This window comes from Molossus molossus, unplaced genomic scaffold (genome assembly GCF_014108415.1).
Source record: "Molossus molossus isolate mMolMol1 unplaced genomic scaffold, mMolMol1.p scaffold_m16_p_4, whole genome shotgun sequence".
In the NCBI taxonomy this organism is placed as follows: domain Eukaryota; kingdom Metazoa; phylum Chordata; class Mammalia; order Chiroptera; family Molossidae; genus Molossus; species Molossus molossus.
Window position 1 is genome coordinate 22,512,801 of NW_023425377.1, and position 138,735 is coordinate 22,651,535.

General features: G+C 52.0%; 4 protein-coding genes and 1 pseudogene across 10 annotated transcripts; 2 read left to right on the plus strand and 3 right to left on the minus strand.

Moving 5' to 3' along the window:
- Positions 1–19,355: 19,355 nt before the first annotated feature.
- On the minus strand, positions 19,356–23,357 carry LOC118616407. Its single transcript, XM_036241986.1, has 2 exons — positions 20,301–23,357; positions 19,356–19,756 (listed from the first exon to the last, which is right to left on the minus strand). Exon 1 carries the CDS (start codon positions 23,286–23,288, stop codon positions 22,341–22,343), a length of 948 nt encoding a protein of 315 aa, XP_036097879.1. The 5' UTR covers positions 23,289–23,357; the 3' UTR covers positions 19,356–19,756; positions 20,301–22,340.
- A 64-nt stretch (positions 23,358–23,421) lies between these two features.
- Positions 23,422–61,747, minus strand: NDST1 (N-deacetylase and N-sulfotransferase 1). 6 transcript variants are annotated; one of them, XM_036239738.1, is made up of 15 exons: positions 61,627–61,747; positions 51,527–52,426; positions 44,054–44,548; positions 40,586–40,673; positions 38,883–39,037; positions 38,068–38,253; positions 36,444–36,572; positions 35,499–35,681; positions 34,468–34,564; positions 32,931–33,054; positions 30,661–30,835; positions 28,764–28,934; positions 27,770–27,879; positions 25,552–25,654; positions 23,422–24,500 (listed from the first exon to the last, which is right to left on the minus strand). In XM_036239738.1, the coding sequence occupies exons 2-15, from the start codon at positions 52,037–52,039 to the stop codon at positions 24,381–24,383; spliced, it is 2,649 nt and encodes an 882-aa protein (XP_036095631.1). In that variant the 5' UTR covers positions 52,040–52,426; positions 61,627–61,747; the 3' UTR covers positions 23,422–24,380. The 6 variants fall into 6 exon arrangements, 5 of the variants coding, with proteins under 5 accessions (XP_036095631.1, XP_036095630.1, XP_036095634.1 ...); XM_036239737.1 differs by lacking the exon at positions 61,627–61,747 and adding an exon at positions 54,504–54,624; XR_004956397.1 differs by lacking the exons at positions 23,422–24,500; positions 61,627–61,747 and adding exons at positions 26,515–27,228; positions 54,504–54,624 and having other exon boundaries at positions 25,558–25,654.
- A 42,507-nt stretch (positions 61,748–104,254) lies between these two features.
- LOC118616217 lies at positions 104,255–105,141 on the minus strand (annotated as a pseudogene).
- Positions 105,142–105,747: 606 nt separating this feature from the next.
- RPS14 (ribosomal protein S14) lies at positions 105,748–110,414 on the plus strand. Its single transcript, XM_036241952.1, has 5 exons — positions 105,748–105,860; positions 106,988–107,138; positions 107,784–107,945; positions 109,057–109,133; positions 110,291–110,414. The coding sequence occupies exons 2-5, from the start codon at positions 106,990–106,992 to the stop codon at positions 110,356–110,358; spliced, it is 456 nt and encodes a 151-aa protein (XP_036097845.1). The 5' UTR covers positions 105,748–105,860; positions 106,988–106,989; the 3' UTR covers positions 110,359–110,414.
- Positions 110,415–128,994: 18,580 nt separating this feature from the next.
- Positions 128,995–137,856, plus strand: CD74 (CD74 molecule). 2 transcript variants are annotated; one of them, XM_036241045.1, is made up of 9 exons: positions 128,995–129,264; positions 132,875–133,047; positions 133,250–133,329; positions 133,838–133,900; positions 134,807–134,902; positions 135,230–135,317; positions 136,272–136,463; positions 136,969–137,052; positions 137,304–137,856. In XM_036241045.1, exons 1-9 carry the CDS (start codon positions 129,188–129,190, stop codon positions 137,309–137,311), a joined length of 861 nt encoding a protein of 286 aa, XP_036096938.1. In that variant the 5' UTR covers positions 128,995–129,187; the 3' UTR covers positions 137,312–137,856. The 2 variants fall into 2 exon arrangements, with proteins under 2 accessions (XP_036096938.1, XP_036096939.1); XM_036241046.1 differs by lacking the exon at positions 136,272–136,463 and having other exon boundaries at positions 129,001–129,264.
- Positions 137,857–138,735: the final 879 nt, after the last annotated feature.

The window sequence follows — 138,735 nt, forward strand, 5'->3', positions numbered from 1 at the left end:
TCCCATTGATTTTTGCCTCCCACAAGACCCCAGGGTCAGGGATCAAACCTGCAACCCAGGTACATGCCCTTGACTGGAAGTCAAACCTGCGACCCTTTGGTCCATGGGCCGATTCGCTAACCACTGAGCAAACCGGCCAGGGCTCGCTCATCCTTTTATTTTTATTTTATTATTATTATTTTTTAATCCTCACCCGAGGATATATTTACATTTATCTTTAGACAGAGTGGGAGAGAGAGAGAGAGAGAAACATCGATGTGACAGAGACACATCGATTGGTTGCCACCCGTACAACCCCAACTGGGGCTGGGAACGAACCGCAACCGCAGTACATGCCCTTGGCTGGAAGTCGAACCCACAACCCTTTGGTCCATGGGCCGACGCTCTAACCACTAAGCCAAGCCAGCCAGGGCTCGCTCATCCTTTTAAAGCCTGCTCAACCCCCGCACTTGCCGAAACCTTCACCTGTCGGGTGCCCCAGTCCCTTCCTCATCCGAGACAGGGAGTGCAGCCTGCAGAGCTTGGGTTTGGAGAAACCGTACAAGCCTTAGCTCTCCTGGAGGACAAGTGCCATCTCCCCAAAGGAAAGCCCTGGCCGGTTTTGCTCAGCGGTTAGAGTGTCGGCCTGCGGACCAGGGAGTCCCGGGTTCGATTCTGGCCAAGAGCATGTACCTCAGTTGCGGTTCATCCCCGACCTGTGCAGGTGGCAACCAATCAAAGTGTCTCTCTCACATTGATGTTTCTCTCTTTCTCTCTCCCTCTCACTCTGTCTGAAGATAAATGTAAAAAAATGTCCTTGTGTGAGAATTAAAAAAAAAAAAGCCCTGGCCCGGGCTCTTGGCTCTGCTGTCACTTCTCGTGTGACCTTGAGCAATCCTGTCCTCTGGGCCTCGTGTGACTGGCTGAGCTGCCAGTCCCTGGGGGATGGGCACCCGGGCTGTCGTCCCACCGTAACCCAGCGGTGACCTCAGTGACAGGACCACAGTAAGTAGGTCCTCAGTGTTGGCTTGAGAGGGCAGAGAGAGGAAGGATGGAGCGGGCAGGGGTCCCACGGAGAAGTGAAGGACTCAGCAAAGCCGTGGAGTTGGGGGGAGGGGCTGCCTTTCAGCTCCGAGCAGGTCTGGGGGAAACTCTGGGACTATGTGGACGCCAAGAAAGTGGTTTACAGCCTGGGTTTACAGCGTCTCCAGCTGCCTGAGTCTGGACAAGTGGGCTCTATTTGATTGTGTACCAAGGGCTGGGTGAAGCAGGGAGGAGTTGACATGTTGAGGACAAAGGTGGTCTCCGCTGCTTACCACCTCTGTGACCTCAGGCAAGTGACTTCACCTCCTCTGTGCAGGGGAGCTAATGACAGTGCCTGTTGTTGGGAGGATTGACAGGCCTGGAAAGTGCTTGGCACATAGTAAATGCTCAGTAAAGGTGTTATTAAAATTATTGTGCGTCTAAGTAGGATCACATATGTGGGAGGCAGTGAAGTGTAGGCTCCAGTCTGTGTGTGTGTGCCTGTGTGCAGAGAAGACAATGCTGGCACGCTCTTGGGAGGAGCTGGTGTGCGGGGCTGGAGTGCAGAGTTGAATGAGAGTGTGTGCATGGGACAGCCATGGAAAGGGCCTGGTTCTGCAAAGCTCACAGGTTTCTTGGGGTCCAGGAACCCTTGAGAGGTCACCTGCATGTCCATTTCTCTTCTCCAATGTTTCTCAGAGAGGTCACAGCTGCTGCTGCGATGTCACACACCTTTCTCCCCAAGAACCCAAGGAGGCGGCCAAGCCCTCCGGCTGCCCACTCGAAGGTGATGCTGCTCACCCAAGCCTGGTTTTCTCGCATCCAGCCGGTGGTGAGCAGGCCTGTCACTGCACAGGCCTGTGCCTGGGGTAAACGCCCAGAAAGGATGTCCTGCCCTTGTGCCCGCCACAGTCCCCATGCAAGTCACGGAGGACGCTGCCAGCTGGGTGGAATCATAGAGGGGGTGCTGTCGTTCAGAGACAGTCTGAACTGGAAGAGAACTGTGAAACCCGCTCGCCCAATTCGCAGATGGGCAAAGTGAGGCCCAGACAGGACTTACTCGAGGTCCAGAATTTTCCCACCCACGTTGCCCTCTACAGCCCAGTGGGAAAGAATGTGTTTCTGGGCCCCACAGGGGACCCGCTGCAGCCTTCCTCCATGGGTGGGGCCAGGGCGAGGTGGACATGGCCGCACACTCCAGGGCGAGCATGTGAGCAGGTTGGGGGATTGAGAGAATGAGGGCCTGAGACTGTGAATTAAATTGGTCCAGGCTTCCAGAAAGCCGGTTTGCTCATCTACCCCCAGAGGTCCCATAGGAGAAACTCTCTGACCAACCAGTTTTGCATCTCGGAATTTATCTGAAGGAAATGATCCCCACGTGTGCAAAGGTGTCGGTGCAGGGAGCTCCAGTGCTGCATGGTCTGTATCTGGGAAATCGGGAAAATCGCCCCAACCTGGCAACGCGGGCAGCCGCACAGTGGAGGGGCAGCGGCACGCTGGACTGGGTCTGCCTTTCCCCAGAGTGGAAGAAGGCGGCCACAAAGCCAGATGTACGTGATGAGCCCGCTTTGGGGAAAATGCGCGTACATAAATGCTTACACACAGAGACCGAGAATATAAACAATGGAAGAATTTACATGAACGTGTCAGCAGTTGATCATTCTACATGGTAAATCTTGGGGTGATGTTTGGCTCTCTTTTTTTTGTTACATATATATATATACACATTTTTTTCCTGTTGTCTAAAAATCATTAGAAGGCCCAGGGGTGATGTTGTGTAACTCTTTGCACAACCATGGTGCTTGATAGAAGCATATGAAGCGATAAGCCTTGGGTCTATCTTAACACCTGCTGGTGGAACACCACCTTCTTGCCCTGAATCTACCTTCAGATTCACTCTCCAAATCACAAATCCAGAGACCTCGCCTGGAGCTCCCCACTGCATGGATGGCTCAGGCCCCAGTCACACCTCCACACCTCTTCTTGTGGCTCTGGCCAGAATAACACAAGAGCCTTGGGCAGGTGGGACATTTTCCTCTTTGGAGCTTAAAGCACTTTCCTGGGTAGCTATGTGCTTCTCCTGTCGGAACAGGGTGGGTGAGGACCACCATCCCCAATTCTGAATAGAGTCAAGGCCCAGGGAGACAGGCCACACTGGTCAAAGGTCAATAGCAGCACCAATGCCACGGGAGCCCAGCTGCTGAGAAGAAGGAGGTAGAGCCTTGAGATCTGGGCGGTTGCCCCCTGGCCCACAGCCGGCCTTCCCTGCCCCCATCCAGTTCCCCGAAGACCAGGAACATCTGGCTGCTGGCCTGGATCCAGGAGGGGTGAGTGGCGGAGGGGCCTCCTTCCGCCAGGCCCAGACGCTGCTGTGGTGCAAGGCACATCAATCAGGGCTGCAGGGCTGGCTGGTGCTGGGAGGGGTGTCAGCTCCTCCCCCCCCCCCCGACATTCCTGCGTAATGGAATCTTTTTTCCTGTCCATTTATTACTAACCCACAAAGCTCTACCAAGCCCAGCCTGCATATTCAAACCCCTAGTCCTGGGTCTTTTCCTTGGGAAAGGGGTTCCCCAGGGGGGACCTGGGAGAAGACCCAGGCCTTAACCCTCCCTAGCATGTCTCACCCTGCTTCTCTGTCCCTGGCTTTGTTCAAGAGACCAGATCTAAGCTAAGCATTTCACATAAGGGATCTCACGTGTTCATACCTGTGAGATGATCAACTCTTCTAGTCTCCATGTTAACAGATGAGAAAACTTAAGCTCAGAGAGGTTAAGTCACTTGCTCAGAGTCACAAAGCATGACGACAGCAGAGTCTGCCTGACCCCTAAACCCAATATCTTTCCTCACTCTTGTCATTGTTGAAGATAAGGGCCAAGACAAGGATGTCTGGCTTTGCCTAGTCTCTGAACATGGAATTGAAGACTCAAGTCAAGACAACTAGGCAAGGAAAAAACATAAATAAAAGGCATCCAGATTGGAAAGGAAGAAGTAAAACGAATCTCTCTTTGCAGATGACATGATCTCGTGTATAGAAAATCCCAAGGAATCCACTAAGACACTCTTAGAACTAATAAGTGAGCTCAGCAAGTTTGTAGAATACAGGATCAATAGACAAAAATCAAGTGTATTTCTATACATTTGCAAAGAACAATATGAAAATAAACTTAAGAAAACATTTTCATTCCCAATACCATCCAGAAGAATAAAATACATAAGAATAAATTTAACAAGAGAGAAATGCAAAATTTATCTCTGAAAACTATAAAACATCACTGAAATCAATTAAAGAAGATCTAAATACATGGGAAAACATTATATATTCATGGGTTGGGAGACTCCATGAACATTGTTAATACTCCCCAAACTGATATACAGATTCGATGCAATTCCTATCATAATTCCAGCTGACTACTTTGTACCAACTGACAAGTTGATTCAAGAGTTCATATTGAATTTCAAGGGATCTGGAATAGCTAAACAACCCTGAAAAAAGAAAGGTAAAATAGGAGGGCTCACCCTTGTGAATTTCAAAACTTCCTACAGAACCACGGTAATTAAGGCAGTGTGGTACCAGCACAAGGCTAGACATTCATATCAGTGAAATAGATCCGAGAGCCGAGAAATAAATCCTTACATCTATGCTCAACTGATTTTTGTTTGTTTGATATATATATATATATATATATATATATATATATATTCTTTGATCCTCACCTGAGGACTTTTTTTCCCCATTTTTGTTCAGATAGAGTGGGAGGGAGAGAGAGGATGAGAGAGAGAAACATCAACATGAAAGGGACACATCGAGTGGCTGCCTCCCGCACAACCCGAACCAGGGCCGGGGACAAATCGCAACCAAGGTGCGTGCCCTTGGCCAGAATTGAACCCGCGACTCATTGGTCCGCGAACCAACGCTCTAACCCCTGAGCCAAACCGGCCAGGGCTGTTTGCTCAATATTTAATACAAAAAGTTATATCTTTGGCTGGCAGAATATTGAGAACTGTTCCAAGAGTGGAGGATATGAAAATAGCTACAGCCAGAGAGGAAAATGACCCCAGGGAAGAAAGAAGGTGGGCTGGGGCTTGTGTACCCAGAGATAAGGGCATTGTGTGCTCAACTGGTTTTCAACAAGAGTGCCAAGATCCTTCAGGGAGCTTCCCTGTGACTTAGTTTCCCCTTCTGTAAAGTGGGGAGACTTCCCGTAGCCATGTCAGAGGGCTGTTGGGCGGACTAGGGTAGGGAATCGGTGAAGGGCTGAGCAGAGGGCCCGGCGTGCAATGGCACCCTGAAAGGGGTTCCTCTTCGGCCGGCCTGGTCACGGACAGCATGGGGCTGCGACACTGCCTGTGCGGGGCGCTTGGGAAGGACCTTGTCTTTGCGGCTTCGACCCCTGTGGAGTCGTGGAAGAAGTGTCATGGCTTCTGTTCTCTTACGGGACAGGGCTCCGTGGCTTCTGCCATGGACTTCCTACGTGCAGGCCCACTGTTGGGGACTTCTCAGAGAAGATGATAACAACAATGATTATTATTCTTATCTTAGCTTACTATACACATCAGTCAGGGTTCAGCCAGAGAAACAGAGCCAGTGGGAAATACATATTAAAAGAGATACGACAGGGAATTGGCTTATTCAACTGTAGGGGCTAGCTAGGCAAGCGTAAATAAAGTCCATAGGTTAGGGTTAATTTTATGTGTCAACTTGACGGGGCCACAAAGTACCTAGATATTTGGTCAAACATTATTCTGGGTATTTTTCTGAGGCTGTTTCTGGAGGAGATTAACAGCGGAATGAGCAGACTGGGTAATGCAGACTGTCCTTATTGCGGGTGGGCCACATCCCATCAGGTGAAGGCCTGGATAGAATCAGAAGGCTGACCCTCCCCCCAGTGAGGGAGAATTCTTTCCGCCTGACTCTCTTTGAACCGAGACATTGGCTTTTCTCTGCATTTGAACTCAAACTGAAACATTGACTCTCCTTGTACTCGGGCTTTTGGACTCAAACTGGAACGACCCCATCAGCTCTGTGTGTTCGGCAGGTTGTCTAGATATCTCCAGCTTAGCCTGCGTGTGTGTGTGAAGAAGCAATGTACAACATACAGCTACATTCCATTGATTCTGTTTCTCCATTTCTCTGGAAACTGTCTAGTCCAGTAGGGCAGTCTGTCGTGGAGGGACGGCTGGAACCCTCAAGCGCCGATGACATTCCTTCTTCTTCAGGAAACCTCAGCTCTGCCCTTGAGGCCTTCCGACCAGTCCCACCGGGGCCATCCAGGTCACCTAGGACGACCTCCCTACTGCAAGCTCACTGATGATGGACCTGAATCACACCCACAAGGTACCTAGATAAGTGCCCGACTGAATGCTGCCGCCTAACCAAGTTGGCACAGGACACTGGCCGTCACACTGGCCAGAGGGGATGCCAAGTCCATGACTACTGTCAGCTACTTTGTTTCTCCAATAATCCCATGAGGAAGTTTTTTAATATCCTTTTTTCCAGAAGAAAGTGACTTGTCCAAGGTCACAAAGCTGAGCGAGGAGGAGCTGGGTCTGAACCCAAGTGGCCTCCAGCGCACACTCCTCCCTGGTCTCGGGCTCTGCTCACACCCTGGCCCCTCTCAGACCAACACAGCCCTCTGTGGCGGATGCTCCTCTCGGAGGCTCAGAGAGGGCAAGTGGCCGCCCTTGTCACTCAGCCCGGAAGTAGAGGGCTGTCCCAGGACAGCCCAGGTTCCCTCCTCACTATGACCATCTGCTCACTCCTTGTTGCCTCGGCTGCCCACCCCAAAGGACAACTCTAAACCTCTGTCCCTGGACCCCGTGTGACACAGGCACCCCCTTCCTCCTGGCCTCCGCCTTGTGCTGTGTCAGGAGGGGGAGGACTCTGGGTGTGATATTGGAAGCCCGGGCCGGGCCTTGGAGCGCAGGGTGGAGTCTGGGGATCCCTGCCTCCAGGGAGCTCCTATCCTGAGGTTAGTCCCACCCTTGGGGATGTCCCAAGTGCATCCCATGGGAGACACCCAGTCAGGACCAAATGCCCTCAAAGTGTCTCTCTCCCCAGCCTCGGGCTGGACGAGGCTCGAGCTGCCCAGTGGAATGTGCATTCCTTGGGAAACCAGGGCGCCTTCTGAAGGGTCCCGGCTCAGCCAAGACTGCGGTCAGTGTTGGCCATGGCCTGGCCTGCCCACCCCTTCCTGTGGGGGCCTCCGTGCCAGGGAGGCGGCCCTGTGAACAAAGTCCTGCTCTGTTCTTGGCCCGGGAGGGGCGGCTAATTCAGCAGCACCTCACACCAGCCAGGATCCGACACTCCCCTGCTCACCCCCACTAACTGGCACCTTCAGGCATCAGAAGAACCCCCTCCCATGCTTAGCACCCTCCCAACTGCAGATAGGCCACAACTCGGAGGTCGGGGGCCCTGGGTAGGGGGTAGGCATGGCCCTTCAGCACGCCAGCCATGAGCACCTACAGCTGGCTCCACCTTGGCTTGGGCCCTTTGACCAGGCCTCAGTCTTCGTTGGGAGAGGAGGCGGGCAGCGTGCCTTTGGTGGCGCAGCTGGGAAGAAGCAGAGGTAGAACTGAAATGCAGGTCTGCAAGCCTCCAGAGCCCGTGGTCTTAACCACTGCACAACGGCCCTTTGGACACTGTGCAGTGATCATGAGTCCAAGGGCTCAAGGCCCTGCACAGAGTTCAGTGCGCACGCGCGCGCACACACATGCACACACCCCAGTCTAACTGTGCCGAGAACAGCCTTGGAAGGGGCCTGAGGTGTTCTCGGCCCAGTTCCCCACCCTCACCTGGAGAGGGGCTCTGCCTCCCGCTTCTCTGGCCTCAGCACCGGAGCCAGGGCCCCCGCTCAGGGTCCCCTTGGTGTGTGAATGTGGGTGGGGGGAGGTCAGTCCTGCCCCGGGAGGTCTCCCCAGCTCGGCAGGCTTGTGGGTCAGCTGGTCCTCCTCCCCCAGCCCTCCCAGCACCCACAGGCCCCCGGCCAGGCCCGGCTTCCGGAGCTGCCGCCACCTTGGCCGGCCGCACCACACATGGTTTCGATCAGCAGCCGCCTGGATGAATGGTGCCTTGTGAGAGCGGGGCGGCTCACCTCCGCAGGCCGGGCCAGGTGGGCAGCCTCCGGGGGCGGGGGAGGGAACCTCTGTGGGGGCTGGGCTGGAGGGCCTGTGGATGGAAGAGAGTGGGGTCCTAACCCTGCCATGCGTGGTCTGTCTGGGCAACCTCCCTGGGCCTTGGCTCCCCCCCCCCCCCCCCCGTGGAGAAGGGAGGGACAGAGCCCCTTGGTGGGGGAGGGCGAGGACCCAGCCGTGTGATGCTTAGCATGTAGTGAGGGCCTGGCACACAGTATGCCCTGGAGGGCCAGGGCCAGGGATGTCATGGACGTGATTTAATGGGGAAGGGGGAGGCCCCTTTGGAGCAAGGGGGCTGGCCGCCATGATGACTTCTTTTGTGAGGGGAGAGGTTGCAATCAGCTTTGTAGCTCACACCTCAAAGGGCCTCACAAAGGGAGCTCTGGAGCGACCTCGGCTCCACGAAGGGGTCGACCAGGAGGCCTGGCCTGCCACCCACCTCCACTGCAGCAGGAGAGCTTCTGGTTAGCTGGACAGTGATGGGAATACTGGCTGAGCCCTGCCTGGTGCCGTGCTCTGCATGTGCTCCGTCTCATCCAGTCTTCCTCCTCCTTCCATCAGTGTTTCCATTTCGCATGTAAGCGAACTATGACTCAGAAAGTGTAAGCAAGCCCGGCCGGTGTGGCTCAGTGGTTGAGCGTTGTCCCATGCACCAAGAGGTCGCTGGTTCGATTCCCGGTCAGGGTACATGCCCAGGTTGTGGGCCTGATCCCCAGTGGGGGGCATGCAGGAGGGGGCCAATCGATGCTCTCTCTCATCCATGTTTCTATCTCTCTCTCCCTCTCTCTCCCTCTCTCTCTAAAATCAATAAAGAAAAAAATTTTTAAAAAGAAAGGGTAAGAAAGAAGGGTGCAAGCCACACAGCTGGAGGAGGCAGAGCTGGGGTGTGAGGCCCCATGCCGCAGCTTGGGCCAGGTTCTTGCCTCCACACCAGCTGCTGCCTGAGAGCACCTTCTCTGAGGGTCTCTCAGATGGGGGACATTGCTCCCCGCATCCCTGCCAGGATGCCTTTCCCACCCCAGAGCTTCCTAAGGCCCTGTCCAGAGGGCCTGAGGACCCACCTTCTCCTCCCTGCCTCCATCCCAGCACCTGGCACAGCCTGGCTCAGAGAAGAGGCTTCTGGGCATTTGAGGACAGAGGGGAGGGAGGGCGTGTCATGTCTCCAGTGTGGCTATCCTGTCACCATCGGGATGAAGTGCACAAGGCCCCAAGGGCCCAGCAAAAGTCTCTGCCCCTCCTTCCTCACCCCCACCCACCCTTCAGTCTCCAGGTTAAAACCTCCAGGATCTCAGCAGTCCAGGGCCCTCTGTCCCTCACCTCCAGGCTTTGCTCCCACCTCCACCTGCCTGGAACCCTGTCCGTTTGTACCCTGGCTAACCAGTCCTCCGAGACTCAGCCAAGCACCTCGCACACCTGCCTGGCCTCCTGGGCTCCAGGGCACCTCCCCCCGACCCAGCGATTCTGGGAGAGAGCCCTGGGGCCTCATGGGACTGGCCCCAAATTCAGAATCTGCCTCTGTGGAGGGAGATGCTTCCTCTCCCCTCTCTTGGAGACAGGATGCCACCTTTTCAGACTGGTTTTCTCTCTTCTTTTAACTCAGCCATCTGTGGAGTCGAGGAGGCTGCACCCACATGGCTACATGGGGATCATTTGCCAAGCAGGTCACTTCTGGCTCCTCACCATCCAGCAGTTTTCTGGGCTCTGCGGAGAGACAATTTCTGGAGGACAGTTTAAAGAACGCGCCGCACAGACGAGGTGTCTCCCTCAAGCTGAACTGCTCGGCCAAGAGCTGGGTGCACACATTTCACTGGGTACCCTCACCTAGACCCCCTTGTCTTTTGGTGTGATGGGTTAGTAAGGGTGGTTAGAAGCATCCCTGTGAAAATAACTATGGACATGCTCAAAGGTTAAGCCTCAAAAATGTTCAGCGTAGCCCTGGCTGGTGTGACTTAGCTGTCAGAGCGTCAGCCTGTGCACCAAAGGGTCACAGGTTTGATTCCTGGTCAAGGGCACGTATCTGGGTTGCAGGTTCAATCCCCGGCCCCGGTCAGGGTGCATGCAGGAGGCAACCAACTGATGTGTCTCTCTCACATTGATGTTTCTCTCCCTCTCTCTCTCTGCCCCTCCCTCCCTTCCACTCTCTCTAAAATCAATGGAAAAAATATCCTCAGGTGAGGCGCTAAAAAAAAAAAATGTTCAGCATGACTTTGTTTATGATACTACAAATCTAAACCCACACGTTCAACAGTAGATGAAATGTAATAACACCAGCAGATGGTCACAATTTATCTCTTAGAGAAAATAAAAGGCAGATTAGGACACATTACGTTGAAAGAGGGAAACCTCGAGGCAAACAGGTAAAAGAAGCAGGGTGCGGTTAAGAGCGTGGACTCAGAAATGGGGGGCCCACGTCCAAACGCAGACTGTGCCACCCTGCAGCCAGGAGACAGTGGACAAGTCACCAAACCTAAAAGCCAGCGTTGCAGCATCTGTGAAGTGGGGAGGACATGCCCCTGTGACGGGCACCAGGCACTGGACAGTGCGACGGGCACAGACCAGGCATCCAGTGAGCATCAGCTTTTAGGAGCATATGCACCAAAGCGTGGGCACCGCTGATCATGGTCTTAGGAAGTGATGTTTATTTTCTTAGGCTTGCTTTTTTTTTTTTTTTTTTTCCCCCTGCAATGAATGTGTATTACTTGTATTAATTTTTAAAAATAAAAACAAACAAGACTTAGGAGGCGGCCCGATGGAACTCCTGCCAGCATGTTGTTGAGGACATGGTTTATGATGAACTTGTGAGATTTGGGGGGAGAAACCCAACCTGCTCTTGGTTCCAGGAGGTTTCCCTGATCACACTGGCTGCCCGTGGGCTTCCAGCTACAGCTGCACCCCTTACTCAATGTCCAGTTCGAGGGGATCATTTAAATAAACTATGACCCGCCACACATCGTGCGTAGAGAACGTGTGAAAGAGAAGTTTCACCCCAGGCCCCAGGGCAGCAGGGACACTGGCTTCGGAGGCTGTGCATTTCACGGACGATGGCGATGGCTTCATGATAACCGTGTGTCCCAGTACAATGGAAACGGCATCTTCCGATGTAGTAGAAAACATCGAGCAGCACTTGAAGATGTTGACAGTTTATTGCAATTCCGTTGCAAAACCGAATTTCGTTTCTACAAGTAGGACTTCATACATCAGACAGAAAGGAGACATCCTCAAACATGAGCAGTAGTTACTGCAGAGCAGAGGGACAGGCATGTTCCTTTGCTTCTCGTGTGTCTGTGTGCTCCCAATTTCCCACAGTGAGTTTCTGTAACTTTTGTGATAAAAAATATATTTTCAGCCCGGCTGGTGTGGCTCAGTGGTTGAGCGTCGACCCACGCACCACGAGGTCGCTGGTTCGATTCCCGGTCAGGGCACATGCCCAGGTTGTGGGCCGATCCCCAGCGGGGGGCATGCAGGAGGCAGCCATCGATGTTCTCTCTCATCAGTGTTTCTCTCTCTCTCTTCCTCTCCCTTCCTCTCTCTCTAAAATCAATAAAGAAAACATATATATATATATTTGCAGAGGCGGGCCTGGCCCGGCGTCCGGCCTGTGTGAAGTGCCGCAGTCCCGTGCCCGCCGGCGCTGCTGTCGCCTCCTCCCCCAGCTGGAGGGCCACCTCCTCGCGGCCTTTCCTCCGGCGCCATCTTGCTCTCCGTCCCGTGTCCTTGTAAAAGGCCCGAAATCCTCGCTGGAAGGAGGCAAGGCAGAAGCCAGGGCGCAGGTCCAGCCCACCGCTCCCCGTCCAGTGGTCCCCACCACCCCCCGCCACCTCCTGGAGTCTTGTTCTAATTAGTGGGGACACAAAGCAGACCCAAAGGCGGAACTATAAACACCAGAGGCAAAGACCCATAAACAGCTGGGTAACCAGCTCCAGCTGTGCAGATGGCTGGGGGCTGCCCGGGGGCTGGGCTGGCCCCTGAGGACTTCCCTCTGCCTCCCATCCTTAACAAGCTGCCATGAGCTGGGCAGTTAGAGAGCTGGGTGGGTCTGTCTCAAGTGCTTTTACCTTCAAGGGAGCAGGGGTATAGGGGCCAAGGCTCCTCAAAGTCACCTGAACCCCATAGCCTATGCCTTTGGGCCTCAATTTGCCTATCTGTAAAATGGGTTAGAGAGGAACTAAGAGACTAGATGGGTCTTCTCAGCTTTATCACATTATGCTTAACTGATAAATCTATGCAGCAGAACAGAATGCCTATAATATACCTCTCTGCAATATAATAAAATATATACCCTGTGATCATAGAAGTATACACTATAATAAATGTACCTTTAATATAATCCATACATCATATTCTATATTATTGTACCATGCTCTTTAATATGATATTTTTATATTTTTAAATGGCTATCTTGGATATATCATCTCTGATCACAGAGTATATACAGGCAAGCCAGGAAGACTTCCTGTAAGAAGAGAGATTTAAGGGCTACGAATTTGGCAGGCAGGGGAAGTGAGCCTCCAAAAATGTGGTGATGGAGGAGAAGGGAGAGACCTGAGGGAGAGAGGATGTATGGGGCTGTTTGGGGGTCATCTAGGGAAGGAATCTGTGCCCATCTTGCACCGTATAAGCACAGCCTGGCATGGCCGAGGGTGAAAACTTCATATTGTTAAAATGGCAACTACCCAATAATCTACAGATTCAACACAATCCCTATTAAAATCCCAGCTACCTTTTTCACAGAAACCGACAAGCTAATCCGAAAACTCACATGTAAATGCAAGGGATCCCAAACAGCCGAAAAAGATTTTGAAAAGGAAGAACAAAGGCAGAGGAATCATTCTCGACTTCAGTGAGTACTAAAAAGTTACAGCAGTCAGGACTGTGTGAGACTGGCTGCAGACCAGTGGAATGGGATTGAGGGTACACGTATATGCTTATATTTACGGCCAACTGACTTTTGACAAGGGGGCCATGGCAATTCAAAGGGGAAAAGAACAGTCTTCTTAAAAAAAAAAAAAGGTGCTGGGACAACTGGTTATCCATATCCCGAAGAATGAAATCAGACCCCAACCCCACAGGGTATACAAAAATTAACTCAAAATAGGTCGAAGACCTAAATAACCTATCTGATAAGGGTCTAGTATCCAGACTATATAAAGAACTCTTACAACTCAACAACAAAAAGACATGCAACCCAATTCAAAAATGGGCAAAGAACTTGAATAGACATTTCTCCAAAGAAGGGCCAGCACACACATGAAAAGATGCTCGTCATTATTATCAAGAAAATGTGAGTCACAAACCACAGTGAATGCCACTTCACACCCACTAGGATAGAAATCATGAAAAAAAAAAGAAAAGAAACATGACAAGTTTAATGTGGACATGGAGAAACTGGAACCCTCCCACACTGCTGGTGAGACTGAGAAATGGCTCGGCCACAGCAGAACACGCAGATACACGTTACGCCATGGATGAACCTTGAAAACATTACGGCCCGTGAAAGAAACCAGACACAAAAGATTAGATTGTAGGACTGCATTTATGTGACTGGTCCAGAAAAGGCGATCGATCTGTGGAAACAGAAAGTAGCGTGGTGTTTGCCAGAGGCTGGGAAGAAGGGAGAATGGGGAATGACTAATGACATGAGCTTTCTGTTTGAGGTGATAAAATGTTCCGAAATTAGTGGTGATACCTGCACATCTGTGTGAATATACTAAATAGCACTGAATCAACTGTGCTTTTTTAAGCATTATTTTACGGTATGTGAAGTACATCTCAATTTTTAAAAATAAGATCTGCCTTTAGTGCTGTATATGTATTTTAAAAAAATTTTTTTTTCTTTATTGATTTTAGAGAGAGAGGAAGGGAAAGGGAGAGATAGGAACACTGATGAGAGAGAACACCGACCGGCCGCCTCCTGCACGCCCCCCACTGGGGATCGGGCCCACAACCTGGGCATGTGCCCTGACCGGGAATCGAACCAGCAACTTCTTAGTGCACGGGTTGACGCTCAACCACTGAGCCACACCAGCTGGGCTGTATATGTATTTTTTATTGTGGTAAAATATATGTAACATAAAACTTGCCATTTTAACCATTTGCAGTGTACAGTTCGGTGGTATTAATTATAGTCACATTGTCGTGCTACCATCACTACTATCTGCCTCCAGCATTTCCAACAGAAACCCTGGACCCATTAAGCGATAACCCCATTCTCTCTCCTCAGCTCTTGGTAACCTCGAACCTCCCTTCTGTCTCTGAATCTGCCTGTTCTAGATATTTCATATAAGTGGAATCATACAATATTTGTCCTCTTGTGTCTGGCTTTTTTCACTTAGCATAATGTTTTCAAGTTTAATTCCTGTTGTACCATTTATCAGCACTGCGTTCCTTCTTTTTTCAACTGAACACTATTCCGCTGTATGTATATACCACATTTTGTTTATCCATTCACCTGTTGATGGACACTTACGTTGTTTCCAGTTTTGGTTGTTGTGAATACTGTTTAACTGATTTTTTTCTGTATTAATTTTAGAGAGAAAGGAAGGGAGAATGAGAGAGAAACAGAAAATCCATGAGAGAGAACATCAACCGGCCGCCTCCTGCATGCCCCGCACTGGGGATCAGGCCCACAACCTGGGCATGTGCCCTGACTGGGAATTGAACTGGTGACCTCTTGGTGCATGGGTCGATGCTCAGCCACCACTGAGCCACACCGGACGGGCAATATATTGTTTAACTTTTTGAGTAGCTGTTTTCCACAGGGGCTGCACCATTTTATAGTCCCACCAGCCATGTATGAGGCTTCCAATTTCTCTATAGCCTGACTCAAAATAATTTTCCTTTAAAAAATCATAGCCATCCTAATAGGTATGAAGTGGTTTTGATTTGCATTTCCCTGATGGCTAATGGTGTTGGATATATTTTCATGTTGGCCATTTGTATATCTTCTTTGGAGAAATGTCTATTCAAATTCTTCGCTCATTTTTTGCCCTGGCCGGTTTGGCTCAGCGGTTGGAGCGTTGACCTGCGGTACAGAGACCCAGGCTCGGTTCCCGCTAAGGGCATGTACCTCGTTTGCAGTTTGTCCCCGGCCCTGGTTGGTTGTGCGGGTGGCAGCCACTCGATGTGTCCCTTTCACGTCGATGTTTCTCTCTCTCTCTCTCTCTCTCTCTCTCTCTCTCTCCCCCTCTCTCTCCCTCCCACTCTATCTGAACAAAAAATGAAAAAATGTCCTCGAGTGAGGATAAAAACAAAAACAAAAAAACCCAAATTCTTTGCTCATTTTTAACTTGAGTTGTTGGAGTTCTTTATATATTCCGGATAGTGAACCCTTACCAGACATAAGATTGCAAATATTTCCTCCCATTCTGTGGACTGTATTTTCACTCTCTTGTTAGTGTCCTTTCATGCACAGAAGTTTTTCATTGTAAGGAAGACTAATTTATCTATTTTCCCTTTGTTGCTTGTACTTCTGATGTCATATTTAAGAAACCATTACCGCCCTGGCCAGTTTGGCTCAGCAGTTAGAGCATTGGCCTGTGGTCCAGAGAGACCCGGGTTCGGTTCCCGCTAAGGGCGCGTACCTCGGTTGCCGTTTGTCCCCGGCCCTGGTTGGTTGTGTGGGTGGCAGCCACTTGATGTGTCCCTTTCACGTCGATGTTTCTCTCTCTCTCTCTTCCTCTCTCCCTCCCACTCTATCTGAACAAAAAACGGGAAAATGTCCTTGGGTGAGGATAAAAAAAAGAAAAGAAAAAGAAACCATTACCAAATCCAAGGTCATGGAGATATGCACTTGTTACAGTTTTCTTCTAATAGTTTCAAAGTTCAGCTCTTAAATTAGGTCTTTGATCATTTGGAGTTAACTTTTGTATATGGTGTGAGGTAAGGGTCCAACTTCAAACCTCTGCATGTGATGTCCAGGTTTTGCCTACCATGATAATACCTACCTCAGAGGGTTGTTACAAGGAGTAACAGACATACTGACTAGCAGAGGGCCTGCCTCAGAGTGAGAAATACATTTTATTATTCATATTATTTAATTTATTGATATTCTTCTTTATAGCTTTTGTACTCCACCATCGTTAACTACCAGCTGGGTTTTTTGAGGGGAGGTTCACACTGACCCTAGCCTTGAGATGTTGGGGTGATGTTGCCCCCTGGTGGACATATTCTGAACTGCATCAAATAAAGTGGAACCGATTAGAGTCAAAATTCAGCTCCATTTCTTTCTTCTTACCTGTAAATATTTCAGCGTGTACTTTATAAGAACAGCGATCTACTCTTACGTAACAGTACAATAATCAACATCAGGAAATTTAACATCGATGCAATACTGTCATCCCACCCACACAGTGTATATTCACATTTTGCCTGTTGACCCTAAGGTGTCCTTTATAGCTAATCATTTCCCAGTCCTGGACCCCTCCAGGGTCACATGTGACATTTGATTGCCAGGTCCCTTTAACCTTGAGCCATTTCTCAGCTTTTCTTTATCTTTCACGACCCTGACATTTTTGGAGGTCAGACCAGTTATTTTGCAAAATGCCCCTCACCATGATGTCTGTTGTTTCCTCTGGTCTAGACCGACGTTACGTTTCGACAGGAACAGTACAGGCCGTGTCCTTCTCATGCAATGTTGTTTTGTCCCGATACTGATGATGTTAACTCTGAGCCCCCCGCCCCCCGCCCCCCGCCCCCCGGGAGCATGTGGAAGCTGAGCTCCGAGGGCCAGAGAGGTGCGGAGACTTGCCCGCAGTCACACAGCAAGTCAGGGTCCTTAGCTCAGGGAAACCTCAGCAAGACACAATCTGCCCTGGGCCTCCTCAGGCCCTGAACTCTGATGGGGGCCCAAGGGCTGGTGTCACTACCTTCATGACATCATCTCTCAGTAGTCTAGCTGCCTGGAGCCCCCTCCTTTCTGACTCACCCATTCCTAGTTATTTTTACTAGAACATTTTTGTTTTACAGATGAATACATTATTATTATTATTATTATTATTTTAATGTTTCAGCCAAAGCTTAAGTCCCTGGGAAAACCCTTCATCCCTGTCCTCTCCCACTCCTGTCACCAGTTTGGTGTGAGAAATATATATCTATACTCCCAGAAAAAATACATACTATGGAGCATGCTCTTTCCACAAATGGTCACACTTTAATAGGTCAGCCTGGTAGAAATGTCCCGGGCAGGACTAAGTGTTTTCAACTGCATTGTCATGTTTCATTCAGCATGTGATGAGGCTCTTTAGCTGATCCCCCACGGATGGGCATTAAGGTTGTTCCCAGTGCGTTGCTACGATGAGACACACACTGCCCAGGGCTCCTCTGGGGACAATGCCCACCTCCAGAGCCGGGACTGCTCCTTGGGTACCGGATTCCCAGAGGGGACCCTTCACTGGATGGGGTGAGGAGGGTCAGATGTGTTTGTTCACTCAACCTATTAGATTTGCAGGACTCTTGGGACCTCTGAGAGCAGTCAGACTGGCCTTTCACAATGTGTTTCAAGGAATCTTAGGGTTCCAGATAGAATGGGGGACAGGTAGGAAGGGGTGGAGCTGATGAGAATCCAGACCCTCACCCCCACTCCAACTAGAACACCTGCCTTTAGCGTATTTCCAATTACGTTTATTTTATTTTTTAAATTTATTCTTTATTGATTTTAGAGAGAGAGGGAGAGGGAGAGGGAGAGAGAGATGGAAATATCAGTGAGAGAGAACACTGACTGGCCGCCTCCTACGTGCCCCCCACTGGGGATTGGGCCCACAACCTGGCACGTGCCTTGACCAGGAGTTGAACCAGTGACCTCTTGGTGCATGGGTCGATGCTCAACCACTGAGCCACACCAGCCGGGCAAGTTTATCTTTTAAAAACAATCTTTGCTGATTTAAAAGTCAAAAATGTCTGCTGTGGCCCAACCCCTTACCTGGCACAAGTATCCCCTCTGGATCACACCTTCTGGGTCTGTTTCCATTGGAGCATCCTCCGGCCATGTTCTTGCTGGGGATGCCACGTGACCCAAGCCCAGCTCCCAGGTGACAAACCCCAAAGCAGTCTCTGCAAGTGTGGCCCCCATGCCACTGGGGCAGGCGTTTTGGTGTGTGCCCAGCTGGGTCCCAGCATGCCCTGCAGCAGCAGTCTACGTCTGTGACCTTCTCTGGCTCACACCAGCAATGCACAGTGCTGGGTCCCAGTCCATAGGTTCCGACTGGGTGGATCTAGGGGAGCCAAGAATGTTCATTTTTAAAGACTTGTAGGGGATTCTGAGGGAATAGGTCCAGACACTGGCATTGCAGACAGCTGGCCAGGGCCCCTCCCCAGCAAACCTCAATCAGGCTGGGAGGGCTAGAAAGTCATTTGCTTTATCCAAGGTTTTTTCCCTTGGACAGAGCGCCTGAGAGTTCATTAGGGCCTGCAGGGAACCACTGACCCAAGCCAGGGTTCCCAAGGCGGAGTGCCCCAGTCTGCCGGAGAGCTTGTTAAAGTGCAGGTCTGGGCCCCACCCCACATCCGCCGGAGAGGAATCTCTGGAAGTGGGTGGTGGGAATCTGGTATTACGCAAATTCTCCAGGGAGAGCCACGAAGTCCAATCCCCTCCAAACCCCTGTAAGATGAGGGAAACTGAGGATCGAAAGGTAAAAGTGACCTGTCCCCAGTCACAGCCACGTTCGTGGAACTGGTTCTAGATGCAGCCTCACCCCCAGGGCAAAGCTCAATCCCATCCCACCACTTGTCAGCCATCTCGCAGGTCTGAAGGCTCCCTGTCACCTGGTCACCTGAGACACCCCACCTGGCTGGCTGCCCTGACAGGCTTCTGTTATCTGGAAAGGCTTCAGGTTACAACCAGTGGAAATGACCTTTGCTTTGACCGAGTCACTGTGTGTGTGTGTGTGTGTGTGTGTGTGTGTGTGTGTGTGTTGGGGGAGGCAGAGTAGCTGTCCATGCAAACATCTGTGTCTCCACCGTCCTCTCTGCGGGCCTTGTAAAAAGGTCAGACAGACAGACACAACCAACAAGTGCAAACGGAACCCCACTTTATTAGCAGTTAGTTCGAGATTGTACATTAATGGAGGAAGGTTCCCGCTTTTAACACAACCCAAAACGGCTGGTTTGAGAGCTCTGATCAGGTGAGCTGGTTACGGCACCCCCTCTCCACACCTCTCCCCACCCCCACTAGGAAGGAAACCACGGCCTGCTCCCCCAGTGTGCCCCCCACCCTCTCATCAGCCCTCTCCTCTCCCCAGGAAATGACATGAATTTCATGCACAAATTACAAAAGGAGCCTTCTTGCTGATAATAAAAGCTAGCGGTCATAGAAAACCCTCTCCTCCCTCACTCCCAAGGGCCGCAGAGAGGAAGAAGAGAGGGATGAACTTACTAGGATAAAACACAGCCAGAGTCTCCCCCAAGCCCTTGACAGTGACCCCACACAAAACCCATGCCCACCCCTCGAGGGAGCTGAAAATACCTGCAGTAGCTAAGCAGTCAGCCCAGGGACGGCTAACCCAGCACCCAGGGCGGGCGTGGGGGGCGGCCCCATCCTCTCTTTAGCTAGAGCAGACCCACTTCTCGTCCTGACGTGAACCCCTGCTGTGTCTCCACCTGCTCGTTCTGTAAATGGAGACATCGAGGCCTAGGAGGGAAACTGTGGCGCACTCACTGCACGTACCCAGTTGGGACATTTCCCATCTCCAGCCTCCACCCAAGCGCTCCTCACACCGCGACACGGAGGAGGTGGTTTCCTAGCTAGACTTCCCCGGGTACATCCCAGGGCCTGGCTCTACTCCAGTGCACACAGACCATGGGCCTCCAGGGAGGGAAGGCCCAGAGACCACAACAGAGAAAGAGAGAGAGGGACAGGGAGACAGACACTGTTCGGTGCCCCATGGTCCATCACCAGGATCAAGGGGGCAGTACAGGCTCTTCTGAGCCAGACACCTCTCACTTCCAAGAGGCCCAGCGCGGCTTGGTGGGGCCCCTGTGCACGCAGCCGCCTCCCCCTAGAGGGCCCCCAGGCCTTCCTCCCAGGCCCAGCCTCGAGGCCACCTCCCCGCCTCCCTGAGCCCCTGGAGCGCCCGCAGCCCCTGCTGGTGTGGGGCGTGGTACAGCTGAGGGAACAGAGGCACCTGAGGCTGGAGGGAAGTTGTCAAGTCAGCACAAAGGCAAAACCCACATACCCTGCAGTGTTCTCGACAACACGGGCTAGAGGCGCTTGTGGGAGGAAACCTTCAGGCAGATGCTGGGAGCCGGGGCCCTCCAAGGACGGCAGGCCTGCTGGCCTCAGAAAGGGTGTCGCTTCAAAAATCAAAGTGAGCAGGAGGAGGACTGTTCAATGTTCAACGAGGTTTAAAAACACAGTTATAAAATGCAATGTGCGCCCCTTGGTTGGAGCCAAATTCCCGAACCAGGGCACGTTTCTGGGGCGGGGAAGCGGCTGGAGAGCAGAGTGAGCAACGCCGGGTGACTCTGGGCCGCTGCACAGGAGGCCGCGGCTGCTCAGGTACAGCCGGCAGCACTCTGGGGTGACGTCTCGTGATGCTGACTTTTACGTAGTTCAGAAAACGTTCCATGTAGAGAGACAAAAATGTGCCGAAACGTTCATTTCAAACCTGGACGGCGGGTTAACAAACCCGTGGGGTGAGCTCCGTGCTCTGCGCGTCAGCCCGCAGTCAGCCGCCGCCCGCCGCCCGCCGCCCCTCGCCTGGGCCCGGGCACTGGCTGCTCCCACTCGGGCTGGGAGAGGGCCCATCCTCCAACCTCAGGCTCCTCCACCCATCACAAGGCGCCTGCCCTGTGGGTGGCTCGAGGATCACGAGTGACAGGCATTAGCTGGCCACCCACCAGCGCCCACCTGGTGGGGAGGGCTCGTGGTGGGGTCGGCAGAATGGATGGTGAAGCCAACTACACGGTTTCAGCTATTTCTCTCTCTCTCTCTCTCTCTTTTTGGCCAAACGCTTACAGCGAATAAGTGAGCATTAAGTAAGTTGGTGCTGCTGTGCCCACTGACCTCCGGCTCTCTGCCCGTGATGGGGACCTGGGAGCTCACTAGCCGAGGGCCCTGGGGGACCTGTCTCTCTGGCTCTGGGGTACCTGCAGGTCCTGGCAGTGGGCCCTTGAGAAGTCACCAGTGGGAAAGGAAGTAACAGCAGTGACCAGACTCACACCAAGTGGCAGGTCGAGTCCCCGCCTCCTAGAAGGGCCGCCCCCAGGGTCTCCTCCGCTCCCACAGGGCCCCCCAAGGCCTGCTGCCTCCTCGGCCGGCCCAGCGGGCCCTCAGAGCTCGAGGGACGGGAGCCGGTGCCGGCCCAGAGGGTAGACGTCAGGAAGTGGGCACCGTGAGGTCCTCGCGGGTCGTGGAGCCCGAGCCCCTCGCTGACAGATGGAAAGTGAGGCCTGGGACTTGGCACTAGGGAAGTCGCCGCCCAGCAGGGAGCCTGGCTCCAGGGCACGGCCACGTCTCCGTGCGTACATGCGGGCATGCCGCCCTGACCCGAGACGCCCCGCTCCTCACCCTTGGGCTGGCAAGGCCGAGAAGCTAGATGGGGACGCTTCTCTGGGTAGACCAGGAAGACACGCAGCTGGTCCCGCTCAGTGCCCAGCCTTCTCCATCCCGTGGGGAACTTGGGGAAAGGGAACTGGTTCAGCGCTAAGACAGACCCGGCCCCAGTCGGCGAAGGTCTTTCGAGGTGAGGAGAGCGAGACAGGTGTGAATGGACAGAAGGCTCGAAGGCACCCTGGCTGGAGGGAGTGGTCTGTCCCCGTGTCCTGGAGTGACCACGGGCGACTGAGGGCTCAGAGGCAGTGTGGCGTGGAGGGAGAGCTCTGGACCCCGCAGGAGCTGCAGACGAGTTCTCAGCCGTTCCCAGCAGCTATGCCGTGACCAGGGGCCGCCTCCTGTTGTTCCCACACCCAGAGGGCCCTTCCAACCTCAACGCAGAGGCTTCTGAACAAGACAAGCTCCCAGAAAGGACTTCTTGGGTGTCAGTTCGAAGCTGAACTGGCAGTGGGAGGGGTGGGGAGAGCACCCCAGTTCAGTCACTTCACATTGTTAAAGGAGGGTAGGAGCCGACCTGGAGACAGCTCTGTGGGTCCCCGTGGGCCTCCCAGCTCCCAGGACAGCTCCCCACCTAGCACCATGTGAGGGAGGGGGCAGGCCAGCCTTCGGCCCAGGATGCCCACCCCAGCCCAGCTGTTTCCTTTGGCCACGATCCCCCAGGTCACTGCACTTCACGAGGCCCGATTCCTGGAGGGAGCAGGTCCTCCCCGTGTGGCTCAGCACCTCGCTCACCGGAGCAGCCCACAGCCACGGCACTGACAGGGGACAGCTCTCCAGGGCAGCCCACAGCCACGGCACTGACAGGGGACAGCTCTCCAGGGCAGCCCACAGCCACGGCACTCACAAGGGACAGCTCTCCAGGACAGCCCACAGCCACGGCACTGACAGGGGGGACAGCTCTCCAGGGCAGCCCACAGCCACGGCACTCACAGGGGACAGCTCTCCAGGGCAGCCCACAGCCACGGCACCGACAGGGGACAGCTCTCCAGGACAGCCCACAGCCACGGCACCGACAGGGGACAGCTCTCCAGGGCAGCCCACAGCCACGGCACCGACAGGGGACAGCTCTCCAGGACAGCCCACAGCCACGGCACCGACAGGGGACAGCTCTCCAGGGCAGCCCACAGCCACGGCACCGACAGGGGACAGCTCTCCAGGGCAGCCCACAGCCACGGCACCGACAGGGGACAGCTCTCCAGGGCAGCCCACAGCCACGGCACTGACAGGGGACAGCTCTCCAGGGCAGCCCACAGCCACGGCACTCACAAGGGACAGCTCTCCAGGACAGCCCACAGCCACGGCACTGACAGGGGGGACAGCTCTCCAGGGCAGCCCACAGCCACGGCACCGACAGAGGACAGCTCTCCAGGGCAGCCCACAGCCACGGCACCGACAGAGGACAGCTCTCCAGGGCAGCCCACAGCCACGGCACCGACAGGGGACAGCTCTCCAGGACAGCCCACAGCCACGGCCTTGACAGGGGGGACAGCTCTCCAGGGCAGCCCACAGCCACGGCACTGACAGGGGGGACAGCTCTCCAGGGCACCTCCACGCCATCTCCCCGAGGCCCGGCCACAGGAAGACATGCCCACCCTCCCTTCCATGTCATGTTCGTGCTCGGACATAGAACAGCCTTTGGGACTGGGGCTTGCCACCACTTTGTATGACTGAATTAAAAACAAACCCAACCAAAAAAATATAATATATATATACAAATTATATATATATATGTATATATATAACACAGTGCGACCCCAGCACCCAAAGTATAAACTCTGGCACCAAGAAAAAAACAAAATATTAAAATACTTTAGCTTCTTAGTATTGAGGAGGTTAGGGGGGCCTCTAGGAACCCTCGGCCACAGGTTGCTGGGGCGAAGCCGTGGGTGGCTGTCTCCCCAGATCGGCCAGCGCTGGCCGGGGCCACGGCGGGCGGGCGGGCGTGGGGACGACGTGTGTGCACTGGGCATGTGCACTGCAGACTCCTGACCGCCTCTCTTACCACAGGGAACACCACACGTGTCACGTCCCAGGCGGCCGGCCGGGGGGAGGCCTGGGCCTCGGGTCCAATGGCGTGGCAGTGCCCAGGGCCTGCAGGAGGCCTTGAGGACGGGCGGACACTGTGGGAATCAGCGATTCTTCCCCCGAAAAGGGAGGTGAGATGTGGAGTATGAACCAGCATGTGTGGCAGGTCACATCCGCCTCGCGACCGACTCTGGGTACCCAGCTGACCCCTTGGAAGGGCCTGGCTCGAAACGGTCAGGGAAACGTCCAGTCTCTCTCCCTGGTTTGGCAAAGGGCCCAGCTGGGCTCTTCTCCCTTACTGTCTTGGAGGACAGGGAAAGATGGCAGCGAACGCGAGGGGATCCCGCTGGGGCAGGGCGAGACGGGACGAAGGAGAGGGCGCGGCCGGTAGAACAGTGAGGGACAGAACGAGTCTCATGAACCCCCTCCTACCAGGAAGCGGCCTCCCATGAAAGGTGTGAACAGGATGCACCTCTGGTGCTAGGAGGTCCTAGAGGCCACAGCCCCCGCGCTGGATGCTCCGAGGTGCTGTGGACCTGCCCGGGCCTCAGCAGAGTATTGCTCGGAAGGGCTTGGCCAGCCCGGGCCCAGCTCCCATCCTGCAGGTCAGTCTGGCTCAGCGTGCGGCGGGCGTCCCTGCCGTCACAAACGTGCAGTCTGGCTGTGGCGGCCACAGCTACCTGGTGTTCTGGAGGTCCTCCCGCAGCCAGGTGGGCAACGTCTGGCCCATCTTGTACAGCAGCTTGGAGAGCTCGATGTTGTGGTCCCGGTAATAGTCCTTCAGGAAGGCGCGGGACTGTAACAGGAAGGGAAGCTCAGGTCTGGGGGATGTGCGGACTCACGAGCGACCCCTCCTCTTTCAAACCACCTTTCTGCTGGCACATTCCCACAGCCTATCATTCATTCATTCAGTCTTCCCCAAAGTGGTGGCCTCCAAAAGAAAACCCCTACATCGCAGGAGTACCAAAATATAGCATACAAGGTCAAAATTCTCGTGACAGAGAAAAAAGAGAGCATGCATCAAAACCGGGGCGAACAGGAAAAGGCAAACGTACCGAGTCACAGTGTGTGACCTTCCCCTGTGCCCTCTGTACCCGCCCATCTCCCACAGGAACGCCTCGGCCTCCCCGCCACAGGTCCAGGCGTGCCCCACCCTTCCGGGCCCAACTGCAGAGCCCCCCAGGAAAGCTTCGACCCCTCCTGTTCGGAATTCCCAGCACCTGTGCGGACCTCTCCTCCTGCACGGGGCACTTCCTGCCTCTGCCACCCACTGGAGTGTGACGCATTCCCCTCGACTAGGAGTTCCTTGGAGGGAAAGAACCTGTCTGATTCATCCTCAAGGCCCCGGACCATTCAGCCCTCAGTAGAAGGTAACAAATACACCTTTGACTAAAAATCAACCCTGACCCACAACCCAACCCACATTTCCTCCTCTCAAGAACACTGTCCAGAAAAAAAAGAAAAAAAGAACACTGTCCAAAAAGTGTCGAGGCACCCTGGCTGGTGTTGCTAAGTGGTTAGAGCATCAGCTCTTGCACTGAAGGGTCACAGGCTCGATTCCCGGTCAAGGGCATATACCTGGGTTGCAGGTTCAATCCCCTGCCCTGGTCAGGGCATGTGCAGGAGGTAGCCAATGATGTGTCTCTCTCACATCTATATTTCTCTCTGTCTCTCTCTCTCTCTCCCCCTCCTTCCAATCTCTCTAAAAATCAATGGGAAAAACATCCTCCGGTGAGGATTAACAAGAAAGTGCTGAGGCCATTCACGTGTTCGGCATAGGGTAGAGGAGAGAGAAGGCTCCCTCCCGCCCACTATCCAGCTGCTGCGGGCAGTGTGTCCACACTTACATCCAAGTCCATCTCTGGGTATTTCCGGCCCTTGCTTTTGCCCAAACACTTGGTTTTTCCTCCTTCGAGCAGTTGGCACCAAAATCCTTTCTTTGGATCAAACCTGTGGAGGTGGGGAAAGCCTGTGGGTGGGAGCTGGCCTGGCCCACCTCCTTCCACTGGAAGGCAAGGCCCAGGCCCCAGGAGTGGCAGAGCCCAGGAGCCGGTGGAAGCCACCCCCTGTGCGCATTCTGTTGCCAGCAGACGCCGGCTCACGTGCTCTGAGCTCCTCTCCTGGCAGCCCCGTCCCCAAAGCAATGCACAACCTAGGCTCTCCTGCCTTCACGACTCCCGGAGCCTCTCCTGGCTGGCAGCCCCGTCCCCGAAGCAATGCACAACCTAGGCTCTCCAGCCTTCACGACTCCTGGAGCCTCTCCTGGCTGGCAGCCCCGTCCCCGAAGCAATGCACAACCTAGGCTCTCCAGCCTTCACGACTCCCGGAGCCTCTCCTGAGCACTCTCCAGCCCAGGGGTGAGCAATGCTTTCCACCTGAGAATCGGGGGGGGGGTGGGGGTGGTGGTTAGGGAGAGACTTCTGTTTTTTATTTATTTATTTATTTTTTTGGTGGTACATGCCCCTAGTGAGAACCAAACCCGGGACTCTCTGGTCCACAGGCTGATGCTCAACTGCTGAACCAAACTGGCCAGGGCTGTTTCTTTTTAATAAATTGTATTTTTATGAAAAAATGCAATATCTGCAGTTGTATTTAAGCGAGTCCATAACTGGAAAGTTGTTTTTTTGGAGTACACTTCAGAAATGACAGCACAAGGCTGCCTTTGGGACCTGGTCACGCTGGGCCTTCGAGGGCATTTCTGGGAGATGCGCCCTGAAGCTGTCGTGGGGGGGCACTGGCACCAGAGTTCAGCCCCAGGTCAGGAACCGCCCGCAGACTCGTGAGCGTGAGAACGCAGGGAAACAACTCACATTTGGCAGGTGGAGGAAACAGGGATTTCTGAAAGGCCATGGGGTGGGCACAGACAGGGTGGTGACGACGAGGGCGGCGGCCACATTTATCCAGCATCACTACACGCCAGGCAGCGAGCTGAGCTCTGCGTGCGAGCTTCATCCACACAGTGGCCCTCGGAAGGCATGAGTTATCACCTTTATCCCCAACTTTCAGATGAGGGAAGTGAGGCTTGAAGGAGCTACGACATTTTTTCAAGGTCACACAGCTAAAGAAGTCATGGATCTCGGGTCCCAACCCAGGCATCGCTGGTGTCGCAGCCCACACCCTTGGCTGCTGCCGCTTTCTGCATCCAAGTGAAGGGCTGGCTTCCCTTCCCCACCTTCGACTTCCAAGACAGGGAGCAGGGGGCATTCTTGCTGCGAGACTTCCTAAGAAGATGGCTGGGTAGGGTGGATTGGTTCCTCCTTTTCTTGAGCCCCTCCCAGGCTGAGGACGTCACTTGCGTGACAGCCTGGGAGACAGCATCTGGGGGGCACCATCAGTGCACTTGCACTGGGTTCTGAATACTGAGATGATCAGCCATCGACAGTATTTGTAGTTTCCTTTTCCTGAAATTATGTTTAAGTCATAATCTAATACATTCGTCCCTCGTGTATCGCGGTTAATCCGTTCCAGACTCCAGCGGTTGCACCTGGCGTTGAAGGATCCCCAGGCTGCTCGAACACATAGGCCTACAGTCCATACGTACAGTAATTTTAATTTTAATTGTAAATCAGGGGTGTATAATTGACTCAGACAACCGAGTGCATGCTGTATCATTTTCACTGTCTCGATCAACTTTTTAATGAATATATTTGAAAAAACCGCGACAGAGTGAAGCCGCGAACGTGGAGGCACGAGGTGGCGAGGGACGACTGTACTAAGAAACCCTTGTGGGAACTGGGGCTGCTCACTGCTGGTCTAACTTATTTAGATAAAACACTCTGGAAATGTTCAGCCCAAACTAAAAAGAACACCCCAGAAGTGAGGCCAACCATAGTACAACACAGATTAGTCACCTCCCTTTTTCTTGCGTCAATATCTTTATAAATATGACTCAAGTCATATTCATATTAGCTTTGCTGCCAAACTGCCATCAAGGACACACATACTTTCTCACACTGGGTGGTGCCAACTGACCCGTGTCTCTCCCGTAATCACTCAACCCTCTGCTTTTTGGCGCGGGTGCCTGCTCAGGAAATCCCCCCACTTGAAGGCCAAGGCAACACTCACGCCAAGGTTTTGTGGTAGTCCATGGTGTTGGTCACCCCGAGGAACTTCTGCACTGTGTCCATCACTTTGGCAGGTTCTGTTCGCAGCAGTTTGCCATCCAAGACCAGAATCTGGGAAAACAGAAAAGGGAGAAGTGTGATCTGAACCTCTTTTTTTAAATCCTCACCCAAGAATATTTTTCTATTGCTTTCTAGACAGAGTGAGGGGAGAGAGGAAGAGACAGAGAAGTATCGATGTGAGAGACACACACCTATTGGTTGCCTGCCGCACAACTGCCCACCGGGGCCAGGGATCAAACCTGCAACCCAGGTACGTGCCCGAGACCCCTCAGTCCGCAGGCCGACACTCCTACCACTGAGCCAGACCGGCCAGGGCTGATCCGAACCTGTTTTCACTCCAGTGGCAGACAGGCCCCATTTTCTGGGTCAGCAGTCATGGTTACAAACTGGGGTCCCCGCACTCTGGAAAATGTTTCCTTCTCCATCTCTGAATGGCAGGTGTCCCCGAAGCTCAGTCCTCCACAGCCTAACTCCCTGGTCTCTGCAGCTTCCCTAGACTGATGCCATCATTCCCTAGACATTAACCCACCCCATCCCCCATCTCTACAACATCCCTCTCCTCCCCTCCCCAAGCCTCTGGCCCACATGTCACTCTCATGCCGAGGTCCTCCAAGTTTTCCTAAAACACACATGCAATCTGGCCCGCTACCTCTCCAACCAGGTTCTCCCTCCATCACCACACCTCCGATCCCCGAACCAGGGACCTATTCCAGGGTCCCCTCAGGGATACAGACCCTGTTGTGAAGGGACAAGGACTTGGGGAATTCTCTCACATCACCTTTGGGATAAATAGGACTGAAACCTTAGAAGACCCCAAAGGTCTAACACGCCAGGGGTGGCATATCCGGCCCGTGATGGTGAGCGGTTCTGAGCTCTGCTAATGCAGCGAGCCGGCACTGTGATTGCCCTCCCACGAGTGAGGGACAGGCGGCTACCTGGTTGGTGTGAAAGGCGCTGAGCCAGCGCTCAATGTGGGTGGCGTACCAGCCGGGGACCAGGCAGCGGTTCTGGAGGGCACGCAGCTTCAAGGACGCATCGGGCCCAGCTGTGATCACCTCGTGGAAGGTGTACTTCAGGGCCACGGGGTCGTCGTGGGCTCGCTGGTGCTGCGGGCAAGGGGGGAGGGTTGGCATGTCACTTGGAAGGCACAAAGGAAGAAGCTTTGGTGGGAGAGCAGCCACGCAGTGGCCAGAAGACCCTGGGCTGAAACCAGGAGCCCGGGTTCAAGCCCGGCCTGTTTTACATCGTCATCTGGCCTCTGGGGAGTCACCGGCTCCTCCGAGCCCTAGTTTCTTCACTTTACAAGACATGAGCTGGACTAGATCAGACTTTCCAAACGCTGACAATCCGACGCCATCTCTGTAATTTCTGCAATACCCACAAACCACCTGTGGGCGCCAGCGTCAACATACTTTTCTCTACGTTGACTCATCTTTCTCATCCACATACAGTTATTTCCAAATGCAACCACCAGCCCCCACAACAGAAAGCCAGAACAGTTGTCGCATACAGAAGGTCCATGAATACAATGAAAACATGCAGTGTTCTCAAACGCCAGCCAGACACAAACATCTGCCCAGGCCCTGGCCCGAAGCGCACGCTCTCTGTGGAGGACACAGCTGCGCAGTGTCAGAAGGACTTCAGTGCCACTTATGCCAAATTAACATCTCCTTATAGAAATCAGAAGGTGTCACAGACTGAGCGTTTGTCCCCCTCCCCGGTTTATATGTTGCAGCCCTAACCCCAGTGTGATACTATGTAAGATGGGACCTTTGGGAGGTACTGAGGTTGAGATGGGGTCAAGAGGGTGGGGCCCTGGCGATGGAGCCCTCTGCTCTCTCTGCCACGTGAGGACCAGAAAGACGCGGGTGTCTGCAGGCAGGAACAACACTCGCAGGAACTGCACTGGTGGCACCTGGATCTTGGACATCTAGCCTCCAAAACTACGAGAAACAAATGTCTGCTGTTTAAGCCACCCACACTGTCTATGATATTCTGCTACGACTGCCCGAGGAGATGAGACAGAGGATTGGGAAAGAACTGGAAAGGGAGAAATGCCAAGTCTGAACCACCTGAAATAATGCTATGGGCCGTGGGAACCTGCAGAATTCCACGGTCCAGAGATCAGGGACCTGCCGACCAGGGGGCCCCTCACTGGTCCCCTTACTCCCAGTGAGGATCGCACCCAGCTCAGAGGAAGGGGAGAGGTCTGTGGGAGCAGAGGGCAAAGGGGGTCTGTAGCTGGGCCCCTGCCAGTACTGTGGACACAGGGAGGCCACAGAGAGGAGACAGCCACCTAAAGCTCCCAGGTGGGCGGCTCAGAGGGTGACAGGGAGCTGCCTAAAGTGGCCTGGTAAGCCAGGCACCCCAAGACACTAGCACATGGCAGGCCAGGGAGGACACCCCTGAAAAGGCCCGAGCCTAAGCTCTCCTATAAGCCCGGTGGAAAGGTGCTCAGAAGAAATCAAGTCAGGTTGTTGACATAACAGAAAGTTCTAGTTCTTACACAGTCAAGGACGAAGAGTCATGCTCTCTCTGGCATGGATGCAGTCCAGGTGACTTCCTTACCTGATCAGGCGTTCGCATCCTCCACTGAGAATGGCAGGTCCTACATCTCGTCCTTCTCTGAATTCCCGCCCCTCCCCCCACCCAGCGTCCAGAGAGGGACCAGTTAGTATCAGCCCAGATCACTGTTCACCAGATCAAAGGAGAAACATCCCAGGAGCCTAGCTAGGGCATACAGTAGATGACTAGCAAATATCTGTTGAATGAATGGGTAGCGAGCAGCAGACAGAGTCCTGTGCCCCCACCCAGGGCCCCAGCCCTGCTCACCTGGTACCAGGAATAGGCCCGGTCTGCTGGGTTGATGAGGATGGTCAGGACCTTGGCTTTGGGCAACAGGGCGGCTGCCCGTCGGGGCGCCACTTCTGAATCAAAGTAGTTGGCGCTTTTCTCAAAGTAGAAGTCGGAGGTGGTGTTGGAGGGGATGGGGAAGAACTCCATGTACCTGCAGGACGCCCAGAACAGAGGCTCACAGTCAGGACTCATGAGGAAGGGCCCTGAGGAAGGCAGCACGGGGGGTGAGGGTCGCTGGGGGTGAACTTCCAAAAGCGAGCAGAGTGCATGGCTCACAGCCAAGCAGGGACTAGCTTCTGGCGGGGATTCAAGAGGAACGGCCTCCTGGCAGCCTCGCTCTTTGGAAATCCTTAGGGTGAGGCGATCTGAAGACTTAGGGTGTGATATGGGAAGAGGCTGGGTCTCCATCCTGAAAGGATGCTCCCAGAGCAAAGCTGACAGGGCCCTAACTCTCACTGCCACTAGGGGGCGAGCTGAAACTCGGAGCGCCTGAGCACCTTTGCAGACGAACCTCCCGTATCCCACCGGAGTGACTGTCCACACCAGTCCTTTAGGACCATCTCTAGGTTAACGACCCCTCCGAAAACTAAATGAACACTCCAGACTGCCCCCTTCGGCACCTACTCATGCAAAATAGAGGTGCATTTTCAGAGGTTCGTGGGAACAAAAGCCCATGAGGCCCACCCTAGTTAAGGAGTAGGATCCCTACTGTAACCTGTGAGGCAGGGGTTCTCCAGGGTGGTCCGAGGGATTCCTTCATCAGAACCACCTAGGAGCTTGTGAGGTTCCTGTACCCACCCTACAAGATCTACAAAATCAAAATCTTGGGAATGGCACTGAGGAATTGCTTTCTCCCCGTTCTGAATTTTCTTCGTAAAATGCATCTTTCTGTCCACCATCCCTTGTAATATCTAAACCGAGAAAGCTCTGAAAACAGAAGCTTCCCCTTATGTTTGTAGCAAAGCCACTTGGCAGTAAAACCTGACTTATTAATCTTACTTGGTATAAATATTCACATACATATTGATATATTTGCTAACGGGGTGCTGCTCGCCCGCTGAAGGTGCTAACTGCAGTGTCATTGCATGTGCCTCTCTGCAGTTTGACATCGCTGACTTCCCATAATACTTCGGGCCTCAGTAGGTTTTATTTGTTTTTCTTTTACTTTCATTTGTTTAAGATATGTTTTTATTGATTTTTTTTTTTTAGAGAAAGAGAGAGAGAAATAGATCAGCTGCCTCCCACACACACCCCAACTAGGGATTGAGCCTGCAACCCACATGTGCCTGACTGGGAATCAAATCAGAAATACACACAGAGCCCTGGCCAGTTTGGCTCAGTGGTTAGAGTGTCAGCCCGCGGACCAGAGAGGCCCGGGTTCAGTTCCCGCTAAGGGCACATACCTTGGTTGTAGTTTGTCCCGAGCCCTGGTTGGGGTTGTGTGGGTGGCAATCACTCGATGTGTCTCTCTCATGCCGATGTTTCTCTCTCTCTTCCTCCCTCTCTCCCTCCCGCTCTATCTGAAGATAAATGCAAAGATGTCCTTGGGTGAAGATAAAGAAAGAAAGAAATACACACAGAAAAATACTCCCCCCAAAAAATAGACCCAGAAGAATTGCCATCATTTCTCTACCCAGGTAAACCACTGACATAAACATAATAAACAAGAGTAACACATATATGAGGTAAGAAAAGACAATCAGTAGAGAAAGATGCAAATTGGAAAACCAGAACATGAAAGCACCCCACATCGCCCCTACACCCCAATATCGCCCCTGGTGACCGGTTCGGCCACCTCCCCGGGCGACTGTCTGAAGGCTAGCGAGTGGCCTCTGCAGGACCCACAAGAACACGTCAGCTCCGTGGTCAGCCAAACACAGCGGGAAAGGCCAGCTCTGGGATCAGAACACTTGGACTTTAGCCCCTGTTGTGTCTCCAGCTCTTGGGACTTTGGACAGTCCCTGTCCTCCTCTGGGACTTGGGAGTTTCTGTGCAAGCAAGGGAGGGGCTGAACTCTGACCTCCAGCAACCTCCAACCCCGAGTGATAATGCAGAGCCTCATCGAGTGTCCCATCTGTGACAAGGCTCCTGCCGACGCCAGGGTCGCCGCGCTGTCCCTGTTTACAGGACTTTAGCTGCGTGTGAGCAAGCGCCAGCTGCTTCCTGCTGTGGCCACGACAGAGCTTCCCGGGCAGGTGCAATGCTGGACAGCCCGCCGATCCCACTGGGAACAGAGGCCCACTCACCAGTCGATGCCTTTGTGATAGTTGTGGCCGTTGAAGAACTGGATCTCCTCAAAGGTGTCTGGGCTGGGGTAGTTGCTGCTGAGGTCCGAGTGCGCGCCCAGGAACTGGTAGAGGGCCGTGGTGCCTGCAGGGATGGACGGAGGCTGAGACCAGGGCCCGGGCCCCAACACAAGATGGAGTCTGAAATTCTCGGTTCTGGTTCGAGCTCTCCATTATTCACTGTGAGGTCCCGGGAACGTGCCTTCCCCTCTCTGGGGCCTAGTTTCCACATCCACACAATGAAGGAATTGCACTACCCCAGGACGGCAAACAGATGGCGTGGATGTGAGCCCACCTCCTGCACCCACTGCGGACACCACTGATCCACCACCGCGTCCTCCTCCTGAACGAGGCCTTGGCCTCGGAGCCTCTCACCACGGTACTCCTGCACCCACTGCGGACACCACTGATCCACCACCGCGTCCTCCTCCTGAACGAGGCCTTGGCCTCGGAGCCTCTCACCACGGTACTCCTGCACCCACTGCGGACACCACTGATCCACCACCGCGTCCTCCTCCTGAACGAGGCCTTGGCCTCGGAGCCTCTCACCACGGTACTCCTGCACCCACTGCGGACACCACTGATCCACCACCGCGTCCTCCTCCTGAACGAGGCCTTGGCCTCGGAGCCTCTCACCACGGTACTCCTGCACCCACATCCACCTCATTAGTCTCCTAACGGTCCCAGAACTGGATGGTTCACGCCGGGCCTGCCCGCTCCGGGCCTGCTCTCTCTGGCACTCGGGAGGTGCTCAGAGAACAGGGAGCTCCAGACCCTCCAGTCCGTTGATGTGAATGTCCTACAGGGCTAAAACCGCTGGCTCTAGTGCCTCTTCTGGGTGCCCTCACCCAGCCCCCTGCCCTACTCCACAGCACAGGACCTACCCCTCCTCCTCCAGAGAGTGCACTCCTTTCTTGCCTGTGAGCCTATGGTTAACACGCTGCTATGAGAGCCCCGGCAGAGAAGACTTTAGACTTTGGTGATGAAGAGCGTATGTTCTGGGGTCACAAAGACCAGGGTTCAAGACCTGCCGTTTCCTAACGAATTGTGTCAGAGGAACTCATTCACTGAACTGCCCTGAGCCTGTCTGTGCCGTATGGAGTGTGGATGGCAAACAGCAACCGCACCTCTGCAGACATGACCTACTGATCCCACAACTGACTGATTGCAGTCCTCTCTGCACTCAACCAGTTTTGCCTGGCGCTGCTTGAAGTTCCGGAGCAGCGGATCTGGGCTTCTCTGCCTAGACTCGGAGACTCCCAGGACACAGGGAGAGCACCCTGAGGCTGTGGTGCAGGACGAACCGAAGAATCCCATGCCCACCCTCCCCATTGTGCCCACATCCACACTGACGGGCAACTCATGTTCACCCCAACTTCACTCCTACTTCCTGGGAAAGAGGGGGCAGGCTGTTGGGGAGTGGGCCAGGGCAAGGTCCCCAGAACTCTGTGGCTGAGACAGGAGGTGGTTGGTGGCTGGGAAGAGTGAGGAGACCTGCCTGTCTTCTGAGGGCCAATGATGAGGAGTTTTGGGAAGCGGTCACACGTCTTCTCCTTGGACCAGATGTCTTTGTGGCGTTTGTCCTCACAGGGGTCCTAAAACAACAGTGGAAGGGATGTCAGGGGCCGAGAACCCGTGAATGGACTCCCACTGCCCATGGATGTGTGGCTCTCACGGCCCTGACGGGCAGCCTCACCACACGTGTCCTTGTCACATCCCACCTCGGGGCACTGGGCTGCTGGGAGGCAGGGGCCACTTCTGGTCACTCCTAGCAAAATGCTCAGCCCAGTGTCTGGCACACAACAGGAAGTCACAAGTGCTTGGTTGAGCTGAACTGCCTGAGATGTGTCTCAACCAGGGGTCAAAACTTTTACTATAAAGTTTAGTGAATCTTTTGAAATGTTTAGTAAACACTTTAGGCTTGGAGACTCTCTGGTCTCTGTCGCAACCGTTCGGCTCCACTGAGAGCAGGCACAGACCGTACACGAGAATGGGTGTGGCTGGGGCCCAGTAAAACTCTACTTACAAAAATAGACCAGGGGCCAGTTTGAGGACCCCTGGTCTGAACTCTGAGCCTGTCATTAATTCCAGCTTCTATTTCCAGTTTTTCACAGCCCCCAGGGGCAGATTTCCCCAAGAACTGTCTCCCTCCGCCTGCCCGTCAGTCCCCTTTCCCATGGCTCAGGGCCTGCTGGAGTGAGGAGGGCAGAAAGGACGGAGTCGAGCCAGGCCGCGCAGTTGCTGACTATTATACTCCATCTACATCATATTCACTTATGGTTTTGTACTGCTGTGTTTTCAGAGGCTGTGTATGAGTGTGCATGCCTGTAGGTCTGTGTGGGAGGTGTACACACGTGTGCATGAGAACAAGTGAGTATGCCATGCTGATGAGCATATGTGCACCTGAGTTTACACTCGAGAGTCTGGGGGTATGAAGGGTGAGCCCCCGAGCCCGTGCCTGGAGCCTGTGCCTGTGAGCAGTGGGCATTCTATCCCTGGGACAAGGCCTCCAGGCCCCCACCCACCCACCTGCCAGAGCGGGTCCTTCTCCTCGGAGAAGATCTGGAAGTACTTCTGGGCCAGCTGCACAGGGGGCAGCGTCTGCAGCCGGAGGTTGGTCCAGGAGTGCAGGAAGCGCACCAGGTGCTTAAAGGTGTACAGGCCCAGGCGGTCATTCCCGTAGTTGGACAGGTGCGTCATGAAGATGCTGATCTGCTCCAGGAGAGGGAGGTAGAGGCAGGGGCTGGTCAGCCTCTGAGCCACCTCCACCCCACTTCCGCTTGAGGTGGTCTTGCTTAGCTTGAGGGGCCATCGGGTTGAGGGGCCACTCGATGACCAGTCCAAGGTTCATCAGGCCATCAACAAATTCACCGTGTGACCCTGGGCTGGGCACAGCCAGGTGAGTGCAGATCTGACCACCAACTACGACAGCCCTGAAATGGGACAGCTGACCTACTGTGCAGTCATTTTCCTGGCTGGGGGTGGCGCATGCATGGAAGATAAGGGATACTTGGTTGTCCTGTAAAACTAAGTAACACTGCCACTTGGTATCCACTTAGCATCTTGACAGAGCACAACATGAATGGTTATTTCCACTTTACAGATAAGGAAGGAGAGGCCCAGAAAGCTCAGGTGAATAGTGTAGACTATACATATTATATGTAATTTATATATAGTTCAATATATTAATAGTTTATTAATATATATTTATACAGACACCAAGACTGGAAAAAGAACATGGTCTAAAATGCTAACACTATTACACTGAAGTGCGAGATTATAAAAGAAAAAAAGACAGCTCAGATTCTCTGCCCAGGGCCACGCTGCAGAGCAGGGGCAGAGCCAAGGCGGAAGAGTGGGCTCCCAGTTCCTGGCCCTCATGCCTGCCCCCCCCCCCCAGGCCCGGAGGCCTGCCCCGGGGCAGACAGGCTGTCCGGGCCCCTCCTCACCACCAGCAGGGTGTGGAGCACTCACAGGATTGAGGAGCACGGTGAGGAAGAGCTCGCCCCCGTTGATGATCTTGTCCAGCTCGCTGGAGCCACCCGGGTACTCGCTGTAGAAGATGGTGTGCGTGAAGAGGCCGCAGGTCTGCCGTGGGAGGACCTGGGGGTGGGGCAGAGAGGAGTGATGGCACCTCCAGGCGTGGATGGGGGTGGGAAGACCTTCCTCAGAACAGCCATGGGTCCCTCCTATGTGACAGCACAGCCCCCACCCTTGGGGTCTTCTCCCGCACAGACCCACAGCCTCTGACACTCTCCAGGTGAGACAGGCCGGGCTATTTCACAAGCTCACTGCTCTTCTCTGTACAAAATAAGAGACCCGAAAGTAACAGAGGGGCTGGTCTGTTTGCACAGTGCAGGTCCCCAACCCTACCTAGGGGTGCTCTCCCAGCCACACTCTGCCACTCCTGTCCCAGCACTGGGCCCTGCTGGGAGCACTCTTGGTCATGATTGGTTTAACTGTTCATTCTGTCTCTTCTCATGAAACCATGGGCTCCAAGGGAGCAGAGAACGTGCCTGTCTTGTCACCACTCATCCTGGAGTCCATCTGAGTGCCTGGCCCTGAGGAGGTTGGTGGGCTATGGGAGGGTGGACGTGTGGATGGATGGATGGATGATGGATGAACCTGGCCTTCCCACAGCTGCCCCATCTGGGGTCACACTCATCCTTCCAGTGGCTCAGGCCAAAAACCCTAGAGTTATCCTTGACTTATCTCTCCCGCACCCAACCTCAACTCATCAGCAGATCCTGCTGGCTCTAACTTCCGAGGAAGTCCAGGACCTGATCACGTCCCAACACTGCACCCCGGTCCAAGCCACCACCACCGCCTGTCTAGAAGACTGCACCTCCTAACTGATCTCCCGCCTCCCACTGTCTCCAACAGTCTCTGCTCCACACAACAGTTAAAATGACGAAAATCCTTTTAAAACATGTCAGATACTGACAGCACGCCATTCAAAACCTTCCCATCTCAGGCTAATAGCTGGAGAGCATCCAACGAGCTTACGTGGCCCTTCACACCGCATCTGGCCCATCACCCCTCTGACCTCCTCTCTGCCGCCTGCCCCTCCCTCGGCCCCTCCAGCCATGCTGGCCTCAGCTGGTCCTCACACACACCCGCCCAGGCCCGCCGCAGGGCCCGGGCACTTGCCTTCTCTGCCTGGAACGCTTTCCTCACACAGCAGCCAGCTCACTCCCAGGAAGGCCCCCCTCCCTCACATGTTTGCTTATGTATGGGCACAGCCTCCTGCCACTAGGCCGTCAGGTCTGCAATCTGCAAGGGCAGGGACTTCTGCCAGCTTTGTGCACTCCTGCCTCCCCGGTGCCTAGAAAGGGTCAGGTACACAGTCGAAGCTCATGAAAAATTTTTAGTAAGCAAACCAGTGAGACACAGAGGCCTGTCCCAAGGCCTCACTAGAGGTCCCTTGGAAGAATGCTCATCCCCTGTCACCACGGCTAAGACGGAGCCCACGAAAGGGGAGACTGGCAGCCCAGAGCCTCCGATGCCAGAGGGGCAGCAGAAACTGGCCTGAAGCCCCAGCAGCTCACCAAACACCACGTGCGTGCACACCGCCTGCCCGCCGCTGGGGCCCACTCACCATGATGCCGTTGTGAATGAAGCCACGGCGGTGGCGGGCGGGCTTCAGGTGGGGGTACTCCTCTGTGCTGGTCACCCGGATGCCCCACACCTGCTTCCAGGCCTCGTACAGCTGCACGTGCACAGGGTACACGCCAGAGTGGTGGGGCGCCACCGCGTACCCCATGTCTGTGGGAATGCCGTGCTCCTGCGGAGAGGAGGGCCGGGGCAGGTGAGCATGGGGCTCCATCCCCTCGGGCCTTACTTCCCCTTTGCAGAATGGGAGCGCGAAGTCAGAGGCTAGAGCAGCAGGGCAACGGGTCCAAGCCTCACAGGGAAACTGAGGCCCGGGAGGGATGGCGATGTGCTCAGTCTCCAAGAAAGGGGCTGGCTGAGCTGGACTCTAGCTCTTGGCCCGGTGTGGTGCCCTCCAACACCCAGCAGTGGGGGGCAAGGTGGGGCTCCTCCTGCTCCCTGGGCCTCGGACTGGCTGGCGGCCCAGGCTGGGCAGCACCAGGCCTCATTCCCTCCTGGCGGAGCAGCTCCTCTGGCTTTCCAGAGCCTCCCATTCCAGCCTGAAGACAAGAGCTTGAAGCCAGGAAACAGGCCTGGGTTTAGGTCCCTCACTACTGGTGTGGCCTCCCTGAGCTTTGCGTTCTTGTCTAAAAGGGACACCCGCCTCTTGGGGTCTCGGTGAGGCTTCCATGAGACCGTGGCTCCAAAGGCAGTAATAAAAGGCTGTCAGACCAAACTGTGAAAGCAGCCGGAGGCCCGCAGTCGGACCCCCAGCCCAGCCCCTGGCCCGCCCGGCTCTGCCCCACAGGGAATCTTACTCACGACAGCGAACTTCTTGTTCAGGGCCATCTGCTCAGCCAGCACGGACTGGTTGTGGAAGAGGTGGGGCTGCATGTGGCTCCACATGTGGGGGAACCACCAGAACTCCTTCACGTAGGACAGCAGCAGGTCGTCCCCAGCGTCCTCCGCGTCGGTCCCTGCAGCCAAGCACAGGCTGCTCAGCCCGCCCACCCGCCAGGAGGCCCTCCAACCTGGGCTGGTGCGCAGGATGGGGGGGGGGGACGACACGACCACGCCCCTCAACCCCCCAGGAGCCTAGAACAGTTGCCTGAGCTACAGCACAGGAGCAGACAGAGCCCCAGTCCAGGGCCCTAGATTCCAGTCCAGAACGTGGCTTTCACACAATCTGTGACCTTGGCCAAGACCTCCTCCTCTCTGTGCACTGCAGGGTTCAGAGGCAATGATCCCAAAGGCTTCTTCCAGCTCCAACATCCGACACACCTGCTCCAATCCTATTCCTATTTTTCTATCGGGTCACTCATCTTTTACTTACTGATTTGCAGAAGCTCTTTGCATATATACTGGATGTTTATTTACTTATTTGTTTGTATATTTTTAATCCTCAACCGAGGATATTTTTCCATTGATTTTTTGTTTTAGATCAGAGTGGGAGGGAGGAAGGAAGGGAGGGAGGAAAAGAAAAACATCGATGTGAGAGAGACACATCAATTGGTCATCTCTTGCATGACCCACCTGTTGAACCCACAACTGAGGTATGTGCCCTTAACCAGGAATTGAACTCTTTGGTCTGAGAGCTGATGCTCTAACTGCTGAGCCAAACCGGCCAGGGTGGATATTTATTTATTGATTTAGAGAGAGAGATTTGTTGTTCCACGTATTTATGCATTCATTGGTTAATTCTAATATGTGCCCTGACCAGGGATCAAAACCGCAACCTTACTGTATCGGGACAACACTCTAAGCAACTGAGCTACCCAGCCAGGGCCAGGATGTTTACTTTGTCTCTTACGTATTACTACAACTACCTCTGATATGCTAAGAATACTGCGAACAAGATACAACCCAGTGTTCCTGTTGTTTAGCTTTGGGTCTGTATTGTATACTTCTCCCCCAGAATTGCAGATAAACAGGGTTTTGCCTGGAATTCAAGAGGGGCTGTCCTCGCTGCGGCCCAAGCAGAAAGCACCAGGCAAAAGCGCTCACTGCAGGTGGCGCTCAGGGGCTCCCTCTGGCTGGGTCCCTGCAGGGCAGTGCGTGAGGAACTCGATGAGCCCAAGGGGAGGGAAGGCATGAACCAGGCAGCCCACAGCCTCAACCTCAACCCTTGGGACCTGAAAATAAACTCATGGCAGTGGTCACCTCCGGGGTGGGTGCAGTCATAGGACATTTTCGCTTTCTATGCTATATATTTCTGTAATTTCTTAAACTACAGTGACATTTTTAAGCAGAAATCGTACAAATTGAAAGGTTGGGGTAAGGCGGTTGACAAGAGGAAGACGATGCTTCCCCAGGCCCGCAGGCCCGGGAGACCCAGCGGGAGCTGCCATCCTGCTGGCTCCGGCCCCAGTGGCCTCTGCTGTGGCTGTGACTGTTCTGTAAGCTGCTGGTTGGGGGTGGGTACAGGGAGGAAATTTGGCCTTAGGGTGTCCCAGCAGACCACGGGCTGTCCCCGCAGCACAGTGCTCTGAAGGTCTGCTGATGGGGGCACCAGCAGGCCCACTTACCTGTGTGGAAGAATTTCCCTGAGTAGCCCAGGTTGAAGGTGAAGTTTGGGATGTGTGTGCGTAGTTCATTCTGTGTATCAAACAGGGCCTAAGATGGACAGAGGAGAAAGAAAGGGGTAAAGGGACAGCCAGGAGCTCCCGCTCCTCCTACCGAGGCCCTGGAAGTGTCCTGCTGCCACAGGACTAGCTAAAACGTTTGTGCAGCCCGGGGAAGCATAAAAATGTGGAACTCTTACTAAAAACTTAAGAATGTCAAAAAGGCAACAGCAGAGTGTGACAGCTTGTACGGGCCCTTCTGAGCATGGGGCCCTGAGCAGCTGCACAGACCCCCACCCCGAAGCCAGCCCCGTGTGGCCACCTCCACCAGGCTTCCGGCAAGAGAAGTCCTAGACCCCATCCTGGCTCTGCTGTGTGTCCTCGATGAAGCTGTGCAACCTCTCCAGTCCTCAGTTTCCCCAAGAGTAAAACGGGGAAAATGTCATCTCTCTCATGGGGCTCTTGGAAGAAATAAATAAGATTCTGTGTGTTAAACTGCCTGCCCTTTGGTAAATGATGAAAAATGGTGGCATCATCTATCTGTGGTCACTGCCGCTGTAGGCCCCATGTCTTCACCTGTCAAATATGGAGGATTTCTCCCCGTCAGGGAACGCAAGGCTGATGTCAAAGGACCATGACCTTTCCAAAGAGGTGCTGGGTGCCCAGCAAAGCAGTGTTCCCAGGCACACCCAGGCTTTGCAAGGCAATGCAGGGTTGTTGATACTGTTGAAGCAAATGCCCAGCTGTTCTCTGGGGTCATCAAGAACATCCTTGCGTGGCGCATGAGGCTGCTGAGAAACCTGCAAGCCTGCTACCCCAACACTCTGCAGACTCAGTCCTGGCCTCCTGGGGCCACCACTGGCATCTCGCCATGGCCACACACTGCCTGGTGGACATGCACACTCAGCTGGGTGGCCTGGGGCAAGTTACTCCAGCTCCCTGAGCCTCAGCGCCCTGCTCTGTAAAATGGGACTTACAACAATGCTCACCTCACAGGGCTGCTGTGAGGATCTGATGAGGCAACACACAGGAAGGCCTGAGCCCAGCGCCTGGCCCTCGCCAAGCCCTGGATAGCAGCTGCTGTTGCTATTATTTAAATTGCACTGTTCAGCCAGCACTGCACCAGTTAATAGGGCGACATTCACGTCTCTGAAAGAAAGGCTCAGTTGTAGCCTGTGCTTGGGACTGAAGGGAAAAAACTGTCCTTTTGGACTCACAAGGACATTTAAGGCAAATGGGACCCTGCTGGCAAAGCAGGCTGCAGTCTGCACTGAGCTGAGCCTCAGGCAGAGGGCGCTTCTGATACAGTATTCTTTCACAAAAATGGCCCCGAACTGCTTGCATTCCTCCCCCTCTAAAAACGGGAAGTAAGAACCAAGAAAGGCAGCCCCAGGGTTCACGGGGGACACAGTGAGCCTGGAGCCCAGTTTCCTCATGAGGTCAACCCTGACACGCAGCAGAGACCTCGGTTACGGTAGGAGAGAGCAGGCTGGGCCACAAGAACACGTCCTAAGTGAGGTCTCAGGAGGAAACACGATTTGTAAAGGCAGATCAAAGCGATGCCGCCCTGTCCCCGGAGGCTGGAGCCGGGAGGGCTCAGAGCCTGGCTGTCTGCACAGGCCCCCCTCATGCCTCACCCCAGCACCTCTGTGAAACCCTAGGATGTCAGAAAATAGCCTGAAAATGCCCCACCCACCCTTGTCACGTACCGCTAAGGCTCAGAGATGGGAAAGGACTTGCCCCAGTCACCCAGTTAGTCAAACGAACTAGAACCCAAATCTTGGTTCCAGAGACAGTGCCTGCTCCCCAACACCATCAGCCCCGCCCTCTCCTCGGGAGGTGTGAGGCAGAGTGGAGAATTTCCTCTTGACCAAGGCAGGAGCGGCACGCCCCTCAACCCCACCCTCCTTCCAGGCCCAGAGCCATCTCAACAGTGACATCGGTGGGATGGAGACAGTACAAACCATCTGAGTCACTCGGGGAGAAAGCGTTCCTCTTGGAAGTCCTTTCCAATCTTCCCCCTAACATCAAAAAGAAACCTTGGCCCTGACGGGTTTGGCTCAGCGGTTAGAGCGTCAACCTGCGGTCCAGAGAGACCCGGGTTCGGTTCCCGCTAAGGGCATGTACCTCGGTTGCAGTTTGTCCCCGGCCCTGGTTGGGTCGTGCGGTGGCAGCCACTCCATGTGTCCCTTTCACGTCAATGTCTCTCTCTCTCTCTCTCTCTCTCTCGGGTCGTGCGGTGGCAGCCACTCCATGTGTCCCTTTCACGTCAATGTCTCTCTCTCTCTCTCTCTCTCTCTCCCCCTCCCTCCCTCCCTCCCACTCTATATGGAAAAAAAATGGAAAAAATGTCCTTCGGGTGAGGATAAAAAAAAAAAAAGAAACCTTGGTTTGGTGCTCATGTCTCCGACACTTGCTAATCCGGTAGAAAAGAGAACAGGCAGCCCTGGCCGGTTTTGCTCAGTGGTTAGAGCATCAGCCTGCGGTCCAGAGAGACCCGGGTTCAGTTCCCGCTACCTCAGTTGCAGTTTGTCCCCGGCCCTGGTTGGCTCGTGTGGGTGGCAGCCACTTGATGTGTCCCTTTCACGTCAATGTTTCTCTCTCTCTCTCTCTCTCTCTCTCTCTCCCCCCCCCCCCAACTCTATCTGAACAAAAAAAAAAAAAAGGGAAAATGTCCTCGGGTGAGGATAAAAAAAAGAAAGAGAGAGAGGACAGGCAGTCAGGGGCAGCAGTATCTCAGCAGAAGTTAATCCCCGGCTTTGTTTTCACTGGAACTATTGTTATGGTTGTCCTCCATTCGTGGCGACCATACTGATTCCCCTGTACACCAGTGAGGGCCTTTCCTTTGCAAATAACTTTGAGTAAAATAGTGAGCAGATATAAACTGCACTTTAAAGACTGCTCACTGGTCTTAATTTTCAGGCTTCTTTCGTAGTGAGCCCTGGCTTGCAAAACGCCATACACAGACCTTAGTTTGGTAAACACGTTTTGAATTAAACAAATGCGTTCCACTATCCATACAGACCTCAGTTGAAATATGCTTTGTGTATGATTCAAGCGCTAGTTCTTGTTTTAAGAGTTTTGTAGGAGCTCTGGTCCTGACATAAACATTTTTGAGAGTTAAAAATCATGTTTGGATTAAAAGGCGGGTGAACAACCCTGCACAGCTCCCATCTGTCTCAGTAACTGGGCCTCTCCCTCCACAGATACATTCTTGAGCTCCACGCTCCAGATGTAAAATTCCTCTACAGTCAATACTTCAATATAATTGTAAATGACACTTGCTTCAATAAGGCAATTAATAAAACCACCTGGCCCCGGGAGGGGGTCTCACAGCGCAGGGGAGATGCAGACAGCAAAGTCCTGCTGGGGCACAGGAAGGTCTGAAGGTCGGGCGACCCTACCCTGCCCGGCCTGGCGCCTGGACCCTACCTTCACGTCCTCCACCTTCATGCGCGTGCCCTCCTTGCCCACGAAGATGTCATCGATGTCCACCAGGATGTAGCGGTCCAGCGGCAGCGAGAGGCGCTTGCCGGTAAGGAAGGCCACGGCGTCCACGAAGACGAGCTTGTGCAGCCAGAAGTTGAGGTTGTTGCCGAACAGCACGCGCTGGATGCCGTCGTGGAGGCCCAGGTCCTGCACCACCGTGGCGTGCAGCGCGGCATGCAGGCCGGCGTCTGCGCCCAGGTGCGGGATGGACTCAGACGAGCGCGTCTTGGCCAGCAGCACCGGTTCGTAGGTGGAGTGGTTGGACTGGAACACGGTCCAGTCCTCGCCGGGCAGCACGCCCTTCTCCACCTCGCTGGGCCGCGTCACGTAGAGCAGCGGGGACCTGGGGTTGATGCTGCAGTCCTTCAGGCCCAGGTTTGAGTGCAGAAACAGGGGGAAGCCTTTGAGCTGCGCACTCAGCAGGCTGTTCTCGTTGGCCTGCAGTTGGGGTGAGGCGGGGGGGGGGGGGGACACAGAGCCATCAGATCCAGAACCCCAAGGGACCACCGAATCTCAGGTGTGTGGTAACAGTAATGTCACTCACCTTCATGGAGGGCTTGCCACATCTCTGGCCCTGTGCTAACCAGGCCATGCAAGCCCAGCTTCACCTGTCACAGTAATAAACTAGCTAATACATACGTTGTCCCTACCAAAGCCAGGCACTGGGTTCCAGCGCTTTGCACGCAGGGGTGCTGGTAGGCACTGGGTTCCAGCGCTTTGCACGCAGGGGTGCTGGTAATCCTCAGTGACCCTCGTCATGGAGGCACTGCTGTCATTCCCATTTTACAGGTGAGAACAAGGCCCAGAGAGGCTAAGTAACGTGCCCCAAATCACACAGCAGCTGAGAGCATGGACTCTACCACCAGAAGGCCTGGCCCTGGGCAAGTCACGCACCATTCTGTGCCTTGGCTCCCTCTGCCACGAACTGCGGCGGAGCATCTGGTAACTACCTCAGGGGGTGTGGAGGAGCGTGCGTGAGTGTGATGCTGGCTCTCACATCAGCCTCAGCTGGAAGGTTCTTGTGTTACGTCATTTCACAGCTGCGGACACCGAGGCTCTGAGGGGAGAGTGGCCCTCAGTCAGGATACACCTGACCACCGGGCTCTATTTCCTATGGTTTCCGAACTGCTTTTGCCACACAAACCTTTCTCAGGAGAAATCTGAGGTGATGCCAGTGTAGATGAGATCAAAGAGGAGATATCTACTGGGGTGCAGGAACAAAGATACTCCACCCTATAGCATTCCCAACCCCCATCCACCCCAAACACCCCCAACACCGCCCCCTCACAGGAATCCAGATCCCCATACCTCCCTTCTCCTCCCAGGGTCTGCTGCTACCCAGCTCCCTGGGGACCTGCAGACAGTACCCGCAGCCCCCTTCGCCTCCTCCCTAGGCTCACAACCTCTGCTCCTGCACACAATCTCTCACCCTCCCAGCCACCTGCCTCTGGACAGGGTGCAATCTGTCCTCGTCCCTGTGCCAGTTTCATTCTGTCTTCTCGGTCTGGCAAACTCCTGCTTATCCTTCAAAACCCAATGCATATACCCTCTTCTCTGCACTGGCCTCCTGGGAACCACGTTGAAGCCTCAGCTATAGCACTTTTTATCCTGGCGGCGGGCTGCATTTCAGTTCAGGGTCTCTCTCCCACCAGTCTGCATCCCCTTGAGGGCAGGGGCTATGTCACTTCCACCCTTGGATCCCCAGTGTCCAGCACAGGCTTGACACCAGAGGGAGCAAACACATAGTTGATGAGCAACTGATTTTTTAAAAGACTGAAAGAGGAACAGACAGCTGTCCAATACCTGGCACATGACAGTTGTTCAATACAGGTTTCATCTATTCCTTCCACAGCTATTCACTATGCCAGACACTGTGATTAGTGTCAGGGATGCAGTGAGAAAAAACAGACAGGGTCCTTGAACCTTAAAGTTCAGCAAGGGAGAGACCGCAATCAAAACCGCAGAAATAAACATAAAACTTCAATGAGGCACGTTACACAGAGGAGGTTCATAGCTCTAGAACAGAGATAACTGAGCATAGTCAACTGGCTCCGAAAAGGCTTCCTGGAAAAAGGGACTTGAAGAATGAGTAAGCATCAACTAGGGGAGAGGTAGAGACCAAGTTCAAAGAACAGCAAGTGCTAAGGCCCTGAGGCAGGAGAGGGCTCAGCACAGTCAAGGGAGGGCAAGAGGCCAACAGAGTGATCAAGAGAGGAGAGGTGATGAGACAGAAAGGTCAGCTGGGGCCAGACCTACAGGACCCTGAAGGCTGGAACTGGCAGTAGGAAGCCATCAAAGACTCCATCAAAGGGCTTTGAACAGAGGGATGACAGATTCAATTTGCATTTTAAAAAGACCCATCTGGCTGCTGTGCGGAGAATGAGTGGGGTGGGGCAAAGCAACCGCGGACAAAGGGCACCAAATGAGGCTGGAGAGGGAGGCAGGGCCGCCCTGGAGAGCTGGCCAGGTGAGCACCGCACAAGGGCACTCAGCTGTGCCCCCAGGTGGAGCTGCATCAGCCCTGAAGGGTGCCTTTTACTATCTCCTCCACGCAGGAGTGCTTCTTGCTAATTCCCACACAGGCTCTGCAGGGCCCTGGCCTTGTAAACCGCGATAAGGAGCCGCATTTGATGTTACCAGTTACCAGGAGTACCTGCCAACTCCCCGCTCCGTCCCAAGCCAGCCTCAGTGCAGGGCGCCCCATCCTGAGAGGCCACCTCCCCCAGCCCCAGTCTCCCCACGACCCCTCAGCCAGAGCTGGTTGAAGATGAGAACTGCAAAGACGGTGGGGGCCAGCAACACCTCAGGCTCTGCCCCTCACCTGCTGTGGCCTGGGAGGTCACGCTGGACCACAGGCACTGGGGGATCCCATTTCAAAGCCCCGACCCTGAGCTGACTGCCAGGCGCTGGCAGCTCAGCCAGCTGCCCAGCTGGGAGACACCGAAGAAGGGAAAAGCCAAGTTGCTGGCTGTCCGCTCCGGTCGGCAATGAAAGGAAACAGCTGGGGTAGGGAATGGAGAGTCAGTAAGCCTCAGCATCACACAGGGTGACCGCCGCAGGGCCTCACCCCGCAGGAGGGGAACCCCTCCTGTTCCTCGGCACTGAGGACCCACTCAGGAGACACCATGTCTTCCAGTGGGGTCATAGGCAGAGGAAGGAAGCCCTGCTCCAGGCACTGGGAAGCCCAGCAGACTCAGTGACTGGCTGATGACCTTGGGAACACCATGTATCCTCTCCAGGCCTCAGGTCACCTTGCTCTGACATGCTCACCTGTGGCATGTTAGAAACAGTGAGTATGGTTGTTTAATCTTGGCTCTAACTTACTAGCTGTGTCACCCTAGAAAGCCACTTAACTTTTTTTTTAATCCTCACCCAAGGACATCTTTCAGTATTTTGTTCATATAGAGTAGGAGGGAGAGAGAGAGAGAGAAAGGGACACATTGAGTGGCCACCACCCACACGACCCAACCAGGGCCGGGGACAAACTGCAACCAAGGTATGCACCCTTAGTGGGAACTGAACCCGGGTCTCTCCGGACCGCAGGCCAACGCTCTACCTGCTGAGCCAAACTGGCCAGGGCAAGCCACTTAACTTTTTTAAAAGTATGTTTCTATTGATTTTAGAGAGAGAGGAAGGGCGAGGGAATGAGAAACAAGTGTCAATGACAGAGAAACATCAATCAACTGCCTCCTGCACGCCCCTTACTGGGGATAGAGCCTGAAACTTGGACCTGTGCCCTGACCAGTAATCGAACTGGCGACTCCTCGGTGCATGGGACCATGCCCAACCAACTGAGCCACACTGGCCAGGGCCATTTAACTTTTCGAGCCTTACGTCCTTACCTATAAAGAAAATGCCTGCGCCCGGCTGATGTGGCTCAGTGGTTGAGCGTCGACCCATGCACCAAGAGGTCACCAGCTCAATTCCTGGTCACGGCACATACCCAGGTTGTGGGCCTGATCCCCAGTGGGGGGCATGCAGGAGGCAGCCAATCAATGTTCTCTCTCATCAATATTTCTATCTCTCTCTCCCTCTCCCTTCCTCTCTAAAAATCAATAAAGGAAAAAAAAAAGAGCCCTGGCTAGTTTGGCTCAGCGGTTAGAGCATCGGCCTGCAGTCCAGAGAGACCGGGTTCGGTTCCCACTAAGGGCACGTACTGTGGTTGCAGTTTGTCCCTGGCACTGGTTGGGTCGCACGGGTGGCAACCACTCGATGTGTCCTTTTCACGTTGACGTTTCTCTCTCTCTCTCCCTCCCACTCTATCTGAACAAAAAAATGGAAAAAAATGTCCTCGAGTGAGGATTATAAAAAGAAGAAAATGCCTGCTTCACGGGGTAGTTGTGAGAGTTACACATGGTAAGGCAAGCAAAGCAATGAGCTCAATGTCTGGCACATAGTAAGTGTGCAAAACAAGAAGTTGGGTAGCCCTTGGCAATGCCAGAGACTGGGGCTGCCGATAAAGTCCTGCTCCCACCCTTAAGGACCTGATGTGAGCGCAGGACTCAGAGACACAAGACTAAGTGCTACCACCAGCAGTTTGCTGGACAGAGAAATGACAAAGCATGACCACTGCCATTGAGGGTGGCTGCAGGTACCAGGCACTGTGCTAGTGTTTCCCACCCACAGTCTTGCTTTATCTTCACCATGGCCCTGTGAGGCAGAAGCTGTGATTGGCCCCACTTCACAGATGGCTTGAGTAGCACCCTGTTCAAGGTCACTCTGCTTTTAAGTGACAAAAGGATCTCTAAACAAGGGTCTGGACATTTTTGCTCCTGCTCTCCTACTGACCTGGGAATCTAGCACCAGAGGGAATTGGAAAACGAGTCTCCAGATCCCTGGGGTTTGGCCAACCCAATGCATAGTGCTGAAGCTGGCCTTGTAGAAAGAGCCAAAAACAACAAAAAACAAAAAACGTAGCTTGACCACCAGAGGGCGCCCGTAAGAGTAGAAAGTCACAAGCCTCTGCTCAAAACCAAGTGGGGGGTCTCCTCTTATGCAATGGGGTAGGAAGAGCGCAAAGACACAGAATTGCCACTGACCCCACAGTGAGACCGAACATGTCTCTGCCCTTCCCAGGGCCTTGTGTTCACCTGTAGAGCAAGGAACTGGGGCTGGATGGGATCCAAGTTCTCTTATACCAACTGCGCCCAATGACCCCAGCCCACGGCCTGGTTTCCGGAGACTGGGAGCTCTGTGCATTGGATGTGGCCTGGGATGCAAATTCTACCAAATAAATGGCATCTGAGGTTCCTAGACTCATTGCATGGTGGCTCAGATGACGGCCTCCACAGCCAGGCGCCTGGGTTCCAACCGTAGATCGGTGCTCACTGGGAGTGTGAGCATGGGCACCTGTCTTCACCCCCTTTGCATCTGTTTCCTCCTCTTAAATCAGGATGCGATCTACCTGGCTTGGAGGATGGTTTGTGAGTGAGTGTTCAAGGAGTTAATTCATGTAAAGCATTTAGATCAGACAGGGCATGGCTCTGGGTGAGCACTCAATAAATGTCAACCATTCTGATGTTTTTCAGGCCTGGGGCTCTGACTCGATCTTAATGAAGTTCATGGCAGGGAAGGGAGCAGAGTCCAGGAGAAACGAAAAAAACAGACAATGAAAACTGTCTGACTTTATGCCACTATAAAGCTATAAACCAGGTCAGCATTTCCCAGAGGGTGCTCTGTGAGGGACAGGGTTTTGTGATCAAGCCAGTTGGGGAACAAATCTCACCAGGTTGCTCTACTGCAGGACTTCTAAGGGCCTTCAATTCCTTGGCTCACAAAACCTCCATTAGTGGCAGAGCGTCCTGCTGCATTAACGCATGAAAGAACACGCTGTGGGAAACCCGTCATTACACCAGGCTTCTCTCAGCCCGGGGCCCGTGCACAGGCCCCCACGAACGCCTGGGGACAGATGGTCATCTGACCGTGGTCATGGGACACTTCTGACCCACCTCCTCCGACTCAGGCCAAGCAAGAACCTGCTTTAGGACCCAGGCACTTACCTTCCCCTCTCCCAGGAAGGCCCCTGGCAAAGCCACACAACCCCTTCCCTCACTTCCTTCCAGGCACTTTATCAGGGACAACTCCCCTGGCCGGCGTGGCTCAGTGGATAGAGTGTTGGCCTGTGCATTGAAGGGTCTCAGGTTCAATTCCCGGTCAAGGGCAAGTACCTAGGTTGCAGGTTCAATCCTCAGCCTTAGTCGGGACGTGTGCAGGAGGCAACCAATCAATGTGTCTCTCACATTGATGTTTCTCTCTCTCTCTCTCTCTCTCCCTCCCTCCTTCCCTCCCACTCTTTCTAAAAATCAATGGAAAAAGTATCTTTGGGTGAGGATTAACAACAACAACAACAATAAAAAAACAGTCTCAACAGCCCTACCATTGCCCTTAAGCCCTTGCCCCACTTTATTTCCCTTTGAAGTTATCACCACCTGCCACATAAGTTCATTGTCTATCACCCACCCTACCCCATGGCACTGAAATGTCAGCTCCATGACAGCAGTGACTCTGCACATTTTGATCACCATTGCGTCCCCAGTACCCAGCGTAGGACTTGGAACATACTAAGCTCAGTAAATATTTGCTGAATTAAGGATCAAATGTCCCTAAGTACCCAACTGGAGCCCCAACCTGTGCCCGCTTTCATCTGGCAGGTCAGAGTTCTCTGGCCAGAGCCTCTGGATGCCCCATCCTGCTGTCCCAACCTCCCCCTCCCCAAGGACAGCTTCTCCATGACACTTTCAGCAAGGACTTTGATCCCAGCCCGCAGTCATTCTGGGTGTCCCACAGAGCCCGCAGCAGCTCACCTACCCACCAGGATTTCTTTCTCCTCTTTCTCTCAATGCAAAATGGCTAATTCAGGAGGTGCATACATTCCACTCTCCACCACAGCCAAGAGGAAAAATCCTATGACCCAGAACCCAAAGTAAGTCTTGGTTCGAATCCCGGCTCTCCCACTTCTAGGCTGCACAAATGCATACACATAACAACCCTCCTGAGCCTTGGTTTGCCCATCTGCAAAATGGGGATGACATGCCCCGTCCCTTAGGAGGACTGTCATGGCAGGTTTGAGGGACCTAGCAGAGCACACCCTCTGCTACCTTGCACCCATCCCCAGGGCCTCCTTCAGGCAAGTACCTGCTATATGCCAAGTCCCATGCATGGCAAGCAACCCCCTGCCATGTGCACCTGATAAAAGCCAGTCCTTAAAAAGCGCTCACTAGGCATCAGGCACAGCATGCTCCAAGAGCTTTATATACGCTCGCCCACTGAACCTTCACAATAACCCTGTGACGTAGGTGCTGCCATGACGCCCATTTTACAGATAAGAAAAGTCAGGCACTCAGCTAACGAGTGTGGAGATGGGATTCAAACCTAGCTGGAGCTCTTAGCAGCTTAGAGACTCTGCCCCCTGCGCACCTTGAAGAAGCCGATGATGCCCACGCCATAGGCCACACAGTACTTGTCCAGCAGCTCCCGGTTCCAGGCATCCAGGTTCACGTACTTGAGGATGTTCTCATAGATGATGAGGGCGAAGCGGCCACGGCCCTTGTCGGTGAGCGTGGGCATATCCCCCTTGCCCGGTGCAATCTCTGTGCGGTACTTGAAGCGGCTCGACTCCAGGATGGCCACCACCTCCTGGCCCAGCTGTGAGTAGAGGCTCTCCACAAACACCAGCACCAGGGGGTCCGTGCGGGAAGGGGTGGCCGCCTGGACGGGCTTGAGCGGCAGCAGGCGGCTGGGGGCCACAGGCGGTGGGTCCCCACAGTCAGGCTCAGGGGCATCCGCTGAGGGCTCCAGGCCCCGCTTCCAGCCATATAGGTAGTAGGCGGAGACAAAAACGCTGAACAGGCAGAAGACAACCAGCAGGAAAAGGACAGCCTGTGGGGACACATGCCGACACAGCCTGCGGAGGCACGCCAGGGAGGGCATCCTGGTCCCCGAGACCTCGGCCAGCAGAGGCCCAGCCTGCCCTGGCCACCCCAAGGCCCCACGCAGGAGGAGACACCGGAGTTGTCCACTGACCAACAAATTCACAGACACTTAGCCAGCGAGGCCCTCAGGGGCCAGCGGGAGTGGAGGATGGGGGCCACCGGCCCTTCCTCCCAGCCAGGGGCACAGTCCACAGGCTGGTTGTGCTCCTTCCTTCCTCCGTGCCCCTTTATGTCACCATGGCAAACCCCCACGTGGTCCTGTGCACAGCAGAAGTACCCCAGGGCGTCAGGGCCTCCTGGGGGTGCCAGGCAGCAGGCAGGAGGACACTGGGCAGGCCCGGCGGTGCTGCATGCTGCTGGCTTGGTGGGGCCCCCGGGGCCAAGGCTGTGGAGAGAAGAGTCAGAGGTGAAGAGTCAGAATGTGGGTTTTGGGGGTTCGCACAGGACCTGACCTAGGCAGGCCCAAATTCAAGCACTGCTGCCTGACCTGGCTGAACGACCTGGGAAAGCTCCTTCATGTCTCTGATGGTCAGTTTTCCCACCTGTGGAAGGGGGCTGACATTAGCACCCACCTCACAAGATGGGCTGGGGGATTAAGTCCAATTGTGTATAAATCACTTATAGCAGCACCTAGCACCTAGTGTCTACCATGGCAGCTGGTATTTATTATAATTATCAGAGTCTGCGATTAGACCAAGAAAACTCCAGAAGCCAACAATAAACACTGTGAACAAGTGAGACAATACACATGTCCCCGGCCTGGGAGCTGCAGGCAGAATTCTAAATCAGGCTGGAGCACCACGTCCTCACTGTCTCCCCCTCGACCCCCCACAGTGCTTTCCCCCATTGCTCTCTCTGAATGGGCCCAGCAGCCCATCCGACAGATGAAAAGACTGAGGCTCAGGCAGAGCAGCCAAGCCAGAGCTGTGAGGCACCAGTGGCTTAGCTGTGCTGGAAGCATCGGGGACTCATGTGTGAAATCACCACCCTGCAGCGTAGGGCTGGGGCTGAGGGACAACCGAGTGATCAGTCCCAGGAGCTTGGCACAGGCAACACTTAAGAAATGGCGGCTGTCACTATTGGCCCCAATGCAACAGACATCTCTCATCCCAGGCACATGCAACGATACACACACTGAGATCCCGAGTTTGCCAAGGGACCAGTGGGCAGGGCCTCTGTCCACCCAGGCAGCCAGAACTCTGGGTTCCAGCCTTCTCCTGAGCCAACACCTGACAGGCATGCCGCCTGAATGGGTTTCCCTGGAGGGTTAAGAGAGACCATCTGCCCACACCCGCTACACTAAGGCTCCAGTTCCATCAGCCCAACAGCACCCCCCTCACACCACGTCCTCTAGTCTCTGGAAGCAACTGCTGAAAGCTAGCAGGAGAGCCCGCCAGGGTGACAGGGATGGGGACAGGGACAGAAGGTGTGAGGGCCTGGGCTGGTGCAGCCAGGGGGGGAATGGAACCCTGAGACACAGACTTGGGGTTGAAAATCTTCAAAGTCCCTCCCAGTTCCAAGGCTATCCAGGGTGTCCCTGTGGGTGCAGCATACCAGAGACCCTGAACTTCCGGGAACGTATCCTAGAGGTGGCAATGGCAGAAATGTATAAAGATTTCCCCGAAAATATACAAACCCCAATGCTATTTATAATAGCCAAGGATGTCGTTTGCAACAGCCAATGCCCAACCACAGGCGACTCTCTTTGGCAATTACAGCGCAAGCGTGTGATGGCGTCGCGGGCAGCCATTTACAAGACGTCAAAGAACATTTACTGACACAGAAATAGAATAACCACACAGACTGTTCAAGTAGGAAACGTATAAAACAGTATGCACTGTCACATTTTGGGTAAGAATTTGTATGCACAGGCCAGAAACTGGTATTAAATCCCTCAAAAAAAGTTAACATTTCTGGGTGGTTTATTTTCCTCTTTTTGTTTGTTTCCTAAATGTTCTACAATAATCATTTATTATTTTTTGAAAATAAGAAAAACAATTTTTTAAAACGTGCTCAGATATCTGTAATACTTTCAACAAGAAAGATTAAAAAAAAAAAAGTGTTCAGAAGCAAGGGGCGGGGGTGGGGAATGAGAATATGTCTGGGTCACCAAGTCTGCTCCCAGTTCTGCCATTAGGTAGGTACTCTGTGACCCCGAGCACACCTGCCCCTCTCTGGGCTTCCTACCTGTTGGAGAGGGGGTTGGGCCAGATGATCTCTGGGGGCTTTCACCTCTGACAGTCTACTATGTGCCAGCACCATGGGGAACCTGAGGCCACCAAGCAAACAGGCACCTACAATGCAGGGGGATGAGCACGACAGTGGGGAAGGGAGACCTGAGGGCTGCCTAATGTGCCCGGGGGGAGGAGGGCCAAGGAAGGCTTCCAGGAGGAAGTGGTACCTGAACTGACCAGAAGAACAAGTCAAGGTTGCCAGGGACAGAAAGCGGGAAGGGCACATACCCGGCTTGGAGTTGAGGGAGTATGCGAGCTTCCAGGGGCTCCAAGTTCCAGCTAACAGCAGGCAAAGGGGCAAGTTTCCTGGGCAGAGTCAGGAGGGCTGGGGTGACTGGTCCTGTTTATACCTGGGGTGCCCTCGTCCTATTTCCCACTGATAAGGGCAGCCCTCTGCCCTGCGGTCACAGTGAGCCCCACCCCGAGCCCCACCCCTCAGCCTGGAACCAGGACGAGCACAGTGGGTGGGTGGGAAGAGCTGCTCCAATGGCGCCCTGCTTGTCTGAGGCATGGGGCCACCCCACCCCACTTCCCTTGCAGGCCTGGTGCTGTGGTCACTGGAACCTCAGTCTAACTGTCTTCCAGCATGTGTGATCATGATGCAATCAGCAATGTCTTGGGCATCTGGGGGACCCAGACACTTGTGGGAATCAGATAACATTTTCCCATCAAAAACTATGCACATGTCCTGGAAAAATGTTGTAATGATTTCAAGAAGTCCAGACCCCGCGATCCCAAACCCATCCATGGACCTAAAGCCCTAGGCTAATAGAGCCTCATGAGTATAGTGCAGACTGGAGCCAGGCAGCTTCATTCAAACCCAAGCCCCCCCACCCAGCAGTGGTGGAATCCTGGGATCCTGGGCAAGTCCGTTCACTTTTCAGTGCCTCCATTTCCTAATCTGTGAAGCAGGAAACCTTGACATGCTTCCCCAAGTTGTGAAAACTGGGTGTTGATCATTACAAAGCGCTCAGAACCATGCCTGATGCCAGCGCCGAGGCCGCGGCTGTTATCACGCATGCCTGCTGTTTATTTCATGGACTCATCGTGTGGGTAAGCACTGAGCTCACAAACACTGTAGAGCTCTGTGCGTGCTCTCTCTGAATCCTCATTTGCAGGGGTTGTGGCCTCTCCCAGGAACTGGGTGGATGGCAGGGAGGGGCCAGATGGTTAGAGGCCAGGAGGCTAGGGAGAAGGCCACGGTAAAGCCCAGACCCAGGCTTGAGAGAGGGTAAAGGGGGCAGGAGAATGGGCCCACCAGCTGTCCCCAGAGAAGTCCAAATACCTGGGGTAAGAGTGGGGAGAGCCAGGAGCTTTGTAAACAAAGTGCTGGCCTCCAGCCCTGCCCCCGCTGCCACCCTCACAGGCCTGGCCCCAGCCATCCAAGGCGCCCACATAGCCTGCGTTCCAGAACCCCTGGCTCCAGAGATGGAGAACTGGAGGGTTTCTAATCCCACTGGAGCCGCCAAGGCCTCAAGGACAGCTGGGGCTGGGGCCTCAACAACCCCTACCGCCCTGGGCCTTGCCTGGGCCTTGCTGACGTCACCTGTCAAACTCCAGCCTCGCCCAACCTGTCACCAATCTCGATCATGCGTCTAGCCTTTCTAACAAAGTTCCCATTGCCTGGATTGCCTCCCCCTAACTCTCGGGACACATTCACCCTTCAAGACCCCAGTTCCAATGTCATCACCTCTCTGAAGTCATCCCCATGCACTATGCCCCTTCCTGCCCCCAGGTCATTCCAATCCTCAGACTCCCACCCCAACCCCACTCCACAGCCAGAGGCTGAAAATCAAGACTCTCAGGCCAGAACAGGATGCAGATGTGTGTCCTTTGACTGGCACAACATTTTTCTTTCATTTGAGGTTAGTTATCAACGTTTTAAAATCAGGACATGTCACACAACTTTTAAGTTGCCTTTAAAAACAGCTTGTTCTGGTGACATGGGGTCCCCATTCTTACTGGCCACCACCAGTGGAGACACAGAGCACCCACCTCAGGTAGACTGGCCATGCATTCTCCAGTTAAGACAGTCTGGCCTTCCCTCCTTTGGCTTCCTGCCCAGTCCCTGGGTGCACCTGAGCGTGTAGTCCACACAGTCAACTTTGGACATTTCTGCTCATGGCTCTGCCCTCTGGACCTGCAGGTCCCGGGCTGGACCTCTGCGCGGGCAGGCAGCTGGCACACAGAAGTCCTTCCCAAATACAAATTTCCTTTCTTCCCCTTCCCTACATGCCTCGGTGCCCTGTAGGCAGGGACAGTCTGATTTCTCCTGAAGCTCCCGTCACTGTCCCCAGGCACAGGTCTTTATTGAGTACTCAGGACATGAATAAATGAGCAGCTGTTATTATCCCCAAATCACAGATAAGGAGACCGAGGCTTCGAGGTGCGGTAATCTGCTAGTCATACAGAAAATCGCTAAATCTTGTCATTCCTCCATGAAACCCAGGGGTTTCTATAATAAAAATAATAATAATACATTATAATGATCACCATTGTTATTTTTATTGTACCATGTATTGAGCATTCACCACAAGCCTGGCCTTGTGCTAAACACTTTTACATACCTCATCTCAGTTAACCCTTACAACTAATATTGACATTATTCATATTTACAATCGAGAAAAATGAGGCTCAGAGAGATTAAGTTACTTGCCCCAAATCACACAGCTAGTTAGTGGCAGAACTGAAATATGAATCCAGACCCCATGAAACAGGGTCCAGAGCTTGCAGATGACCGTGGCTGGGATGGGGGACGGCATGCGGGGGCCTCAGCCACAGAGGCCTCTTAGCCCTCAGCCAGGCTCCCACTGTGTTCTCCCAGCCCTAGGCCTAGCTTTCCCTGCCAAGGTGCTGGGGATAATGAATGAGATGCTCTGGTTGTCATGGAGACACCATGGCAACGCCGCACTTTCGGGAAATACCACGGTAACTGTGGCCACTGCTCTGGAGTTGAAAGTCACTCCCGACCCCACCCCCCAACTCTGAAATGCTCTGGTTCCCCATAATCCTCTCTAGGGCCCAGAGAGAAAAGGGGCAAATGTGAATGGGCCTTCCCAGAGACCAAGTGATCTAGAGATCAAGACTGGGGAGGGGGTCTAGCTCTGCCCTGATGGACAGGTGGGCTCCAGAGGTGCAACCAAGACCGAGACTGAGCCTCTGTGCCTTTCATGGTGAAGTGTACCTACACGTAACTTACATACTGGGTGACTACCATGTGCAGTGGGCCTCCTGTGAAGGGCTGCACACTTCACGCGTTTCACCCCAACAATCTGAGAGGCCGAAGTGCACTGGCTGCTAGCTGGCATTATTTACCAGCCTTGTGACCTTTGAGCAAATCATTCAACCTCTCTGAGTCTTAGTTTCCCCAAGTGTAAATAGGGTTTATACTACTTATCTGAATGCTGTCAAGACTGAGAGAGATGATGTGTGTAAAACAGCTCAGTGCCTGGCACACAATAATATAGGTTAATAAACTTATTGTCCATTTAACAAATTTGGAAACTGAGGCTCAGGAAGGAACTAACCCAAGGCCACATGTCAAATTAATAGTGGATCCAGAAGGAGAGGAAGGGAGGTCAGGTCTGAGAGCACACTGGGAGTCAGGGACAAGCAGATGAACAGTCCCTGTTCCCTCTGTACTTACTGAGCATCCCTCGGGACACGCAGGGCCCTGGGCACTGAAGATGCAGGCTTCTGGGCTCTGAGGGTTTATGTCTGGGGTGATGCTGCAGCAGGGTGAATGAAGGCCCTCACAGCCCCTTGTGCTCACTCAGCAGATTCAGTTTCTTGCCTGGGTTATTCCTTACAATGTCCCCCACATCTCCCACACCCACATACACACAAAAGCACAGGAAAACTCCTATGGTGCTCACACGTTCACACGGTGCCATCACAGGTATCTGGGCCACAGGCACAAGAGGGGGTAGGGAGCTGAGAGGAGGTACAGGAAAAGCCCTGTAAGCAGGCTCACAAGCACATGAATGGGCACTGGGCTAGGGGGAGGAGGTGTGGCTGCAGGCCAGATTCTGACAGTCCCACATGCAATCCAGGGACACTCCCCACAGCTGACCTGGCCCCTCCCAGCCTGTCACACCCCCAGTACAGTCACCCACCACCCACTACCCAGACACACCCCACAGCCACCCAGCTCCACCAGCCTCCCTGCCCCACCCTGCCCCACCCACCACGCACAGCTAGCGAGAAAATCCTCCACATTTGCTTCCCAGCTGTGCAGGAGTTTCTGCAGCTCAATCACACCCCTGGGAGGCCCAGACCAGAAGCAAATCTCTCCTTTGCTGGAATTCGCTGCACACCCCATCCCCCACAGCCTTGCAGTGCTGCCTGGCCCAGGGCCAAGCTGCTGCCCACCAGTCACCCTGGAGTCCAGGGCCACCACCAAGGGACTGTTGGCAGTCTGGCTCAGTCTCAGGGCCAAAGAGTGTGCAGTGCACCCCGCGGTGAGCACACAGGGACACTGAGGCCCAGAGAGAGAAAAGGACGCCCTGGGGTTGCGCTGGCCAGGCCTGCCCCACCCCCACCTACCTTGGCTCATTCTCTTGTCCAAGAGAACCCTGCCCATCCCTGTCTAAGGCCACCCTTAGCCAGAGGTTGGACTCCACCAGCTGTGGATCTCAAGTCCTCGATGAGCTCTCCTGCTCTGCACCCCACCATGCCATGCCGGGTTTACACTGCCAGAGGGCAGCTGCTCTCACAGCTACACCACTGGTCCCCCAACTTCACAGGAAGCTTTCCAAGGCAGATGTGGTCTCCTCCCCACGGTCCGTGCCCAGGAACCAGGTGCCCTTGCTAGTTACCTTTCTGAATCTGCTATGAGGCATCTCCAAGCTGAATGAATTAATAACATGAACTTCCAGTTATCAGACAGGGATATGCCTGTATACTGCATGCTGTTATTTAACCCTCATGACAGCACATCTCCTACTGTCCACTCATCTCACAGACGAGGAAACTAGAAGGGGTCCATGAGTAGCCCCAGTGCACAGAGCTAATGAGTGGGTGATGGGAATCTTAGCACAGAGCCAACTGCGTTCATAATCCTTCAAAACCACAGATCCTCCGTGTTCACCCAGGACATCCTACCCTCCACTCCCTTTGAATGGTGCTTTTCCTGCTTTTGTTTTCATCCACTTTACGTGTATTTTAACTTAAAAGCAGCCTCTAATGAGCCTTCTTGGAAGCAGACCCACAGATCGCCCATCAGTCTACAAGCAGACAAAGCATAAACTGTGGTTCACTCGCAGGTTCTCACCTGGTTGCTGTGGGTTCCCCAGCAGGGAATGCCCAGCAAACCTCTGGAACTTAGGCCTGCTCGCTGAGAATCTCTCTCTTCCAACAGGGCCTGAGTTGACAGTGTACCTTTGCACCAGCTCTGAAGATAGGGCTCGCAGAGCAAACAAACAAGACAGCTGTGGGAGGGGTGGAATGCAGATCAGGCAGGTCAGGACCCGCTGCCCTCTTGTCCCAAGGACAGGCTCCCGACCAGTCCCTCTGAAGGTCCTAATGCCCATCACAGGGTATGCTCCTCATTAGCCCCTTCGGCTTCCCAGAAGAGAACTCCCTCCTCCCAACTCCCAAATCCACTTACAACATAGTCAAATCCATCCCTAACTATTTTCTTAGGCTCAGATCATAGGCACTCAAAAGGACCAGAATGATACTTCTTTGAAAATATCATAACCTCCCAGCCAGCAGTGACTGAGCTCCTGGTAACTCGCCAGCCCCACACCTGGGCTGTGCTGAGAGCGTTCCCTGAATTATCACACCCAATCCTCACATCCTGAGAGGTGGTGTCACTGAGATGTGCACTTTACAGATGAGGAAACCTAGGATCAGAGAAGGTAAGCAACTGACTCAAGTTCACACAGCCAGGCAGAGGTGGAACTAGGACAGCCCAAGCCAGCCCACTCAGAGCCCTGCTTGTACCCCATGTAGTCCTTCTGCCCACCCTTCCACACCATTCTTAAGGCAGCTCCTCAGCCTAAAGCATACCCAGAGAGCGGCTTTCTGCAGGTGCCCAGCCCCAGCTGCCTAAAGGTAGGCTAACCCAGGAGAATCTGCACTGAGAACGCCTCCACTGGCAGAAGGGGCACCACAGGTCCCCAGAGAGGCAGGACCTCCGCCAGAGGGTCCTTACTTCTCCTGCACCAGGGGCCTCTGCCATCCCAGGCAGGCAGGGACCCCACCGGAGAAAGGGGGCTGCCTCCATGCCCCAGGAGAAGGCCTCTCCTGCTCAGGAAGAGGAGAGAGAGTCAGGAGTGAAGTCAGAAGCAGGAGACCTCAGCTGACCACCACCGAGAAGGACCATGGTGACCGACAAGCCCGCAGGTCTGCTGCATGCCAGGTACTCAGGCAAACGCGTCCCAGTCGTGACTTCATTTATCCGTCACGTGTTCCCAATCAAGTAGAAACCAGTTTATCATGCCCTGTCTGCCACCCCTGCAGAGAAGCCTCGAAACGCCAATCAAGCCCAGCCCCTGCCCTCCCACATGCCCTCCCAGGTCGCCAGATGCCCCACTAGAGAGTCCAAGAAACAGGCAGTATTTGGGGGCCTCCATCTCATGGATGCGGAAGCCACGCTCCATGTGGGCCTGAAGTCCACAGCGGCATCCCAGCGCCTTCAGCTCACTCCCTGTGTGCCTCCGGACTTGACCCTTCCTCTCTGAGTCCGTGTCTTCAACCAGACAACGAGGGGAGTGAACTGGATCAGAGTCACCGACCCTTTGGGAATATAATGAAGGCCGTTACTACGGCACTTCCAGACAGCACCACAGTCCATATACATCCAGGGTGGTGACTGGCCCCCAAGTGAAGAACATGGAAGCCCTCTAGAGGCCCTGCTGCCTTTGACGAGCCAAAGGACTGGAGCCGCAAAGGCGACATCTGAGCCCTGGAACCTCACCATCCCAGCTCCCCCGCGGCCCTGCAGTAAACCTTTAACTCTCAGACCCGCTGCCTTCAGGTGGACTGGTGGACTTTCGGGCTGTCAGAAGTCACAGGAGAAACTGATCCCATCTCTCCTTCCCATCCCTCAGCCGCCACCTCCTTCTCCTCCATCAGGAAGCTGCTTGGTCAGCCCTGGAGCGGCCCCCAGGGCTGGGACACCGAGGAACCTGCTTCTGGTCCTGCAGGCAGACAGGACCCAGCGCCAGGCTCCAGGGCCCATCTGCCCCAACCTCCGCACCCCGGGCCCCTCCTGTGTGGGCCTGAGCATGCACACACCTCGAGCACACATCCGTCCAGACAGACCGGGGAGGGCTGGGCTGGAGGGAGGGCACAGGTGCCACGGTCAGAGGTGCAGGGAGGACAGGGAGAGAATGACAAGACCCACCGGAGCTCCAGGCAGCGGCCGTGCAGCCCCGCTTCCCTTCACCGTGTCCTCTCGATAGCTCCACACTCCCCACTTAACAAGCCGCACCTAATCCCAGGGCCAGGACAAATGGCATTACAGTCAGCCCAGTCCCCTCCCCGGGAGGGAGGAGGGAGGGGAGGTGGCCCCAGGGCACCCTGAGCCACCAACCATGTTCCCAGAAGCCATCAGCACCCACCCCACCCCCACCACAGCCCTAGTCAGAGGTCACCAGCCCTCACCTCCTGGACTCCAGTTCACCCCCCAGCCCAGGGATCCCCCAGCAGGCAGGGACACCTGCCTGGAGGTGCCTTCCACGGGAGAAGAGAAAGTATGTATGTCCCTGACCCTTATGCCGACGGGTCCTCTGGTCCCGCTCAAGAACGGTGGCAGCCAGGAGTGAGGAGCCCTCCCTGGCACCGAGCGGACTGGCGGCAGTTCTGCCTGACCGCCTCTGAGAGCGGAATTAAGCAAGGCCCTCCCGGCTGCAGGCCTGTCTCCCCACCTGTCCTGAGAAGAGGAGGAAGGAAGACTGAGGGTCCCTGTTGGGGCCAGCTGGTGGCCAGAGGGGCTGTGACATTGGCTTCTGCCCCTGCCACACCACAGCTGACCTGCCGGCCCTTCCCACGGCCCCACCCTGCAGAGAAAAAGGGTCACTGCCAGTTCAGAGGGGGACTCAGCCCAGAGTGTCAGGTGCCAGAGCCGGAGGGGGCGCCTCCGAAGCCCCGGGAGGACAAGCAGCCCGGCCCGGTCACACAGGCAGCTGGGGGGCCAGGCTGCCCGAGTCACTTCTCCGCAGCCAACATGGGAGAGCGTCCGCCTGCTAGAGCCTGTGCCTCTCCAGAGGACGCCAAGGAGAGCACCCGGCAACGAGCAGCCACAGAGTAGAGAAAAAGATGGTGTGCCCGGCCGGTGTGGCTCAGTGCACTGAGCGACGTCCCAGGGACTGAGAGGTCCCCGGTCGGGGCACCCGGGCTGCGGACTCTATCCCCAGTGGGGGGCGTGCAGGAGGCAGCTAATCGATGTCTCTCTCTCGCATGGATGTTTCTATTTCTCTTTCCCTTCTTCTCTCTCTAAAAAAATCAATAAAAACATTTTTTTTAAAGTATTTTTTTTAAAAAGGTGGTGTGCTTGTACGCGTGGGGCTGGGGGATGCAGACAGAGCAGACTGCCCAGGGCCCCTCCTGTCACACCACGGGGGTGGCCTGCAATGCTGCCAGCCCCTGCGATGCTGCCAGCTGACCTACCCGGCCCTCCCCATGGCCCCGCCCTGCAGAGGAGGAAGAAGGGTGACTGCATCCCTTCCCTAGGCACCCCTGCAGGGATGAGCAGTCTTGGCCACCTCTTAACCAGTCACTGAGGCTCAGGCCTGGCGGTGGTGATGGGGAGACTGGTCCGGGTGGGTGCACCAAGACCAGCCTGCAAGACATGCTGAAAGGGTCTAGGGCCCGTGCCAGAGCGGAGAGAAGGGAGCAATGAAGAGGGAGGGACAGCCCTGAGGCACGTGCAGCTGCAGCAGCCCCTAATCTCCTGGAGCCTGGTGGGCATAACACGGGGGCCTGCTGAGACCCAGGGCCCACATGAAAGTGGCCTCATCCCTCCAGACTTGCTGGGGTTTGTCACCATGACAAGAGCCCCCGCCAACACAGCTCGATGGCGAGGGGCTCAGCAGGCTCACACAAAGGCACAGCTAGCAGAGACGGGAGCAGGAGGTGGGCAGGAGGGCCTCGCTTTCTGTGGAACACAGACAGCCAGAGCAGAGACGCGGCAAAGAGCGCCAGGTGACCTACATATCACGGCCTTCTTTTAATGGGACCCAGGGGGCCTCAGTGAGACTCTAGACGGTGCCTCACAGGTGTCCCCACACTCTCAAGACTCAGGGTCAGGAGACCAGAGTTCTAGTCCTAGACCTCTAGGGTGGGGACACCCTCGGGTGGGGCACGTGAGGCAGCAGGCACAACATTACAGAGGCACCCCCTCTCAGGTGCTGGGAGGGGACACCTCATTGCGGCACCTAAGAGTCAACACTCCTTCAGGTTGGCTCTAGGGGCCTCACCTGCCTCACCCCGTCCCCGCCTTGCCTGTGACCTCAGTGACCTCAGGCAAACCCCAGCTCCTTCCTGGGCTTTCTTTGCTCACCTGTAAAATAACGATGCCTGGTGACGCCGAGGGCCCTCCTAACTCTAAGCTGGGTGATTTATAGAAGGCATAACTGACCGCCACAGCTCATCGCCAGCAATGGGCACAGTGACCCCCTCTCGCCACTCTCCTTAAATCTGTAAGTCACCGCGCTCCAGGTGGACATTTTTTTTTTTTAATTCTCACTCGAGGACATTTTTTCCATTTTTTTGTTCAGGTAGAGTGGGAGGGAGAGAGAGGAAGAGAGAGAGAGAAGGAGAAACATCGACGTGAAAGGGACACATCGAGTGGCTGCCACCCGCACGACCAACCAGGGCCGGGGACCAACTGCAACCGAGGTACGTGCCCTTAGCGGGAACCGAACCCGGGTCTCTCGGGACCGCAGGCTGATGCTCTAACCGCTGAGCCAAACCGGCCAGGGCCAGGTGGACATATTTTACAACCACAGCTGTGTAACTGGGCGCTGGGCCCTTTGCTAATTGCTTGGCTCTACTTCAGCAGGGCATGGTCTTACAAATGTGGAAACTGAGGCTCATGGCAGAGAAGCCACTTGCTCAAACTCCTAGCTGTGAAGTGCTCAGCTGAGATTCAAACTGGTGTCTGGCTTTAATCCCTGCATTCCACAGCATCAACCACAGATCACCCAAAACCCACTAGGGCCTGGAGGATGCCATCGGGTCTTTGCACCTCCCACATCGAGTGAGCAACGCTGAGGCTAATGTGAAAAGCAGGCCGGTGGAGGCCGGGAGCAGGCGGGGACAGGAAGCCCGAGTGGGCGCTGGGCATTTGCAGCCTGACCAGCCTCCAGCCCAGCCAGTTGTCCACCGCTGTGGCTACAATGTCCTCATCACCACCAGCACACCACAGCCACCGCTGTGCCATTTTTAAGTCATTACACAAATGCAAAGCTTTTTCACAGACGTTGCTTTGGCGTCACATGACAACTTTATAGGAACAGAGCAGGGATTTCTTCTCCCTTTCTCAAATGAGGAAATTGGCGTTCCCAGCAGAAAAGTGACTTCCCAAAGGGCACCCGGGGAGCAGTGCTTGAGAGTGAATTTGGAGCCTGCATCTCCCGCCTCCCGGTCCAGGACCTCGTCTCCCCTCTGTGCCCTTGACTTTTCAGTGTAACCAGCACTGACGACCTTTATAACAACAATGGCCACGTTGAGCTCACTCTGTGCAGGTAGACCCAGCACTTCATATATTCTCTCATTTAGCCATCCTCGTAAATTAAGTACTGCTACTGTTTTCATTTCACAGATGGAGACACCGAGGCTCAGAAATGTGGAGCATCTGGCCCCAGGTCACCAAGCTAGGAAGGGACAGAACTGGGATTTGAACCGAGGTCAGTCTGGCTCTGGGGCCTGAGATCAGAATCTTGGTGCTACACTGCTCTGTCTGGGACAAGAGGGGCCAGGAGACCAGACGCACTCAAACAGCATGTGTGCCTGGCAGGTTGTGGCAGGATTGTGATAATAGAAGGACAAAGCTCTTGGAGAGCCCACAAGACGGAGGTTCTTACAAACATCCGGGCAGGAGGCCAGGAGTCTGAGCAAGGGACATGGGAACAGAAGGAGGTGATAGATAGGAGGGAGGTGGCCTTGTGAGACCTTGGTCAAGTGCCTTGCTCTCTCTCAAATTTCCCCAGCTGTTGAGAAAAATCTCTGGAATATCTCCAGAGCCTCCTTCATCCCTAAAAACCCTTGGACCCTGGGAAAACAAGAAATGCGTGGTGACCGTCTGGCTACAAGCCCTGGGGGACTCTGAAATGTCCTTGGCTGTCCTGGCACGGCTCAACTGCTGGGAAGCAGGCTTGCAAAACACAGGGCTGGGCCAGCATGCCTGGGCATCATTCAAGTGTGGGTCCTGAGGGGGCCACATTCCACCGTCGTCACCCTCCCCACAGCTCCACAGCAGCAGCGCCACCCAGGCTGGACCCACACAAGTGCCTGGTGGAATGCCACTCACTCCAGGCTTGCCTGCCCTGCTGGCCCTATCCAGAGCCCTACATGCAACTCAAGTCCCCTCACTGTCACCTGTCCATCAAGACCCTCACGCACATTCCCAAGGTCAACCCCTGGGATGCAGAGTCAGGGGTCCTATAGGAGACATTGGGGAAAATGACCACCCCATCCCATGGGACCTGTGCAAGGCAGAAGCTGCCCATGCCAAGTCAATGGAGACCCTTAGGTAGGGAAGGACAGGCGAGTCCGCCAGGGCCAGCCCTCAGTTCTCACTCTGGTGGGTGGAAGGGGCTCAGCCCACATCTCCACACTTACAGTTGCACCCTTAGAACACATGTGTAACATGCTCCTACTCAATCACCTTCCATGGCTCCCACCACCCACCAGGCAAACCCCTCAATCTGACCAATTACACAGGTCACTATTACTAACAGCCTGTTAACTGGGTGTTGTAGGTGGCAGGGCCTTTACTAGGTGCTTTTGCGCATTTTCTCACTTAACTCTCACAGTAACCCTGTGATGCAGGTACTATGGTTGGCCCATTTCTACAGATGGGACACTGAGGCTCAGAGAGGTTGTGTCCCTGGCAGAAAAAGGAGTCACACCCATGCCTGGACTCCAAGCCCAGGGTCTCGACCACTGTGCTCTGTGGCCTCCACAAGTGCTCCTGTCGCCCTCCAAACCCTGGGGCCAGCTCAATACGTCTAAGTACAGGGGGGGAACCAAGGCACAGAGAAAAAGCTGTGTTGGAAGCAGAGTCAGGGCCAGGCCTATGGCTTCCAGCCTCTCCTTCCAGAGCTCCCTGCCCCCACCCCAAGAGGAACTCCCATCAAGAGGCATGCCCAGCAGAAAGGCCTAGACCAACTCCACAGTGAGTCCTCAGGATCGGCCTTTCCCTCTCACCAGAAGGAAGGGAAAAGCAGATTTGCAGAGAGAAAAAAAACATGAAGGGCCTAGAAAATCTGTTCTCAGGGCTCAGGATGGTCCTACAGGACACCCTCATAGCCCCTGAGGAAATCACCCCTTCAATAACAAGACCATGCAGGCACAGGACCAATCTCCTCCACCCCAAGGTAAGTGCCAACCTAAGACCTCTGACCAGAAATCTCCATTTTTCTCCCCAAACCTGCCTGTCCTGCAGCCTTCCTTGTCTCAGTAAGTGACAACAAAGTCCTCAGGGTAGAAACCTTGCCATGGACACCCCCTTCCTCTCACACCCCACATCTAATGCACTGGCTCATCCTGCAAAATCAATCCAGAATCAGACCCCTGGCTGCCCACCCCAACTGTCTCCATCCTGAGGTCCCCCCTCATCCCGTGACTGCAGCAGGCTCCCGGCTGGAGTGCATCTGTGCCTCCAGTCTCTTCCACGCGGTAGCTGACACGATCCCTCTTAAATGTATGTTAAAACCAGTCAGACCTCAGCCCAGCCCCCAGCAGCTTCCGCTTCACTCAGACTCAACAGCAAAGTCCTCTCGATGGGCCGGGAGGCCCTGCACACTCCCTCGGGTCCCATCTCCCACCAGGATGGCTCTTATTCTTCCTGCCCCAGCCACACCAGCCTCCTTGGGCTCAAGCACACTCCGCACCCTCCTGCCTCAAAGTCTTTGTGATGCTGTCCCCTCGGCCTGGAATGCTCCTCCCCAGATGCCCCGTGCCCCCCCTCCTGGAGTCTGCTGCCCCCTTACCAGAGACTTTCCCAACCACCTGACACAGCACAGCCACTCCCTGAAGGCACGCTTTCTACCTCCAGTCCAGTTATCTTTCTTGCAGGCACTTCTCACCACCTGACAACAGCCAGTGCTGGGCTAGTACTGGTCGGTTTGTTGGTTCTCTACCCCCGCTACACTGTTAGCCCCAAGCCTGTTCACTGCTGGGTCCCAGTGCCTGGAAAAGTGCCCGAACAAAGTAGACGGTCACCGAGGGACTACTGCCTTCCTCACCTGCACACTCCTTTCGGTTTCTGCACGCCCCTAGAAGGCCGGGGTCACTTGGAGGCCAATAGGATACTCACCTGTGCCAGCGGAAACCCAGAGGGCCGTCACATGAACAGTGCCCGCTCAAATCCCCACGCTGTCTTGGGACAACTAACTGCTTGGACCAGAACAGGACAGTTACATTGGTCCCTGTCAGATGCCTCTGCACACCCTTTTGGCCACTGAAGGGGAACTTCTGAGTCTGACAGCTGGGCACAGGGAGCGGCTCCAGCCAGCAGCAGGAGCATGGACCAGGCTGCTGCCCTCCCTCCAGCCCCCCGGAGCTGCTGGGCCCGGCTCTACAAAGCCTGCCCCTTGCTCCCAGCAAGAGGAGGGGAGGGGGGAGCAGTGCCACGCCTGCCCTTTTCCTGCTGTCAGCAGGAGGACCATCAGAAGGAAGCTTTGTTCTCAGAATACAGAGCGTGAAGCCCAGTGCCAGGCGGAAATGGGCACAGGCCCACAGGCGACGGTTTAAGGAAAAACAAAAAATGGGATAGAGGATGTTTAAGGGGTAATTTGCACACCCAACCGGTTTCATGCCTCTAGGGTGTCTGTGACATGGTGGCTTCTTTTCCAGCTCTAGCCTCAAGGTCATCATAGATAATCAGAAAACAGTCCCAGCCGAGTGATCAGGCGAGATCCTGCAGAGGGAGGTGGGGACAGAGGAGTCAGAAGATCTGGAGTCCAGGCCTGATTTTCCACACTCATCTGTGACATTGGAGGGTCCCTCCTTCTATGTACCTCAGTTTACCCATCTGTAAATTGCTTGCCCAGGTCTGCACATGAAGCCTCAACCTACCAGCCATAGAGCCCACACAGCGGGGTGCCCCTCAGCCTATGGCCAGGTTGTGGGGTTGTCCAGGCCATTCCTCCAGGGACACAGACCCTGCCCACGCTGACCCACGGTCCCAGCCTGTCTACTTCCTGACTTCAGGGCACTCCGCGCCTGAGCTGTTGCCTGAAGAACATGAAACTCCTCTGGGCTTGGCCAAGGTGGGGCCAGGACTGGGGGTCCTCACCCCACCAGACACTGATACCTGCCCCAACCCCCTCTTTCATGGCTCACAGGGCCCTTTCAGCCACAGCCACTGGGAGGAGCCCAGTGAGTTACTGCACTGAGGGCAAAAGAGAAGCCCGGGGAGGGAAAGGGACATGCAGATGCCACTCAGGAATCCTTCCTTCCAGCCCTGGACTCTGCATTCAAACAGGGTCCTCGAAGTGTGTCTACTGGCCCTTGAGTCTGAATCTTCCAGGACAGGGGAAGCTGTTCTCCAGACTGAAAGGAGTCAGAAACGGGCCAGAAATCTGCATGCGTTTTTTTACAAGCTTCCCAGGTTTTCTTGTACTCAGAGCAATTGTGACCTCTCAGCTAAGACATCTTCCAGGAGCGGACATCTTAGCTGGCCTCGGGGGATGTTTCGGATTTCAATTAAGAGTGAAGTAAACCTCCGACGGACAGACACCTGTATAAAGCGGCTCATGGATAAAGCATGAACTCTAGAAGAGAATGAAACAGAGAAAGGCCCAAAGGAGCGGAGGCCCAGCCCAGCAAACACCTGAAATGACCCACCTTCGCCGGCCCCTGTCCCCTCAGGACACGGAGCTCTGGAACTGATACCCTCCGAAGGCTGCTGATCCCAGCCTCCCTTCCCCCCGCAAACCCGAGTCCCCTGGGAGAGTGAACCGTGGGGGACAGTTGCAGGTTCAATGCTCCTCTCCTTGGTGACACTGCAGCATGAGGACACTTTCAGTGACTATTTATCCGCAGCTTAAGAAGCTGTCTGGGTCAGTGGCTAAGCAGCCACAGCTTACGTGGGAGAGGATTCGAGGGCCACAGGGCAGGCGGATCCAGAGCCTCTATTAAATGGAACCTTCACAGCTGGCAGGAGCACACTGCCTCGCCTTTGTTCATGAAGGAAGCACTTGTTATGCTCCTGCTGCGTACACCTCCCTGAGCCTGAGCACAGTGCTTTGAGGAACACAGAACCCTCCACCACCCTCCACGAGCCCACAGAGCAGACCGAAGAGGGACCACACTATGAGGCAGGAGAGAAAGCAGCCCATGCCATCAGGACAGGGCTGCAAACCCAGATGCCTAGAGGGCCAGAAAGATCATGTGCGTGTGTGAAGTGGCTGGCTGGGCTCGGGCAGAGCGAGTGTGTGTGCCTTGTCTCCAGTAGTGGCCACTGGAGAATGGAGGCTCAAAGTTTTCTGATCTTTCTGGTTTTTAAAGTCAAGCCAGAAGTTGGGATTTTGATGTAAAATCTCCTGTTGGCTACTGGCTCAATTTTTGGCATGGGCCAAGCAAAATCTGCCTGTGGGGCGGATGTGGCCTGCCAGTCTGTGGCCTCTGTTTACTTAAAAGGGACAGAGGGCACACTGTGGAGCTCAGCAGAGATACCAGGAAAGGCTTCCTGCAGCTGAAATACCAGGGAAGGCTTCCTGGAAGAAGAGGCATTGGTGCTGGGCTGCAAGGAGGGGAAGGCACTCCTGGGGAGGAAACCACGAGGAGGGGATGGGTATACCTGCTGGAAGCACAGGGACCTGCCTTTCCCCTTATGAGTCCCTGAATCCATTTCCAAAGCAGGCACAAAAGCATCAGCTCTGTCTGTCCCCAGGTGGCAGGAGGAGGGGCCACCTGCCCAGCAAACCTCCAGACTAAATCAATTGGTGGCAAAATAGCACAGGTTCGATTTCATCCCTGGAGCCTGAAGAGCAGGTCAGCTAATGCAACAGCTCCATTGGGGGAAGGGAGAGGAAGAGACAATGGGGACAAAACGAGGTTGAGAATGGAGTCCTGCCTGGCCAGGCCCGGCTGGTTACATAACCCTGTTTCAGGACAAAGCCACGTTCAAGGCACCAGAGGGGGCATGGACTAGGGAGTCCCAGAATGCAGAGGGAGTTCCCCCTCCTTCCCTGTCCACCCCACCCTCCAACCCTGCCCTGCAGCTCCTGGAAAGCCCAACACAGAGTGCAGAACTGGAGATGGAGACTAAGACCCCAGGATAAGGTGCTTAACAAGATCACACAGCAAATAAGCAAAGATGGAACTAAAATGAATAGCAAACTTCTACCAAGCGAGGATGTTGCACCAGATACGAGGATAAGTCATTTAGGTACATTATTTTATTTAAGTCTATCACATCCTAACTATTCTTATTATTCCCATGTTACAGGTAGGGAAACTGACGCACACACACTGTAACTCACCGCAGCTCCCAGGTGAAGGAGCCAGCAGGACTGGTCTCCACGACCACACTCTGAACCACGGTACAGCACTGCCACCAGTCTGCTTTCTACTAGAACCACACAGCCTCTCCAGCAACCTTCTCTCAAGCCTGTGGTGCAGGCATGTGGCCCCTGCCCTCCTCGTCAGCACTTTGAGGGAGGCCGAGTTCTCTAACAAGCTGATGAAACCTATAGACTCTCCCCCCAGAAGAAGAATACACAGAAATGCCTCCAAACATTGCACATGATTTCGGGGGCTCTCAGATCCCTACGTTGGTGAGAATGTGAGGGTCAAGATCCTAGGATACACAGGATCAAGAGATAGGAGGCAGCAGAGGAAAGGAACTCCCCCAAGCCCTCCGGACCCCCTCATGTCTGTAATCTTGGAGCCCAAACGCAGAGCCGCTTAAGTCCACAGGCAGGGGCACAAGTCAGGGCTCGGAGCCTACTCATCCCTTAAGGACTGGGAGAACTCAATGAATCACAGCACACAATAGCCCTTGCTTCTGCACCCACTGGGTGTGACTCCCAGCTCCCAGCTACTGGGCAGGCAGCACACAGCTGGGCCCCAGCATCTGGAGGGGGTGGCATCACCATGGAAACCATCCCAGCTTCCTCCCCACCATACAAGTCACCATGTAGTGGGCCCACGTCACTGCAGGCCAAACCTGGCCTTGCCCCGAACCCAGGAGCTCCGAGTGTTTCCAAGGGAGACCCCTCCAGAGCCCTGCCCAGCCTCCATGCCAGGGTCCTGGAAGAAGTAAGCCAAGACAACAGCCTCTTGCAAGACATCAGAAGACCCAGGCTCTCCTGCCAAGCCTTCCAAGGCCTCACTGTTTGACCTCAAGCAGGCCCCGTCCTCTTCTGAGGGCCTCAGTTCCACCAACTGTACAATGGGGAGACGGCCCTACCAAGTCCTTCCCAGCTCCAAAACCCTGAGACAACAGGCCTGACAAACTTCACGGGGCCCTCAGATCATGCTTCGGGAAGTTACATAAACATCCTCCAGAAAAACAAAAGTCAAATTTAAACACTCTTTTTTTTTTTTTTTTAAGGATATCAAGAAGCCCTTTTTATAGTCCAGCTTCCCCCTTCCTACTTCCATTGTTCCAAATATCCTCTGAGGACCAAGAAAATACATTTGGTTTCCGTCTGGGGTTTGGGCTTCTTGGCGCTTTTCCTCTTGAAAGCTGCCCCACCCCTCCTTGGCAGCTTTCTCCCCAGCACACACCCATCTCTGCCCCCCAAGTATTGCTCTGGGCCACCCTGAGGGCTCTAGCTACCCAGCCTGCCAAAGATGGGGGGGCGGGGGAGGCAGAGACAGTTTTCAGGAAACAAACCCCTCCCTGGTCAGAACATAGATAGCTCTGGGTTCTGATCCGAATCATGACACCGTATGTGGGCCTGTGTGGGCATGTCCTCACTCCTCCCTGGGCCTCGGTTTCCCACCAGGAAATGAAGGGGACACTGCATCAGGAAAGCCCTTGGGTCCTGGGCAGTACCTTGGGGACAATGAGGCAGGAAAGAACCACAGGGTAAACAGTGGGCTCTGACCTTGACCCCACACCCCTCCTGCCAGAACCAGAGGAGACCCACTTTTCTGTTTCTGAGTTTACCTCTTGCCCCCGCTATGGGGCCTGGAACTCAGCACTGAGTCTCTCTGTGCCTCAAATGGCCCATCCATAAGACAGGATGAGGACAATGTCTGCAGAGGAGGCCCCAACTTGGAGGCTTGAGCTCTAACCATCCTAACTCAATCCCATCACCCCGGCCAAGCCTGATTCACTCATTTGGTACAATGTATATATATATATATTTTTTAATCCTCACCCAAGGACACTCTTACATTTATCTTCAGATAGAGCAGGAGGGAGAGAAGGAGGAAGAGAGAGAGAAACATCAACGTGAGAGAAACACATCGACTGGCTGCCACCTACACGACCCCAACCGGGGCCAGGGACAAACTGCAACCAAGGTACGTGCCCTTTGCGGGAACCGAACCCGGGTCTCTCTGGTCCACAGGCCAAAGCTCCAACCGCTGAGCCAAACTGGCCAAGGCTAAAATGTATATTCTTGTATCTCTAGAAAACCAATCTAACTTGTGCCTGCTACACAAACACTCTGGGACAATCCGCCACTGCCCTTTCCCCAGTGAGATCATGCTTCTAAGCACCCCTATAGAATTCCTAAATCTACCACCTTCTGGCTATATGGCCTCGGTATTTTCATCTACAAGTGGGTACAATAATAGTGCCTGCTTTATAGGATTATTCTGGGGACTACTCCAGATATGGTTACATGGAAAGACCTAACAAGCATTGATACACTCCCAGTAAATGTGAATGGCAATTATATGATCATCATCGTTAAAATTACTCAGATGCTGCCCCGGCTAGTGTAGCTCAGTGGTTGAGTGTTGTCCCATGCACCAAGAGGTCACTGGTTGGATTCCTGGTCAGGACACATGCCCAGATTGCAGGGCCTACTGGGTGTGCAGAAGGCAGCCGATCGATGTTTCTATCTCTCTTTCCTTCTCCCTTCCTCTCTCTAAAAATCAAGAAAAATACATAAAAAATTACTGAGATGCTTAGAACTACTGGACTGGTAATAGCTAAGGCCCGTCAGCCTTTCAGACCACATCTGGCTGCTGTAATCACACCACTTGCCTGTACCCCTGCTCCTAGCACACACCCATCTCTTAATCAGAACCCATACTCTCTGCTCAACCCCAGCTCTGGTACCCATCCTTGCCACCCACAAACTGCCCCCCAACTTCAAGTCCCCCAATCCTGCATTCCTCAAGTGGGCTCAGCACTGTCTCCTGTAATTCTGTTAGGGTCCTGTTGAACCCCATCACTGAATCACAAGATTGTTTGCTGGGGTTAGAAAGCTCTTACAAGACAGTGCCTCCTTGAAGACAGGGTAGCAAGAAACTGGGCTTTCCTCTGGGTTCCCCACATGTGTTGTGTGTCTGAATATTCTGACAGCCCAAGGAGAGAAGCATCCATTTTTTTTTTTAATTACCTAACCAGTGTTTCTCAAACTTCAGTACGCATCAGAGTTGCCTGGAGGGCTTCTTAAAACAGACTGTTGGTCCCCATCTCCCCACATCTCACCTCCCACACCCATTTCTGATTCAGCAGATCTGGGGTGGGGCTAGATCATTTGCCTTTCTAACAAGTTTCCAGGTAATGCTGATGCTACTGGTCCAGAGACCAACTTTGAGAAGCACTAACTCACCTGCAGGTGAATCGGGGAAAGTGTCCGTGAAGAGGCGATGCTGACGCTTCTGTAAGAGCAGGAGCTGCCCAGATGTAAGGAGAGGAGGGGAATCTGGGCAGAGGTCAGCACGAATGAGGCCCGGCAATGACGACATTCATTTCTTCTCACCTGGCCTCTGCCCAGGCAGGTAGGGTAAACCAGAGGTGGCTGCAGCTGCGCAATGACTACAGCAAACCTTCAAGGACTGCCACCCTGGACCTGCCGGGACAGGCTGATCCTTGGCCGGCCTGGGAGTGATGAGAATCCACACCCTGCCTCGTGGAGCCAGACCTCAGGTCTGAACCAGGGCAGAGTCCCCACCACATTTCAACCACGTGAGCACTGAGGTTCTGCTGCACACCTCCAGACCCAACCCTCTGTCCTGGCTAGCTCTGATCGTTTCCCCATTCCCAGTGCTTCATCGGGCCAGAGCAGCCCCTCAGAAACCAGCAGACCCTGACGGGAATCCCCTGCGACTGAACCTCAGCTCGCTAAGCCTTCGTTACCACACCTGCTAAAGGGGATGGCATGGTGCTGATCTGCTGCTGCTGGGAGGGAGGGTGAAGCGAGCTCCTTGGCCAATAGCATCGTCAACTATGACAATCGCCATAACATGGGCTGACTCTGTAGTTAGGCACCTTTCTGCATTCTCTCTCCAAATGCTGGGAGAGAGAGACAATTATGGTTCCCTTTGTACAGATAAGGAAACTAAAGAGTTTGCCCCAGGTTCCCCAAGTAGGAAGTGGCCCAGCAGGGCCTAGTTCCAGAGCCTAGTTCCCAGCCTCTGCTGTCTGTGTCCTAGCCACCTGCTCCAAGACCTTGCCCAGGTCACCTCTTCCTGCCACCACCCTTCCCCCTCCCAGAGCACAGGGAGGCTGGGCAGGAGGCCTCTGGAGGCTTCAGCCCTTAGTGCACACAGTCCGGGCCTTGGGTCCCTGGTCTTAGGAGCAGCCCCAGGACCTGCCAGCCAGGTCAGCTTATTTGGCACCCGTTTGAGATGCCGTTCAACATGGTCTCCAGTCTGGGCATACAGAACTTGAGTACCTTAACCTGAATTGAATGAAAGGAAAGAAGAGGAAAAACAGGTATGACAAAGAGAGGAAATCCTCCCAGGCTTCCTGGATAAGACCAGCAGCTCCCACACCTATCATGCAAATCGCCTCTCTCTCCGGGCCTCAGTTTCGTCACCAGAACAAGCCTTCTGGGGCCATGAGGCAGAAAGTTCAAGAACTCCAACTCCCAGGAGTCTTCCCTCCATCTCGAAAGGACAGATCACTTCCTAGATGTAAACAAACAATAATAACAACAACCATTGTTATCTTTGAAGAGTTCCTACTTACTGGGCTCCTACTGTGATCTTGCTAGACCTCCCTAGTAAAACAGGACTCTTACTCTCCTTCTCTTGCAGGAGACTGGTGCCCAGAGAATTGAGGTAACGCTCTGGACCCCACAGCCCATGGTGGCAGTGCTGGGATCCAGACCCAGGACTTTCAGTTCCCCTCTGCAACGCTGCTCACCTCCACGGGTGCAGAAATGGGCCACACGCAGCTCCTACTTCCGGAGCACGGAGTCTAGGGCAGATAAGACATGTTCTTAAGGAACCAAAATGCAAAGCCAGGTGTGTGAAGGGCCCATGAGAGGGCCCAGTTACAGGCTCTGCACACACAGAGCAGGGAGTGGGCAATGCCAGCTCTGTGGAATTAGGAATGACTGACTTAGAGGCGACACCAGAGCTGGGCACTGGCGGAGAGAATTTGGGGGTGGGTGAGGGGAAGTGACGGGGTGCAGCATCCTCAACATTAGCAGATATGTGGAAGCAGGAAGGGATAGGGTGCACCCAGGGAGGCAGAAGAGGCAGACTCTGCTTGAGGGCTGAAGAGGAATGGGAGATGGGGCACTGTGGTCACATAGCCCGCCACCTCCCATACCTTGCCTTCCAGTGAGTAACTGCAATATGTATCACGAAATAAAACAGTTAGCAATAAAAAAGGACCAGGAGTCAACTTAACACAAACTCTCCTCCATCCAGAAAAGAGCTTCATCCCCACTGTGACTCCTTTGGTGAGACTGGCTCTAGCCTTGAGGCCATGTGTTCTAAGACACCCATGTCCACCTTCCCACCAAGCTCCAAACCTCCCAAGACCAGGAGATCCTGCTTTAACCTCCACTTCAGGGAAGGAAAGGGACAGCCCTGCTCCCCACCCCTCCCACTCCTCACTTTCAAACCCACCAACCCCTATTGATTCAGCCTCATCTCCTCATATTTGAGGAGAGAGAAACTGAACCCATTTCATAGATTGGGAGAAGGAAGGAAAAGGTTTCCATCCTCTGTGAAACCGCGGGCTCTGGTGCCTGATCCACACATCCTGAGAGGCCCCTGGTCAGCTGGGCTAAGTGTATTCTACGAGGCAAAGACTCCCACGCAGAGCACTGCAGGCCCCACATTTATGGGGAACATCCCAAGAGGTACGAGAGGGGGCAGTTCTGAAAAGCTATGAGAAAAACAGGGTGGAAGTGTGCTAAGCCCCACCCCCAATGCTGAGATTCCAGGGTAAATGGGAACTGAGAGGTCACCGAGGTCTGACCTTCCTGGCACATGCTTCCTGCACCCTCTCCAACTCTACAGCCTATTTGTATACCTTGAGCAATGGAAACCTCACCTCCTCGCCAAGGGGCTTATTCCCATTAGCTTCCCTGTCACCCTTAGGGCTGTCTGTGCCCCCACAAGCCACACAGGACAAGACTATGCCCTCTGCTTGTAGAGAGCCTGCAGGGACTTGAAAGCAGAGACACTGCCACTTAATGGTCCTTAGACCGCCTGTGATGACCCCAGTCCCCAAGACAGCTACAAAGTCCTGCAGCCTCCCCTTCCTTCCCTCTCAGTCCCATAGCCTGAGTCAGACTCTGGCCAGCTCTCTCCTGGACCATCCTCTCCGAGCTGGTTTCAACCCCGCCAGTCTTGCCATCATCTTTGGCCAAATGACCCGAGAAGAGCTGCAAATAGAGCAGAAACAGTTCAGGCCTGTGTCAAATATAGCTCTGTAAGTGACCCAATCCCTCTGAGCCTCCATTTTCCCATCTGAAAACGGGGCAGGGGTGGGGGTTACCCGCAGCAGCAGCTACTTTGCCGGGGTATTGTGAGATTTCAATGGAGCGTCTGTAAGAAGCCTGGCACAAGACACAGTAACAGGCATCGACTCAACGAGCTGCTTACAACCCTCTGTCCTCTCCACCAGCTCCAGGATAAAATCCAAACTCCCGGGCAGATACTGCAAGCTGCCCACACCGATCTTATCTGCCACTGCCCCCATTCCCAGTCTGCAGCCTCACCAACACTCCCTCCCCCAGGAAGCCCTGCGGACACTAACAGCCCAGATTTCCCCTCCACTGACCTTCCAAAGCCCATCCATCAGTGATCACATTCACCATCACTTGATCCTTGTCTCCCCTCCCCCATCAGATCAGCGGCCTCTCCAGTCAGAAACCAGCAACACCTTTTGCCCATTTCATGTCTCCATCACCCCTGTCCACAGACATTTTCCATACATTTTTAACAAATTACCCTAACGTTCCATTTCAAGTAAAGAATGTCCAAATCTTCCAAACAGTCCAGATATTTCAAGCCATACCTCAAAGCAAATTCCAACCCAGCAAAAATCTGCCCAGTCTCTAGGGACTTTGAGGTCTGGTTTTGGTCCCAAAGTATGGAAGATGAGCCATAGCCCAGGGCAGAGAGAGACCAGAACCCATTTCTAAGTTTCTCAGATGCAGAATTTCTCAGTCGGCCCCGAGGCCAACCCCAGCCTATGATCACATCCTCAACTTGTAACTGCAAAACTGTTCCTTACATACCCCCTTGTTCACAGGAGGCTCTTCCCATCTTTTCTTGCTTGCTGGCTCCCTCTCTTCACCTGCTGATTCTCCAAGAGGCCTCTTCCTGTCTTCTAATCATGATGACAAGGAGAGTCTGACCACATGCCAACAATCGCCCCCATTGTTCAGGATTCCTTTCACCTTCCAGCCCCTCTACTCATTTCCCCAAACTTCTGAATCCCCCCAAAGTCCAGCTAGTAGTGGAACTTCCACTGGTATTCCTACAAGCTGAAAGTGACCCACCCCTCTGAGCCTCCATTTTCCCAGGGCCCAGGGAAAGCCTGCGGGCTCTGCAAGTCCAAGATGCAGGGCTGGAGCAGACCTCGGGGCAGTTAGAACCGCAACGCACAAACTTTTATCTTCCAAGAACTTCTTTCATTAGCTACTCTATTCCATCGTTTTAAGATATCATTTATGAACTAACAATTTGCTTTCCATTTTTTAAGAAATTACTCAAAGCCCCCAGTAAAAACCCAATCAGTAGTCACAAGATGGTAACCCCGGCACAGGGGACTAAAGCCAGTGGAAGTCTGGGCCATCCCACTAATTTACTCAGAGGGTGTTTAATGAGGACCCACAATGTGCCCTAAGCGCAGAAACCCATACACACATGCATTTTCCATTAGGATTCTGCAGTCCTGACACTGGCTCAAAGTCCACCCCCATTACTATCCTCAAGGGTCTTTGGGGCTGGAGCACCTAGAGCAGCTCATAAGCTTAGCACTGAGCACTCTGCTGATGAGTCACACGAGAGGACACTGAGATATCAATCCCAGTGGCCTTAGATCTCTCATCATCCCAAAGGCTTGGATGCTGGGCCCTGCCTCTGCCCCCTGCTGATCTGAAAGTGACCTGGTATAACCGAGATGAAAGGCACTGCCCTCCCCTGGGTGCTGGGGAGAGGTCTGTTGACAAAGCCACCAGCTGTCCCCAGCCAAAGCCAGGGAGATGGACTCCTCCCTGCACCACCCGAACTGGGAGAGCGTTCCTGCCAGGGATCCAACCAGCAACAGAAATTGGACCATCACGGAGCTCCAGGCCCGGCTCCAACTGACTTCCCCTCTTGCTCCAGCTGCCCACAACAACAAGAGCAAGGGCAAAAGACCTCACCAGTACCAGCCAGAAGGAGGATCACTTGGGGGTAAGGAAAGTGGGGAGAGGGGGCAGGTAGCCTCATAATTTCAACTGAAAATAAAACTGTGAGCTCAGTCATAGCAGGACCTTATAGAGCCCGGTTAGTTGAAACTCAGGCTGGGGGAGGGGAGTCGAATCCAAGTTCCACCACTTCCCACCTTTGTCATTCTGTGCCTCAGTCTCTCCCTCTGTAAAATGTGGTTAATAGTAATGTCGAAGAATTAAATGAGATCATGTATGTAAAGCAATTAGCCCAGTGCCTGGCCCACAGTAAACATGCAATACTTGTTGAATAGAAACATGCCACGGTTTACTGAGGTCCCACAGATTCTCGTTTCATCCTTATTCTGGCAGACAGTGTATCTGACCCATATCACAGGTGAGGAAACTGAGGCTAGGAGAAGGTAAGGAACCAGCAGCCCAAGATCCCACAGCTGGAAAGTGACAGGCACCCGGGTCAGTCTGAACCTCAGACCAGGAGCCAATGCTGCTGCAAGCCATTCCAAATCCTTTGGGGGTGGGGGGTAACAGCACTGGGGTGTGACTGGGGTGGGGTTCTGTATCCCCTGGCCCTGCTATGGCTGCTGCTGACCCGGGCGCTCGAACCTGGGAAAAAGCCGGGAGGCCAGTCCCCAGATTCCCCGCCTGTCCCAGAGCCCACGCGTCCACGGGCGCCCCCTCCTCACCCGGTCCCAGGGTGTTAAAGGGCAGGTTCGAGGCGGGGGCTCCTTGCTCCGGAGAACCTGAAGGAAGACGGGAGCTCCGGACCAGGCCCTCCCAGCCGGGAGAAAACCGGTCCGGCTGCCTTCCCTTCCCGAAGCGGGGACCCGGCCCCTAACCCCCTCCCTCGCCAGACAAAAGTTTCCCCTGTTTGGGAGTGGGAAGGGGGATGGGGCATTCCTCGTGAGTGACATTATCCGTGACCTACAGCTGCCGCGCTGCCCTCGCGCGCACCCCGGCCTGCCCCGGCCCCGCGCGGCCCCCACCCCTTTGTCCTCCCACCCGAACGCGGGGCCCGGCAGACGCCACAGCCCGCCCGGCGCCCGCCCGCACCAAACTTGCTCCCGGCGGCCGCCCGGGCGCCGCGCGGCCTGCACGCCCGGATCCGGCCCGCCGGCTCGGCGACAGGGGGCCGGCCGGCTCCGGCCCGCTCGGCCTCTTACCTGCCACAGCTGGGACGCTACCCGGGGAAGGGGGCGCTCCGGGCGAGCCGCCGGACGCCAGGGTGCCCCAGCATTGCGAGTGCCGCTCGGCTCCGGCCCGGGCCGGGTTAACCCCTTCGCGGCCGCCGCCGCCGCTCCCAGCCCCGCGCCGCGCCGCCGCCGTCCGCCCCGCCTCCGGCCCGCTCTCCTCCCCCACCCCTCCCTCCGTGCCCAGCCCCCAGTCCGGCCCCCCGCACCGCGCCGCGCAGCTGGCAGCCTCCCCCCGCCCGCGGCGGCGGGGTGGGGGTCTCCCTGAAGACTGAAAGTTGGGGCGCGCTCCTTCGCCCCCACGGGCCCGCGGAGCACCGACGGGCGAACCCGCGCGCCGAGGGGCCCCCGGCCCGTATCCCCTTACCCGTCCGGCTCCTACCTTCCCCAATCGCGGCCGTGGGAGCGGGGCTCGATCCCGTGATGGAGCGTGGGTGCCGGCTGGAGACCGCCGCCGGCGGGCGTGCGGCGAGCGCCCCGGGGCGGGGGCTGGGGCGGGACCCCGCTCCGCTATCGGGCTAGATTTCTCGGGTTCCACCCCGATTCTCTCTCGGCTCTCCCGGCCGATTCGGTGCTGCTCGGCGACCACGTGACGCGGGCTGCCTTTGACCCCTGTCTCGGAGCGGGTAGGGGGCGGGGGCCGCAGGGGGTGTCAGAGGCTGCACCCACGAGGGCCGGGGGCGGCTGCCGGGCGTCCCGGGGGTGGTGACCCCGAGGAAACAAAGCCCGGGGGAAACCAACAAGTCATTCGGGGTCAAAGAGGGAACAGCGCTTGGGGGTCGGAGATGCTTCCGAGAGAACCAGGGAGACAAAGACCCGGGCCCGCCGCGCCTCCAAGGGCCCAGGGAGAGCCTGAGGGGGCCTCCAGGCTCTACAACCACTGGGCTATGACAACCCTCTTGGACCTCGTTGGAAGGCTCCCGACCTCCAGGTCTCTGCTGGAGTGACTCTTCCTGGGCTGGCCTTGGGGGGGGGCTCCCCACCTTTGCCCTGACTCCTGAAAACCCCTTTATTTCCTTTATCGTGATTATCTGGTTCATTTACTGGTTTCACTGTTTACTGAAATGTCATCTACCCCAACAAGTTGTTCTAGATGAATCCCCAGAGCCTGGCACATAACAGGCAGATGAAGAGGTGGATGACCTTGTGCAAATCTCTCCCCCGCTGAGCCTCAGTTTCCCACCCCGTTATTTCAGCCATCTTAACAACCCTGTGAGGGCAAAGTAACAGAGTCTGTCCTCATTAAACAGGTGGGGGATCACCAGGCCCAAAGAGATGAGATTATTTCTGGGAATCTCTTATGTAGCTGTGAGCCTCAGCCTACACTCAGATCTGGCTGCTCCAAACTGGAGCGTTTTGCTGTCCATGAGCCAGCCTGTAAATGGGGGTGGGGGGTGGGGATTTGATTAGTGAGCCTTAAGGAGCTTGCTAATATGCACATCATCAGGCCCCTCCCCTGGAAATACTGATTCTAGAACGGTGAGTCTGGGAGGAGGCTGGGCAAATTTGGAAAACAGTGCATTGGTGATTTCCTAAGACCTTCAGAGGTTCAAGATTATCTAACTATAGGAGCAAAGTTCAAAAACATACGAGTAACCAGAACAGAGCAAAGGAAGGTAGAGAAGCCAAGTTTGACTAGGAGAGCAGGATAGACTCACCCTGTTCCCCCCAAAGGGTAACCTCCTTGTGGTGAGGGGAAAGGGTGTTCAGCCAGCCCCCTTATGTCTCAGGAGGACAGATACCGGGAGATGATGGGACCAGGTCTGACTCCCAGACGTGTCCATATGACAACTTTGGATGGAGTGTAATCAGACAGGACCAATCCTAATGGTGGTAGCCACAAGCCTAAATTGCAAGCCATGTTTAAAGGTAGTAACTTCTACCCAGTGGGTGAGCATCAACACATGCACAAAGAGGTTGCCAGTTCAATTCGCAGTCAGAGCACATGCCCAGGTTGTGGTCCCGATTCCCAGTGGGGGCATGCAGGAGGCAGCCAGTCAATGTTCTCTATCATCAATGTTTCTATCTCTCTCTCAATAAAGAAAAATAAAGAAAGAAGAAAGAAAGAAAGAAAGAAAGAAAGAAAGAAAGAAAGAAAGAGGATAGTAACTTCCTCATATATACTCCCACCACCCCACCAGGATGACCAGGGAAATCAGTATCCACCAGCGAATTCTTTATAATCCATGTCCGTGTAGTTCATAACAGCAGGTCCTTGAAGATGATCTGGATCTTAGGCAGGCTAAGTAAGCTCCTAGAATCTTACTCATGCATATCTCTGCTTTGGATGACCGTTTCCATCGACGTGAGGCCCTGTGTGCACAGGCACTGTGCTGGTAAGGAGATGCAGTGTGTACAGAGACAGGGGTTTAGAGATACTCTGCATGTCCTTCCCTGTGTCCAAAAGCCATTGGAGCTGAAGGCATGCTGGGGACACCCAGGGCAAGTGTTGTGGCCCACAGTAAGAGGGAATCAGAATGAGGGAGCTTTTGCAGGGAGATAAACTCTGACCAGGATCAAGAGGAATGGGAGGGATCGGGGTAGGGAGGTGGACATTCTAAGCACAAGGGACAACCTGTGCAAAGGCCACATGGGAAGCACTCAGGAAAAATTGAGTGTTGCATGGGCAGGAGGCAGGGGGCAGAGGGAGAAGAGCAGAGGAAGCAGGAAGGAAAGAATGAGCAACAGAACTGGAGAGGATGGTTAGGAGGAGATTATGAGTGACCTTGCGAGAGGGACTCCACAGATTAGACATTATCTGAGGGCCTGTTGGAGAGAGAAGATTGGTAGCAGGTGAAAGAGGTGATAAGAGCCACACTGTGGAAGGGTGGGAGGAAGGGAGGTCACCTAAGCTGAGTGACATGCTGTGTCTTGCCAGTGGAGCTGCAGATCCACTGCTTTTGAATCTGTGAGTCGGGGTGACTCTTCCTATTCTTTGCAGGTCTTCAGAGTTGCTGTTCACTAAGCTGGACCCAAGGCCCTCGAGCTCACTGTCATCCAGAGAGCCTGTGAGGAGGTGAGGCCTGGGCCCCAACAGGAAAATGACCTCCATTGGTCTAGGTGAAGCTGAGGACTTGCATTTCTAACCACACCCTGGGAGGTTCTGCAGAAGACTGTCTTGCTCCTCCTTCCCCTCAGGACTCACCCACACCTCCCAGAGCTTTGGGGATCTTCTTTGTGCTGACAGCTCCCCCTGCCCAGACCCTCTCCTCAGCCCTAACTGGCCTCCTCACTGTCCACTTGACACTCCTCGGCTGTCCCAAGAGCCCTTTATCCAACTACGTAAGTCAAAGGCTAAACTCATTATCTTCCACCCAAACCTGCTTCTTCCCTGCCTCCTGTGTGCCCAGTACATACATCCCGTCCAGAAATCTGACACCAGTCCCTGTCCCCACATCCTATCCACGAGCCAGTCCCATTGGTTCTGAGGCCTCCAGTTTTTTTCTCTAACCCACCCCTGATTCTTCATCATGGCCAGCCTAGTCCGAGCCACCATCTTGTCTCTGCCTTTGTATTAATGTCTTGTCTTAATGACCTCTTACTCTCTCTAACTCCTGCTTTGCTTCTTTTTTTACGAAAGATGTTTTTATTGATTTTTTTTTTTTTTAAGGGAGAGGGAGAGAGAGAAAAACATAGATTGATCCATTGCCTCCTGTACACGCCTGGACCAGGAATTGAACTGGTGACCTTTCGGTGCACCAGATGATGCTCAACCAACTGAGCCACATCGGCCAGGACCTGCTTTGCCCATTCTAATGCAATCTCCTGTTCCCATTTCATTCTTAAAATCACCAACAGCTTCCCATTGATCTAAGGTAAATTCTCTGCCTGTTGTCCAGTCTCATCTCTTGTCCTCTACCTGCCTTTCACCTTTACCTAATTCCTTGTGAAGAGTGTGGACTCAGCCCTGGCCGGTTTGGCTCAGCGGTTAGAGCGTCAGCCTGCGTTCCAGGTTCGGTTCCTGCTAAGGGCATGTACCTCGGTTGCAGTTTGTCCCCGGCTCTGGTTGGGTCGTGCAGGTGGCAGCCACTCGATGTGTCCCTTTCACATCGATGTTTCTCTCTCTCTCTCTTCCTGTCTCTCCCTCCCACTCTATCTGAACAAAAATTGGAAAAGGCATCCTCGGGTGAGGATAACAAGTAAGTAAATAAATAAATAAATAAATAACTTTTTCAAATTATAAACCCTCAGTGTGGTGCCTGTCACATGATAAGCACTGCCTGGGTTTGAATGCTGGTTTTGCCACTTACAAGCTAAATGATTAATTGTGATTCTTTGGGTATCAAGTTAACTTTCATTTCCTCCTGGTGCTTTTCGTACACCCCTAATCCCGAACACGCTTCCTGGTCTACACGTCACACCTACCTTTTCATCACCCTTGTAGCTACTTGTCGGCTGCCTCTCTCTCTCTAGAGGGTAAGCTCTGTATGGGGAGGACCATGTTTATCATAGCGCCAGCCACAGGGCAGGCAACCTGCTCCTATTGATTGACTAAACAGTTGAAATGAAAGTCAGTAGATTCATCATGAAACAGAGGACACTGTCTCCCTACAAAATACCCAGCAATGGTACTTCATTCATTTATTCATTCGAGATTGATTAGTACCTCTCCAATAGTCTTCTTCACACCATTTTGGGGTGGGGAAAGTAGAGGGACACAGAGATGAACAAAACAATTGTGGCCCCTGTCCTCAGGAATGTATATAGTCTACCGCAGAGAGAGCCATGTAAATGAATCAGAAGATACAATGCAACATAACCATGTTGTTATAATGGCCTCTAACAGTTTTGTTTCCCAGGAGGTCATTGGAACAATGAAAGGGAAAAGTAACTAAAAACAAACAGAGCTGCCAATTTAGACAGCATCTCCAGTTCCCAGCAGGGATGTCTTCAGAGCAAGGAGGGTAGGTCTCATTCCACTGCCATTCAGACCACCCACTCTTTCTGTGCCTAGAGACCTCCTATTCAGCCGGCAGGATCCCACTTAAGCATCACTTCTCCCAGGATGTCTTCCTGCTCCTGCCAGGGCTCTGTATAGGCCCCAATCATGGCTCTAATGATTTTGGAGAACTATAGTGGGATTTGTCAAGGACAATCCACATTTCATGTCATTTGCTTCTTTAAAAAAGTAAAAGGTGCCCTGGCCAGTTTGGCTCAGTGGTAGAACGTCGGCCTGCAGACCAAAGAGTCACGGGTTCGATTCTGGTCAAGGGCATGTACCCCGGCTGCGGTTCATCCCTGGCCCTGGTCGGGGTCATGTGGGAAGCAGCCAGTTGATGTGTCTCTCTGGCGTCGATGTTTTTCTCTCTCTCTCCCTCTCTCTTCCTCCCACTCTATCTAAAGATAAATAGAAAAATATCCTCAGGTGAGGATTTTAAAAAAAAGTAAAAGGTGATTGAATGAATGTACAACTACATGTTATTTTATGTTGGACCTCAGTGGAGGTGGAAAATAGCCTCTGTCAGACCACGTGACCTGATTTGTGGTTTGGAGAACATGGTCACCGTAATTACAGCAGTGACCACATGGTGTAACAGTTTCCTCTCTCTCTCTCACACACACACACAGAGCAAATCCTTCAAGGACTAGGGCTATTTGCTTCCTGGCAGACCTTGACAGCTGTCAAACAAAGGAGAAAATCTGTGAAACGGGAAGGTTGTTCATGTTTCCAATAAACAATGGACATAAAACGTCCTGGAAACCAGCCCAAGACTGTCCAAAGTGGGGAACAGGAGCAATTAACAACAATTGATCACTGACCTGGCTGGCTGGTTCAGTTGGTTGGAGCATCATCCCATACTCCAAAAGGTTGTGGGTTCGACTCCTGGTCAGGCTACATACCTAGGTTGTGGGTTCCACCTTCAGTTTCAGTTGGGGTGTACATGGGAGGCAACCAATCAATATTTCTCTCTCTGTCTCTCTCTCTCTCTGTCTCTCTCTCTCTCTCTCCCCCTCTCCCTTCCTTTCTCTCTAAAAAGCAATAAAAACATATCCTCAGGTGAAGATTAAAAGAACAAGCAAACAACAAACAATCGGTTACTTACTCTGGCACATGCCACACGCTTTCCATGTGTTACTCAGCAGCCCAGAGAGCATGAAGCTCAGAGAGGTGAAGCAACTTCCCCCAGGTCACCCAGACAGGAGTGGTAGATATGGTCTCAAGTCCAGATCCATCCAACTAAAAGACCAAGTTCTTGTCACTATTTATTTTACTTTATCTCCCAGTGCCCAGGTGTTATGAGTCCCCAAACTGTGCATGACCACCTGGGTCTCCTCCCTTTGTTTCCGCGGGGTTCCCTTCCCACCCTCCCCCCTTGTACACCCACTGTCAACAATGCTACTGCTATTCAAAGAGCACTTGCAGCTGGTTTCCAAAGCAGTCCCTCTCTGGGGCCAGGTTTCCTGTTTCAGGCAGAATCTAAGGATGTGTCACACCTTCCCCGGACCATCCCTCACTCCCAGGAGCGGCCACGGGGCCAAAGAATCCACTAGCACAGTCCCTCTCATGTGTAGCATTTTTCCTGTCTCATTTTTTTTTTTAATAAAGCATTTCCCCATTCTATAAACCAATTTCTGGGGATCCCACAGCAGTCCTGAGAGGTAGATGTAATGGAGAATTTCACCCGTTTTTCAAAAATACATTTTTATTGATTTCAGAGAGAGGAAGGGAGAGGGAAAGAGAGATAGAAACATCGATGAGAGAGAACATCGACTGGTCGCCTCCTGCATGACCCCCTACTGGGGATCAAACCCACAACCAGGGCTTGTGTCCTGAAGGGGAACCAACCAGGGACCTCCTAGTGTATAGGCTGATGCTCAAACCCTGAGCCACACCAGCTGGGCTCACGCCGTGTAAAAGATGAGAAAATGGAGGCTCGACCAACCTGTGGAGGATCCCTTCAACTTGCAAAAGAGTCGAGCTGTGCGAAACATGCTTTTGAACCATCTGCTTTGGAACCTTCTTCCAAGTCTCTGGAGGGTTCAACTTGACCAACAGAACAGGAATGGGGGAGAGGGGGTGGAGATCTTTAGAATCCTCACACGGAGGAGATAATGCTCTTGCAAACAAGTGTAAATCGCTTCATTTCCCTTTTTACGGTGTTCATTGTGATGCACCAATTACAACCTGGGAAAGAAAAACCGCTTAGAAGCACGTGTGGTCTCTGAACAAAGTGACAGCAATCAGCTCAAAGTCCTTGGAGGGCAGGGTAGGGCCGGTCCAAGTTCATCCCTAGCAATCAAGGTGGCAGCGGGTGCCTAGGGCCAGCACAGGACGACTTTCCCAAACCTATGAGCTGCCAGAGAGGAGGGGTTCTGCCCTGACCTTGCCCTCACCCCAGGCCATGTCTCATCCACTCCTCTACCATCTGACCTCCTCATTCTTCATTCTCTTTCACTTGATCACCTGGAGCAAAATACTTTTAACAGCACTCAAATCAAAAGGTTATATTAATTTTTTAAAAGGAGTGGGACTTCTCCACAAGATTCCCATTGATTCTTTTAGTTCATTCTCCGCTCCCATGGGGTTGGGGGTAAGCATTACAATTCCTGAGTGGAGGAGGCACTCAGGGTCCTGGTGCCTCCACAGCAGAGGTCCAGAAAGACCCCACCCGGTGAAGCAAAGAAGGGTGGTCGAGGTCACCTGGTCTAGGGGTTGCTGCCCAGTTCTCCACACACACCTCCGGCCCCGCTTTGTTTATTGGCATTATTGTCCTGGGCCATCTTTCATCTTAGTTTAGGATTCCAGAAAGAATTCAATGGAGACACCAAGGCCGAGGGAGGAGCAGGGGGAGAGCAGGGGCCCGCCTCCATCACGGTGAGAAGCTGAGCTAGGACACCTGAGGGCCCTGCCTGCCACCCTTGCCCACTGCCTGCTGTGTGCGCATCTGAAGCCGAGAGGAGGCGGCACCAGCAGGCAAGGACTACCAGGGCCAAGTCTAGATGCCATTCCTGAGCCCTTGGAGATGAGCCAGCATGAGGGGCGGGGAAGGGGCAAGTGTTGACTCCAGTAGGAAATTGGCTCTGGGATTGGCCTAGTGGCCAGACTCTTGTCTGGGGCTATCTGCTCCAACAGGCATGGGAATTCTTATCATTCCAAGGTCCTCTATTCATACCCACCTGTCTGGGCTGGGTCTGTCCTGAGAGGGAGCTGGGTTGGAGGAGAGAAGAGTAAGGGAGGTGGCAGGGATACACTCCCACTCCCACCACTCCCACCACACACACACACACACACACACACAACACACACACACGCAAGGGCACGGCACAGTTGCACTCATTCACGTGCACACTGCTCACTACCACCCACCTCCCTCCTCCCACTGAGTGATTAAGAGCTTTGGAGCCAGACTGGCCCGTGTTGGAATCTCAGGTCAACTCTCACTTATTGCCACTTACCTTGGCTTCAGTTGTTTACTTGTAGAATGGGGATAACAGTACTTGCCTCGAAGGGCTGCTGAGATTAACTGAGAAGCCACTTAGCACCATGCCTGGCATAACTGTAGTTGTTTCTGTCACTTTAACCAACACTCCTCTATAGCTCATTGGGGTTCATCTCTATTATACACACACACACACACACACACCCCAGAGGCCAACTCCCAGGCAGTCCTCAGCTAGATGACCTACCCTCACAGACCTGTCACCCTCTGACCCCTCCACTCTGGGCAGCCTGGTGCCCTCAAGGCCTGGGTATGTGCCGGGTGTGCCCAGCATCCCCTCTGCCCAGAGTGCCCTCACCTCCACCTCTTCACAAGTCTGACTTCCCCCTTTCCTTCAAGTCCCAGCTCCAGTTCCCTCTCCTCCAGGAAGTCTTCTCTGACTGACCTCTGGGCTTCCTCCTCTGAACTGCTGAGGCCCTGAGTGAGTCATTGCCAAGTGGCAATGAGGCTTTCTCAGCCTGTCAGGGAAAAAAACCTCTTCCCTCTTCCTCTTCGAAGTCTCTCAAAACTGAAAAAAAGCATTCCCCAGGCAGATTTGGGACACCTTACCTCGACCTGCTGCCTCCTGTGTCACCCCAAGTCCTAGCACTGTAGTCACCCCTCACACATCTTCCAGGAGCTGGAAACAGGGCAGGCCAGTTACTCAGATGGACAGACAGGATAAATGACAAATTGGGAAAAGCTGGAAGGACCCTCAATCCATTATTGGGGTCCCAGGAAGGGTTCTGCTGAGGGATGGCGTAGCAGAGAGGGTTATCTGGAACTGAGGGTCCCTGCTGGGGGAGGTGTCCCTGAAGCCCCCCGTTAGAAAGGTGTCCAGGTAGGCTCTGCAGCCTGCAGCACCAGGCTCCCCACCTTTCATGGGGAGGAGGATGCTGATTTGTTCTTGGAGGCCCTGGAAGACACTCTGCGAGCCAACTGTGAGGTTAGAAGAAGCTGCGGGAAGCAGATCCCACCCAACTCTGGAAACTCTAACCGGTCAGAAGCCCAGCAGCTTCAGGGGCAGTGAGCTGTCCACTGGGTGACAACCGGGTGAAGGGAAGGAGTCGGCACATCTGGCCAGAGCTGCTCAGAACAGGCTGGAGGACCCTTGCATTGGGTGGGAACAGGACCGGGACTCTTCTCAGATTTTTCCAGGCTCCCAGAGTAACTGTCTAATATTCAGTGATGTAAAGGTCTGGACGTCTGGGTCTAAAATTCTGTTACTTTAAAGTTCTGAAATGCAACCCTGGCCGAGTAGCTTAGCTGGTTGGAGCACTGTCACTATACACCAAGGTTTCGGGTTTGACCCCTGGTCAGGACACATACACACTTAACCAATATACACATAAAAGAGTGGAGTAACAAATCTCTCTCTCCCTCCCTCCCTCCTCTCTCTCAAATCAATTTTTTAAATGTTCTTTATTGATTTTATTTTATTTTATTTAGAGAGAGATAGAAACATGGATCAGCTGCCTCCTGCATGCCCCCCACTGGGGATCGAGCCCAAAACCTCGGCAAGTGCCCTGACTGGGAATCAAACTGCGACCGCTCAGTCTATTGGACGACGCTCAATCTACTGAGCCACACCAGCCAGGCTCTAAAATCAATTAAAAAAAAATTTTTTTTTTATCCTCACCCAAGGACATTTTTGCATTTATCTTCAGATAGAGTGGGAGGGAGAGAGGGGGGAAGAGAGAGAGAGAAACATTGATGTGATAGAAACACATCAACCGGCTGCCACTCACACGACCCCAACCAGGGCCGGGGACAAACTGCAACCGATGTACGCGTCCTTAGTGGGAACTGAACCCGGGACTCTCTGGTCTGCGGGCTGACACGCTAACTGCTGAGTCAAACCAGCCAGGGCTCTAAAATCAATTTTTTTTTCTTTTGGTACGTGCCCCTAGTGGGAACCAAACCCGGGACTCTCTGGTCCACAGGCCAATGATCTAACTGCTGAGCCAAACGGGCCAGGCTAAAATCAATTTTTAAAAAATGAAGTTCTCAAATGCCACACATGAAATTTTCAATTTTTTAGTAGACATGTTTTAAAAAGTTAAAAAAAAAAAACAAGTGAAATTAATTTTAGTAATATATTTAACCCAATATACCCCAAATATCATCATTTTGACATGTAATTAATATAAAGAAATTATTAATGAGATTTTTATTTTTTTAATTTTTTAAATCCTTACCTAAGGATACCCTTTCCATTTATCTTTAGATAGAGTGGAGGGGAGAGAGGGGGGAAGAGAGAGAGGGAGAGAAACATCGATGTGAGAGACACATTGATGTGAGAGAGACACATCGACAGGTTGCCCCCCGCATGACCCTGACCAGGGCCTGGACAAACCGTAGCAGAGGTATGTGCCCTTGGCCAGAATCGAACCCATGACTTTTTGGTCCGTGGGCCGACGCTCTAACCACTGAGCAAAACCGGCCAGGGCAATGAGATGTTTAAAATTCTTTCTTTTGTACCAAGTCCTCAAAATCCACTGTGTATCTTATCCTCACAGCACTGCTTGATCTAGACTAGACACATGTCAAGTGCTCAATAGCCACACATGGCTAGTGGCTACAGTGTTGGACCACACAGTCTAGAAACCGAACATCCATGACTCACTTTCCTCAAAAGCTAGGCAGCTGTGCCTCTGAGATTCTAGAAGTCTGCAGCACATTAAGTTTCCATAATGCTGCAACTGTGATTCCACCAGATTAAAATGTTTCCCAGAGTTGGCCTGTAGATACATCTTCTCCCCACGTGTCTTTTGTGTGGAAAGAAATCCAGGCCCCTTCAGAGTCCCTGGGGGGGTGAGGGAGCAAGGAGCCCTCCTCTCAGCTGCCCCCACCATCTGGCCCAGCCAGTGGAAGCCAGGGTGGGCATGCCATGTGCCCAGGGTGCTGGCCTCTCCATGTGCAGCTGCCTCGCCCGCCATCCCTCCAGCTCGTCATCTCTCCATCCAAGCGCACAAGCCTGGAAATGAGACTCCTGCCTTTGAGTCCTCCTGGGGAGGGGGCATGGCCCTGCCTGCAGCAGATGGAGCTGGGGAGTGTGGTTAAAACCCCACGTGGAATCCCCTGAGGGTGGAAATGGTCGCCATTTGCTCGAAGCTACAGCCTGGAGGGTAGAAGTCAAGCCTGAGAGGGCAGAAATCAGAGACCCACTGTCTGCGGCCAGGAGAGCCAGAGGGCTCTCCGAAGTCATGTGATCCATGCCCTGAATGGTGCAGCTGGGGAAACTGAGGCCCGAGGGCAGTATGGGTTTCCTGACAGGCACAAGGTGAGTGTCAGCCATGGGCTCTCCTCTTCCTGCTCCTGAACTCCCTCTCCTGTCTCCACTTTCTGGGACCGTGATGATGCACACCCCGTATGGCAGAATGTCAGGGAGACTGCGGGAAGGCCCCCAGTTTTATATTGAGGTGGGTGACTTCTTGCCTTTGGGGTGCTCATTCCAGGCCCAGAGACCTCCTGGTTTCGACCTTGCCCCAGGCTCCCCCTTGCCCCAAGCCTACAGGTCCTACAGAAGGTCTGGGGAATGGGGGCTGAGGCACAGGCCGGGGTCTGGGTGAGGCAGAAGCTGGAGCTGGTGAGGAGGGTCAGTCAGCAATGACCGCCTTGTCCAGCCAGTGTGGCTCAGTGGTTGAGCATCTACCCATGCACCAAGAGGTCGCTGGTTCCATGCCCTGTCAGGACACATGTCTGGGTTGTGGGCCCAACCCCAGTGGGGGCATGCAGGAAGCAGCTAATTAATGTTCTCTCTCATTGATGTTTATCTCTCTCTCCCTCTCCTTTTCTCTCTCTCTAAAAAATCCGTAAAAGGAAAAATATATATATGTATGTTAAAAAACAATGAGCAGCCTTTGTGTCTGCTCCGTTATCCAGCTCTGGCAGCCACAGTCCCATCCTACCTCCCAAGAGCCTGGGGGAAGGGTGGGCAGGAGGGCTCACCACCAACACATCAAGTCCCAGCCCAGATGCCAGGCAGAGAGCTGGTGCTGCAGCTTTGTTCCTGCTCCATTTTTTGCAGGTGGAGAAACTGAGGCCCAAAGTGGAGCTATGACCTGTGTCAGGCTACAAAGCCAGAGGGAGGCCCCTGAGGTATCACTGGCTCAGCACCCATCCAGGGAGCCACCACCTTGCTCTGCTCCCAGGCACCCAGACATTCTGCAGCTGAGGAGACAAACATCAGAAGTCACCTGCACTCACATTTTCCAAGCTGGGCTGTTTCCAGACTGGGCTTCCCCTCCGGGAAAAGCCCCAAGTCCATCCGAATGGTCAGGAGAATCAGGGAGGAAATGACAGAGATCCTGCTATAGAAGGGCAACAGCAAACAGCTCGACCTTTGGCTTCTAGGATCTGGCTCTGCCGAAGCGGAGGGGAGTGCGTGCTGGGGGTGGGGGACAGCACGAAGGATGACCTGCCATCCAGATTTGGAAAAGCACAAACTTAGGAGTGAGGCGGGCCTGGGTTCGAGCCCCAAGGCTACTACTTAGCAGCTATGTGAGCTTGTGTCCATGACTTCACCTCCAGGTACTGGGAGACTGAGTGTCCACAAGCTAAGCCTGTAGCTAGCGCTTAATAAATGTTAGTTCTCGCTCAAATGCCCCTCCAGGAACCAATCAGGTTCTGCCCCCGCCCCCGCAGCTGCTACCCTTTGCTGCCATAAATTGGTCCATAAATATTTATTGAATAAACAAATGAATGAATGATTGTTGCCAGCACAAAACACAGCAAAATATAGGGGAAGTCTTTGAACTAGTCTATCGGGAGATCTGACAGACTGTCACAACTCACTGGGTGGCCTCATTTTCTAAACACGTAACAATAACAAACCTTTCTAAAGCACTCACTGTGTGCCAGGCTTTGCTAAGAACTTTGGAGCACCGAGTTCTCCCAGCAGCACCCGGGAAGGAATGATTCTTGCTCAGTTGTCCCGAAGTCACACTGCTGGTTGGCCGCCATGCCCAGATGTGGCCTAGCCATCCTGCCCCCAGAGCTCATGGTCTTCACTAGGGACGGCCAGGACTCCTGTGGGCGAGGGTGCCCCTCTCCAGGCTGCTACTGGTGCTGGTGCTGCTCAGGGTTTCCCATGAGTTGGAGGTTCCTGCAAATCAGATGAAGTGGGGGCTCTGCCCACTCAAGACTGTTGCCTGGATCCTTTGTCAGAGACTAATTCTCACCATTTTCTGGGCTTTTCCTGCCCAGAAGCAGGAAGGAAGCAAGGGCTCCAGAACCTTTGTCCTCCCTCAGCTCATCCTCCCCCGCCCGGGCCCCGACTTCTGGACCTTCCTCTTCCTTGTCCAACCACCGACCTTGAACCTGAAGCTCATTCCCAGGCAGACTTTCCAGTGAGACAGCAACAACTCAGGGTTGACAGTCCAGGGACATGGTTTATGCTCTGCCAAGAGCCAAAGGGTGCTTCCCTCTCCCAGTGGGCAGCTTTGGAGAAATCCTGCCCCTAGATGGGGGAGATGGGAGTCGGGAATGCGCCAACATCTGACATCAGTTTACAAAGAAGGTCCGCAGGGATGGTGTGGGATGGTCCCAGCCACCCTGCTCAGAGACGGCTCGATTGCTCTCATCCAGTTTAACAGACGAGGAAACTGAGGCCCAGGAGGATTATGTGACTTGTTCATGATTCTGCAGACATCTGGAGGCAGTAGCAAATGTTTACCCCAGTCTCCAGAGATTTATTGTTATCATAACAACTATGGATATTATTGAAAAGATTTACCAAGATCTGACTCTGCCAAGAGCTCTTTCCTTACCTCACTGAATCCTCTCAGCGACTCTCAGTAGTGAACCCCTTTTTACAGATAAGGAAACTGAGGTACAGAGAAGCAAATCACCTGCCCAGGTCCAGTATTCGCATCCACAGAGTATCAAAGCCAAATCTGAACTCAGTCTGTCTGGCTCTAAAGTCTCAGGTCTTACAGGCAAGACAGGGCCACCTCCACCTGGAGTGGGGGAGTCACCGTGTTCCCCAAGCACGGCCTGGGACGAGCCTGCTCACGGAGCCGCTTCCCCCAGTGCCCACAGCTCCTGGAGCGCCGGGCAGCGAGCCCTGGGAAGTGCAGCAGGCTCTGCAGGACTTCGGGCACCAGGTGCCACGTCTGCAGGTGAGCCCTCTGCACGCAGCAGCCCTTGGTCTAGGTCAGTGTGGCCCTGGGACACTTCATAGATAAGTTCACACATGTGTGCACAGATCCCCCTCCCTCCCTTGCTCCCTTCCTTCCTTCTTTCCCCAAACACCAGCTACATGGCCCTAATGTTTCCACAGATAAACATTTACTTCTTTTGCTGACTTCCCCAACCAGGCACAGCTACCTAATTTATGGGGCTCAGTGCAAAACAAAAATGCAGAACCTCTTGTTCGAAAATGGAGAACTCCACCAAGCATGGGACCCGGCTCGAGCACAGAGGTGGCATGCCCATGTGCCCGTGTGCCACCCTGTGCCACTCATCTTGTTCCTGTCCCTCTGACTACCCTCTCCTGCCACCTTACCCTCCATGTATATACTCACACAGTCCAAGTTCTTTCCCACCTCAGGCTTTTGCAAAGGCTGTTCTCCGGGCCGCAGATCCTTTTCCCATAACTGGGTCTCTCTCATCATTCGGGTCTCAGCCCAAACCCACCTCCTCAGGGAGGCCTCCTTGGTTCCAGTCTAAAGTGGCCACCCACATAGCCCTCCGTCATATCTGCTGTTTGTCCCTTCCTAGCGTGCGGCACAGTCTGTGACCTCACACGTACTTGGAGTTGACTGCTTACTGTCCTGTTCAGGACTGAATCCCCGGGGCCCAACCTGGTGCCACGCACATAGTAGGTGTTCAATAACTATTTGTAAAACAGTAAATGAATAAAGGAAGGAATAGACATAGATATTCTCCCCTCCCCCTCCCCTACCCCCACATCACCTCCCACCCTCCCTCTGCAACTCAGACAAGCATAGGGGTGCTCCCCAAATATCCTGGTGCCCCAGACATCCCAACACAGAGAGCTGATGAGATCCAGAGGGACAGGCAGGTCCTGAGGCCTCGAAGCAAGGACAGACAGAAGTGACAAAGCCTGGAGAGAAAGAGAAAGAGAAAGAGAAAGAGGGAGGAGAGAGGGAGAAGGAGGACAAGAGGAAAGAATGAGGAGGCAGAGCTGGAGGAAGGAGAGGAGGCAGACGAGAATGAGCTGGGCCGGTGATAATCTCGTGCCTTCTCTTTATTAGCGAAACCCATAATTACTATTAATACCTGGCCCCTCCCTGGCCCTTTCATCCAGGCTGGTGGGGAAGTTTTGAAGATGAAAGTCTGGGAGGCCTCTCAGGTGCAGGTAACAGGGCTTCACAACCAATAATTAAACTTGGCAGCCCCCTCCAATTACCCCCACCCCCACCCCCCGGATGCTGTGCCACCTGACTCAACGCCTTTCCGGGTGGGCACTCAGCTAGCTGCTCTCTGGGCCTGGCCCTCCTCTGAGAGATGCTCAGTAGTTGCCCTTGAAGGGGTGGGGCTGTCAGCAGAGCAGTCCAGGGGGACGGCCAGAAAGAGGAACCTCATCCCAGCTGGTACTGAAACTAAGGAGCCCTGGTCACAGCTGAAATTACAACCCCATCCCTGCCCCCAGCCTCACCCTGGGGGCCTGTGTCTCTGGGCCCTGCCAAATGGCAGTGGGGGACGTACCCGTGGGAAGGAGGATCTAAACAGACAAAGAGACAGAGTCAGCATGTCCAGCTCCTCCATGACCACCTGGGGTCCATGCGCAAGACCACCTGGGGTCCAGGTCTCTGGCATCCTCAGAGGTCATTTTGTTCCATCTCCTTCAAAGGGGCCTCCTCTCTCTAGCAGCAGTGATTGCCATCAGCTAGGCTCCCCTGCATACCTGCAGTGATGGGGCCCTCACTACCTCCTGTTCTTTGTTGAGCTGCCTGAACAGTAGGCTATGTGATCTCATTCAATCCCTTGACATTAAGTACAATCTAGAGGCTCCTGAAGTTCCATCAGTAGCCCCTACCTTACCCATGAGCCCCACCTGCCTGCCCCATTTTTCTACTAGGATGTCACGTGGTGGCTCCCATAGGGCCTGAGCTTGATTCCCACCCTCTGTCCAAGTCATGACCTCTCCACTTGGGTTCTAGGCTCCCCACCTTGGTAAATGGCCCCACAGCCCACCCATTGCTCAGCCCCAGGACCTGGAATCATCCTCACCCCTGCATCCAATCCATCCATAAACCACGTAGATTCTATTTCGAAAGTGTCTCTCAAATCTGAATGTCCTCCATCCTCAAAGCTGCCATTATGCTCTGAGCCACCATCATCTCTCACCTGCATGACCATCGTCACCTGACTCTCCAAACAAAGGCACAGTGGACTTTAAAATACATAAATCAGAACACACCATGCCCTGCCTACAGCCCTTTACCGCCTTCTATGGTATGTAGAATATAACACACGCTCCTCACCAGGGGGCACCGGAACCCTGGCGCCCTGGATGACCTCATCTCTGTCCTTCTCTTTGTGCCACCCCCACCTCCATGCAGTCCCTCAGGCTCTTCTCAGCCTCAGCAACTCTGGCTCCAGCTGTTCCCTCTGCCCAATGCCCCCTCCAGCCCTCCTCACCACTGTACCTTCTCACCCTTCTGGTCTCTTCTCCCCAAGAGAGTGAGCCCACGCCTGTAATCTTCTTGGGTCTGCCTGTTTCCTTAATAGCACTTACCACAATCTGTAATGATGACATTGTTGGCCCATTCACTTGTATAACAGCTGGCTGTCTCCCCTGCTAGGCTGCTCCATGATATCTATGCTACCCATTGCTCTATCGCTCTCCAGAGCCCAACACAGTGCCTGGCACATAGTAGGTGCTCAATAAATGTGCTAAATAAATAGGTGACCCAGAGTCTGTATCCTGGTGCTAGCAACCCACTGGGTCCTGTTCTTCCCTTTGAGGCGACCCAGAGCAGGTCATTCACAACCTGGTTCTACAGTATGGCAAAGTGCATAGGGGCCTGTATCAGGATCTAGGAGATTTCGTGGCAACTTGTGTCCGTTTACTTCACTGTGAACCAGCCAAGTGACCTTAGGCACACCACTGACTTTCTCCTGCCTCAGTTTCCTACTCTGGAAAATGTGGATAAAACTCTGAGCTCCTGGGGCTATAACGAGGCACAAAAGGTGTACACCGTGGCGACCTTGTCCAAGATGGATGTCCTGACTGAAGTGCAGATTTACACACTCTCACTTCCAAACCAAAACCCTTCCCTAACACCCCCCACTACACACACACACAGCTTCTGCCAAGGCTTCTTCCCAGCTCTTCTTCTGCAGTGTGGGGATCAGGCGCCACCTAGTGGGCCTGTAGGGGAGAGCAGGCATTCTCAGCCCTCTGTTCCACTTAGCGTGGGACCTACCCTGATGGATCTCACTGGGTGTAGCTGGGCCTAGGAACAAACAGAGGGGCTAACAGAGGGGCTGCCTATCAGGGTGTGTTTAGCTTCTTGCCCACCAGCATAAAACTCTGACCCTAAACCCCTGTGGGCCCACCCCCCAATCTTCAAGCTCACTTCCCACCATTCCCTCCCCTCCCCTCCACTACACAGAACTTCTCCACAAATGTTTCTGAATAATCCAAGTTTTCCTTTGACTCAAGCCCTGTCCACAGGCTGTTTTCTCACAGGCTGAGAATTCTTCCCCGCCATCTTCTCCATGCTCTGGCTAACCCCTACTCCCACACTGGGCCTCTACTAAAATGGCCCCTGCCCAGAGGCCCCTGACCAGGCTAGAGCTGAGCTGCCTTCTGTGGCTCCACAGCACCCCCCTCCACTGCTAAGCCTATGCCACAGCCTCCATCTTGCTTGCTCGAATTCCTGTTAGACAAAGACCTTGGCCGAGGCCCTGAAATGCTCCCCTCCACATGCTAAGTGCTGAGAGAGTCTGAGGCCCATACACACAGGCTGCGGGCTGGTCACAGCCTATAGAGGACCGAAACTGGGTTTTTTCAGAAAGAATGCAGGGTGATGCTTCAGGCTGGGCCCCACCTCCAAGTCCCAAGGCCTGGTGGGCTACAACTGGTCTGTTACCCCTGGCTGTGTGAATTAACTTACCCTCTCTGGATCACAGCTTCTCCCCACCCTCTCCTCAATCCCTTTTGCAAACTTCCTTCCAAAGGGAGGAGAAGATGGATCCCACGTGTAAATTAAAGTAAAAACTGTTGGTAGAATGGGAAGTATGAGGCCTTCCAGGCTGGGCTCGAGGGGCCAGGAAAGAGCTTGGGTTTGGCTTTCTCAAGGTCAATTCCTTCTCTTCATTCATGCACTCAATAGGTATTTGAAGAATGCCTGGATCTGAGATGAAAAATACTGGGGTTCTGGAGTCGGATTGCCTGGGCTCAGGCCCCTGCATCACCACTTAAGGCTGTTGACCTCTAACTTGTTTCCTCAGTTATAAAATGAGGGCAACAGCCTGGCCCGTGTGGCTCAGTGGTTGAGCATCGCCCATGCACCAGGAGGTCACTGGTTCAATTCCCAGTTGCAGCACATGCCTGGGTTGTGGGCTGGATCCCCAGTAGGGGGCGCGCAGGAGGCAGCTGATCACTGTTTCTCTCTCACATTGATGTTCTCTCTTTCCCTCTTTCTGAAGTCAATAAAAATATAATAAAATAAAATAACATGAGGGCAATAAAATTTTTCTAACTCACAGGGTCAGGGAAGGCATTCAATAAGATGATACATGCAACTCAGTACAAGGTCTAGCACTTTGCAAATGTTCAATTAATGTGAGGGCTGTCGTTGCTAATATTATTCATCAAGCAACTACAGTGTCAGTCACTAATCTCATGCTGCCTTGATTGGCCTGACCTGCACCCAGGGCCTCCCTTGTCTCCAGCACTCTGGTTCCTATGGGGCCCAGGGAAGCCCCTCCTCAGTCCCTCCTCAAGGCCTCAAAGCCTCCTGCCACCCTCCCTCAGGAATTCCAGGACATCTGGAGTGGAATCTCCTCCATCCCCGTGTTGTCTCTGATTACTTCCGTCTTGTCCTAGGAAACCTGGCTGTCCTCTGAGGATGCTACATTCTCCCTCAGGCCTCCCAGCGGCTTCTCCTTTTTCTTCCACTGCCTGTGGAAGTGAGAAGAGGTGGGCAGAGGGGACGGAGAAGTCACAGGATACGAGCATGTTGTTCTCCCTACTCCTCTCTGTCACTTTCAGGCCATTCTCCTCCCCCCTCCCTAAAGGACACTAGTTTTGAATCCTGTTGCTATGCCATAGCACCCATTACTCCACCTCAGTGCAGACCTCTACCAATCCCTGGGTCACACCCTCCCATCCTCGAGGGCTTTACCTGTCTCAAAGGCACTCTCGATCAATTTGTCCCTGTTTGGTTCTTAGTCATTTCAATATTCACATAGCTGAGGCTGTCATCACCTGGCCTCTGGTCACTTGACCTGCTCTTCTCTAATGATCTTGTCCCCAAGCCCATCTCGGCCACTCACTGCTATGGTCAATAAGAATATACCAAATGAATGAACAAACTATGAGAGGGGATGGTAAACACATTCTCTGTACTCACAGTGTTGATGGTGTGTGGGATGGGGTGGAATGGGGAAAACAGACAAGGCAAAGGGAAGACCCTGCAGAAAGTGGCTCCTACCATTCCTCCAGCCTTGAGGAATTCCTTGAACCCTTCAAGTGCCTTCCCACCTCAGGACCTTTGCATATACTGTTCTTCCTGTCTAGACCATTCTTTCCCCCTTCGTTTAACTAATTCCTATTCTGTTTTCTTTTTTTTTTTTTTATCCTCACCCAAGGACATTTTTTCATTTTTTGTTCAGATAGAGTGGGAGGGAGAGAGAGGAAGAGAGAGAGAGAGAGAGAGAAACATCGATGTGAAAGGTACACTTCGAGTGGCTGCCACCTGCACGACCCAACCAGGGCCGGGGACAAACCGCAACTGATATACGTGCCCCTAGCAGGAACCAAACCCGGGTCTCTCTGGACCGCAGGTCAAAGCTCTAACCGCTGAACCAAATCGGCCAGGGCTCTATTCTGTTTTCAAGTCTTATTTTAAATGTTATTCTTATTGTATCTCAGAGCTTAACACTGAGTAGGTGCCCAATAAAGGTATATGTTTCAGTTACATATTTAAAAATACTATTATCCCATTTTACACATGAGAACACTAAGGCCCAGAGAGGTGACAATTTTTCCCCAAGGACCCACAACTAGTAACTATTTGTAGAAATAATAAACATGTTGATTATATAATCAAATGGAGTTTGAAAGCAATGACTTTGATGGTTTCTGGGATGATAAAATTTTCCTGCAGAGAAATTTGTCCTGAGGTGGTTGTGTAGATTGCCTTCTGCCATAAGATCAAGCTGTGCTCATTTCACCACGCCTTCCTTTGCTGAGGTTTAGAGGTCTGGAGCCCACCCCATAAGACTCCAGTCTCTGCTAACATACCTCCTCAATTGGGGAACTCACTACATGAGCACAAAAAGCCTCTTTTTCAAACAGTATAAAGAAACAATTCATGGAAGAGATGCAAATGCTCAAAACAATCCATAAAGAGACATCTGGGCTTACTAATCATGGAAGAAATACAACAAGGAGACATACTCAGTTTCTCAGTTTAGCAGAAGTAAAAATTGATATGAACTTACTGGAGGGCAGTTTAGCAACATGTATCAGTATGTAAAATACCTATTCCTTTCAACTTCTGGCAATTTACCCTGAGAAAAAAATAACACAGGTGCATTCTTGACAGTTTTATTTATATTTGCAAGTTTTGGACAAAAACAAAATGTCCAACAATAGAGAACTGGTTTAAAAAGTTACTGGTAGAGCTATATAAAGGAATATTATGTAGTAATGAAAAATGCTGCAATCCAGTTATCTTGGTTGCTGGCAGAAGAGGATTGGGTTGCTGGGGACAGAGGTGAGAGAAGGAGGGTGTTTTGTTTTTTGTTTGTATACTTTTGGGTAACTTTGCAATTTTTTATTTTTGTGAATGCATTTAATATTTAAACTAATGAATAAAATTTAAAATATTTGTACAAAATGTTGCAGATCTCTGCTAGTTGTTATGGGAAGATGTCCATAATGTTGAGTGGAAAAAAAGAATAGGTTATCAAGTGGCACATAGAATACAATTTCGTTTATGTAAGATTGTATATTAAATACTAAGATATAGGTATAGATATAAGTATAGAAAGTTATTGCTGGAATGATGTTCTAATTTGATAATGATGATATTTCTAGAAGAAAAAATTTAGATGTGATTTTTACATACTTTTCTGTATAGTGTAGATTGTTTATAATGAGTATGGATTTTTTTTTTAACTATAAAGAAAAAATATTGTTAAGATTATTTTCTTTGCCCTGGCCAGTTTGGCTCAGCAGTTAGAGTGTCAGCCTGTGGTTCAGAGAGACCCGGGTTCGGTTCCCACTAATGGCATGTACCTCGGTTTCAGTTTGTCCCCGGCCCTGGTTGGGGTTGTGTGGGAGGCAGCCACTTGAAGTGTCCCTTTCATGTCGATGTTTCTCTCTCTCTCTCTCTCTCCCTGCCACTCTATCTCAACAAAAGTGGAAAAATGTCCTTGGGTGAGGATAAAAAAAAAGATTATTTTCATTAAAAAAGGAAGTGCCTCTTCTGTATGTGTATGCAGAAAGGGCTATGTGCTATTCTGCATAACCACTCATTTTGTTCAATAAAGTCCATTACATGGGCTTTCTATATATATATATATATATATAGATGTAGATATATATAGATATATATATATCTCTCTCTCTGTGTGTAAATCCACATCTATACACATACACATCTATACATATATACATACATACACATACACACACACACATATATAACCTACTTCTTGGCCCTTCCCATATCTCTAGCTATATGTTCTTCCAGTTTTTTAAGGTCCTTCAATATTGTTATTAGAGGGATGTAGAGAAGTAGCTATTAAACATATGGGCTTTGAAGTCAGAATTCCAAATTGGTCACAAATGTGTAACCTCAATTAAAATTCTTATCTATAAATGGGAAATTAAAACAGTATCTATTTGATCATGCTGTATTAAATGAAGCAATGCATATAAACCACTTATCCCAGATTGGTATATAATAACAAGCAGTGAATAATTTATTTTTTCTTTTAGGTATTTGAATTACAACTTTATTCTGATTCTAAACAAAAAGGAATGACAGTAACAAACAAGGTTTCACAAATGAATATTGTGATATGACTGTAACAGTCTTGTTTTATTTTTTTTCTTTCTTTATTGATTTTAGAGAGAGAAGGGAGAATGAGAGAGAGAGAGAAACATCAATGAGAAAGAAACATCGATTGGCCACCTTCTGCATGCCTCCCACTGGGGATTGGGCCCACAATCTGGGCCCAATCCTGTCTGGGAAGCGAACCGGTGACCTCTTGGTGCATGGGTCGACACTCAACCACTGAGACACACCAGCAGGACAATGTAACAGTCTTATTTTAGAAATTTGATAAGGAAGCCCTGGCTGGGTAGCTCAGTTGGTTAGAGCATCCTCCTAATACACCAAGGTTGTGGGTTTGATCCCCAGTCAAGGTACATACAAGAGTCAACCAATGAATGCATAAATAAGCGGAACAGCCCGTCAATGTCTCTCTCTCTCTCTCTTTTATTTTTATTTTTTTTATCCTCACCTGAGGACATTTTTGCATTTATCTTCAGATAGAGGCGGGGGGGGGGGGAGAGGTGGGAAGAGAGAGAGAGAGAAACATTGACGTGAGAGAAACACATCAAGTGGTTGCCAGCCACACAACCCCAACCGGGGCCAGGGACAAACTGCAGCAGAGGTACGTGCCCTTAGTGGGAACCAAACCCGGGAGTCTCTGGTCCACAGGCCAATGCTCTAACCGCAGAGTCAGACCAGCCAGGGCTCTCTCTCTTTTACTTAAAAATAAAAGAAGATGCCCAGCCGGTATAGCTCACTGGTTGAGTATCGACCCGTGCACCAAGAGGTCGCCGGTTCGATTCCTGGGCAGGGCATATGCCCAGATTGTGGGCCCAATCCCCAGTGGGGAGCATGCAGGAGGCAGCCAATCGATGTTCTCTCTCATTGATGTTTCTATCGCTCTCTCCCCCTCCCTTCCTCTCTCTCTAAAATCAATAAAGAAAAAAATATTTGAAAAATAAAAATAAAAGAAGAAACTCAATAAGGAAACACCTGTGTTCCAAAACAGCTAAATACGTTGGTCCAACAAATGAAGTTATTTTTTTTAACTGCCACATTTACTCTGAAGCCCACTCATCTCCTTCAGCATCCCAAAGATCAAGCATATGTCCTGCCTAGCTATGTAATGAAGTGGCAAACATGCTGCACCACTGACATCACAGGACAGTTTCCCACAAAGCTAGATCTCTGATGCTGGGTCCCAGCTTCACTTTCTTACAGGTTGTCATCCTCATCCGGGACAGCGGTGGTCTGAGTAACCTCTGGACCACACTCATATTGTGCTGCCAAAGCTGGGCTCATGACAACCTCTGGTGGGGCAAGGGCATGGCAACAAACTCCAAGTTAAGGTCTCCAATAAGTTTTCTAGCAAGCCAGGTGAAGCGCTTTTCAAAGTTGTAGATACTTTTGGCGGAAGTGTTGTAGTCCTTAAGATTCTTCTTTTGGTAGAAGACAATTGATATTGCCTCAACTTTTCCATCCTTAATATCCATTGTGTTGTTACACAAGATGATGGGGATCTTTTTATTTTCTCTTTTTTAAAATTGTTTTTCTTTATTGATATGAGAGAGAGAGGGAGAGGGAGAGAGAGGTAGAAACATCGATGAGAGAGAACATCGACTGGCTGCCTCCTGCATGTCCCCCCCTGGGGATTTGGTCCACAACCTGGGCACGTGCCCTGACTTAGAATCAAACCAGTGACCTCTTGGTGCATGGGTTGATGCTCAACCACTGAGCCACACTGGCCGGGCATGATGGGGATCTTATTGCACATTCCTACCAGATCTCCATGCCAGTTAGGCACATTTTTGTAAGTACGTAATTCTCTAAGTTACATCAAACATTATAATGGCACATTGGGCTTGGACGTAATAGCCATCTCTCAGTCCACTAAATTTCTACTGACCAGCTGTATTCCATACATTGAACTTGATAGGTCCTTTGTTGGTGTGGAACACAGGGGACGGATCTCAGAACCCAAGGTAGCTATATACTTCTCAGATTCACCAGTCAGATGAGGTTCCACAAATGGATTTTCCAGTCCCACCATCACCAACCAACACAAGTATGAACTGAACATGAGGTTCTCCTTGGGCAGCCATCTGATGTTCCTCTCAGCCCTCTGACTCTGGATAATTTATTCTTATTTTTTCCCAGTACATAGTAGGACAACCTCTGATTGCCTGTTTTTCTTTTAATTGAATTTATTGGGGTGACATTGGTTAATAAAACCACACACGTTTCGAGTGTACAAAGCTATATACTAAAATATCTGCATACTGCATCATGCACTCACCACCCAAAGTCAAGTCTCTTTCCGCCATCATTTATTCCCCTTTGCCCTCTTCTACCTCCCCTCACCCCCTTTTCCTCTGGCAATCACCATACTTTTGTCTATGAGTTTGTTTTTTGTGTAATCCCTTCATTGCCCGTTTTGTTTTTGTTGTTCCCCTCCGAGCCACGAGGGGCGCTGCCGCCTCCAGGCTGACCAGGTCCGGAGTCAGGCGGCGGAAGTCTTCTAGCCGCGGCGGCCGCCATCCTAAAACACAGCCTGCCTCAGCCAGCAGATGTACCGCACGGCGCAGTCTAGGAGACGGACCGCTCCCGGGTACACCCAGCCCCTGCCACCCTTGGCATTCCCTTAAGCAAACCGTCTTTTCGAGGGTGAGTCTTAATTTCCTCGGGGACGCTAAAGGCTGTGTGTTCCGGAAGCCTCGCCCCGTGACCTCAGACGTATACTTCCGGAGTCACTGACGTGACCTGTCGCCCCTCCCTCGCCCGGTCTCTCTTTCCGGTGGTGGAATCTGGACAAGGCGCGCAGGTAGGAGGCCTGGGCGAGGATAATCCGGTGGCATCCTGTGGCAAGGGCGTCCAGCGGGGCGGAGGGCGCGGGGCTGGGGTCTTTCCGCGGAAGCCGAACCAGGTCCCGGGCGAGGAGAGCGCGGCCGGCCGACCCCAGACGCAGGTTCTCGCCTCGTCTCGGGAGGCGGCGGACTTGAGAGAGGAGTGGGGTGTCTCTAGCCTTGAAGGCCTTGGTCCCGCCTTACGACCGGGCTGCATGTAAGCGGCCACACGGCGTGGTTGGGAAGGAGCGGGGATCCTCGTCTGACGCGGGCTCCCGTCTCCTCCGCCAGCTTCTTCCCGAGCGGTCGCAGGCCAGGCGTCTGGTCTCTCGTTTGTTTCCTCGTCTAGAAAACGGGAGTAATGTCGCTCCGATCCAAGGGGGTTGTAGTGAGCATTCAAGGAGGGAGCGCAGGAAAAACGGCCCCGTTGGCTGTTTCCTAAGTCTGGGTGATTTCCAGTTCTGGGCGCCCAAGGCAAGGCCTCTCGGAGCCAGAAGTCGGGGTTAGGGACTGCACGTCGGTGTTTGCTGAGCACTTGCCGTGCGCCTGCTAACCCCTGAAAGCACAGATGGGTTTTGTCGGCGGTAAGGAGGCGCCGCAGCGGGCATTTTCCAGTAAGACACACCTGGGAATCCTGGTTGCCAGAGTGTTTGCAGCGGCAGGAGGCCCGTGCGTGCCCTGTGCACTTCGTGGGCATCCCTTGCGGGACATTGGGTCCTGTCGAAAACCGCCATTGACTGAGATACTTGGTTCACACCAGAAGGTGCTGGATCGTGTGCCGTTCGTTAGTACCTAGTCCACCTAGGTAAGGAGATTATTGTTGGCAGTACATCCACCGCACAGCTATTGGACCAATAAAACATGATGGTGTTTTAAAACGTGTTAATCTTGTAAATCAAAAATGTAAATTAAAGTTAGGAGGTCTTTGAACCCAGGGATGTTTTCTAAGGGTGGGTTATTATTATTATTTTTTGTACAGGACCACATGGTTGCTAGCTCACCCTCAGGAGCAAGTGCTCCCAGAGGAGCAGAACTCGGGGTTTTCTTTGAATAGTCGGGGAAAATGGGTTCTGTTAACTTGGGGGTTCTTTGCTTTTTCTTTCAGAAATGGCACCTCGCAAGGGGAAGGAAAAGAAGGAAGAGCAGGTCATCAGCCTTGGACCTCAGGTGGCTGAAGGAGAAAATGTTTTTGGTGTCTGCCACATCTTTGCATCCTTCAATGACACTTTTGTCCATGTCACTGATCTTTCTGGCAAGTGAGTATCTGGGTGGAAAGGTACAGGACCCAACTAAGCAAGGGGCTGGGGGAAGGCATGACCCTGGAACTGGGTGGCAGTTTAAGGAGTTTTCTTGAAAGACTTACAAAGAATGTTCAGATAAGGAAAGGTGCTTGGTTGTTTAGTATCTCCCAGGCACTGGCGTTATAAGAGAAGAGACATTGTGTTTATGGCGTTACAGTGTGGTGATCATAGACTCCTCAGTCTCTTGATACTTTGTAGAGAAGGTAGTGGTGGACTGAAAGGTAGCCCTGGGTAAGGGTTTTGACTGCCATTGACAAGTTTTTGTGATTTGTGTGGAGTCCCTCGAATTCTAAGTTTGGCTTCTGTGTATGTAAAATGAAGGTTAATAGTGCCTACCTCGTGGAGTAATTGGGAGAATGGAATGCAAAAGTCAGTAAATGTGAAGTGTTAATACAGAGTTAAGCTATCGTGGGACTTTGAACCCACTAGACAGCCCATGAAAAGCCCATGTTGGTCTTCCCAAGGACCAGGATGCATATTCAAGGTGGCCTTCATCCTCTGCCATACCCCAGCTGTGGCCCTCTTGACTCAGGACATATTCACAATCTTGAGTCCTTGTTGGATGAGAAAAAAGTGACCCTGTGCTTTTTTTGTCCCCAGGGAAACCATCTGCCGTGTGACTGGTGGGATGAAGGTAAAAGCTGACCGAGACGAGTCCTCTCCATATGCTGCCATGTTGGCTGCCCAGGATGTGGCCCAGAGGTGCAAGGAGCTGGGCATCACTGCCCTTCACATCAAACTCCGGGCCACAGGAGGAAATAGGTAAGGCTGAGGCTAAGTGTTAAGATCACTGGGCTTGGGTGCCAGAATACCTGAATTGAGGCTTGGTTTTTCTTTTGTGACTTTGCACAAGACGTCTTAATGTACATAGTTAATGTTGTGTTCCTGCATGCTGTGTACCCCCCTCCCCCCAGCAACTTAATGTGTTTTTTAAGCACTCCACTGCATACTAGGTTAGGTACTAGGAGAGGGTGATGGGAAAAAGTAAAGATAGACTCTACTGCCTTGTGTGGCACTTAGGCTGTTGCAGTCAGACTCTAAACAGTGTAGAGCAGGGGAGTGTGTGTTTTCTGTTTGCAGCAAGTGCTGGGAAGCAAAAATCAGGTGTCGGGAATGGATTGGTGATGATGTGTAATTTAAACTAAGACCTAAATGTGCCAGAAGTCAGTCCATTGACAGAGGATGGCATTGGGGGCGGAGTATTCCAGCTGCTAGAAAAAGGTCCTAAGGTGGGAATGAATTTGCCACATCTGAGGGAAAGAGTGGCATGAGGTGTGATCAGAGAGGTCCTGCTGGGTGGTGAAGAACCTGGTAAGAATTAGACTGGAGGTGGGGGCGGGCACTATTAATAGTAATGACCGATGGGGTTGAGTTTTTTAAAAGAGGGCTTCTGTGTGGGGAACAAATAGGAAGTTGTTAAACTGGTCCAGTAGATGGGGTTGAGTTTTTTAAAAGAGGGCTTCTGTGTGGGGAACAAATAAGAAGTTGTTAAACTGGTCCAGTAGACAGATGGTAGTGTCTTGGTTTTGGGTGGGTGGAGTATTGGGAAAAGGACAGATCACCAAAGAAGACAAACTTAGAACATGTGGCTTAGGGGCAGTGCATTAAAACAGGCTGCAGGCAGATGGTGTAAACTGTGACCCAGTCGCCAAATCTGGCCTGTCATTTGTTTTTGTGTGGTCAGTGGACTGAGAATTCTTTTTATGTTTTTAAAATATTTTTTTTAAAGGATGTCACAAAACTAAGTGGATCATAAGTGGCCCACTAAGCCTAAGTTATTTACTGTGTGACCCTTTAAAGACAGTTTGCAGGTCGCTGAACCAGAGGGTTGTGAGATCTTAGAACCCTGAATGACTAGACCTTCATTTCCTAGGACTAAGACCCCTGGACCAGGGGCCCAGTCAGCTCTAAGAGCTCTCGCACGCTCGGGAATGAAGATCGGACGGATTGGTGAGTGCCCCTCTAGAGCTAATATTTGGATTTGCTTTGAAGCATTGACCCCAGAAAACATACGGTGTGCCCAGTGGGTATGGGGCTTGGTCTGGTGGCGGTTGGCATATAGCTTTGTTAATATAGACTTTGAGTGATGCCATGTGACATAAAATCTCTGAACCTCTGCCTGACATGGCTGGTGGAACTAAGGGGAGACTTGTCCTTGTTTTGACAGTGTTCCCAAGGGGGTTACTACTGGCTTTTATGTGGGCTGCCTCCTGCATGGTCCTTGCCTACTACAAGCAAAACTTTTAATTGTGCTTCACTGATGTGTTTTGTACAAATTGAAAGTCTATGGTAACCCTGTGTCAAGCGAGTATATTGGTGCTATTTTTCCAACAGTCTCATCTGATGGGTAGCATTTTTTAGGAGTAACATGTTTTCTAATGGAAGTAAATACATTTATTTTATTTTATTTAGATATAATATTGTTGCACACTTACAATAAAGTGTAAACATACATGCACTGGGAAACCAAAATAATTCATGTGACTTGCTTTATTGCAGTATTGCAGTGGTCTGGAACTGCACCTGCTATATATGTCCAGGGTATGCCTGCAACCATCAGTAGGACATGACAGTCATGTGACAGAAAGCAAGGCAGAGGGCAGCATTTCCGAGGTTGAGAATCACAGCAAGTCCCCTGCATTTGTGTAGCCACAGGTGTTAGCCCTTCTCTATTGTTTCTGTGTACTTGGTGGCAATGTGTACTGATCCCTCGGTCCAGCCTTCCCTTAAAATTTTCTCCAGAATATTTTCAACATTTTACCTGTTGAAAAGGAGATAGTCTTCAGTTACACCGTTTAGGAGGATTTTTCTACTAGAAAGTCTGGGCTAGATGCCAGGAACCTGGATTTGTCGCCTGTTTCTGACATCCTGTGCAAGTTGTGTACCCTCTCTGTGCCTCAGCTTCCTTTTCTGGAAAGGATGCTCAAACCACTTCAGAAACTTTGAGGAAGCCACAGATGGGGCAGCTCCACGTCCATCTGTTACATACTGAGGACTCATTGGGAGCAGCAGGATCCACTTCTGATCCAGTGCACCACTGGCCTAGGGAGGCCTGGGCTTCTTCCCATCCAGCTCTAGGCATTGATGTTTTCTTTTCCTCCCCACAGAGGATGTCACCCCCATCCCCTCCGACAGCACCCGCAGGAAGGGGGGTCGCCGTGGTCGCCGTCTGTGAACAGAACTCCTCAAATTATTGTTTTCTGTTAATAAATGGCCTTTGTGTGAGCTATTTCGACTCCAGTCATCTCTCCTTCATGTAGGGGCCTCCTCTTGGGGAAGTTTAATTCCTTTTCTGTCTGCATTTAACCAGGGTGTGGAACTGACTTGAGATCATAGTGCTAAATCAGCAGGCATTAAGTAGATAGATTGCTTCAGAGGACGAACATAACCTACCAGACAGGAACACAGGAGGGGTTGATTTAGCCCCTGACATGGGACGGTGAGTGAGCCTGTGTTCAGCAAACTGGCTTCCTGGGAGGAGGCCTAAGAAGAGGTGAGGAGATAGCAGTGCTGCAGTTGAGTCTTGTACACTGCTTATGGCATTAAGTTACCTCAATCATATAAAGCGGACGGAGGCCTTGGGGACCTTGGTTTGAAGGTGGAGATCTTGGTTCCAGAAATGGCTCAATTCTTAAAGAGCCGGAGCAGAGTGGAAACTATGGAGTCAAGTGTAGCCTGAGCAGAAGAGGAGCCTTCCAGACGGGAGCCATATATAAACACGTGTGGGTGTAGACTCCCCCCTCACCCCCCATACCTTCTGTGCAAAATTGGTAGTGCACTCTATTGCATCTTGCTTTTTCTCACTTGGCAGATCTTTGAGATTGTTCCACATCAGTACATGAAGTACATAAAGATTCAATCACCCCGCAAATACACACCAAGCCCTATTTTCATCGGCAATGAAAAATAAAAGTTTTGCTTTCCGGAAGCTTGTATCCACCTCCGAGGACCCAATAGCACCAGATGGTATTGAATGTTCTGCAAGGGTTTGGCACAGGGCCCTGTGATGGCAATTATTATATCAATGGGTTGTTGGAAGAGGTAGGGCAGCGACAATGTTTTCAAGGGTCATCACCTAGCTTGAATCTACTTCGTTTCTTTTTATTGCTGAGAAACATTCCATTGGCTGGATCCCATTCTTCATAACTTCCCACTTGGAAGAACACGAGACCCAGGTCTAGCTCCTACCAACTTACCTTATTGAACAAGTCAACCTTTTGGAATTTTCTAAATCTTAACAACAAATGTGATTACTACCCAAAGTATAAAATGAACCCACGCTGATATAAGTGATTTTAGTAAATGAAGAAATAAATCTAAAAGAATTCCAAATAATATAGAGACTCCCCCTTCCAGTAAGTGGAACTTAATTTTTCCTTTCCTTGAGTGTATGCTGTATTTAGTGACTCCCTTCCCAAAGAACAGACCTGGTGGAAGGAAAAAAGGGCTAACTGCTCTGGAGAGACCTTAAACTGTTAAGATTGTCAATGTTTGTGATAAATCATGTTGATGCCATGTGCTCTGATTTGACGAGATGAGAACACTTTACCTCTGCAATATTTCTGAAAACCCATAATCCCATTAGAGGACAGTCTATAAAATTACTACTTAAATTGTCAGAAGTCATGAAAAACAAGTACAGAGAAGACCAGAGGAGCTTAAGGAGACCTAACAATACAATGGATCCTGGACCAGAAAGGGCATTCATGTGTAAAAAAACAAAAACGAGTCCAGTTAGTAGTTTCTTGGTTTTGACAGGTGTACATTGCAACATAACATGTTAACAGGAAACTGGATGAGTGGTATGCAGAAACTCCATTTTGCCAACTTTTTGGTAAATCTAAAGTTATTCCAAATAAACTCAGGAAAAAATGAAGGTGCTTTCCTACTGTCAGCCTGGTTTCCAAGGCAGGATGTGGTGCATAGACCCTTGAGATAGGTGTGCCTATCCTAGTTCCTCAGCTTTGGACTCTTAACTTTGAGGCAAGATAACTTAACCTCTCAGCCATTTAGTGGAAATTCCCATGATAACGGCTTCCTCATAGGGTATTGCAAGAATTAAATAAGATTAAAGTGTTTAGCACAGTGCCTGGCAGTGAAGAAGCTGCTATTAATGCTTATTCAGTTCTTACGCCAAGCAGCATGAATGACAGCTGGCTGGATTCTAATGGAAAAATGCTAGCGGTTGCTGGAGCATTCTTTTTTTATTTCCTGTGATGGGAATTTGCAACTTGGCATGCTGTTCCTTGGTAACCACGGGTGCAATCAGCCAGGTTTTGAAAGCAGTTCCTTTCAGGGTTTTGTTTTCAACAAGAGCTAATTTCTGCAGCTCAAGTTGGAATGTAGCAGCCTTTTGGCCACTGAGGCAGGCAAGGCAGGACTGAGCTGTTAGCCACCTGAGATTTCAGACCTGGAAGCCCAATCTTGGCAGGTGAGCCTGATGCTGCTGGCTGTAACTGCAACCCAGCCAGGTCCCCAGACATGGTCCCAGCTTCTGGCTCTTATACCTGAGCTCCTATAACACTCTCCTAACAAGTCTCCCTGTCTCCCCTGGCCCTTGCCTGTCTCCAGACCCTCCTGCACCTGGGCGACCAAAACTAATTGGATTATCTCACTCTCCAGCTATTTTATCACTGCCCCACGCTATTTCTTCAGTCTAGAACCCAATCTCCTGCATTAATTGCCAGTGTTTTATCTGGCTCCTTCTCACCGTCTTACTGTGCCCAAGCCAAACCTAGTTCTTTCACTTTTCCATATCTCCATGTCTTCAATCTTTTGTCCATGCTTTCTTCCTCCCAGCTTGGCTTTTAGTGTCTGCTCTCTCCCTACCAGGCTCCACTGCCTTCTGCTCATCTGTTCAAATCAGTTTTTCATCACTTCCAAAGTTATCTTCCTGGCTGCCACTCATGGTGCTTCTCCACAGAATTCCCACAGCATCTATACTGCCTGCATGGTGCTACCGGTCACCCTTCTTATAGCCTGTTTTCCTAACATGGGAACTTTCAGAGGACAAGTGAGTATGTCTCGTTCATTGCCACCCCAGCACCCAGCCCTGTCTGCAAAAATTGGGGTTTGATGAATCATTGAAAAAATGGATGGGTCATTTGTAGTTAAATCAACTAGATTGAACTACAAGTTCAATCTTGTAGTGAATATATTAAAACAGACGTGTTCTTAGGCTCCAAAGAAGTAAAGGAAGTCTCCCAAGGACATAAAAGAAATGATAAAAGGACAGCAAGATGAACTGGACTAGGGAGCAGAGAGCTGCAGGTAAAGAAAACTGGGAAAGCCATTAGGGCAAATACCAGAACCTTCCAGGAGGTTACACTTAAGCTCTGTCCCCAGCCCCAAGATGAGGGAGCTGAACTTGACCTTCACAGTAAACAAAATCCTCAGATTTCTGGGCTAATGTCCCAGGTAGGAGTGTCCCTGGGCTCTTGGCAGAAACAAAAGCAAATCCTATCTGGAGAAAACCATCTACAATTGAGGCCTTGCCAGCTGTTTCTGCTTGTTTGCCTTCATTGACCTGGGTGCTGATGTGGCTTTCTGTCGTCCAGGAGGGTCCTGTCAAGGCCATTCTGAATCTCTTAATGCAGGATCAAGAAAACCTTTGATGCTTCTGGGGAGCATTACTGACCTTCGGTGGTCCAAAGAGAAGATATATAAGGGACTTCATAGGTAAAATTCTGTCTTGGGGAAAAAGAGCAAGCAGTCTTGTTGCACATAGTGCTAAGATGATATTCCCAGTGGGTAGGAGTTGTAGAAAGGTAGACTTCAGCATCAAATACATTTTCTAAGAGCTGCTCAAAGGGAATAAAACTTCATGAGATAGTGATCTCCCCATCGTAAGAGGCATGCAAGTATGAACCAGACCCACAAAGGCTAGTTACACCAGAATCTCTTATTGTGGCAGAGACAGTTGTTCCCCAACATGCAATTTCTTCATCTTCTATTGTAAATAGGAATCTCAATTTTTAGCTGGATGTATGGTTAGTCAGAATAAAACTCCACTTCCCAGCCTCCCTGGGAAGCTGGGTGTGGCCCGTATGATTAAGTTGTGGCCAGTGAGTTAAGTTGTATGCAATTACAGAAAATGTCTCTTTTTAAATTATTATTATTTTTAATCCTCATCCGAGGACATTTTTCCATTTTTTGTACAGACAGAGTGGGAGGGAGAGAGAGGAAGAGAGAGAGAGGGAAACATCGATGTGAAAGGGACACATCAAGTGGCTGCCACCCACACGACTATCAGGGCCGGGGACAAATTGCAACCGAGGTACATGCCCTTAGCGGGAACCGAACCCGGGCCTCTCCGGACCGCAGGCGGACGCTCTAACCGCTGAGCCAAACCGGCCAGGGCTTAAATTATTTTTTAATTAACTGTAGTCATCATGCTGTATGTAACATTCCCAGGACTTATTTATCTTATAAATACAGGAATTGTCTTGAAGGTATGTACTTTTTCCCTTTCTTCTAGGTAATTGCTTTTATTTATTTATTTACTTAATATATATATATATATATATATTTTAATCCTCACCCGAGGACATTTTTTGATATTTTGTTCAGATAGAGTGGGAGGGAGAGAGAGAAAAGAGAAACATTGACATGAAAGGGACACATCGAGTGGTTGCCACCCACACGAGCCAACAAGGGCCAGGAACAAACTGCAACTGAGGTACATGTCCTTAGTGGGAACCGAACCCGGGTCTCTCCAGACCACAGGCCAACGCTCTCACCTCTGAGCCAAACCGGCCAGGGCTATATATATATTTTTATCGTCACCCGAGGATATTTTTGCATTTATCTTCAGACAGAACAAGAGGGAGAGAGGGGGGAAGAGAGAGAGAAACCTCAATGTGAGAGAGAGACATCGACTGGTTGCCACCCACACGACCCCAACTGGGGCCAGGGACAAACTGCAACCTAGACACATGCCCTTAGCGGAAACTGAACTGGGACTCTGGACCGTGGGCCAACACTCCAACTGCTGAGCCAAACCGGCCAGGGCTAGGTAATTGCTTTTATATCTTTGCTGAACCTTATCAGACAGTCCTTCCCTGATCATCACAGATCAATTAGTGTTCCCCACCTCTACTCCCAGCCATCATTCTCAAACCATTTATCCTGTGGTATTCATAGCACTTTACCCCACCTGATACACATGTCTGTCTCCAGTCCAGTGGTTCTCAGCCTTGAGGGGCATCAGTAGATATGGCATGGAGGCCTGAGGATTTGCATTTCTAATAAATTCCTAGGCAGTGCTGATGTCTGGTCTGGAGACCACACCTTGAGAACCACTAGACTTGTCTGTTTAGGTCACTGCTCTGTCTTGGCACTGGTAATAGTGCATAAGTGGTAGTCTCTGTAAATATTTGTTGACTCAGATTTCAGGCATTATCTCTGTTAATTGCTTTGAGGTAAATACTGTTACCCATATTTCACATATGGGGAAACTCAACATCAGAGAAGTTTAAGTGACTTTTCCAGAGACACAGCTAGAAAAAAGCAGAGCTGAGATTCACACCTGCATTTGTAATCACAGATTATGCCCTTAATCACTGTGTCATACCCCTGACAGGCTGGCAAGGAGGTGAAGAGGAATACCCTCCCTGTCCTTAGGTTTCTGCAGAGGGTTGGACAGTAAATGGCAGAGGGTGCTTCTAAAGGGACCATCTGCTGCAGGAGCTTGCAGCAGTTAGACCACCAGGTGGCGGCATGGTTCTGACAAAGCTCCTGCTGGGATGGCAGAGGCATCTGTTGCCACCATTACTTCTGTGACTATAGGCATATCTCATTTCCTGTGGCCCTTAGTTTCCCCTTCTTTACCGAGAGGAAATTGGACCTCTATGATTTTCATTCATTTATTTTATTTTTTATCCTCATCTGAGGACATTTTTTCATTTTTTATTCAGATAGAGTGGGAGGGAGAGAGGGGGGGGAGAGAGAGAGAGAGTGAGAGAGAGAGAGAAACATCGACGTGAAAGGGACACATCCAATGGCTGCCACCTGCACGACCCAACCAGGGCCGGGGACAAACTGCAACCGAGGTACATGCCCTTAGCAGGAACCGAACCTTGGTCTCTCCAGACCGCAGGCCGACGCTCCAACTGCTGAGCCAAACCAGCCAGGGCGGACCTCTATGATTTTCAAAGAGCCCTTGCAGATCAAATACCAACTAAAAGAGACAGCCACTAAAATCCAAATTTCCCGAAATCAAATATAGCATTTCTCTTCTCTCCCACTGGAAAAACAAAAAATCCCACTACCACCAAAAAAACAAAACAAAAAAATCCCCACACCACAAAACCCCACTATAATAGTACTATCTAAAGTAAATATCATAGATATCACAAAACTGAGCCACGTGTAATTTCACATTTTCTAGCAGCCACATTAATAAAGTATAAAAATGAAATTAATTTTAATATATTTAACCTAATATACCCAAAATATATATATATATTTTTTTATCCTCACCCGAGGACATTTTTCCATTTTTTGTTCAGGTAGAGTGGGAGGGAGAGAGAGGAAGGGAGAGAGAGAGAGAAACATCGACGTGAAAGGGACACATCGAGTGGCTGCCACCCGCACAACCGACCAGGGCCGGGGACAAACTGCAACCGAGGTACGCGCCCTTAGCGGGAAACGAACCCGGGTCTCTCAGGACCGCAGGCCGATGCTCTAACCGCTGAGCCAAACCGGCCAGGGCCCCAAAATATTTTTATTTAAACATTAATCAGTATAAAATTATTATAAAGATATTTTACATTAAGTCTTTGAAATCCAGTGTGTATTTTATATTTACAACACATCTCAATTCTGACTAGCCACATTTTAAGGATTCAACTGCCATATGTGGCTAGTGGCTGCCATATTAGCATAGCCCTAGAATTGTAATAATTAATACCAACCATTTATTGAGATAGGCACTGTGCTGAGTGTTTTATATTTATTCATTTTGGGGGTGGGGGGGGTACGTGCCCCTAGCAGGAACTGAACCCGGGACTCTGGTCTGCAGGCTGACGCTCCAACCACTGAGCCAAACCGGCCAGGGCTCATTCTTAATCCTCACAACACCCAGTGAAGTAGGCAAGGTTATTAGTCTAATTTTGCAGATGAGGACACAGGTTCAGGGAGAGTGTGTCTCAGCCAAGATCATAAGTGGAAGAGTCTTGAATTTGAACTTGGCTCCATCTGGCTTGAGTCTGGGCTCCCAGTCTTGATATAACCCTGCCCCAATGGTAGTTAGTAAGGATGTGCAATCAATGGGCCCAATTGACAGAGATTTCAGATCCAGGGAATGTAAAAGCTGGGAGTCAACAAGCAGGCCTGTGAGGGCAGGAGGTGAGGCCTTGCAGCTTCCATTCTTCCACCCCCAGTTACGTGCCTGGCAAACACTCAGTGACTCTATTAAGCAGAAATCATGATCTTAGGAAAATCATGTTTGTATGATGAATAACAGCTTGCAAAAAAAAAAAGTCTGGCGCCCTGGCTGGTTTGGCTCAGCGGTTAGAGCGTTGGCCTGTGGACCCGGGTTTGGTTCCCGCTAAGGACACATACCTTGGTTGTGGTTTGTCCCCTGCCCTGGTTGGTGTCATGTGGGTGGCAACCAGTTGATGTGTCTCTCACGTCGATGTTTCTCTCTCTCTTCCTCTCTCTTTCCCACTCTATCTGAAGATGAATACAAAAATCCTCAGGTGAGGATAAAAAAAAAAAAGTCTGGCATCAGAAGAAAATGAAAATTGAGAAATGCAGAACACAAAGAATAATCTGCAGGTGAATGCAAAAGAGAATAGAATGCTAGGGACCTGTGGATGTTATAAGGAGGCAAATTGTAGCTCTACCTCAGGAAAAATACCAATAATGGTAATGTCAGTAACTAAAATGCATTAAGCATTTACCAAGCAACTAAAAGGTAGCATCTTATTTAATCTTCATAATCATACTAGGAAGTAGGTACTGCTATTATTACCATTTTACAGGTGAGCAATCTGAGGCTCAGGATGCTAGTAGGGAGCAGAGTTGATGTTCAATCAGAGCAAGTTGGGCTGGAGTCCACACTCTGGGTTGCCATGCTATCCTAGAACGGGCTGTTTATGTAGATAGTGAGCTCTCTGTCTTTGGAGGCATGCAAGCATGCCACTAGGAAATGCTCAAGGAGAAGGATCATTTTTTAGTAGGGCAGAAGCCTAGTGAACTGATATTAATCTTGTCTGGAGAGTGATGGAGGTAGAAATTGTCCCCGTGAAACAAAGGGAAGGCATCCCATCTTCTTTTCTAACCCATCCCCTTGGGGATAGAGGCAACAGGAGGCATGACCTTCACTAAGTCTGGTACAAGTAAGTAAGGGGTCTGTGGGAGGCAGTGTGGCATGGTAGTTAAGAGAATGGGCTCTGCAGACAGCTCAGACTTTGGTTCAAATCCCAGGTTTATCACTTACTAGCACTTAGTATTTGTACATCTCATTTAGACTCACAGGGCTGTTGTGACATTCAAGTGAGAAAACACACAGAATAGTTTATACTCAGTCAAAGAGCTGACACAGAGTTCCACAAAGAGGGAATGAAAATCAGGAACCAAGGCCTTGGTGTAATTCGGGAGGTTTTACTTCTCAAACCCATTGGCTAGGGCTGTTGGGGGCAGCATTTGGGAAATGAGCTGCCAGGCTGAGGAAGGAAAGAGAAGCGGCAGGAAGCTGGTTTTGCTGCTTTGGAGAAGAGGCAGGCACTCCAGGGCCATTCCTGCCTAGGGAGGAGGCTGGACGACAGAGCGACCTTGCTGTGGAGGGGCAACTTTGTGGAAGTATCTGGCAGGAGCTGGGAAGACCCCCTTCTTCTATCATGCTGGCTTAATTTCTTCCCCTCCCAGTCACCTTTCAACCCAGTTTGCAGACCTGTTCTTGTCAAAGCCTCTCATAATTCAATGTGGCCAAGTGCATGGATATTTCTCCATCCTCATCTGCCTTGTCCTCTTAGCAGTATTTGACAGAGTTGACCCTCCCTCCTTCACTCCTTTATTGGTATCTGTGATTGCACAGGCCTGACCCCTCCTCCCACTGATCAGCGTTTTGGTACCATCTACAGGTTGATAATTCACTAATGTGTATGTTTATTCTTTAAGTTTCAGTCCAACACCTTCAACCATCTACTAGATGTCTACACATGGGTGTCACACAGAATACAGCTAGAACTAAGCTCTACAGTCCTCCTGTTCTGGAACGTGTTCTCCCAATCTTCCCCATCTCAGTTAATGCCACCATCCATTGTACATAGTGCCCAAAACCCAGGCACCATCTTTGACCTCACTCCCATGGCAAGTCCTGACATTTCTATCTTCAAAACAGCTATTGAATCTGTCCATTTCTCCCCATCTCCACCACCACCCGAAGTCACCACCATCTCTTATCTACTACTTCTACTTCTAACTGGTTCCCTGGCTCCCACTCCTTCCCCCTTTAAATCATAAAACATAAACCAGACCCAGCACCTCCTTGCCTGACACCCTCCATTGGCTTCCATTGTTCTTGGAATAACACCCAAGCAGCTATGAGGCCCGCACAGCCTGGCCCCAGCCTATCCCTTCAGCAACATCCGAAACCGCTTTGCTTTGCTTACCACGTTAAGATACACAACACTTCTTTCTGTTCCTCAAATGTGCTAAGGACTTCCTGTTTCTATGAGTGACATCATCATCTCTGTCATCCAAGTTGGAAAGCTCGGCATCTCCCCGCTGCCCCACACCTAGTCTGACCTGAGTCGTGTGGACCCTCCGGACAGTTTTACTCTTCATCCCGTCTTCCATGCTCCCAGACAACCTCCATCAGGCCTGCCTATCCAGGATGACTTTCATCATCGTCTCCTGGCTGGTCTTCCTGCCTCCAGCCTCAGCTGTGACCTGACCCCAGCCACAGATTGACCCCTGACTCTTACCCAAAGCCAAACTCCAGTCATTGGTAGTCTCGTCTCCGACTGAGATCTGACTCCTGCACCACCGGAGATTGGGCTCAGCCCTCGCCAGGTGTCCCCAAATGCCCCTGTATCCTAGGGCCTGGCCTAGAACCGGTGCTTAATACATATGTGTCAGATGAATGAGTCCTCGGGGAGGCCTCAGTCAGTCTTGCTCAGCTGCGCTATTAGAGAACACATGTCCAAAAGCCATGCTGTTTACCAGATGGCACTGTGCCCTGGAGAAGAGTCGGGGAGTCCCAGATCCTGAATTCGTTGTAGAACATCTGACTTTGGGCAAATCAAATTCTCTCCTTGCTCAATTGCCCCACTTCAGTAAGATGGGAAGGAGCAGAGCAGAAACAGGTGTTCTATTCAGGGCCTTCTGTTACAAAGTGTTTTCTTATCCAGGCTCTCCCTGGGCCTTTGCAGCAGTCCCATAGGCAGTGGGGCTTATCTGCCCCCATTGTGTAGATTCTCAACATAGCAGCCTGGGCTTCCCTTTTATTTTTTAATTATTATTATTATTATTATTATTATTATTAATTTTAGAGAGAGAGGAAGGGAGAGGGAGAGAAAGATGGAAACATCAATGAGAGAGAACATCAATGGGCTGCCTCCTGCATGTCCTCCCATCCCGCCGTATGCTTCTACTGTACGTTTGGTTAGGTCAGCATTCAGTGTTTAACTGTATCACAATGTCAGTGCTCTCCATAGCTGAGCTACATAGTATACTAGGATAACTATTAAGCTCCTATAACTTCTGTTTTCCTAAGAGTTAAGGGTTGACTTGGCCTTTCATTTGCTTAATGTTTTATGAAATTATCATAATCCAACCTCATACTCTCCATCAATGATCCACCTCTCAGTGCATTCAGGCAGATCAGATATCTATCAGTCTAACCTGCTGAGGAAGGGTCTTTTAGAACCTGCAGGTTGATCCATGTGGATCTGTTGCTTTACTCCTGGGATTTTTCTGTCCTGTCATCCTGGGGGTCCCCATTCCCTCTCATGAGTTGAATTTTAGTTTTTTGTTTTCTTTTTATCCTCACCCGAGGACATTTTTTGGTATTTTGTTCAGATAGAGCGGGAGGGAGAGAGAGAGAGAGAAACATCGACGTGAAAGGGACACACCAAGTGGCTGCCACCTGCACGACCCAACCAGGGCCGGGGACAAACTGCAACCGAGGTACGTGCCCTTATCGGGAACCGAACCCGGGTCTCTCTGGACCGCAGGCCGACACTCTTAACTACTCAGCCAAACCGGCCAGGGCGAATTTCAGTTTCTCATGTCCCAGGTCTTCCTTTATTTTTAGTGAACACCTTCATTTTGGTTGAGTATACCTTCCTGAAGCTGAGAAAGCAAATTTTTTGAGATACTGAATGTCAGAAAATATCTTAACAATATCCTTACCTATTTGATATTTTGTCTTAGCAAGTAAAGATTCTAGGGTAGAAATAAAAATTCCCATAGAATTTTGAAGGTAATACTTCCTTATTTTCTGGTTTCCAGGGTTGCTGTTAAACAGTCCAAAGTCGTTCTGATTTCTGATACCTTGTATCTGTCTTGTTTTTTCCTTTGTAGAAATGTGTGGAATCTCCTCGTTTTTATTTTTTTCTGAAACTTCATGACAATTTGTCTTTGTGAGAAATTTTCATACCTTGTCCTTGGAACTCACTGGGCCCTTTCAGTTTGGAAATTTATGTCAGTTCTGGGAATTGTGCAGCATTATGTCATTGATGATCTCCTCCCCCCATCCCTTGACTTTCTCTGTTCTCTCTTCGGAAACGCTGATATTTGGCTCTTGGGCCTCCTGGACTGCTCTTCAGTTCTTTTCTCTCTGATTTCTTTCATTTTATCTTTATGGTCTACTTTCCTGGAAATTAAAAAAAAAAACAACTTTATCTTCCATTTACTGACAAAATATCTGCCCTTGTGTTTTTTATTTTAATCAGCTGTGGTTTTGCTCTTCTGATACTACTTGTATATTTCTCCATGGTGCTTCTTTAGGGTTTGGTTATTTGTGTTCATTCTCTTTTATGTTGAAGGTTTCTTCTAACATAATTATTATCCTTGATCATCTTAACAGCCAAGTGGAAGCTGTGACCCACGAGCAGCACATATCACTGAGGGCTTCCTTGTAGGATTATCTGGCTGGGCTGTTTCACTGGGAAACCCCCAGTGTCAGTTCTTTAGGTCCTTCCTCTTGAGATGCTCATGCTCCCCTGAGAAGGATCCTCCCAGCACTGCCTGATGGAGAAGGCCTGGCTTCTGGCATTCTGGGAACTGGGCCGGGGAGAAGGCTGGGACTCAGCTTCAGCACCAGGCCCATGCCGTGCACTGTGTCTGGGGATAACTTCCAGTCTTCTCTCAGGGGAAGGGAGGGGGTTTTGGGGAGGGAAAAGACACAGGTATCCAACGGTTTCATAAACAGGCTTCCAACCAATTCTCCTCTTTTTGGTCCCACCTTTACTCCCACCCAGGTGCCCAGTACCCCAGTCCCTAAGCCTGTTCTGCCACAGAAGTAGTGGCTTGTCAAGCTTTTCTAGCTGCAGGTTTAGGGTTCGGCTCTGGGGCCTGTAAGGGAGTTACCTCTAGACCACCTGCTTTCCAGCTTCCGAAATCTGCTGCTGTTTTCTCATCTCCTGTCCTCTTTGTCCTTATAGATTTACACATAAAAACAAACAAACAAAACACCCATAAGTCTTTGTCATTTCGTGACAGAAGCAAAGCAGGAGAGGAAGCAAAGACATATGTGTGTTCTAGCCATTATTAAAATAAAACTTTTTTTTATTTTATTTTTTATTTGTTTTTATCCTCACCCAAGGACATTTTTTGATATTTTGTTCAGATAGAGTGGGAGGGAGAGAAAGAGAAAGAGACATCGACGTGAAAGGGACACATCGAGTGGTCGCTACCCACACGACCCAATCAGGGCCGGGGACAAACTGCAACTGAGGTACGTGCCCTTATCGGGAACCGAACCCGGGTCTCTCCAGACCGCAGGCCGACGCTCTAACCGCTGAGCCAGACCAGCCAGGGCAAAAGGAATCTTTTAAAAATTGAGATATAATTCACATATCTTAATATTAAAACTTAAAATTATTGTCTGGCCGGTGTGGCTCAGTGGTCGAGCGTTGACCCATACACCAAGAAGTCGCCAGTTCGATTCCCAGTCAGGGCACGTGCCCAGGTTGTGGGCCAAATCCCCAGTGAGGGGTGTGCAGGAGGCAGCTAATCGATATTCTCTCTCATTGATATTTCTACCTCTCCCTCTCACTTCCTCTCTCTCTAAAATCAATAAAGGAAAAAAAATTATATGTCAGTGGTTTTCTGTATATTCACAAAGTTGTGCAGCCATCACCACTAATTCCAGAATATTTTAATCACCCCTAAAGGAACCCCACTACACATCGCAATCATTCTCCATCCCTGTCTCTCCCCAGTCTCTGGCAACCACTAATCCACTTTCTATACCTATGGATTTGCCTATTCTAGACATTTCACCAAAACGGAATCACAGTATGTATAACCTTTTATGTCTGGCATATTTAACTTAACATAATGTTTTCAAAATTCATTTTGTGGCATGAATCAGTATTTCATTCCTTAAAAAAACAAAAACAACAGTTGCCCTGGCTGGGTGGCGCAGCTGGTTAGAGCGTCGTCCCAATGCTCCAGGGTTGTGGGATCAATCCTCGGTCAGAGCGCATACAGGTATCAAGCAATGAATGCATGACGGTGGAGCAGTAAATCAATGCTTCTCTCACTCTCTCTCAAATCAATTAATAAAACAATTTTAATAAAAATAATAATTTTATTGAGATATTAATTCCTCTTTATGGCTAAATAATAGTCCAATGTACAAATATACCTCATTCTGTTTACCCACTCATCGGTTGATGGATATTTGAGTTGTTTTATTTTGGGGCTATTATGAGTATTGGTGCTGTGACTATTTGTGTACAAGTTTTTGTGTGGATATATGTTTTCATTTCTCTTGTGTAAATATCTAGGAGTGAAATTACTGGGTCATATGGTGTCTCTGTGTTTAACTTAATGAGGAATTGTCAAGTTGTAATCCAAAGTAGCTGTACCATTTTATACTCCCATCAGTGATATATGAGGGTTTCAGTTTCTCCACATCCTTGTCAACACTTGCTTTAATCTGTGTTTTTTATTATAGCCATTACAGTGGGTGTGAAGTGGTGCCCCATTGTGGCTCTGATTTGCATTTGCCTGATGTGATGATAGTGATGTTGAGCATTTTTTCATATGTCTGTTGGCCATCTGTATGTTTTCTTTGGAAAAATATCTCTTCATGTCCTCTGCCCATTTTTTATTGGATTTTATTGAGTTGTATGAGTACTTTATATATTGGATATTAACCCCTTATCAGTTATATCATTTGTGAACACATTCTCCCATTCAGTAGGTTGTTGTTGGTTTCCTTCACGGTACAGAAGCTGTTTTTAAATTATTTTTTTTATTTTTTATTATTATTTTTTAAAATCTTTATTGTTGGATGTAAATTGTATTACAGATGTTCCACATTTTTCCCCCATTGACCCCCTCCTCCCCCCTCCCGCCCCCTCCCACCTTTTCCCACACTATTGTCTGTGTCCATTGGTTATGCATATAAGTTCCTTGGTTCATTTCTTCCCACCCCCCCAACCCCTTTCCCTTTGAGGTTTGTCAGTCTAGCAATGAATTTGTGCTTCTTAATCCCTTCACCTTTTTCACCCATTCCCCCAACCCCCTTCCCAACTAGCAACCAACAAAATGTTCTCTGTATCTATGAGAATGTTTCTTGTTCTACCTGTTCATTTTGTTTGTAGATTCCATTGTTGATAGATATGTATTCATTGCCATTTTGTTTGTTCATATATTTTATCTTTTTCTTCAAAAAGACCCTTCATCATTTCATATAATAACGGTTTGATAGTGATGAACTCCTTTAACTTTTTCTTGTCTGGGAAAGTTTTTATATGTCCATCAATTCTATTTCTTTTCTTTTTTTTAAATTTATCTTCAGATAGAGCAGGAGGGAGAGATGGAGGAAGAGAGAGAGATAAACATTGACGTGAAAGAGACACATCGACTGGCTGCCACCCACACAACCCCAACCGGAGCCGGGGACAAACTGCAACCAAGGTACATGCCCTTAGTGGGAACCGAACCCAGGACTCTATAGTCCACGGGCCGATGCTCTAACCATTGAGCAAAACCGGCCAGGGCTATGTCCATCAATTCTAAATGACAGCTTTGCAGGATAGAGTAATTTTGGTTGTAGGTTCTTGCTTTTCATCACTCTGAATATTTCTTGCTACTCCCTTCTGGCCTGCAAAGTTTCTTTTGAGAAATCAGCTGACAGCCTAATGGGAACTCCCTTGTAGGTAACTAGCTGCCTTTCTCTTGCTGCTTTTAAGATTCTCTCTTTGTCTTGAACATTTTGCATTTTGATGATGATGTGTCTTGGTGTGGGCCTCTTGGGGTTCATCTTGTTTGGGACTCTCTGTGCTTCCTGGACTTGTAAGTCTGTTTCCTTCACCAAGTTAGGAAAGTTTTCTGCCATTATTGTTTCAAACAGGTTTTCGATTTCTTGTTCTCGCTCTTCTCCTTCTGGCACCCCCAAGATGCGAATGTTGGCACGCTTGAGGTTGTCCCAGAGGCTCCTTACACTATCCTCATTTTTTTGGATTCTTTTTTCTTTTTGCTGTTCTGATTGGGCATTTTTTGCTTCCTTATATTCCAAATCGATGGTTTGCTCCTTGGATTTACGTACTCTATTATTGAAGCTGTGTAAATTATTCTTTATTTCAATTAATGCCGCCTCCAATTCTAACTGTGTCTCCATGATTTCTAACTGGTCCTTTTTTATGCTCTTGAGGCCCTCCCTAAGTTCACTGAGGTTCTCACTAAGTTCATTGAGCATCCTTATAAGCAGTATTTTGAACTCAGTATCTGTTAGGTTGCTTATCTCCATTTCGCTTAGTTCTTTTATTGGGGTTTTGTTCTGTTCTTTCATTTGGGACCTGTTTCTTTGTCTCCTCATTTTGGCTGCCTCCCTGTGTTTGTTTCAGTGTATTCAGTGTAAGAAACTTAATGAGAGGTATGGGGCTTGCTGAGACCAGATGCTGCTCGTTTGAAAGAATTTAGGAAAAACCTGAAGCAGGACAAGACAGGCCAATCCTATGGTTAAGCAAGTGGCAACAGCTTGGGTGAGCTTGAAAGTTGGGTGGGGTGGGGTGGGGCGGGGCCTCAGGGAGTCAACAGGGCGGGGCTACCAGTGTGAGCCAGGTTGCTGGAGTCCCAGATATGGCGACTGTCTGCCGCCCCCGAGAAGGGCTCACCAAAGGAACAAAGGCCTCTTACAGCACGTTTGTCCCCAAGAAAGCCCCCTCTCCCGCCCTCGCTCCAGTACCAAACAGCTCAGTTCTTCCCTGTATGTCTCTGGTGCCCCTCGATCTGCCTCCCTTCCAAGCTTAGAGGGAGAGAGTCTGATAAGTCTGTGCACGGGCCCTTTAGGGAGCTGCCTGGGGCTCCAGCTGCTTCAGCCTCCCTGAGCCTCAGTTCCCGCTGGTTTTTCCAGCCAGAAGTTATGGGGATTCTCTTCCTGGCACTGGAACCCTGAGCGGGGCACCAGTCTGGATGTGGCTGCTGCTTTAATTTCGTAGTTGTAGGACTTCCATTCAGCTCGATTTCAGGCGGTTTTGAATGATGGTTGTTCTGTAGTTTAGTTGTAACTTTGATGTGGTTGTGGGAGGACGCGATACCGCGTTTACCTACCCGCCATCTTGACCGGAAGTCCTCCCACCATCTTGACCGGAAGTCCTCCAGAAGCTTTTTAATTTGATGAATTACTATTTCCTTATTTTTGCTTGTTTTCCTTGCTTGAGGGGACATAGCCAAAAGGATATTACAAAACTAATGTCAAATAGTTTACTACTTATGTTTTCTTCTAGGAGTTTTATGGTTTCAAGTCTTACATTTAAGTCTTTAATCCATTTGAGTTTATTTTTGTATATGGTGTAAGAGACTGGTCCAGTTTCGTTTTTTGCATGTATCTGTCTATTTTTACCAAAATCACTGTTGAAGAAAGACCGTCATTTCTCCATTGTATATTTTTGCCTCCTTTGTTGCAGATTAATTGACCATATAAGCAAGGGCTTATTTCTGGGCTCTCAATTCTGTTCTGTTCCATTGATTTTTTTTTTTTTTGGTACGTGCCACTAGCGGGAACCGAACCCAGGACTCTCTGGTTTGCAGGCTGATGCTCCGACTGCTGAGCCAAACCGGCCAGGGCTGTTCCATTGACTTTTGTGTCTGTTTCTGCGCCAGTACCCTCTTGTTTTGATTATTACAGATTCATAGTATAGTTTGAAATCAGAGCAGAAAATATCTTAATAGTAAATATTTGAATAATAACAGTTTCATTTCTTAAGCATCTCTTATTGTACCAGGCTCTGGTATGGTTATTTAATCTGACAACTCTGCAAATTTAGTAGTATTGTTGTTACTTTACCAGAAGAAAAACCGTACACAACAGTTGAGGAACTGGCTCAAGTTTCACAGCTAGGATGTTTCTGACTTGGGATTTGTACCCAGGTCTGGCTGCATCAAAGGCTATATCTGCTTTTCTCCCCTACCCACCCCCATATATATATATATATATGAAATCTCCCTTAACTCTTTTTTTTTTTTTTTAATTTTTTTTTTTTTTTTTTATCCTCACCCGAGGACATTTTTCCATTTTTTGTTCAGGTAGAGTGGGAGGGAGAGAGAGAAACATCGATGTGAAGGGACACATCGAGTGGCTGCCACCCGCACAGGGCCGGGGACAAACTGCAACCGAGGTACGCGCCCTTAGCGGGAACCGAACCCGGGTCTCTCAGGACCGCAGGCCGATGCTCTAACCGCTGAGCCAAACCGGCCAGGGCTCCCTTAACTCTTAAAATATAAGATTCACTGAATCTTAGAACCACAAAGTTTTAAAAAAATTATTAATGCTAAATTAAAAACACACAAAAAGTATAAGATTAATAAAACAAACACTGTATACAAGCCACATATAATAAGAAATAAAACCTTGCCAACACAGTTAAATCTCCCTTGGTTACCCTTTCCCAGCCCCTCCTCTTTTCCTCCCTTCTCCTTTCCCCCTCTCCTGAATTTGGACCACACATTTGAGCATTAGTAGGCAGAAGGGAAGAGTGGTTCGAAACATGGGCTTCGCCAGTTCCTAGATGCATGATCTTGGGCAAGCACGTAGCCTTTCAAAGCCTCCATGTTTCTATCTGCAAATGGACATTATAAAAATAAAACAGTCCTCAAAGGGTCACTATAAGGATTAAATGGAACAAAGCATGCAAATCAATTAGCACAGGGCTTGGCACAAAGGTGAGCTTAGTACGTGGTGGCAAATATTGGTACCAGATTCTTAGAGCCATGGACCCAGGTTCATAAAATGCTTGATTTAGAAGGGAACAGAGTGTATATGGTGTAAAAGACTGGTCCAGTTGGACTGAATCCAACTTTCCTCCTGTTTTTGAGATGACATAACTGAGGGCAGAGAAATGGACAGGGACTCGTCTAAGCTCACAGAGGGTGAGCAGCTCCTTTCGGCATCCACAGATCTATGGATGAGAAGGGGAGACAAAGTTATTTTCTGCTTCAAAATGATTTTCTGCTAGGGAGTGATGTTTCTGAAAATATTCAAAGAGCCTTATGAATTCAAAGGTCTGCCTAGAAACAAGTGATGAGGGCACTGGACAGCCAATGGAAGCATGCTGGCCTTTCTACCTGCCTGGGCAGCTCCTCCTCCCTATCCTGTTCCATCTAAGGCAGATTTACCCAAGTCAGGGTATTTCCAGCTTTGCGGCTTTCACTTCCACTTCTACAAAGTAGGTGGAGTGGCCTCCTGTGGACGAATCAGATTTCTCCTCAGCCCCAACTTCAAGAGGTGAGCCAGGAGTCCAGGGTCTCAGACACGCAGGCGGCGGCAGCAGCAGCAACAGAGGCAGCAAGAGGTCCGGGTTAGACCAGAGGCCAGAACCATGGAAGACCAGCGGGACCTCATCTCCAACCATGAACAGATGCCCATGCTGGGCCAGCGCCCCAGTGCCCCGGAGAGGTATGTGTGAGCAGCAGGAGAGAGCACACAAATCCTGGGCCCCACAGACATGCAGAGGTGCTGGGGAAGAAGCAGCAGCCAGAGTCTCAGGAGGCACGGAGTTAGGCTCTGCCTCGAACAACATTTGGGTGATTTTGAGCAAGTCTCTGGCCTGCCCTGGCTTTGGTCCTCCCTCCTATAAAAGGGAGCTCCTCTAGCACAGGGCTTTTAACTTTACATCATGCACGTCCCTTCTGAAAATCAGAAGAGAGTTCTGGACTCTCCCTAGAGTTTCACACAGATCAGCGGCTTCCTGGAACCCCCCTGAAGGTGGGCCATGAACCCTACTAGGGTTAGAAATCTTGGACCAGATTTTGAAAATGTGATAAATCCTAGGTGGAGAAACAAAGTTTCTAAAAGAATGGTAGAGTAGCTCGTTATAGAGGAAATTGTAGTTGCAGGTGTCTGTAGGGTAGATGGAGACACTGGCCCTCACAGGAAGGATTGAGAGGTTGGAAGGGGGTCAAAAAAGGGCAAGGGGGGCTCTGGCTAAATTTCTAGAAGGGGCTGAGGGTTGATGTGGGCTGTGTTCTGCCTGTGCCCCTCTCCCTAGCAGCAGGGGGCCATCCAGAGGACCTATGCTCCCCTCACACAGCCTCAAGATGGCCTCACCCATGTGTTTCCCTGAAAGAAGGGGTGGGGCTAGAGTGCAATTAAACACATGTACCCTGCTCTACCCACTTTCCAAAAAATACTTTGTGAATTATTGGGACTTGTGGCTGGATGTGATGTCAGCTGTTGCCAGGCAGAAAGGAGTTTGAGAGAGACACTCAAGAGGTGTCATGAGGATCTGTGTTCTGGGGAATCGGTAACCAGATACAGCCCATTAGGGCAATGATCTGTGAAAACCCTGGGGAATCCTATGGCTAGCAGGGCCAGCCAGCTCTCCTGTGACGCTGGATTCTGGTCCAGCTTCTCTGCTGTTCCAAGTGACTTGGATAAATCACTGCTTCTTTCTGGGTCTCAGTAATAGTAATGACAATAGTCAGGATAATAGTTCCCATTCACTGTGCACTTGTTATAAGTTCCCAGCCACTGTTAGTAATTATGGACACATAACTAAACCCTAAACTCAATCCCAATTCTCACAGTAACCCTATGAGTCAGGTACTTTCATTATCCTCATTTTTTACATGAAAAAAATTGAAGCTTATTTTGGAAAGTGACTTACTTATCATAACTAGTGAATATTGGAGCCAGAATCTGAGCCTAGGAATAGTCTGGTTTCAAAGTTTCAGCTGACTACCATCTGGCCCCCTTCTAGAGGAACAATTTGCAGAGAGGGGAGGTGGGGTCCTTCTGAGCTCAGGTCACCCCGTGAGTTGTAGACCCAGTGTGGGCTCAGTGTACAGAGAGGGTGCCCCCTTCCCCCCCCACATCAAATCCTTGTCTGGTTTTTCTTTTAGTTCAGTCACTGCTTCTAAAACTGGCTTGGTCCTGTGTGCTCAGGCCATTCCAGTCAGACTTGAGCCTGTTCAGACCCTTTTGTGAACACTTCTGCCTGGCAACATTTGAATCATCATTCCTGCTAGTTCTGGTTGGCTCCTGACTTTGGCTGGTTACTTTGTTATTGTTGAAGTAGACAGTGGAAAGGAGGAAATAGAACCCAAGGGACAGGCATTCAAGATGTATAAAGAGGAAGGATGCCAGATGCTAAAGTTAACTATTAACTCCCTTGAGAATGGCTAAGGAGTGCTATGTGCTAGTAATGGAGGGGAGAGCTTTACCCCGTGATCTTATTTAATATAACAACCCTTTGAGTAGACGTTTTACCTCAACTTACTCAAGAGGTTGACTTGCTGGGGTCCCTGAGCTACAGGAGTGGCAGAGCAGCTCTAGTCCAGATTATGTGCTATCATCTTTTTATTTTTTTATCCTCACCCGAGGACATTTTTCCATTTTTGTTCAGATAGAGTTGGAGGGAGAGAGAGAGAGAGAGAGAAACATCAATGTGAAAGGGACACATCGAGTGGCTGCCTCCGACATGACCCCAATCAGGGCCGGGGATGAATTGCAACTGAGGTGCGTACCCCGGACTGGAATCGAAGCCAGGACTCATTGGTCCGTGGGCCGATGCTCTAACCGCTGAGCCAAACGGGCCAGGGCTATGTGTTGTCATCTTTAATGTGGTTCTCTTAGGCCTTATGAGGAACTGAGGTTCAGAGAGGGGAAGGGGCTTTCCCTGAGATCACATGGGGAGAGGCAGAGCTGGAACTAGATTGTGTGGGGCTGCAGAAGTGAGCAGGTAGGCAGTGAGCTGCAGACCTTGAACTCAGGCAAGACCCAGGCGGGGGTGGGATTTTCACCTTTAGAGGTTAGGCAACCCTGTTCCTCCGAAAGTCCGAGAAGTGGGATTTGTTCTCCCTTCCTGTTTGGTCTCCACCTTTCCCCCACACAGGGTATTTGCTTTCTCCTAGAGAGACAGTCCTTTGAGCTGGGCCTTGGCCCAGAAAATGCAGAGGGCTGGCAAGCAGGAAGCCAGTGAGAAGGAGCTGTGTCTGTGATGTCATGAGTTACTAGGCAAAAGGGTGTCTGGGACTCTCCTAACCCTCCTGCTGGTTGCTGGAGTAAACAGGGTGCAGTCTCATCCCGACAGTTTCCAGTGGGGTCCTACTAGTGCCACCCCTGGGGTGAGGTGGAAGGAACAGGTCAGAAACTCTCGTGGTCCTGGGGCAGGATCCTTACAACTCCCATACTGTAACTTGTGCATGTGCTCCTCAAACTCCATCCAAGGCCAACAGCTGCGGGGGTTTTCTGAGGTCTGAGCTCTGGCCACACTTCCGTGTGCAGCTAGCCAGTCCAGAGAACATGAGAAATTCTCCCAGCTCACGCAGGCTCAGGCGCCATGCTCCTACAGAAATCCCTCCTGAGTGGATATTATCATGTGAAATACTTCTGTGCCCACACTCAGCTCTCTAAAAACCACCCAATCCTAGGACTGCTGAGGTGAGAGGTACCCACGTGACAGGCCCAGAGAATGTCAGAGACTTGCTCAGACACACGAAGTCTGGGCCACGGGGGTGGTGACGAGCCCTGCTCCAGCTTGACACTGTCCAGTGCTTCCAGCTGCTCCTAAAATGTCAGACTCACTTGTTTTTCAGGTGGGCCTGCAAGCTCTGCTGTCCAAGTCCCACTTCCTTCCTTACCTGATTTCACTGCAGGGGTTGGGTGGGTAGGAGGATTAAACCCCATCCCCCTCGAGGGCAGCCCTGATCCTTAGGAGACCCCCTGGCAGAGGGAACCTGGGGAGACCCTCCACCTTAACCCACTGCACAGGTGGGGCTGAGGCCGAGGGAGGACAAGGCACCGGTCCCTGGCTCTTCCCCATTCAGCCTAAGCCCAGGGGCAGCTTCAGGATTTCAACTTGGGAGGGCTGTAGGGCCAGCCATGGTTGGAAGTGGGGGGGGGGGGATGTCTTTAAGCTGCATTCTCTAGTCACTTGTTTGTGCTTAAAGTATGTGTTAGGGGTAGCAGAGGAGGTGGGTGGGACACATTCCCCCACTTCCAGCCAGTCCTTGGGGCAGCCACCTCCATGGACTCTCCTCTGACTTCTCCTCCCTCCCCCCAACAGCAAGTGCAGCCGCGGAGCTCTGTACACAGGCTTTTCTGTCCTGGTGGCGCTGCTCCTGGCTGGTCAGGCCACCACTGCCTACTTCCTGTACCAGCAGCAGGGCCGGCTGGACAAGCTGACGGTCACCTCGCAGAATCTGCAGCTGGAGAGCCTGCGCATGAAGCTTCCCAAGTGTGCGTGTCCCACCTCCATCCTGACACCCACCATCCCTGACCTCAGAGACCCCATTCCGGCACCTAGTGGGGCCCACTGTCCTCTCCTGGTCTGGAAACCCAGCCCTTCTTCATCTGGGTCTGAGATCTTGGTGCTCGGGTCTGAGTACCCCCTTCCCTGGGCACTGGGGCCACACTCATGCTGTACCTTCTGACTCCACAGCTGCCAAGCCTGTGAACAAGATGCGGGTGGCCACCCCCATGCTGATGCAGGCGCTGCCCGTGGAAGGCATGCTCCAGGGGGTAAGGGCGACCCCTGGGGGGTGCAAGGGACAGGGGAGAACAGCTGGCCCAGGAAAAGCCCAGCTGGGGAGGGGGTCCTGACTGCCAGGGGAGGACAGGCCCCATCTCAGGAAGAGGAGGAATCCCAGGGCTGGGGGACAGCCTCTTGGGGCCGTGCCTGACAGGAGGGCTCTGCCCTGTACTGCTTACAAGGTGCTTCTCATGTCCCATAGTGTCTCACGTCCCCTCCTGTTCTCAGAGCCCTAATGTATGGATAAGGCTGCTATTCACAAAACCACCTGCTGTCCAAAAAGCCCTGGTTGGGAAAGTATATGCAAATCTGACCACAAGGACATTGAGGCAGAAGGATAAAGTGACTTGCTGGAGCTCTCACATTTGGAGGTGGCAGACAGATGGTCCTGTGGAGAGTCTGGGACTCTAGACTATTAACCCAGGCCCCAGCGGCTGCCTCGCACCAGGGCCGCTCCTCTGGGGGCCCGTGCTGATAACCCCACTCCTTCTCCCACAGCCCATGCAGAACGCCACCAAGTACGGCAACACCACACAGGACCACGTGATGCACCTGCTCCTGGTGAGTGGGGCCCAGCAGACCCCCGGCAAGGCCGCGCTCTGAGACCCGCACCTTGCCCGGCTCACGGTAGACATTCAGTATGGCAGGGGTGGGGAACCTTTTTTCTGCCAAGGGCCATTTGGATATTTATATCACTCACAGGCCATACAAAAAACATAAAAATCAGTCTGCTGTATTTGGTCAGGTTAATTTGGTGAGGTGCGTGACGTTAGCTGGCATTAATGTTGTGGGCCTCATACGCCCGGCCCGCAGGCTGGACGTTCCCCACCTGTGGTTGGCTCCCCAGACTAGAGAAGGAACGCAAGAGTGGCCCCGAACCGTTGTCTGTACTCCATCTCGCCACCCTCCCTTTCCTTGAGTGTTTGAGATGGAGAAACTAGGTGCCCACCTGTTCCTTTCCAAGCTTTTACTGCATGTCTACTTGTGCCAAAGCCTGCAAAGCTCTGGGCCCACAAGGGGAGCAATCAGACTCAGGTCCCAATCCCACGAGGATCCCAGGTTAACATGGGAAACAGGCAAGTGACCAGGTGATGAGGGACATGTGGGAGACCTTATGAGGAGAGACGCCGAGGACCCAACCTAGCTAGGGGTGGGGTCCAGTCTTCTGGAGCAGGTGTGACCTGAAAGGTGAATAGGTACCTGTGAGGAGTGGGAGACTGGGGTTCCTGGGGTAACGGGTCCTGGAACTGGATCTCCCACCTTCCGCCTCGGGGTCTTGTGGCTGTGCAGCCAGACTGCCTTTGCTGTCTCCCCTCCCCAGCTCCGTCAGGGCTGAAGTGCAGGGTCCCAGCTTGTTGCATTGGGGTCCACCTCTCAGAACGGAAGACCGGGGGACCATGGCTGTACTCTTCACCTTACCTGCCGGGAAGCTCTTTTAACCTTCCTTCCTGCCCTGCTACCTTGCAGAGGGCTGACCCTATGAAGGTGTACCCGCAGCTGAAGGGGAACTTCCCAGAGAACCTGAAGCACCTTAAGAAGACCATGGAGGGCCTGGACTGGAAGGTCAGCTGGCTTCCCTGCACTGGTGCCCTCTCTCCTGATGTCTAGGGCAGGGCCGGGAGGCGGTGAGGTGAAGGGAGGGCCGGGAGGCCATTGTCAGGAAGCTGGAGGAGACTTACCAAACTTAAAAAGCCACCAACACAGAAAAGTGCTTGGAGTTGGGGAACCAACTTGACCAAGACCTGGGGTCTTTAAGTGGGAACCAGGATGCAGCTGGACCCTGGGGTGCAGGGGCCCGGCCTGGCCCTCCATATCTCTGCCCCTGGGGGCAAAGCCGGGCAGGGTTGGAGAGGGCTATTGAGCCTGACCCCCTCTCTCTATCCCCATTAGATCTTTGAGAACTGGATGCATCAGTGGCTCTTGTTTGAAATGAGCAAGAACTCGCTGGAGGAGAAGTTCACTGAAGGTTCACCAAAAGGTACAGGGAGTTGGGAGCCTCGGGTGCTAGGGCTCCTGGAATCTCCCTCAGGGCTCTCCCAGAGCTACAGAAGTTAGAGCCTAGAGCTCTCCCTGATCTGACCAGCCTCTCCCAGCCTCTCAACTCTCACTCTGTCTCTCCTGCCTGTTCTGTCTGGGCTTGGCTGCCCCCCACCCCCATCACGAGGGCCCACAGGTTTCAGAGGTCTGGAGGTGACCTTGCTCGTTCAGGATGGCACTGGGCAAGTGGGCCTGGAGCAGAAACCACCCAAAACATCCCAGGAGTCATGCAATGACTTTCCCTACCCCTCAGGGGTACCTCCCCGAGGTCACACAGATAGCAGATGCCAGACGAGAGTGCCATGGGGTTTTTCCATCTTATGGACAATGTATACCAGGACTGTCAGCTCTAGAGCCTTTACGAATTAATCCTGGTGATATTCTGCTGTGCAGTTTTGGGCATCTCTTCCCTCCGGGCTTGTTTCGGAAGTAGAAAATCCACGGTCCTCCCCAGGTGGACCTCATATTTTTCCACCACAGAAGGCACCTTAGATGCTATCTTGACCAACTCCCAGCTTAAGTTTGAATCCCTTCCACAAACAAACCCCCATCTCTACTTGGAACCCCAGTAACAGAAGCTCAGACTTACCGAGGTGTCCATTGCTTTCCCTACAAACCAGAATATTGGTGCAATTCCAAACTTTAATAGGTGTGGAGTGTTGGAACAAACCATCAAATTTTAGGATGAATTAGCCACACGGCATTCACTTCCTCTTTGATCTTGGATCTTATTGGTCCAGTCCTCAGTATTCCCATCTGGGCAATGGATAGAGCAAGTACAGCCACTTGGGAAGAAGGCATTAGGCCCACAGCAGTGGTGTGTGGATCTCTGTTCTGCTGAGACTGTGGTTCAGAGTCCACTCACTCACTGTCTTCACCATGCCTGTCGCTTCAGTACTGACCAAGTGCCTGGAAGAGGCCAGCCGCATCCCCGCCATCCACCCGGGCAGGTTCAAGCCCCAGTGTGACGAGAACGGCAACTATTTGCCGCTCCAGTGCTATGGGAGCATTGGCTACTGCTGGTGCGTTTTCCCCAACGGCACCGAGGTCCCCCACACCAGAAGCCGTGGGCGCCATAACTGCAGTGGTAAGCAGTGGCCACTGTGCCAGGGAGTGGCAAAGGAGCAGGAAGGACCAGGAGACTGAGGGACAAAGGTCCCTCCTGGCGCACACACGGCCAGGGCACTCAAGGTGTAAACTCCCAAGGCAGCCACTCAGCCACACATCCACCACTTGGTCCATCTGCCTACCTGTGCATCCTTCATTTATTTGTCCATCATTTCTCTCCTTACATCCACGCTCATCTTATTCATTTATCCTTTAATCTTTTCATTGTGATTTTTACCCACCTTGCACTATCCACTTATGCACCCAGAAGTCCTACAGATCCACCCATCTCATCACCCCCTCCCTGGCCTTTCAATTCCGCAACTACACGTCATTGCCGCCATCTGGCAAGCATCCTTCCATGCAGCGCCTGCTCTCCCAGGATAGGCCTGTGGCCAGACTAGGAAGAAATAACCCCTGGCCCCTCAGCAGTGGGTACAGTGGCTGGACTGCAAGTAACAAATGGCCTTGCTGTTCCTTTGCAGAGCCACTGGACATGGAGGATCTGTCGTCCGGGCTGGGCATGACCACGTCCGGGCTGGGCACAACCAAGCAGGATCTTATCCAAAGTAAGTGCCCCCCTAGAGGGGATCCAGTCCCCAGCTGGGCCAATTCCCTCGTGGGTGGGTGCCCAGCACGGCATTACCCTGGTCCATTCTCCAGGAACCTTCCTGAGACATCTGTTTCAGAGGAGGAACAGGGTACCTGAGCACGGGGCACTGGAGAGTGGCGAGTCGACTGTTCTGAGGCCCCAGGATGCTGGGAAGGGGCAGGGACAAGAGGTGACTTCAACCCTAACCTGTTGTTTCTCTCTCCATAGAAATGTGAGAACAGCAACTGAAGACAGCAGCATCCATTCAGCCCTGCAAGGCCACAGCTTCCTTTCTCGTGTGTCCCCCAAGCCTAGCCCCATACTCCTTCCCTTACATGCCCTGCCCCCACCATCTCACACTCTGTACCTCATTCTATGAGACTCTGGCTCCTGGCTGTCCGTCATCCTTGGACACAACAAGTCACATCAGAACAGCACAGACTAACAATACAGCAGGGCCCTGCTGCCCAAGCCCCCATCCACCAACAGGGACACAAGGCCCAAGGAGGTGGACCATGAGCCAGGCTGACCCCCATTTCTGACACCACAGCAATCCCCTCGTGGAGCTCCATGGACACACTGCTGTCCCACCCCTTCGGGCTTTAGCCTAGGCTTTCCAGCCAATGTAACTGGGGGCACAAGCAACCCTCTCCCCTCTCCCAGCAGACCCAGCCTCTCCACAATCCCTCTTTACCTGACAGCCCCGTTCCCTCCACGCAGCAAGCTTGTCATGAGCCCTTAGGAATGTGGTTCCCGTGAAAATAAAGTGTAGTAAGTAGAACACTTTTGGTTCCCGGCTGTTGTATTGGGATCTGGTTTACTGACCTCAAAGAGGTGACTGAAGATCTTGAATCCAGTGGTCTGGGTGGGAGGATGCAGCATGGGAGCCCAAACACAGAGGCCTGTGGGGCCAGGCAGGGCCAAGGTATTGTAGTCTTTGGACACAGACACACTTGGTTTCCATGTTTAACCAGAATACTCTGCTTCCAAAAAGTAGGCTATTGCCCAGAGTTCTCTACGCACAAGCTCCTCTTGGTCCAGCTTGTTTCTCCACACCCCCATTTTCATCACCATCCTGTCAAACGTGATGACAAATGGCAACCAGACAGGGACCCCAGGGTTGTTCCCAGGAGGAAAAAGTCCCCTATCGCTACACTTCTCAATTTTTCAAGAGGCCAAAATCAAAATGTTCAGTGGAGTCTCCATTTCAACGAAGCCCAGCAGGACAGCCCTGTGGCCTCTCTTCTAGACCGACACACTCAAGGGGAGCGCGAAACTATGAAGGCCTTGCCCAAGTGCTCTGGGTTAAGGGAACAGCCAGATGCCAACCTCAGTCTCCAAGACCCTCCAGCTCAGTGCTCAGGCCTCTCGCTGTCTCTAGCAGAAGGCCAAAAACCTTGGAGAAAAACCTCCCCAACTTCAGGTGCCCTGGGCCCCGGGAAGTGGGCCTTTGCATTGCAGGCCATCACCAAGTCCTGCAGGCGTCACCCTGATAAATCTTTTGAGTTCATCATTTCAGAACCTCTGTTACCTGGTCACAAGGGCAATGCAGTCCTAACTGGTTTTCCTGCTCCTCCTGTGCCTGCCACGGCCACCCCCACCAGGCATCTCAAAGACGGCTCAGAAGGCCCCTCTCTTCCACTCCTTGCCTTCAGTGTTT

What these genes read in the sequence shown, in the direction of transcription:
- LOC118616407 (XM_036241986.1), bottom strand. Translation starts at nt 23,288, where the DNA reads ATGACATGGAAGGGAGGGTGGGCATGTCTTCCTGTGGCCGGGCCTCGG.
- NDST1 (XM_036239738.1), bottom strand. Translation starts at nt 52,039, where the DNA reads ATGCCCTCCCTGGCGTGCCTCCGCAGGCTGTGTCGGCATGTGTCCCCA. An exon ending in TGAAGGTGGAGGACGTGAAG is followed by an intron (nt 40,674 to 44,053) that starts GTAGGGTCCAGG and finishes TGTCCATCTTAG; the next exon opens with GCCCTGTTTGATACACAGAA. An exon ending in CATTGGCCCTCAGAAGACAG is followed by an intron (nt 33,055 to 34,467) that starts GCAGGTCTCCTC and finishes CCATCCCTGCAG; the next exon opens with GCACCACGGCCCTCTACCAG.
- RPS14 (XM_036241952.1), top strand. Translation starts at nt 106,990, where the DNA reads ATGGCACCTCGCAAGGGGAAGGAAAAGAAGGAAGAGCAGGTCATCAGC. An exon ending in CGGGCCACAGGAGGAAATAG is followed by an intron (nt 107,946 to 109,056) that starts GTAAGGCTGAGG and finishes TTCATTTCCTAG; the next exon opens with GACTAAGACCCCTGGACCAG. An exon ending in AATGAAGATCGGACGGATTG is followed by an intron (nt 109,134 to 110,290) that starts GTGAGTGCCCCT and finishes TCCTCCCCACAG; the next exon opens with AGGATGTCACCCCCATCCCC.
- CD74 (XM_036241045.1), top strand. Translation starts at nt 129,188, where the DNA reads ATGGAAGACCAGCGGGACCTCATCTCCAACCATGAACAGATGCCCATG. An exon ending in CACTGAAGGTTCACCAAAAG is followed by an intron (nt 135,318 to 136,271) that starts GTACAGGGAGTT and finishes CTGTCGCTTCAG; the next exon opens with TACTGACCAAGTGCCTGGAA. An exon ending in TGGGCGCCATAACTGCAGTG is followed by an intron (nt 136,464 to 136,968) that starts GTAAGCAGTGGC and finishes GTTCCTTTGCAG; the next exon opens with AGCCACTGGACATGGAGGAT.